This window comes from Lithobates pipiens, unplaced genomic scaffold (assembly GCF_037356315.1).
Source record: "Lithobates pipiens isolate NorthernLeopardFrog02 unplaced genomic scaffold, aLitPip1_a1.2 Scaffold_19, whole genome shotgun sequence".
Lineage (NCBI taxonomy): Eukaryota > Metazoa > Chordata > Amphibia > Anura > Ranidae > Lithobates > Lithobates pipiens.
The window spans coordinates 405,984,776-406,128,954 of NW_027507764.1; the positions used below are offsets into that span (position 1 = coordinate 405,984,776).

The 144,179-nt window shown below is 41.9% G+C and overlaps 1 protein-coding gene across 1 annotated transcript; it reads left to right on the forward strand.

Annotated features, from left to right (window-relative positions):
• Window positions 1-21,509: 21,509 nt before the first annotated feature.
• APCDD1 (APC down-regulated 1) lies at window positions 21,510-96,014 on the forward strand. Its single transcript, XM_077492446.1, is given in 6 exon segments — window positions 21,510-21,761; window positions 71,679-71,859; window positions 75,017-75,548; window positions 93,056-93,377; window positions 94,958-95,296; window positions 95,299-96,014. Coding segments are annotated over 6 exon segments (1,722 nt in total). The 5' UTR covers window positions 21,510-21,703; the 3' UTR covers window positions 95,589-96,014.
• The last annotated feature ends 48,165 nt before the right edge of the window (window positions 96,015-144,179 follow it).

Here is a 144,179-nt window from a genome sequence, read left to right on the forward strand (position 1 = left end):
TGCGCCTAGAATGCATCTAGATGATTGGAACTGAAAGTTCAGTTGGTCTTTTGGACCTATTCACACAGGTTTAACAAAAAAAGGTTGCATTTAGATGCGTACAGCGTATAGTTTTGTACACATCTAAATGTAGCCTTATAGGCAGGGGCGGACTGACCAGTCGGGCACTCGGGCACCACCAGAGGGCCCGAGGCCATTAGGGGCCCAGACTCGGCCACATGACAGGCCAATTGAAGCAGCTGTAATAATGCCGATAATAATACTGCTAATGGTGCGCTGCCCCCCACCAGCCCCTTCTTCCCTCCCGTCCGTCCCAAGTGCTTGTACTGTATGCGTCGTGCCATCACCTGGGATGGATGAGAAGAGTGGAGGGGCCAGCGGAGAGCAGCACACCATTAGCAGTATTATCGGCATCGGGTGACTCGGGGAGTGAAGCTGAAACACCAGGGCTGTCATCGTGGGAGGGGGGCCCCAACATGACCGCAGGAAGGCCCGTGATACTATCCTGGTCCCCCCACCCCCACAGTGTCCCCCTGTGTGCACTCTCCCTCCAGTGCCCCCCTCTGTGTGCGCTCTCCCTCCAGTGTCCCCCTGTGTGCGCTCTCCCTCCAGTGTCCCCCTGTGTGCGCTCTCCCTCCAGTGCCCCCCTGTGTGTGTGCACTCTCCCTCCAGTGTACCCCCGTGTGTGTGCGCTCTCCCTCCAGTGTACTCCTGTGTGTGTGCGCTCTCCCTCCAGTGTACCCCCGTGTGTGTGCGCTCTCCCTCCAGTGTCCCCCCGTGTGTGTGCGTTCTCCCTCCAGTGTCCCCCTGTGTGTGTGCGCTATCCCTCCAGTGTCCCCCTGTGTGTGTGTGTGCTCTCCCTCCAGTGTCCCCCCTGTGTGTGTGCAACAGGGATCCCATGATCTTCTATTTCCTGGGGGGCCCCATGAGTTGTCAGTCCGCCCCTGCCTATAGAAATCATACACAGAGCTGTGTCTTCAAATGAAAATGTGCCTGCATTTAGTGGTGTGCGGAAAAAATAGGACACAACTGCGCTGGGTGGTACATACCTGCAGATTTACATTTGTTTGTGCATAAACACATCTTAAAATGTATATGCCTATATACATAGGGTTAGTAGAAGATGTGTACGTGTCTAAATGCATATGAACTTATCTAAATATGAATACATTAGGTGTGTATTTTAGGCAGAATTTTAGGTTAGCTCTGCTAACAAGGACCAACACTCTGTAAAGTAAAAATACGTATGTGGCCATGTGAATGCTCTTCAAGTATTAAAGTCTCATTTAAAAACATGTTATACTTACCTGCTCTGTGTAGTGGTTTTGCACAGAGCAGCCCTGATCCTCCTCTTCTCGGGTCCCTCGTCGGCGCTCCTTCGCCCTCCCTCCTGCTGAGCAAGGAGCTTGCAATGAAGGCACCTGAGCAGGCTCGCTCCCAAACTGTGGCCCTTGCGTGCCCATTCACACACAGAGCCATGGCTAGGCCCTGCCCCTCTGTCTCCTGATTGGCACAGTGGTAGTAATTGACAGCAGTGAGAGCCATTCTCAGCCAATGAGGAGGCAGAGCCCAGGGAGAGCCAGGGCACTCGTGCACATCGCTGAATTGAGATGGGGCTCAGATGAGTATTGGGGGGGGGGATGCTGCACATAGAAAGGTTTTTGAACTTCATGCACAGAATGCATGAAGGTAAAAAAAAACTTGAGCTTGAACTTTTACAACCACTTTAAGTTTGAACCTAAGGAAGACTTCATGCTGCTACCAATAGCACATCTGTTTTTACAAATACATTCACATGACACGTGGGGTGTCATCATTTAGGTGTGATCAAAAGTACTCAAAGCAGGTTCCAATGCGCCTACAGGCTCTGCCCAGCCTTCAGGTCTTGGCAAAGCCCATTTGTTTTTTGGCACATCTGTGAAAGCACAGGGGATTTTCCTCAAATGCACAATACAAGGAAGGTTTCATGCGCAGGGGGCGGGGAGAAGCACAAACAAAATACTTTGTAAAGAATAAATAAAAATAATGTCCAATTGTAGGAGAGGAAGCAGGGAGAAGGTAGGACAGCACAGGATTACACAAGATTAGGGTGAAGGTCTACTTTAAACACCATACTAGCTCTCTTATTGACCTTGTTATGTATTTCCATTTACACCTATACATTTACATGGTAGAAAACAGACCGAACCTTTGGTATTTCTCACTATTATGTTTTTTTCCCTAATAGAAATAGCATTTAGCCTACTTTCATAAATCTTAAGAAGCCCTGTGCAGGTGTAATTGTTATGGCTTTTTATCTATTTTTTTGGAAGAGAGACTAAAATTACAACTACAGCTCATAAAAAGTTCATTGTCTGCAATTTGATATTTTAATGCTTTTTATTCTGTTTTCCCTCCACCTTGTAAACCTAAGAAGTGTAATGACAAATGAGCTGACAGCCCAGAGCAGAGATGTGCACACATAACATGCGGTATAGCTCCTTGAAGATTAATCATTTGAGCTGTGAAATACATTTATTGGTAAAGGGCTTAGGAGATGCACTTCAGTTGGCACTTAAAGTGGAGTTCCACCCCAAAAAGAAAAGAATATGCTTAAATAAAATAAAAAATAAAACATTTGGAGAATTTTTTTTTTTTTACTCACCTCTAAATGCCTGTTGCTAGGGGGTCCCTCGTAGTCTGCCTCCTTCAGCGTCTGGGCTCCTGACATCACTTCCCTTGGGACAGGAAGGGAGATCACCTTTCCCCCTCCCTCTAGGCAATCATCTGGTACACGTGACAGGTCCCAGATGATTGTGCAGCCAGTCACGGCACATGGCGAAGCTCATGTATGCACATTGGGTGCCCTGCTGCGAAGCCAAAGCTGGGCACCCACAGGTAAAATGTCAGTGCCGCCAAGCGGAGGGGGAGAGGAGCGGGGCTTCCATCCCCTGCATCGCTGGACAGTGGGACAGGTAAGTGTCCAATTATTAGAAGTCAGCAGCTGCAGTATTTGTAGCTGCTACCTTTTATTTATTTTTTTTATAATGGGAACTCCGCTTTAAATCAAAAAAAAATTACAATACTTTTTTTTCCCCAGTGGATACATTTGTCTCACTGGTAAATGATAGATTTTCTCGTTGTAATCATGTGTTGGTCTACAGAGCTTGCAAAGTGAGGTTTGTCTGGTTGACATTTCAAGGTCTGATAAAATATACTAGCTATATCCTTTATACTAAGATTTTGAACACTGTAGAGTTGAAAACACATAGTAAAGACATTGCAATAAGTAGCAAGCAAGAGTTTTTTGTTTGTGGGCAAAATGTGGCCAATTTCACAAAGACTGGAGGAAGGAAAAATTGTTCTAGTTTCCCAAAGCATCTGGCCACAGTTTTGCAACTTTGGCACGTTAGTAAAACTGTACATATCTTTGCAGCTTAGTGTATACCGATGATTTATACTTTGTTTTGTTTTTTTTCAGGATAAATTGCAGCTTCATTTGCTGGTAAATGTTAATGAATATAACCTGATTTTTTTAGTATGGAAGGAAAACTGGCCAAAAAAAGTAAAACATGTAATTTTTTGAATGTAGCCATTATCATGACTCACTGCCAAAGAACAACTGAAATAAATATTCCTACTCCAAGATGAGCAATACCATTTATATGTACGTTATGTGTTATTTGTACCTGTATTATGGCCCAAAACTATAGCACACATTTATTTATTTTTTATCCTACCTAAAACCCACTAATGCGAACCCCATCACTGACCCTGTTACTGTCCCTGATGTTAATCTCGATCAGGCCTTTTATCTTTTTTTCATTTATTTTATTTTTTGCACACTTTTTTGTTTGCCGCCTTCTCCTGATTAGAGAAGAATGTAATGTACTTTTGAGAAGAGTACTGAGAAGGGTTCTACAGTTGGTTCTCACAGGCTATCACAGTGATCATGGGATCAGGAACCAGTCCTCCCAGCTGTTAGTCATTAGGACGAGATCTGGAAATGTTGGTAACAGCTCCATCTCTGTGCTGGGGTGCGCTATGGAGTGCGCATCCAGCAGAAAAGATAGGTATGCACATAGGCAGCCCCACAAAAAAAGGGCCACTTCTGTGTACGCTTGGCAGGAATGGGTTAAACAGTATAAACAAAATGTACACATTACAACATCGCAAACAATACCCATAACAAGTAATCTACCTGGCTTTACAATGAAAAAGTCAGAATGGTGGGAGGGATTTACTAAGACTGAAGCACTCAGAATCTGGTGCAGCTGTGCATTGTAGCCAATCAGCTTCATTTATTATTCATTAATTTAGGTAACATGTCTTTCAGTTTATTAGTCATCCAGCTGCTCATGGCTTCTCATGCAAGCTGATTTGGCTAGCAGCTTTTTATATACTAGTCTTCCCGGTCCTAACCCATTTCTCCAATCCATGTGCTGAATGGGCTAACTCGGGACAGCTGGTGGATGGGTATTTAATCCCAGAGGAAAGGGCATTAGTCAGACTGAGGAGAAGGAGACGGGTCTTAGCCTCCAAAACGTGTGTTTCCTGACAGCCCTAGTGGTTTGACAGGTGTCTTGGTAGTCTCTGCAAGGTTTCTCGGCGGGGGCTCCTGTGATCTCCAGGACGCCTTCCTACAGCGGCTCCAGAAGAGGAGTAGATGAGGCTGCTGTGATCTGGCCATCCCACCTCTACCAATCCTTGAAGCTGACACTGACTTCAGGAGACATGCTTACACTTACTCATGTTTGTGATTGCAACATATACTTTTTTAAATCATCCTAAACCTAGTTACTACACTATCTCTTCACACATATCAACCTCAAGACAATGCATCATTTTTTTTTAAATTAAACTCTTCCATTTTGTTTTTCTGTCTGGCCCTACCCAGAAGAAGAAAAGAAAAGACACTTCAGGGAAGTAAAAAAGGCTTTATTTCCTACTAACCCGATCAGAGGCAGTTTGGAGAGGGGAGAGACATGGGAGAGGGGCGACTTAAACCTGGAAAGGGGCTTTATGATTTGTTATATAATAGGGAACAATACATCTATATGCGTTAATTGTGCAATACTAAAAATTCACCTCCGGAAAAAAACATTTGTGGACTTCTTGACATGTGACTGTGCCTTGGCACTTCTGTAGCCTCATAGCTGTATATTTGCAGAAAGAGATCATCTAAAGGCCCGTACACACGGTCGGACTTTTTGACAACAAACATGCAAATTAGCTGTTTTGGAGCAACATCCGACTGTGTGTACGCTCCATCGGACAAACTTTTTCTGTTTTCATCGGACTTTTGTTGGCTCTGCGAACGGACAAACTTTTTGACAACAGAAGTCCGATGGAGCAAAGTCCGACCGTGTGTATGCAAAAGCATCGGACTTTTGTACAAGGTACAAACACGCATGCTCAGAACCATTGCAAATGATCAGACTACAATACAGAAGTTGACCAAAGGTGGCGCTGGAGTCATTGAACGTCCTCTTTTGAAGCGGCGTCAGTACGTTGTGACGTCATTACGTTCGTGTTTGTTGTCAAAAAGTCCGACCGTGTGTATGCAATACAAACTTGTGGACAACACACTTTGTACAAAAGTCCACGGAAAAGTTTGTACAAGTCCGACCGTGTGTATGGGGCTTTAGCCTGCCTTTGACCCGATTTGGAGTGAGATTTTGTGATGCTACTACTGTGCTACATGAAGGCTTGCTGGAGAGAAAGCTGTACCTGAGGACATGCAGTAAACAAATCTTGGTTCTACCTCATTCATTACACAAATCAGTTTTTTCGTCTTCGCTGCTGCTTCTTGATCATTACCACACTAGCCAAATGAAGGGGAAAAGTCCTGGTCCTCTACAAGATGGCCACCTCCACACAGGGAAGCAGTGTAGAACAAGGCATGCTAAGTCAGTAATAAACATAGAAAAAACACCTGGTACCAAAGGTACGGTGAAGAACCCCTTAGGGTCGTTAATAGACAGATCTAGTCAATAGTATAAAATTTATATTATTGGCTTGATCTGTCTATTAATGACCCTAAGGGGTTTCTCCCCATACCTTTCGTATCAGATGCTTTTTCTGTTTGCTAATAATCGGGTAAGACAGACCAAGCATTTTCACATACAGTCACATGCCTACCCCAATTTTAGGTCAATAATAATGGTGAAAGATCAGCTGCAGGAAGTCTGCAGGCAGACTAGTCTATTGCCATTTTCCTCTTGGCTATTTTAGGCACAGCTTCCACAGTACAGGTCCACTTTAACCAGTGTACAGTATGAAGATCCTTACGAAGTTTTCATCTTCAGCTGTCAGGAACTAACCTTGAGAAGGCATATATAGTGCAAGGTAGAATGTATATTCTCATTGATCTCTTATAAGAAAAAGTAGCTGACATGCTTACTTATGTTGATGTGGGCTTTTGCATAGGTCGAGATGTCACTTGGCAGAATTATACCAGACAACCAAGTTCATGTTTTATTTCATTAATCATTGATGAAATGTTTCCCTTCTCCATCACAGCTAAAAAAAAAAAATTATGCACACTCATGTGACAAGCACGATGAAGAGCCAAGTTCATGACAAATAAATAAACACTGTTGAAGTTTAATCAGAATGAAATTCACTATTTATTTTTAAAAGCTGAAGTATGAAGACATGCCCAAAAACTGATTACTTTCACACAAAAGTTGGAATTGTTATAGCTTTGACTGAGGCTGTCAAAAAGGTTATTCATATACAGTATTGTAACTCTTTCAATGCCCACCAATCCAAATGCTTCTGTGTCGCACACCAATCGAAGTACTTCTCTACCAATATCATTATTGCAAAAGACAATGAAGTTAAAGTGCATCAGTCACCTACATGGCCACACTCAATAGAAAAAGAAGCACTGGCCCAAAAAGCTAAATGGCCCACATCTGTGTGTCTGACCAGATCTTTGAAAATAAGAAAACAATTTCAGCTGTATTCCAGTTAGCTCTTCTTGCAGTATTTTTAATAATCAGTGAATTGGTTGCATACAGTGATGTCTCAAACCCCAAAACCAACCTTCCTTGGTGCGTTTTGACACTCTTTCTCTATCCTTGTGAGCAAGCTAAGAGTGGTGAAACCCATCAAGCAAGGTTGGTTTTGGGTTAGAGACATTACTGTATGCAGCCTATTGGAGTGCGGTTGATATTTTTTCCTCTTTTCAATGAAGAGTGGAGATGGACTGTGATGGTGGAAACTCAGGTTGTCCATGTGCAGGAGAGGCCGCTTTTGAGCAGAGCTATAAAGTGTGTGTTTCTGTTCTGACCAAACCCCATTAAGCCCAGTGGGGTATTATTGGGGTATTAATACTCTTAAACTTTTTTAACAGGTTTTATACATACAACATATTTAATTTTATCCATTTCGGGTTTGAGGTGGAATAGACAGAAACAGGTAGCGCCAGTCATAAAACATTTAAAGCCCAAATCCAGCCTGGGAATGAATGAAAGAAGTATAGGAGCTAGCATTACTAAAAGTAAGCAGCTCTGGCTGTTTTGCTTACTTACTGATCTTGCACTCCTCCTCTTTATAGTTGAATGACACCAGGGACGGACTGACCATTCGGCCACTCAGACACAGCCACTAGGGGGCCCCATCGGGGCTGCCAGCCTCAGTAAAACCAGGGACAGTATGTAAAAATCTGTGTGTTTTTTACATCTGTCACTGAAATGTCCCTTACCGATATCCTTTTGGTCTAAAAATCCTGAGATTATAGCTGCCCCACCTCTCCAGTACCTTCTCAGCCAATAGAAACATGAATCTGTATACTGTGTGTATATACTGTGTAGCCCCATAATCTTTGATTGCCTGGGGGCCCCATAATCTCCTATTGCCCGAGGGCCCCATGAGTTGTCAGTCCGCCCCTGAATGACACCCAGCATCATTCAACCAATTTTCCATGAGCCTAGGGTGTCATGGCTCTGCTCCTCATCCTGGGATTAGGGGAATGCTACAGAAACTGGTACCTGGTCATAACATGGCACCACTCTCTGTAGCATTTAGAATCCACTCATTGCTGGAGGACGATGAGGGTAAAAAGACTGATTTGATCAAACCAATGACAGCTGGAACAAAAAAGGTATTTATAAAGATTTATTTTTATTGGTGTAGGTTAAAAAGGGTTGTTAACCAACTCCATACTTGCATAGCTTGTGCTTTACCAGCTTGCAGACAAAGAATTTCTGCAACTAATTTCTACAAATTCAATGTCTTCACATATCTCATAAGTATACCACAGTGAATTGATTGGTTGCATTTTCATCAATACTGACCCAGCTATCTAAAAGGTTGCTCCAATTTGTTTAGGCAACGGGCACATTCTATAGGAATGAAGTATTATTGCTCACCAGATCCAAATCCTGCAATATGTCTGTATCTCAGTTCCAATAAAACCCTTTAAATAATCAAGCTTTGGCTATGGTTTCTATTTTTCATATAATGGCATGCCTAAATGACCTTGGCTACGAATTCCATTAAAGGTATGGTCAGTATTTATATTTTATAGATGTGCATATCTTCTGATTAAATAAATCCAATGTCACAAAAAAACAACAGCACACGGTTATACAAAAGTGCATTAATTCTTAAAAATACTAATAAACAGATTGAAAGATGAAATAATTAAGCTTATGATTGGCAGGGAACAGAAAACGTTAGAACTCATGACTATGACATATTGCATGCCAGTTTGTGGAAGCATTATTAAAACTCTGACTCAAATTAAAATGTATTTCAACATTGGGAAGTATAATTCAGTAAAGTATTAGCAACAATGGGAAGCTCTTGATTTTGCAGTATATGCTATAAATTATTGTTACCTGGAAAATCATGGAAGATATTTAGATAAACTGATAGAGAGTGTGACAATATTTGAAAGTAATTATCTAAAATAAATCATGTGCTGGTCAAGCATGTAAAAGACAGTTGTGTGCATTTGTAACACACATTCAGTTGGTATTGATGAGATTTTTTGTATCTCTTTATTTCACATTGGGTAGTAAGATAATCAAAACATTTCCAACACTTGTCATTTTTGTCCATTGTTTTCTTTAATAACTTGCTATGATCAGTATTGCCTATTTCCCTTTACAATTGTCATATGCTGAACTGGTTCATCAATAAGAAGACCTCTGGTAAACATTAACCTAACAAAAGGTCAATAATTCATAGATGCCGAGACCAAAATTGACAGCGTTAGTATAATTCGAAGCAGGGCCACGACAAGGGGTGGGCTGAAGGGGAGTCTGCCTGGGCGCAGCGTGTACTGTAGGGATGGGGCCACGGCAGGTTCCTTCTACTATAAGGCTGACAGGAGTAGTGACAGTGACATCACTACTTCTGTCAGCCCAGAGCTGGAAGTGCCAAAGAGAGGATGAGAGAGTCAGGAGGAGGTGCAGGCTGTGCACTCTCCCCCCCCCCCCCCCTATGAGCTTGCATATAATGAAGGGAGGGGGCGCAATTTGGCATCTTTGACCTGGACACTGGATGATCTTGTCCCACAACTAATTCTAAGGGCTTTCAGGTTGCAGTGGTAGATATTTGTTAATGAAGCCTTCAGCCTGAGAGCAATCATTATATTATAGCTGACATACCCAGATTCGTTTTTCGATTGTCAGCAGGGACAGAAGTTGTCCGTGACAGCCTGGCTTAAGAGCCATTTGCCATGCAAACTGTCAGCTGGTGGCTGTCAAAGGAAGGACATTTATTAATGTACGGAAAATAAAATCAATTGCCGCAATTTACTGTGAGAATTATAATTACTAAAGTAGCTGCTGTCACAAAAGTGATTTCACTTCCACCTACAAACAATATTATGTGCCAACAAACCGTGCTGCGCTACTAAAATATTTTATAATATGACTAATCCGTAAACAATATACTAAGTGAAAAACAACTATATCATATAAATTTATATTGAATTAATTTTATATTGAATTGAATATATTAAATGTTTATTTATACTAATAAATGTGTACAAAACTAGTAGTGTGAAAAATCTTATAACAAAAGTTCATGTGAATAATGCTTGATTGAAGACACTCCTGCCATAAATCAATTCACCAAATGGTGCATACAAGGACGAGTGCTCTCCACCACCAGTTTCACAGGCTGCTCACCTCATAGCAGAGAAAAATCAGCAGTTATCCCCTCTGGGGAAATGATGACACCTGGCAAACTTATGAATCACAGACCTCCTTAGATGAATGGCTCCTCTATAGGGTACCAAGAACCCAGATCTTCTTGCCCAAGGAATGTTATATGTAAAAGAAAGGTATCATCTAGTACTCTCCGTTTCCAAAGGATTTAATAGTAAAAAGGTAAATGAATACACTTACAAGTGTAGCAATATCAGCTTGTGCAAACTGCAAGGCATGGCAAACATCCAATTTTCGAGATGGCCGTGGTGTGCTGTCAGTGCGTAAACTCCGCCCCTAGATGCGTTTTGTCAGGGAGTGGACTTCCTCAGTAAGGGGTTGTGGCTTGGCCCCACCCCCACTCTTTCTTTGGCTCACTGTCTGTGTGAGCCAATAAGGAGAGAGAGATCCCTGAAAACTGCTGCTCTCGGTAGATTGAGATGGGTTTCAGGTAAGTATGGGGGGAGCTGCACCCAGAAGGTTTTTTACTCTAATGCATAGAATGCAAACCTTGAGCCTGTAGAACCACTTTATATGGATGCAAACTTGTATTGATATGTCACTGATTATTACTCTTTTTACATTTTATCATTAAAGCTTGATTTCTTATAGCTTTAGTTGCCCAGTTTTAAAATGGAGAGTACTTAACATGGATCAGGAGATACAACTTATATTCCATCTCCCTCAATAGCATACTAAGCCATCACCAATGCCTCCTCAGTCTTTGAGACTCTGCATTTCGATGTAGATCATGTATCTCTCCTTTGTTTCTCCACCAGAGAAGACGAGAGATTCTCACTTCAATCCATCCCTAGTGAGGGATGCCTATGGCAAGGTTCTTATCTTCATTATACTTTTAGATCATAACTGTATGCATTTCTATTAACTGTTCAAACTTACCATACATGAAATCCAAGCCAGGTCTGTTTGCATTAAGTCAAATATTTGATAAATGTATATAAAAATCATTTTTTAAACATGGAATAGTTTTGTTATAAATTTAATTATATCTCGCAGCAATAAAAGTGTTAATGCACACTTTGGTATTCACAAATATTAAGCCAGTTTGACTGAGTTCAGTTGTTGAGATTATGCTAATAAATATTTCCTTGGGCTCTTTATGTGAGTGGGAGAATGATGAGGGTCAGAGGTTAATGTTCCTTTGGGGCCCAGTGCTATACACATCCTTGATCTTGCTTTTCTATATTCACTATGAAGTCTGCTGAAGCCATTTGCATGCAGCGCGGCCGACGTGCTGATAGACAATTTTTGCACAGCTGATTTTGTAATCATTTTACTCTTCCTTAAATCAGGTTTTATTGAAGACTTCTGTCTAGAATACAATGCAGAAAAATAACATTTGTTACACCAAAAACAACAGACCATAAATTTTTATTTTTATGTATATTTTTATAGTAACTGAGTTCAAAAGGAACATCTGTTAAACTGACAGTTAATGTTTCTATTATTATAATTAACTGCCTGATATGTGGATACTGACATGCACTAAACTATCTCATCTGTAGAAAATGCCCACATCACCTTCAGAGCCAATTCCAAACTTGGTGTTAATCTGGAATGTTAGTGAAAGATGATTGCTACTCTATGATACTATAATTTGCATGCCATAGTAAAAAGTGGGGTTACATGAGGATAAAAAATGGAGAGATGATAACCTAATGAGTCTAACAACAACTTTCACTGGTTTTAAAATGGACAACTTTTTATACCTGGCAAGGAGAAGGCAGTGGGTTCTTTCCATGGTGGTAGATACTGCCTGACCCCTTCTGGTGTGGACACAACACTCTTTAGTTCAGATCTGGGGTTTCCAAACGATGGCCTACGGGCCACATCTGGCACACTAAAATTTTATCCAGCCCCCTGCTAGGGTCAGTGGCATGTCCTGGATGCAGATTGAGAATTAAGGTCAGCAGAGGCTGCCTGTGGTCTCCATTTGAACCCTCCTCTATGTAATGGGGGACTCTGATGCGGATCCTGATGCTCTGGCGAATTCTAATGTAAGAGTGGCTTTGATGGGAATCCCAATGTAAGGGGGGTCTCTGATGTAGGGGGGCCCTTATGGAGATCCTGATATAAGGGGAACTCTGATAGGGACCCCGATGTAAGGATGACACCTATGGGGACACTGGTGATGATCCTGATGTAAGAGGGGACTCCGATTTTTATTTTATTTTTCTGCTCATGCATATTTGTAAAATATACAATATGGCCCTGATACTGAAACGTTTGGAGACCCTTGGTTTAGATGAATAGGTGCCCACTGTTACAAATCTCAGCAGTTCAAACTGAGCATTTAACTTTACCAATTCACAACTCCCCATCCTGCTGGGACTGAGGACAAAAAGGGGTTGATTTACTAAATAGGCTGTTCACTTTGCAAGGGAATTTTCACTTTGTGCATGAGGTGAATCTTGACTGATGTCCATCATCCAATGATGTGAAATCAAAAATATATTTTTTTATGCAAAATGTATTTTTTTTTTTAATTATTAATCTTTATTAAATTTTCACATTTATACAGACCACATTTTAAAATAACATTACCAGGGTTCAAATACCTCTTTCTTCCCTTCCGAGATCTGAGTTTTAGAGTTCTAGGAAGGGAAGGGGGACATGAAGATACATCCATACATCACATATAATTAGCAAAAAAAAAAGCACATTATCTAAACAGTACCATATCCCCCCTTCTCCTACCATCACTATTTTTGCAATTCCTACGTTTTTCCTATTGTTATAACCCCACCCCTCCCTCCCATCCTTTCTATCAACCCCGCCCCCCCTCCCCTCCCCTCTTATATATATATTGGTGCTTTTATCCTACAGTATAGCATAATTGTGTTATAATGATTCCCGAACCTTTAATGTACCCTACCCTACTCCTTCCCATTACCCATCCCCCCTCCCCCTCCCCTCTTCCCTTTCCTATCATGGTTTAAACTGGGGTATGCATCACTTCTATCCACTCTCGCCAGTTCCTATTAAACTCCTTTAGGTTATTTCGTTTTGCATATACTGCCCTCTCCTTACATAGATAGTCATTTACCGCCCTTGTCCAATCCTCTACTGTAGGGGGTAGCTTTGATTGCCATCTCCTAGCTATCATCCTTCTAGCTTGAAATAAACATCTTAGGATTGCCATTGTTGTTCCCTTCCTTTCTACTTCCTCCTCTCTGTAACCTAAAATGCACACTATGGGATTTAACTCTATTACCGTCCCAAAGACCCTACTTATTATCTTTACCACTCCTTCCCAGTATCTAAATAATTTGGGACATTTCCAAAGCATGTGCATTAAATTCCCTGACCCCCCACACCTGGGGCAAAAGTCATCTGTTCTCTTACCAAATTTAAATAATTTCTGGGGAGTATAGTATGCTCTATTAATTACCATTAAATGGGAAATCCTCTGAGGAGGAGAGACCGAGACCTTTGGGCATGCCGCTAGGATATTTTTCCACTGTACTCGTGTTATATTACCTAGGTCTTGCTCCCATTTCCCTTTCTCAACCCTCCCTTTCCTCTCACTATTAATCTGTTCACCCAGCTGGGCATAGAATTTAGATATTAATCCTTTAGTGGGTCCTGCTTGTGCTACTGGGTATAGCAAGGGCATTTCCTCCCATGTTAATAACAGGTTTCCAAACTGGGTCCTTAAAGCATGCCTCACTTGTATATAGGCATAGAATGAATTTTGTGATATCTTAAATTCTCTTTGCAGCTGGTCGAAGGATTTAATACCCCTGCCGCCATATAAATGGCTTAGCCTTACAATGCCACATTTTTCCCAATCTGCAATTTTTCCAACCCGCCATATTTCCTGTAGCTTCTTATTGTTCCATAGAGGCGTATACTTTGTTATTTCACTATATCCCATTTTTTTTTTAACTGTACCCCATAGCTTTAACATCATTTTTACTGTAGGGCATCTACACTGGAATGAGTCCGCTTCCAGGGTCTCAATCAGGGTACTATGTGGGGAGCCTGTTAATACTAATCTCCCATTTGGGGTTCCTCCGTTCTTCTCATCGATCCCCCCTAGCTGTTGTAATTGGGACGCCCAAAAATAGCACTCCGGATAAGGGACCGCGAATCCTCCTTCCTCTCCCGGTAGCTGAAGCATCCGCAATCTCAATCTAGCCTGTCCTCCCCTCCATATTAGCTCCCTAAAAAGCATCTCGATTTTATCAAACCAGCTTTTGTTAATCCATATTGGGGCATTGTGTAATATGTATAAAAGTTGGGGCATCCATATCATTTTTATCAGATTGCATCTGCCAGCGACCGAGAGAGGCATTCATTTCCATATAGCAATTTTTTGTTTAAACTTAGCCAATAATGGGACTAAGTTATGACTTATATATTGCTTAGGATCCCTTGACAAGGTTACTCCCAGATATTTCAACCTATCCACTATTGGCATTTGGGGGGTTCCCAGGGCCGTTTGCTGACCAATTGGGTCCAAAGGGAGACATTCCGATTTTTCCCAATTTATCTCCAGCCCAGTGAAGCCTCCAAACCCTTGCACCATTCCCATTGCCCTTGGTAGTGAGTATCTCATATCCCCTAAGAACAATAGGATATCGTCTGCATAAAGTGAGATTTTTTCCTCTCCAGTTTTTCTTACAAAACCGACAATATCCCGGTTTGCTCTAATTGCACATGCCAGGGGCTCTATGGCCAATGCAAAGAGCAGGGGTGATAATGGGCACCCCTGCCTCGTCCCTCTCCCCAACTCTATTTTCCCGGATAACTCATTATTAATTTTTAGTCTCGCACTAGGTTTGTCATATAGCATCCTAATCCATCCTATAAAGGAAGGACCCAGGCCAAATTTCTCCAAAACTTTCCATATATATCCCCATTCTACGCTATCAAATGCTTTCCTTACATCCAATGCCACCACTGCACCCGGAGTATCGTTATCCATTGGGACCTGCAAATTCAAAAAGGCTCTTCTAATATTTATACTCGTTGACCTGTTGGCTATAAACCCTGTTTGGTCCATATGGACCAATCTTGCTATGACTCGATTAAGCCTAGTCGCTAATACCTTGGCCAGTATCTTTGTATCGGTACACAGGAGAGAGATTGGCCTATACGCTGCAACATCTAAGGCGTCCTTCCCTTCTTTGTACAACAGGGTTATAACCGCCTCCATCATTGATGGAGGCAATTTACCCTCCCCGTATGCTCCTCTTAACATCTCCAGGAGTTCAGGAATCAGTATCTCGCCAAAGTTTTTATAGACTTCAATCGGTAGTCCATCCGGCCCAGGCGATTTCTGATTTGGCATACTCGCAACTGCTTCCTGAAGTTCTTTCAAAGTTATTGGGGCTTCCAGTTCCTCTCTTTCTTCTTGTTTCAAACATGGTACCTCTAATTGACCTAAAAATGCTTCCATTTGCTCATCCATCCCCAGTTTTTGTGCAGTATATAGGTTTTTATAATATCCTTCAAATGCTTGGCAAATACTCCCCGTTTCTGTTATAACCTTTCCCTCAGATATCCTAATCGCCGAGATTGAGGAAGGACCCGAGTTATTCTTCACCAGTTGTGCCAACATTTTTCCCACGCTTTCCCCTTCCGCGAAGGAGGCTTGGCGTTGGAACATATGCTGAATCTCTGCTTTCTTTAGGGTTAATAACCTAAGTTCTTCTTGTTTATCTAACCAGATTTTTTCTTTGCCCTGCGTGGGGTCACTAATAAAATCTCTTTCAGCCTCTAACACTTCTCTCCCTATTTGTACCTCCTGTTCCCTAGATGCAAAATGTATTTTACTTGCATGTGATTGGGTATTCTTTGCAAAAAGAATTTATCACATTCACTAAGCTAAGAGAAAATTTCCCTGCAAAGTGAAAAATTCCCTTGCAAAGAGAAACAGCCTATTTGTATTTAGAAAATCAACCCCACAAAAGTATTATATCAGTAGATGTGTGACCACCTCAACACACAAATGAAGGTCAATACATAAAATGTGTCACACTTTATCATATGCAGGATATGCAGAATAGTGCAGACCATTGACTAGACCCCTTTCCCTAGCTTTAAACAAAAGAAAGTTAGTTTGTGGAATATTGGCACTACAGGGTTGACTTGATTCACTAAAAATGGAGTGTGCAAAATCTAGTGCAGCTCTGCATAGAAACCAATCAGCTTCCAGTTTTTTTTGCCAAGGCTAATTGAACAAGCTGAAGTTAGAAACTAAATGGCTACCATGCACAACTGCACCAGATTCTGCACTCTCTAGTTTTATCAAATCAAGCCCTATGTGGACCTATGTACAGTATATGTATATTTATATATAGTAATATACTTTTATTAAACAAAAAACCCAAGGGTTTTCATTTCAAAATGTAAAAACAGGTTAACAAAAATACAAAGTAACCTGGTTCTCTCTTCAGCAGCACAACTGTTCTTGTCACTGGTCCCTCAGACAACTCACCAGCTCTCCTGGCTCCCTAAACTCTCTCCTGGCTCTCTCAACCTAAGTCACAGCATCCAGCTGCACTGGTTTCTCATTAGGGGTTCTCGTGAGAGACCTCCAGATTCCCTCAGTCCCCTGGACTCTACTAGTTGCATTTGCTCTCCCAGTATTCCAGACTCTCTCAGCCATCCCAACCCTCTTAGCTCAATGGACATAGAATCTCTCCAACATGGAGTGCTGTCTCTTGAATATGCGCGTTTGTCATGCATTGTCAAGTACACCCCCTAAGTGGACATTTTCACTTAAGGGTGTACTCGCTTTTGTTGCCAGCGGTTTAGACTTTAATGGCTGGGTGTTGAGTTATTTTGAGAAGACAGCTAATTTTTTGTGTGACAAGCTCTGTATGATTTTTTCTGTCGCAGTAAAATCACACTGCGTTTGGGGTGCCATTAAAGTGGTGTTCCGGGAAAAAAATAAAAAATTAAAAGCCAGCAGCTACACATACTGCAGCTGCTGGCTTTTAATAGATGGACACTTACCTGTCCTGCAGTCCCTCGATGACGATGTTTTCATCGGCTGTCGGGTGCTGCCACCGCCATTGCGGGTAAGGGAACCTGGCAGTGTAGCCTTTCAGCTTCACGCCGGGAACCCTACTGCGCATGCGCAAGGCCCCGCTCCTCTCTCCTATTAGCCCGGTGGGGAGGAGGGAGCCCCGCGGTGACGTCATGGCTGCGGCCGGACTCCCAGAAGTGGGAAAGGATACTTGTCAAAGACAGGTATCCTGTCCACACCCCCCCCCCCCCAAAAGGTGGCAAGTGTGACACCGAAGGGGGGGGGGGGGAATCCGATGAGCGGAAGTTCCACTTTAGGGTGGAGCTCCGCTTTAAGATTGTATGGCACCCAAACATGCATTGCACATTTTGCCACAATTTTAGCGTGATTTGGAATTGTGGGCAGGATTGGTACAGCTCTGCGTGCGATTCCAAATTACTAAGTGTGAATGGGGCCTGATTGTTGTAGTAAGGAATGCAGAGTGACACTTAGCAAAAAACATCTGTGTAAAATAGCAGAAGGCGAATCCATATTTCTTGTTAGTACTTAGGATACAAGGAAATGTGAATACATCACTATACCCTTTAAATGATGGTTACTGTCTTACCTCCTAATTTCCTTTACACAACGCATATGTACTGTTCACATCAAGAGTTTGGCCAGTCACTGTCCTATATTTTGTTATATCCTACATCAAAGGTAAAGTGCCTGACCCATAAAATGATTCCACCCCCCAGCCCCCCCCCCCCCCCCACCCCGCTGCAGAGAGAAAGAAAACGTACCGCTCACATTTATGCATTTTTAGAACACAGGAACAGAAGAAACTGATTACTGTAGTATGGAGTGCAGAATGACACTTAGCAAAGAACATGTGTATTAAAATACAAGGGTGGTCTTAAAGGTCAGTAGGTAGAATTAATGCTGAACAGATTTCTTCAGTGGAGAATCACCTAAAGCTACGGCATAAGGTTTGCATATGGTATGACATTAAAGGCTCACACACAAAGCAAGATGAAAATGCACTCAACTGCTTTAGTACATTTTTGTGCAACTTGCAAGTCATGCTATTTTTACATAAATAAGCTGAATACAAATCAGTGTTACTTTTTGTGCATACAGGCATATTTAATAGGCATTGCAAAAAAGAAGGATGAAGTGGCGAACCATAGGACCCAAAGAAATTTCAGTTGTCTATAGAGGGAAAAAATGATATGCAACTGCTTATTAAAATTACATCGGGGGAACTGCTCTTTGCACATTGTTTCATGTCTTATTTAAACACAATTATAATACACTTTAAATAAATCACCATTTTCACTTTATATTTTAACATTTACCAGAAAGTATATTTAGATGAGGCTGTTGTACTTTTTTTTTTTTTTCTTGCTGCTTCAAATTCGAAATCCAGTCAAAATAACAAGATAATACAAGATATAATCTCCTGACCTTTTCACCCTGCATGTGATACTCCTGGCCCTTGCACCAGTGTTGCCAACCTACCAGATTAAAATTTACAGACATGACATCCACAAATTACTGACACAGCCATGTTTTTACTGGTATTTCCAAAAGTTAAAATTTTTTCGTTTTACGTACTAATTTCAGTATTTAAGCTACAAACAAGTACAATATGCACTTAGCAATGTAATTTAAAGGGGTTGTAAAGCTTCGTTTTTTATTTTCTAAATAGGTTCCTTTAAACTAGTGCATTGTTGGTTCACTTACCTTTTCTTTTGATTCCCCTTCTAAATTTTTTTTTTCTTTGTCTGAATTTCTCACTTCCTGTTTCTCCTCAGTAAACTTCACACCATCATCCGAGCGGTGTTTAGTCAGCCAGAACAGCTTAATGAGGAGGAACAGGAAGTGAGAAATTCAGACAAAAAAAAACAAAGAAAAAAAAACATTTAGAAGGGAAATCGAAGGAAAAGGTAAGTGAACCAACAATGCACTAGCTTAAAGGAACCTATTTAGAAAATAAACAATGAACCTTTACAACCCCTTTAACCTCCTCCCACCCACCTTATAGGGAAATGACGGTGGACGGGATTCCCTCTCGTTCTGAGGCAACGTCATGTGACATTGGCGTCGCCCCAGTGTCACCTTTTTTGTGCACCTGACGATGACACTTCTCTTTAACCATGTGATCGGCTGTGTCTTATCACAGCGGCCTATCAGTGCCTGCTCATCAGTGTCGCCAATTAGTGCTGCCCATCAGTACCACGTATCAGTGCATGCTATCAGTGCCCATAATTGCCCCCTATCAGTGCCCATCAATATTGCCTATCAGTGCTCATCGGTTCCGCGTTTCAGTGCCACCTATCAGTGCCCATTAGTTATTTTTTAATCAAAACTTTTTTATTGACAAGGATAATGGATAGTGAAGTAAAAGGGTATGTAAAGTTAACAGGACAAAGATCACATTCATATTGTATATACAGGTGAGTAAATACATAACATGTAGTTACCTATTACATAGCTCATATAAGCATTTTTCTAAGCATTTTCTAAGCATTTTTCTAAGGGAACACAAAACAAAAACAAAGGGAGAATACAAAACAAAAATAAAGGGAGAACACAAAAGGAAAATAAATAGTGTGGCATATTAGTGTTTCCTCCTCAATGCCACCTAATGAATGAATGAACGAATTCAATACTTGTATAGCGCACAATGCGAACTGAATCGCCTCTAGGCGCTGTTCGCACTAATCAGTGCCCTTCAGTGCCGCTTCATCAGTGCCTATTAGTGCTGCCTCATCAGCACACATCAGTGGAGGGGAAAAATCACGATGTAATGGTAACACAGGTAAAAGGAGCGCCTTGGACAATCTAGTCATAATTTGGCCCCAATAAGCAAAAACTTAGGGGTATCTCCATTGGGCCTCCGTATTGTCCCATTGCTCCTCTGAAATATTAAGTATATCATTCTTTCATTTCTGGAATAAGAAAAGGGTCTGCATTCCATGATAAGTAATCAGATAAGCATAAACCAAGGAGAGGGGTTTAGTGCTCTCAACAGGGACCCTAAAGGATACTGCTGAAGTGTAGGTCCTGATGGAGGGGGGACCCTAATAGCATGCCTAAGTTGGAGAATACCAGTTAGGGAGATAACATGCCTCTTCAAATAAATCAAAGATGCGGAGCTCACCTACAAAGGGAACAAAGAGGACTATCGCAGCCTTGGTCCCCTCCATACAGCACAGTGTCTCCTGTATGGTATAGCTGACATTGAGGACTCTCCCAGCCTTGGCCCCCTTCATATAGCACAGTGTCTCCTGGATGGTATAGAGAACAGTAAGGTCTTTGCCAGCTTTGGTCCCCTCCATACAGCAGAGTGTCTCCTGGATGACATAGGTGACATTGAGGACTACTATTCCAGCCTTGGTTAACCTCCATGCAGCACAGTGTCTCCTGGATGACATAGGTAACACTGAGGACTATCCCAGCCTTGGTCCCCTCTATACAGCACAGTGTCTCCTGGATGGTATAGGTGACATTGAGAAATATTCCAGCTTTTGTCCCCTCCATAGAGGATGGTATGGTGACATTGAGGACTATCCATACCTTGGTCCCCTCCATTGAGGATGGTATAGGTGACAATGAGGACCAGCCTTTCCCCCCTCCCCCCATAGAGGATGGTATAGGTGACATTGAGGACTATCCTAACCTTGGTCCCCTCCATAGGGGATAGTATAGGTGACATTGAGGACTATCCCTGCCTTGGTCCCTCCATAGAGGATGGTATAGGTGACATTGAGGACAATTCCTGCCTTGGTCCCTCCATAGCGAATGGTATAGGTGACATTGAGGACAATTCCTGCCTTGGTCCCTCCATAGCGAATGGTATAGGTAACATTGAGGACTATCCCTGCTTTGGTACCTCCATAGAGGATGGTATAGGTGACATTGAGGACTATCCCTGCCTTGGTCCCCTCCATAGGGGATGGTATAGGTGACATTGAGGACTATCCCTGCCTTGGTCCCTCCATAGATGATTGTATAGGTGACATTGAGGACTATCCCTGCCTTGGTCCCCTCCATAGGGGATGGTATAGGTGACATTGAGGACTATCCCTGCCTTGGTCCCTCCATAGATGATTGTATAGGTGACATTGAGGACTATCCCTGCCTTGGTCCCTCCATAGAGGATGGTATAAGTGACATTGAGGACTATCCCTGCCTTGGTCTCTCCATAAAGCATGGTATAGGTGACAATGAGGACCAGCCTTGGTCCCCCCCATAGAGGATGGTGGTAGAGCAGAGTGAGAAGATCCATAGCAGGCAGTAGCTGGGTCGTGATTGCAGAGCAGGATGGAGTTGAGCCCTCCTCCCCCACACGCCCCTCTGTTTATAATGCAGAGAATAGAGCCGGGCTCTGGCACTATTCTGTAGACAAGGACGGTGAGCCGGGGCTTGCAGTCTGCTGATCGCTGTACCGGAGGATCGGATCTTCTCCATACACACATGGATACATCGGCCTGATCTGGATTATAGTGTACATCGTACAGCGGGCTGTGTGTGGATTGTATCGGGGGAGGATTACTTGATCTCAGGAGATATTATGGAGATGTCCTGCCCGGGGCTCCGATCTGTCCTCCTGACAGTGATCATCGTCTCCGGTATGTGCCCTGTCCTCATAGAACCTCATGGAGGAATAGGGGGGGTCATCGGGCTGCTATGGTGGGCTGGATCCCCCCTTAGGATCTTCTGTATAACCAGTACTGTCACAGCACCTTCTCCTAGAAAGCAGAGCTGCTCTGATCTGCCTTGCAGTCTCACTCCTCTTGCTGCAGCACATAAAATAAATATTTGGAAAGGAGCATGAAGTTTGTGATGGCCAGGGCAGATTAGTGGACCTGTGATCTTGTGTGATCTTGTCTCTTCAGCTCCTGGCCAGTGGGGAGTCAGAGAGACATGTGGGGTGACCCTTTAAATTGTTGTGTATTTGCTCACTTTATGATGCATTGTATCATGTTGTTTGTAAACATCCAGTGATAGAAAAAAAACTCCCCTAAGGTTGTTTATACTACTTAACTACCTTTTAATAAATAATAAACACTTAGGGCCCATTCTTATGGGCATGCATTGATGTGTGTATAATATAACACATGGACACTGGTGTGCATTTTAAGGCTGGCCATACATTATTAACATTTTTGTACAATTTTCCTTTAGAGTTACCAAAACCATAAATATGCGGTCAAACCTAAACACTTTCAATATTTTTGCAATCAGGCAGGCCCTTGTACTACATAGTTGAAGTTAAATCTAAAGAAAATTGAATGAGAAAATTGTATCGTGTATGTCCAGTTTAACAGTCGCTGTGCGTTATGTTATGTTGCTTTACTTTAAAAAAAAAAAAAATGAATTTCTTAATGCTATTGTTGCCATGCTTAACAATGCGCTGAAATGCCCTTTGCAAAATAGCAACATGTCCTACTTCTTTCAGTGCACACCAACCAACCAATAGGACGTACAGACAATTGCCCCTCTTCTTACATTGAATGGTCAATGCTTTATTGCAGGGGTCTCAAACTGGCGGCCCTCCAGCTATTGCAGAACTACAAGTCCTATGAGCCATTGCAAGGGCTAACAGCTACAAGCATGACTCCCACAGGCAGAGGCCTGATGGGACTTGTAGTTCTGCAACAGCTGGAAGGCCGCCAGTTTGAGGCCCCCGCTATTGGTTGTGAATGGGTCCTTAGTAAAGAAGGGTCATTGCTTTGAAATGTATGTGCAGGAGATTAGGAGCTACTTCTTTGCAGTGCATTAACACATGTGCATTAACGCATATTTTGTTGCGTGTTAATGTGCGTTTTGTTAAGGAAGCCCATCTAAAATGAATGGGCAGCTAACACGCCCCTAACATGTATACAATCACACAGGACCATACCTGCGCACAACAACACAGGTGCATCCCCTTGAAGTATGATTCCAGCCGTGGGGCCCATTCACAGCTAACACAGTTGGGTGCATTTTTGACTGCACTCCAACTTCATAGACAGTCCAAAATCAGGGTAATCCTATGGGCATAGTTCACATTATTGCAGTGTAGGTAGTGCACTCAAAAAAAATAGCGCATACTGCATTTTTTCGCACCGCAAATGCATGCAAACGCACTGCAACACATCACAGTGCACATAGAAGCCCAGGGAAAGAAAAAAGGAAGTGATCTCACAAGACAATCGCAGAAAGAAAAACATACGTCAACCAAATGTAAAATGTGCATAAAAATGCACATCAAATGCATACATGGTCAGCACAGCGAAGTGGATAGCACTTTCACCTAGCAGCAAAAAGGGTCGCTGGTGTTGTGGTTTCGTGACCACAACACCAACTGCCTGGAGTTTGCATGTTCTCCCTGTGCCCGTGTGGGTTTCCACCCACACTCTAGTCTAAAGACATGCTGGTAGGTTCATCGGATCCTGTCTAAAATTGGCCCTAGTATGTGTGTTAGGGACCTTAGATTGTAAGCTCCTTCAGCGCAGGAACTGATGTGAATGTATAACGTATATGTAAAGTGCTGTGTAAATTGACGGCACTACAAAATAAATAAAATACATATGTGCAATGAGAAAACATGCAGTAGATGTGCACAAAACAAAAACAAAAAACAAAATAAAATAGAAGCAGATGTGCAGTTTCTAGTGTGAATGGGCCCTTGGAGTTGCCCATTAGGTATCACAATTAGAGTTTTTTGTGTTGCTGAACAGGTGCCTCTCTGAAGCCGCTCTCACACCGCCACGCCACAGTCTGGACGCAGCTCGGGTGCAGTGCAGCGTACCTGTGGTTTCCGTGCTGGTTACCCCGTAGTTTCCCATAGGCTTCTATTATATCCTGCGTTTTTGTCACATTTTCTGAAAGCGCACCAAAAGTCCAGGATGCTGCATTTTTGTTTGCGCTTTCAGATAACGCACCAAATAACGAAGAACATAATGTATGTTTAAAGGAAACTGTGGGTAACCCACACATAAAACTGCAGGTAGACTGTGCTTCACCCCATCTGCAGCCAAACCGCAGTGCGCCAGTGTGAACTGTACCTAAGGCTAGGCACACACCAGCTTGTATGGTAAAACGCAGCAAGCTCTGTGATGTCCATTTAAGCCTTTTAAGTTTTGCTTTCACTGGTAACAGGTTGGTGGCTGCAGTGCTTTGTCTCCCATCTCCATAAACATACAAGTTTGCCCAGTGTTGGTGCAGTGATCCTTCGTATTACCTGGACCGTCTCGTGTCTGTAGGCACCTTAATAGCCAAGGGTTGTAAATCCTGTGTGATAAGTGCGTTCTTTATAGAGTTGGTATATTAAACTTTTTCATTTGCCTTCATGCACTGCATTTAGATGGCCCCATGTGTAGGGGGGGGGGGGGGGGGAGTCTGTTTGTTATGGGGGTATATGTTACAGTTGAGGTTTATTAACGATAAAATGTTGCCATATTTGATGTCAAATAAAATATCTCTAACCGTGACAAATCCATAGATCAGATGACCTGTCACAATGCGTGTCCTCTGGAATCTGACCTTCTACTCTTCTGCTTAATAATTACATAACCGATAATTAAATAGCTTTGGATTTTAAAGCTTGTTTATTATAGAATACATTGGTGTGGATTATTCTTGAGTGGAAAGTAAATGCACTCCATGAAGGTTCTTGATTTATTATTCATATTTCCTGTATTTGATTATAGATGGTGCTTGGAAAGTAGAAACCACAGGGCCGGAGTTCACTTGTGAGCCCCTCTAGCTGCATGTTTCCCAATACTGTATAAAGAGAGATTTACTATAGAAGTAGACTGCCGTCATCGGGACGTAAATGTGTTTACTTAAAACATCCATACGCTAGAGAAGTTTCTATTTATTTTAATTCTCTAGTAGAGCAATTGGTGTTTAATAAAGGGAGGGACAATTTCAGTTTTAGGCTTGTCATGCGACTTTGGATACATAAAGTTGCATGACAAGTCACAGCTTTATTGATTTTAACGGCATACGTTCCATTATATGCGCTATTTTGATGCGACTTGAGTGCCAGAGAGTGTAAAGTCACATGAAAGTTGCATTTAAAGCATGGTTTACAATAGCCTTGGCTGAATGGGGACTCTCCCTTCTCATTGGCTGAAACAGCAGAGGGAGCCCATTGCCATTTTGGAGTGGCACTAGTGTGAACTAAGCCTCTATAATTCACCCCCTAATTGTGTTGTTTTTTCATAAGCAAAATGTTAAATCATTTCACACTTGTGCAAAATTAAAGTAATATTAAAGCCTAGTTTTTTGGGTTTTAAAAAAAACAAAAAAAAAACAATTATGTTATACTTACCTGCTTTGTGCAATGGTTTTGCATACAGCAACCCCTATCCTCTTTTCGGGTCCCCGCTCCTCCCCCGGAGCAGTGCCCCCAGAGAAAGCTGCTTCCCCTGGGGGTACCACTGCGTGCTTACTCCTGAGCCGTTACTCTATGCGTCCATGATACACCCCTCACTCTCTCCTCATTGACCTACTGGCTGTGATTCACAGCAGTGGGAGCCAATGGGCTCCCGTTGCTGTCTCAGCCAATGAGGTGGGAGAGTCCCCATCCAGCCAAGGCTATTGTAAACCATGCTGGATCATTGGGGGCTCAGGTAGGGATTGGGGGGGGGGGTTCACACAGTTTTTTTACCTTCATGCATAGAATACATAAAGGTAAAAAAAACGTCATCCTTTAGAACCACTTTAATATAATATAACATAAGCAAAATGGCCACGAATGACCCTTAGGGAAGAATTGAGCGACTTGTGGTATTATCTGGTGGGGAAAAACGATAATTGCCAAGCTACATCAGCAGGTCCCAGTGTGTTCAAGGACTGACAGATGATTGATCACCATCTCTGGCTAGCTGCAGTGTTCATTTTGGCAGCAAATTTCGATTTAGTTTTAGTATTAGTCTTAGGACTAAAATGGCATTTTAGTTTTAGTCCCAATTTAGTCTTCTGCAGTTGTTTTCGTTTTAGTCGTGTTTATTCGACTAAATCTCCAGTACATTTTAATCGACTAAAATGTCCTACGTTTTAGTCGACTAAAATCTCCAGTACATTTTGGTCGACTAAAACTAATTTTAGTCGTCTAAAATCGAATAGGTGTAATTAAATTGTAATGCATTAGTTAACATTTCTCTACATTTTCCAAACTTATTATATACTGCTGGAGTGAAAAATCAAATATGTTATTTATTATGGTATTGAGGTATGAACATGCACTACAGACTAATGTTAATTTTGAAGTCAAATTTCAATTTAGATTTAGTCTTAGTTTTTGACTAAAATGCCATTTTAGTTTTAGTTGTATTTTAGTCATCTCAGTTGTTTTAGTCGTAGACTAAAATATATAATTTAGTCAACTAAAATGTTTTAGTCTACAAAATTAACAATGGCTAGCTGAATTTACTTTAATGTACCCTTACTGATAGCAATAAGGGCTCATTCACAACATATATAGCTCCCAACTGTCCCTGATTTCAAGGGACTGTCCCTGATTTGGAGCAATGTCCCTCTTTCCCCCTCATTTGTCCCCGATTTTGGTCTGATCCATATAGTAGTATATAAAATGCACTTTTTATCTTTCAAAAAGCGTTTCCCAGTGCTAAACCTTTCATTTAAATTCTAAATTGCTGCATTTATAAATGTTAAAAACCAATATAAAGGAACAGGAGTGGCAAAAAAAGTCCTTGTGGATTTAATTAACCTTTTTTTGGGATAATTCTCCTTTAAGGGGGTGTGTCAGGAGGGCGTGTTTTATTCCTACATACGTTTGCAAGTAGGTGTCACTCATTCCCATCTCAAAATGTTGGGAGGTATGCAACATACTGTATATGCTGAGCTGTGCTGGGAAATCTTGGCCATCACCGTCGCAATGCATAGATAAAGCAGTTTACAGTTTTGCATCCCCAATGCATAGACAAGGCACTCCCGCATTTTCAGTTCACTAAAAATAAATTAGGCCATACATTGCTAAAAAGAAGTCGCAATGCACCATTCATGGTGCACCAGAATTGCTACTTTCACAGCACACACCAGTAGAATGTCGCCACTGGTGTGAATGAGCCCTCAAATGTGCTAAGCTAATAAAACAAGGAAACCACAATCCCTGCCGGAAAATCAAAACTAGACCAGGACTTGCATGGCTTCATTACAATTCTGAGAGTTTGATCCGTGTAAGCCAGGGGTAGGCAACCTGGGGCCCTCCAGCTGTTGTGGAACTACATTTCCCATGAGGCATTGCAAGGCTGAAAGTTACAATTACTCCCAGAGGCATGATGGCATTTTTAGTTCTGCAACAGCTAGAGGGCTCCTGGTTGCCTACCACTGGTGTAAGCATTTGATGTTGAATGATACTTTTACCATCATTAACCACTCTCCGACAGCTGATCGTCCATGGGCGTCCTGGGCTTTGTGGTGCTATATCTGAATAATGAAGTTACAGGTATCATTCAGATATCATCGTTTTCCGCCGACGATTTCTTACACTGTAAGAATGATCATAGCTGCTGTTCACCCGCTAGATCGTTCTTACGGGCGGCGAGAGGGGATGATGCCCTCCGGTATTTCTACCGACTTACCATTGCGATCGGTGGGTCGGAGAATGGATCCGTCGGCCTCTATGTCCACCATAGAGATTTATGGCGGACCAGATGGTCGATGGAGTCATTATGATCGTCGGGGGCCGGGCGCAATGTTATGACGTCACGCCCGGCCTCTGCATTAAAAAGAACGGCGCTGCCTCGGCTGGGAAGTCGTGATTTTTTTATTTTTTTATTTGAGGTTTCCCAGCCTAGAGGTGAGATGTGGGGTCTTATTGACCCCATATCTCACTGTATATAGGTCCTGTCATACCATATTCCTATTACAAGGGATGTTTACGCTCCTTGTAATAGCAATAAAAGTGATCAAAACAACTTTTTTTTTTTTAAGTGTCAAATTTGATTTTTTTTTTAAAGTGCCCCTGTCCCCGTGTGCTCACACGCAGAAGCGAACGCATACGTAATACTGTTCACATATGAAAACGGTGTTGAAACCACATGTGAGGTGTCACCACAAACGTTAGAGTGAGAGCAATAATTCTAGCCCTAGACCTCCTCTGTAACTCAAAACATGTAACCAGTAAAAAAAATGTAAAGCGTCGCCTATGGGGATTTTTAAGTACCGAAGTTTGGCGCCATTCCACGAGCGTGTGCAATTTTGAAGCATGACATGTTAGGTATCTATTTACTTGGCACAACTTCATCTTTCACATAATTGGGCTAACTTTACTGTTTTTTTTTTTTTTTAAAGCATGAAAGAGTTTTTGTTCCAAAAAAAACGTGTTTGAACAATTGCTGCGCAAATACCGCGTGAGATAAAAAGTTGCAATGACTGCCATTGTATTCTCTAGGGTCTTTGCTAAAAAAAAAACATATATAATGTTTGGGGGTTCTATGTAATTTTCTAGCAAAAAAATGATGATTTTTACATGTAGGAGAGAAATGTCAGAATTGGCCTGGTGGGCAAGTGGTTAAATTGTATGTTTGGGCAAATAAAAAATAAAAAATGTAAGCCCTGGGTTCTGCTGGAGACTTCCACAACCTAATGTTCCGCAACTCATCCCACGGAGATTGCCGTTACTTAAGACGGGTGCCTCCCAGGTGGTGCCGGGGCTTCCGGGATGGGCGGTTGTCCTCTCTTTTCCCCTTTTCTTTTTTTTCTATTCTATTCCCTACCCCGCTTCTTTTCTCTAAACTAGACTTTTCTCAACCTTCTCACTATATCTATCTTTCTCTTCCTCCATTGGTTAATGTGCCTTTATACAGGCTAGACCCTATCGCATTTGCTGAATTATACGATAACTCTGTATACAGGCAAAGGTTGTAAGCCGCACAAGCTGGTATCGAGCTTGGCCTTTGGCTGCATAATTTTTTGTTTAAATGCCTGAAGTATTATCATGACAATAACATGTATTTTCCTGTACTGTATCTTGTAAATTCCTTTTTTTTTTCCCCCTTTCTTGAAAAATCAATAAAAATTGTCAGTTAAAAAAAAAAATATTCAATACGTCTCTCCAATACATGCACATTTCTCCTTGATTTGTCTCTGCAGGTACAGATAGATACCTGTTGATCCTGACAAAAATCTAGGCAGTCCATAACGGCCTGTGCACTCTGCCTCCACTTCAATAAAGGTCTCAAGCAGTGTCATTAGCTTTGCCTGGGTAGCCCTTGCAGGACTACAGAATCCCTTCCCCCATGATATAAAGATGGAGGTGGGGGGTTAGCAGGGAGGTGTTCTGTAGTCCAAATCAGGAGCTAGAAGAAGTGACAATGCAGTACAGTACAGTGAGTGAGCGCTGTCACCTTAGAACTGGTAGTGTGTTGCTGGCAGGCTTATCTCAGGTGAAAATAAAAAGAATAAAAGCGAGACTGAATGCAATCATCACAGCTAAGGACTGGTGGCTGCAATGTATCACATTTTCCGTCTTTGGTTTACTTTAAGCTGTTGTGGGATTAATTATAAAGACAGATCATGCATTGAGCATTCTACGCAACTGGTGAAGAAAAGTTTACAAAAGTGGCAATTTGAAGTCCGCCATATGTTTGTACAAGTATCATTTGATCAAAGATTCCGATGTAAAGAATAAAGAAGTACGGTTGATAGTATATGCAGCATATTCAAGTGTAAAAGTTACATTCATAGGAAAAGGAGAACAATCTGGCGGGTGAATCTTATCTCATACATGTTATACATAAAGAATAACCTGAAATATCATTTTCATCTTTGATAACTATCACGTTTGCTTTAAATGCCCCTTTTATGTATAGGAATTTTACACACTGCGGGCGAATTTTAAAAAGAAATGATCTTTAAAGTGTACTGTATTATGTCACGCTCGGCTGAATGTTTGACGAAACACGTTTGCTGGTCTAGTTCAACAATCACGTTTTCAGGGCTTTAATAAACTACCCTCTCAGTGTAAAACTCTTTGTAGAATATGCCGTTATTTCATAATCGAAAGAATTTTCAGAATTCCACTGTTTATTTATTCCACACTCTCTCCTTCATATTAACAGCTTGGTCCCTGCAGGGATAACATGCAGAATTCCATTGTATAACGCCATCAAAGAGATAACTTACAGCGTATTTTAACTTTTGCAGCCCGATTGCGATAACACCTACTTTATATTTGTTACATGTTCCCATTCGCATAACAAAACATAAAAAAAAAATAATAATAATTAAAAACACTGCTTACATTTTTTACTTGTGGAAAAATCCTGCTTAGATCTCTCCTTTTATATAATGTTAAGTAGAGTGTTGGGGAGTTATGTTTAACATAAATTAGGAACATCTGTAACGTGCTGGCAGACCTCATTATCAGTTGTAACTAGATGTGGAAACTGTCTGTTCTAACATATTGTTAAAGCGGAGTTCCACCCAAAAGTGGAACTTCCACTCATTTGTCTCCTCTTCCTTTGTATTTTGGTTTTGTGCGGCCCTAGGCCTGACTAAACTCGTGCATCCTCCAATTTAAATATGGCCCACCCCTTTCTGTCAAGGCCACACCCCTTGCTGTTTAAGACCCGTCCCAAAATTTTCATGTGGGGACACTAGTTCTGGGGGCCTGGGGGGGGGGGGAGGCAATGGATTCCCTTAATTTGCATAGATTTCCTATCACTTCCTTTTTGGCATTGGAGCAGAAAGTGAAGGGTAATCTCTGCAATGGGACAGGGATGGTAAAAAATTAACTGACAGGGACTATAACTCTCTCTTATTCTATCCAAAACGAAAAAAAAAAAAGTGTTGCCTATAGTTCTACTTTAAGCACAAATTTCTGATAATTTTATGGAGAGGATTAAGAAGATATAACCATGCAAATGGTGCAGCAGAAAACTTATAGCACAGTGAGGAAGGTATGTGGTCCAGGATGAGAGGACAGTCAAAATTAGAAGCAGCGCTACCCCCCCGCCCCCCACCAGTTGCGGAATGCCAGCCACCCGCATACCGCAAGCAGTGCGGCCGCTTTATGGGGGCGCTAGACTAATTTGCCTCTGAGCCCAGGCCGCCCCATAAGACTAACAGTGTAGGACTCTTTCTGTGCTGCCCCCCTGCAAAGTGCTACCTTAGGCCTTGGCCTTGTCGGCCTAGGCCAGAATACAGCTTTGCCTATAGGTACAACTGGAACATGAAGTTTTACAACCTCTTTAAGGGCTAGGGTTAGGGTTAAATGTTAACCCATACTCTAACCTTAACCCTAGCCCTTAACCCTAACATTTAACCCTAACCCAAGCCCTTAACCCTAACATTTAACCCTAACCCAAGCCCTTAACCCTAACATTTAACCCTAACCCAAGCCATTAACAACAGCCCTTAACCCTAACATGCGACTTTGGACCCATAAAGGTTTTTGCACTAATTTGATGCTGTTTGAGTGCCAGAGAGTGACATTAAAGTCGCACTACATGAACAGAACTGTTATACTTTCCTATTAGCATAAAAAACGCGAAATGCATCAAAATGCCAAGTCTATTACACACAAACCGCAATCTGCTGCGGGAAAAATAAGTCCCTGACCCTTTCCAAAAATGCAGCTGCTGAAAAAATGCATAGATTTGTCCCTTAGGAAACAATGTTAAACGGACTGCACTAAAAAAAATGCATAGATGTGAACCTAGCCTTATACTTTAGGGTGAAGACCTGCTTTAGGGACACAAGGCTAGTAATGGCAGCCTATATATTTCTGTCATGACAAATGTACGTACTTTAGCATGCCCTGAAAATATACAGGGTGGGCTCTTACTGGCTGTTCTGGGCACCCCCGACACTTTCTGATAAATGAGGCCCACTTTCCCATAGTTTGTTTATGAGAAGGCTGAGTGACAAGGGGGTGGTGGAGACATACAACAGTTTCATGTTTGCGATTATTAGTATTGGTTGTGCAAGCACAGGCTTAGGGGCACTTAGCAGTGTTTTCTTAGGAAGCTCTGTATTCGTAATGCTGCGTTGCCTCCATTGTCATTCTTCAGTCAGTTGATTTCCCTTAGTGCTTAGTGGACTGAAAGAAATTCTGTCTAAAAATCTTGCAGAGCAATCCAGGCATTTATCACATTGGTCTGAAGGTAAAGTTCTCCTTGTCAGTTTTGTTTGCAAGCTTTTCTTTGTGCTCGCTCGGCTCAGTCAGCACGTATTTAGCGGCGTTTGAATGAAGAATATGATTTCCTTGTGAGCCATGAGAAGAGTTGCTTGCCAGGAGCATGCTGTTTGACTTTAGTGCATTAATCCCAGCTGTTTATCCTCCGCCTTGTGATATCCAATCAATCTAGAGCATTGTCGGAACCTGCTTGCCAGAGATTTGTTCCAATTCTTCTTTTTTTTTTTTCTGCTGTTCTTTCAGAAGTTTTTGCCCGTGCTTTTAGCTCGTTCTGTTCACACACTTTTTTTTTTTTTTATGTTATTTTCAGAAACTGTCCAGAAAGATGTCTGAAAAAGATCAGATGTGCTAAAGACATTCCTGTGCTTGAGAAACAGGCAGAAGGGACGGTATTAATTAAAGTATGAACTAAAGGCAAAAAATATATATTTTAGTTTTAGATAGAGAGGGAGTAGACTCCCTGGCAGGCTTTTACTGCTGTCTGTGACCCCTTTAGGTAGGTTCACCTTCTGTATGTCCTATTTAATTTTATATGCAATGTGAGCGTGAAAGAAAATCCCACATTTTGGACTTGGATCTGTCCCCACATAGTAATAGAGGGGAAAACTTCTAGTCGGGACACTGGTTCTGGTGACAACCAGGGACTTCCTCTCACTTCCTCTTTGGCTATGGGGCAGGAAGTGAAGGGACAATATTCACAGTGGGACACAAATCCCAAATTTTGGGTTGTCCCAAGAAAAGTAAAAAAGGGGGGGGGGGCTAAGGAATTCCCTTAATTTGCAGGCATTTTCTCTGACTTCCTGTTTTGACTATATGTTAGGAAGTGAAGGTAAATCTCCCTAATGGGACTTATATGACAAAACTAAAACTGTCTCACTATCCAAAATGATAAAAAAAAAAGAAGTTTTGCCTATAGTTCTTCTGTAAAAATACACTACCCTTGAAGGACACCTGTAAAGACAGAAATACGGAGACTATTGTTGAGTTGAGTTGCACCTTGGCAAGTCCTTTACCCAGCAGGGTCCCGACGCACTTACAAACGCATACCAGGGCCAATTTATAGACAGGATCTAATTAACCTACCAGCATGTCTTTGGAGTGTAGGAGGAAAACCCACACAGGCACAGGGAGAACATGCAAACTCCATGCAGATGGTATCATGGTTGTGATTTGAACTAGCGACCCTATTGCTGCTACCCTGTTTCCCCGAAAATAAGACCTAGTCTGATTGTCGATGATGGCTGCAATATAAGTCCTACCCCTCAAATAAGCCCTAGTTAAAGTCCTTGTAGGGCTTATTTTTGGGGAAACAGGGTAGGGCTTATATTGTAGCCATCACCGACAATCACGCTAGGTCTTATTTTCGGGGAAACAGGGTAGGTGAGAGTGCTAACCACTACACCACTGTGCACGTCCAACTGTTCACTTTCTTAACCACTTCCCGCCTGGCCTATAGCAGAATGATGACTGAGCGGTGGTTCTGTTATCCTGACTGGACGTCATATGACAGCGCGGTGATCAGTAATGTGGCGTGCCAGACTGACACACTGCAACTCCAATCGTGGTAAGGAGCCTCTGGCCCATCAGTAACACCTGTCAGTACCTCATCATCAGTGCCCTCTATTAGTGTCCATCAGTGCCACCTGTCAGTGCCCAGTGCCACCTGTCAGTGCCCATCAATTCTACATATTAGTATCAGTGCCCCCTCATCAGTGCCTATCAGTGCCCATCAGTAAAGGAGAAAACAACATTTTATAACAGAAATTAAGGAAAACTTTTTTTTCTCAAATATTTTGGTAATTTTCTATTTTTTTTACCAAAAAATAAAGACTGCAGAGGTGATCAAATGCCGCCGAAAGAAATCTCTATTTTTGGGAAGAAAATGATAAAAATGTAGTTTGGGTGCAGTGTTGCATGCCTGCACAATTCTCACTCAAAGTGTGACAGCGCTGAAACCAGAAAATTGTTCTGGGCAGAAAGGGACGAAAGTGCTTGAAAAATACAGGTATGAGCACCAGACCAAAATGAATGAAAGAGTCCAAGATAACTATTGTTGGTAAGTAAATTATATAAAGATAGGGAGTTTGTTCTGTTTAAAGCTGTATAGCCAAAGCTATTTTGGCAATACTTCTGGAGATCCCATTTTCAGCTAAAAGCAGGCTAAAGTCCGCTGTTGTCTGACATCACTCAGCCAAGTCAAGTTAGCGAAAGATCCCAACTTTACAGTTGGGATCCACCCAGTGAGCTGCTTAGAGCCTGAGCCAGCCACTCCCGCCTCTCCACAGCCCAGTGCTCTAGTGAGCACTGAAGGAGCAGAGTAGAGAGCCAGTGACTGACAGTCACTGGCTCTCTGCAAGCTGAGAACTGATCAATCAGCTGTCTTTGATCGCTCAGTTCTCAGTCTTAGAGTCGTGAGGGACAGAAGCTGCATCCATCTAAATGTTTTTTTTATTATTTATTTTTTTTACAAGCCCATATTTCTCTTTTAAACCCCAGCTCCTTCAGCAAGCAGAAATGTATGTTTTTTGTTTTGTTTTTTAATTATTGCTCCTAAGCCAGAAAGACATGCCCCGGGTCTTACAGCCCCCTGGAATACTTACAGCGCATCTCCTAGAAGGCTGCACAATTAGGCACACTGAGCAGACAGAGGGTGCAATCAGCTCATCATCGGTAGCTGGTTGCCTGCATCAGGAAGAGGAAGCAGCAGAAGAAGAGGACCAAGATGGAGGTGCAGGACCCTGTCTATGTCAGCAAAACAGAAGATTGCAGCAGGACAATGTTGGAATCGCTGGGTGGGTCAGTATGGGTTTTGAAAATAGCGCAGTCAATACAGTTAAGAGAGGAGAACAACAAAATGGAGTGTGGGGACTAAATAAGATTAAATAAGACTTTAAAACCTGTTCTAATATAGATCTGTAAGGCCCATCTAAGTTTTGTCTGGTGTTGAGCCCCTAATGAAGAGAGCAGGGTGTTGAGCCCCTAATGAAGAGAGCAGGGTGTTGAGCCCCTAATGAAGAGAGCGGGGTGTTGAGCCCCTAATGAAGAGAGCGGGGTGTTGAGCCCCTAATGAAGGCAGCGTGGTGTTGAGCCCCTAATGAAGGCAGCGTGGTGTTGAGCCCCTAATGAAGGCAGCGTGGTGTTGTGCCCCAATGAAGGCAGCGTGGTGTTGTGCCCCAATGAAGGCAGCGTGGTGTTGAACCCCAATGAAGGCAGCGTGGTGTTGAGCCCAAATGAAGGCAGCGTGGTGTTGAGCCCTAATGAAGGCAGCATGGTGTTGCCACCGAAATGTGTTGGATCATTTTGTTTAATTTAGCAATAATTAAAATGATTTGGGGTCTGCTGCTCTTTTCTGTATTTCCAAGGTTTGAGCTACTGTTGGGTTCCCATTTAGGGAAGCCTTTCTGTATGGGAAACACCCTGCCAGAACTATTGAGCTTGTGTGAATTTTTGACTGGACAAGTTTGAACCCTCCAAGTGCCTTTTTAAATAGGTTGTTCTGGAGTTATTGCTAACTTTATGTTCGGTGCTTGGCGGTGATGCTATCCCAATAAATTCAATATTTTCAAAGTCACTTTCCCACAACAAGTATGCAGATCAGGAGTTCCAACCTCACTCCGGCTTCGTATGTTGCCCTATTATTCTGGCTCAATGACCAAAACTGTTAAACCAGAATAGCAACATAACAGCCAGACAACTTGTGTTCATGGAAAGCTTGGTTCTTGAATAAGGTTATATGTGCAAATTTTAGGTGATAATGGTACAATGTAGCTAATGTATATGGACCAAGGGTTCACCTTGGATTGGCCTGTCTTTTGAAGAATGGATAACTGTAATTAGTGGCTGCTCCACCAGACCTTACACGTCTATTTTCTTTGTTTTGTAACCATACTTGCTACTACTGCTTATTTTCACTGACTGAAGGAAATGCCCTATCAGCTGTGCAAGAAAAACCATGACCCTCATTCTAATAGGCAAGACCGAATTCTCAATGACACTGATGCTGTGGCTGAAAGCTAACCATGCTCCCCAACTCTAATTATGGACTGTTTTATTCCCAAGGAATGAAGCTCAGAGCAAGGCAAAGCGGACCCCCCTGTGCTTATCACATTTTTGTTAATCAGTGAACAGATGGAGTGGAATGTTGTATTATTTCTATTAGGTTCATTCACATCTACAGAGGTGAGCAAGCGTGAGTACATTTCAGCGTGTTTTTCAGGTGTTCCCACATGTTGTGTGTAGGGTTGATTTCATTGCATAGGTGTTAACCTAGCCTTCAAGCTCTTGCACGTGGGCAAGATCTGAATGCAGCCAATTGCTTCTAATGGGCCTGTACGCACAAATATCAGTAAAATAGTTCCATGTTTAGCATAGAAAGAAAAAAAAAACTCCATTACTGGTTAGTATTTTAAGGACGTATGCACATATGTAAACTCCTCCCCCCTTAAAGAATAGACTATATTATTTGAATATTGCCCTTCTGCAAGCTAGAAGTATTTTCATATGTTTACATGTGCATATACACATTTAAGCGAATACACTATATGGACCATACTTTTTTTGTACGGGAAGATTAAGCATTCATACATCAGTAACATGTGCAAGGACTCTCAAAGTGATTTAGTTATCGCAGTATTTTTTTTTTTTTATTGGAGATGTGTTCTGTTGGGACAGTTTTTACAACATTTGTTCATGTTTAGTCATCAATCATCTTTTTTATTCCCATGTAAAAATAACCAACACATGGCATACCAAATTCTTGTCTTCATGCGTATTTGGGATCTACATTTCAATTGCATTAGGTAGATTAGGTCACTAGGGAAGTGGTCTTGTGTGATTTGACCATTACAGAGTAATGTAGAGCAGTTTTTTCCATAGGACTCAATTTCTATGTAGTGTGATCCAGTTGGTCTTATATTGCCACCATCATTTTTTTTTTTTTGGCAAGTGCAGTACGCACCTTTATAATGCATGTGATTTTGTATAATTTGTACAAACTTTATTTAGGAGTAACAACTGGTTACTCTTATGCCCCATACACATGATCGGACTTTCCACCAACAAAACCGTGGATTTTTGTTTGAAGGTTGTTGGCTCTAACTTGACTTGCATACACACGGTCACACAAATGTTGGCCAACAATTATGAACCTGGTGACGTACAACAAGCTGAGAAAAAGGAAGTTCAATAGCCAGTGCGGCTCCTTCTGCTTGATTCCGAGCATGCGTCAACTTTTGTGCAACAGACTTGTGTACACACAATCGTAAAGTCCGGCAACAAAGTTTTGTTGGTGGAAAATTTGAGAACCTGCTAGCCAACATTTGTTGGTGGAAAGTCTGACAGCAAATGTTCGATGGCGCATACACGCAGTCGGACTTTCCGACAACAAGCTCACATCCAACATTTCCCATCGGAAAATCCAACCGTGTGTACGCAGCATTAAGCTCTGTGTGTATATTGTAAACGTGCTAGGTACAACATAAACGCATGTTGAATATGTTTTATTTTTCTAGAGAAAGCACACATTCTAAAAAGGCACATTTCACTTGCTTCTAATCTTAACATCTTTGTGAACAGGAGAGCTGGGATTCAGTCAGGATGATCCTGCAAATAACTCCTTTGTCTCAATGGGTCTGATTTACTAAAGAATATGCATTTTTGCAATCACATTATTGCATCAATAAACCAGGCTAAGAAAGAAGACAAGACTTTGGGTGTCGATGCATCAACAAAGCCTTCTTCCTCAGTATTTACTATATACACGCAGTTCTAGCTGAGATTTTTAGAACTGTGATAGTGTACATACAGACAGTGCCGGGACCAGGTCATCTAGAGCCTAGGGCGAACATGCCAAATTGCACCCCCAAATTGAGCATTATGTGTCAGGGAAAATCCCCTCCCTTTCCAAAGATAAATAAAGAATTAATATGCATATTCAAATTCGAAAGCATTTCCCCTTCTCAGTACAATTCCACCCCTCCCCCCCACACTGAAATTGCCCCTCCCAGCACAAATCTTTGCCCCCTATTACCCCAGCTCAAATTCTCCCTACCCATTTGACCCTATCACAAATACCCCCCACAGAAAAAAAAATCCTCCTCCTAGTACATATTCCCTCCCTCCGCTAACATCTTGGGTCGGGGGCAGGGCTCTTGGCAGGGTGGTCTGCTGACCCGGTGCACACTGTGTGGTGACACAAAGGTGCCTTTTTTTTTACTAATTTCAAATATACTGCAAGGAGGGGGAGCGGGAAGAGAAGAGGATCAATTCCTACCCTCAATGTCTTGGACTGCAGCAGAAAGTTAAAGTCAGTGCATCTCAGCGCCACACCACAGACTGCCCTGCCATCTGCTGGAAAGAATCTGCAGGGGGTCGCTGATGTAGGAGGGGAGTAGGGACCCTAAGATAAGGCTAATCCATCCGCAGTCCCTGATTATCTCCTGAAGACTGTCCGCAGTCACTGATTATCTCCTTTAATCTATCCGCAGTCTGATTATCTTTTGTAATCCATCCACAGTCTCTGATTATCACCTGTAATGTGTCCACAGTCTCTGGCTATCTCCTGTAATCCATCCGCAGTCTCTGGCTATCTCCTGTAATCCATCCGCAGTCTCTGATTATCTCCTGTAATCCATCCGCAGTCTCTGATTATCTCCTGTAATCCATCCGCAGTCTCTGATTATCTCCTGTAAGCCATCCGCAGTCTCTGATTATCTCCTGTAATCCGTCCGCAGTCTCTGATTATCTCCTGTAATCCGTCCGCAGTCACTGATTATCTCCTGTAATCCTTCCGCAGTCTCTGATTATCTCCTGTAATGTGTCCGCAGTCTCTGATTATCTCCTGCAATTCGTCCGCAGTCTCTCCTCAGCGGCCTGTAAGCCCCACCCACATTATTGGCCACACCCACTTTGTCGTGGTGCTCTATGTGCGCCACAGGTTATTTTCTCCTTACCATGCCCCTCGTTCTCAAATGCAAAAGTTTAGAGGTATGTTTTGTATGTATGGACTTAAAATCAGTGAGTGTGCTGCCTTCCACAAGATGGTGCCCCTTTGCACCTGCCAAGTAAGATTGGCTATTACAGTGCACCATCCTGTGATAGCTACTCCATTGGCTGAGAGCACTGACAGCTGTGTTCTGGTGGGAGTGGGGGGCATCCCCCTGTAAGAACACAATAGCACAGTGGGGAAGATTTTTTTAGGGTGAGCCTCCACTTTAAGGATGTGATTGCTTACTATAAGCAACACGTCGTTTTTTTCTTTTTCCGGTCTTCATGAATTTAGTGCAATTTATTTTTATTTAAAATGACTTTTACTTTGCACCTGCTGCTGAACCCCCTCACAGAACAAAAAATGATCTATGGCCCTGTGCTTATAAATGTGTATAAGCGTTTATAAGGATGAACTCAAACTGTAATAATAGAATAGATTCCTATTCTGTAATGCAAAAACAAGTTGAACTTGTACTTGTGACAAATGACTGTCCAGCCAGCCTTTACTTGTTGGCCCATCAAAGTGAACAAAGTATCAGTATCAACTTTGCCTGTGACAGTTCTATATACAGCAGGCCACAAAAAGTCATGTTGATGTCTGGAGCTTTGTTATCAGACCTCACAGGATGGACAGAGACAAGACATGTTTCTGACCTGCGGCAAAACAAACGTTTCTTTTCTTTCTCGCAGCCGTCCAAGTCAGTCAAGCTAAAAACCATAGACGATGGAATAGTAGACCATCTAACTGCTGCTCTTCTTTGGTGAGATAAGTGTCCTTCAGACACTATGCAATAGACATTATAAATGTTTTAAATATTCCATATTATGGAGAATGCAGCTACAACTGCAATTAAAACAAAACTGTATTAACAGGTCCAGGAATTCTGACAGGTAGATTTTTCCAATCTCGCTGCCAAAGTCTCCAAAAGATCCAGAGATATAAAAGGCCAGAAGGTGACTTAGCCCACCACATTCCACCTGTAATTAAAATTCACTGCTGGGTGGACTGACCCTTGATAGTTTATTGACTGGCTTGACTTTAAGCCACCCTTGTCCCTTCTCTCTGTTTTTCCATGAAGTGCTTTTATGTAGTTTATAAAAATTGGAAAATAACATGTTTTAGAACATAATGAAAGAAGATAAAAATGTTAGCAAATGTGTAGTTCCAAATATAGGGATAAGCGGAATCTATATCTGAGTCAAGCAGAAAAATACTGCTTTCGGAATGATTCTATGATAATCTGATCGTTAGTACAGAACTTTCGAGAGTCGATCACGGCAGCTCATCCAATATTATCCGATCGGACAAGCACGAAAATGTTTCTTGTACGATACCAGAACATACGATGTTTGTTTAACCACTTCAGCCCCTGAAGAATTTACCCCCTTCCTGAGCTTTCTTTCTTTCGGTTTTATTTGATCGCCTCTGTGGTTTTTATTTTTTGCTCTACAAACACCAAAAGAGCGACAATTTTTGAAAAAAAAAACACAATATTTTTTTACTCTTTGCTATAATATATCCCCATTTTTTTTAAAAGCAATGTTTTTCTAAGTTTAGGCCGATATGTATTCTTCTGCATATTTTTGTTAAATTATTTTTTTTTTAAATAGCAATAAGCATATATTGCTTGGTTAGCGCAAAAGTTATAGCATCTACAAAATAAGGGATAGATTTATAGCATTTTTTTTTTACTAGTAATGGCAGCGATCTGCGATTTTTATCGGGACTGTGACATTATGGCGGACACATCGGACAATTTTAACACATTTTTGGGACCATTGGCATTAATACAGTGATCAATGCTATAACAATGCATTGATTACTGTAAAAATTTCACTGACAAGGAAAGGGTTAACACTAGGGGGGATCTAGGGGTTAACTGTGATCCCTCGGAGGTGATTCTAACTTAAGGGGGAAGGGACTGATTAGAGGAAGTGACGGATTGTGATTCCTAGCTAATAGGAACACACAATCTGTCACTCCTGTCAGAACAGAACAGGGAAGCGTGTTTACACACACTCAGAGTCATCCCTGTTCTGTGTCTCCTGCTCACGATCACTCATGGCTGGTGGTAATCACGACCGTCGGCCACGAGCATTGGCAACCGCGCTGTGCAGCGCGCACCTGCTATCCCGACCCCCCAAGTCAACGTATAGCTACAGCGGCTGGTCAGGAAGCCGTTAATCAGTACAGTTGAAAATACAGTACAGTTACACTACAACATAATAAATCACTTCCGAATTTTTATTCTGTCGTACGAGAATTTTCAAAACTTTAGTAAACCCTTCATTTTCGATATAAGCTTAGCATGCAAAAACAAAAAAAAACAGACAATCATTCGTCCGATAATATCATTGTGTGTATCAGGCATTAGTCTGAGTCCATGTTTGAGTAAATTCTTAATGATGCAGAGCATCTTATTTATTAGAACAATGTTGATTTTTTTAAGCATGAAAAAAAAAAAAAGTAGAAGGAAGACATAATAGAACAAAACAGGCATATCCAGCACTTGTCTGGGGCTGTTCATCTTATGAAAGATCTCAGAATGCCCTCTGGGAAGTAATCTGAAGTTTTTTGTTTTTTTCGAGCCTTGCATGTTAATGATAGCTTGTAAGCAAGCTCGAAAGATCAGCCTCCTGGAAGGCTGTGGGGTCTAACCAAGTTATCCTTTATCTATGAAAGATAGAGCTGCTCCTTTGTTTGGCCCATGCACCTTCCATACCTTAGTAAACAATCTTTGTGCTGGTAACAGATTTTTTTATACCTTTTTTTTTTTTTTTGGACACAAAACTACAAATAAGGCAAAAATAGCCTTATTTAGATGTTTAGGACACTGCAATTGGGGACTGCAACATTTGCATTGATTTGCAACATTACACTTTAATTGATTAGTTGTCTTTGATCTGTCCATGAAATTTCACAATATTTAGTGCACCACACGGCATAGAAAGCACATATACAGATATTAAATGCAAACTGCAATTGGTAACCGCAACATATGCGCTAAAAGTGCGTACACATCTCAGCAGACAAGTCTCTGGATCACATTCGGTGGGTGCACAGGCATCTAGAATCTCACTCAAACCCATGGCACAAGGGCACCTAAAATGTTCAGAGTGGTTTCGCCTTGCTCTTCCATGTTTCCAATTAGTAAAGCAAAGCTAAAGCTTTTACATGTACTTCCGTCATCCGACCTAGACCCGCATTTTTTTTCCAATACAAACGTTTTTTATTGGGTGAGGAAAAAAAAAACAGAACATGAAAAATAGTAGACCCGCATTTTTAAGAAGACTGTGATAGATGAATGTATTGTACGCTGTAACATACCCTTAGTACCACTGTGCAGTGCAGCTCTACTGCAGCTAATGGGCTTTTAATGCCAGTATATTCATTCACATGTTCTGCCACTGTGCTCAATCACCTGTCCTCACTAAGCACATATTTCTAGAACTATTAAAGCGGGGTTCCACCCTGAAGTGGAACTTCTGCTCATTGGAACCCTCCCCCCCCCCCCCTCTGGTGTCACAGTTGGCTCCTTTTGTCTAAGACAGGTATTTTCACCCACTTCCGGCATAGACCCCCACGGGAGTCTATACTGTTTCCTGTCTCAGTGCGCTGTCTGCTGGGACACACACGGGTCCCAGAGACAGCGCGGACAATTCCCATTGCACTGCGCGACTCGCGCATGCGCAGTAGGGAACCAGGAAGTGAGGCTGCAACGCTTCACTTCCTGATTCCCTCACCGAGAATGGCGGTGGCAGCAGCCGAGAGCCGATCGATCGTGCGGTCTTGGCTGCCGAAATCGCTGGACCCTGAGACAGGTGAGTGTCCATTTATTAAAAGTCAGCAGCTGTAGTATTTATAGCTGCTGGCTTTTAATATTTTTTTGTGGGTGGAATCCCTCTTTAACTCCATTTTCTCTACCACAGCTGTGTTACCTCTCACCGACATACAAATGTAAAAGTGTGAGGATCAAACTATAATTACAGACTCCTATTCTGTAATGTAGAAACAAGTTGAACTTGTACTTCTGACATATGACTGCCCAGACAGCCCCTTAACAACAAGTATCAGTTTCCATGTTGCCTAACAATTCTATATGCAGCGTTAATGTCAATGAAACTCGCTCATCTATGTCTTTATGGACCTTGCTTTGTGCACTGGTCCAAATCATTTTGTGGAGGGGGGAATAATGGTGTGGGGTTGTTTTTCAGGGGTTGGACTTGGCCCCTTAGATCCAGTGAAGTGGTGTACACACCGCTCCTAAACTGCCTCTGCTATTGAAATCAATAGGCAGCGCTGTCAAAGCGCCTGTAAATCACTTTGGCAGCAGTGCTTTGCGAGCGATTTTAACAATTTTTTGGCCGCTAGCAGGGGTTAAAAGCACCCTGCTAGCAGCCAAAAAACAATGGTAGATCGCCGCTTAAACGAATGGCGATTTACCATCAACATGGCCAGCGCCTCAGTGTGAAAGTGGCCTAAAAAAACTTGAAGAAAAACAATTCAGCGCAATGGAATCTTTTGTTTCCCATTTGACATACTAGTTCTGACCCAATGAAGTTGAACATCCACACTGTCCCTCAGATATTATCCAAAAGAAAGGACGCTCTCCGTCAGAGCCCATTTTAAAGTTCTATATGCATGTAGTAATAGTAAGCTCTGTTAGCTCAGGCCGGCTAAAATGTATATACTTGCAGCGTATAGCTACAGAAGAATCTACTGTTGTAAAATGAGTGACAGCCTGTGATCTGATGTCTATCTTATCTTGTACATTACATAATAAGCCTTGTTTTTGTAGACCTGCCAAAATGCCCAGGTGCCTCTAAACCCCTGTGAGCCACCAGCCTAGCACTTAAACAGAGGAGTTTGTGGTTAGAGGGTATGGCAAATAATTATAAGGCTTTTCTCCCAGACCCATCTGCTTGGAATTACAGAGAAGTTTTAATCCCCAGCATAACCTTGAGACAACTCGGAGCCCACAGGCAGATCAAAACAACAGCTGCCAAATAGATGAAATGGGGAAACAATTCAGTGTTCTGCTAAAATAAGTGTTCCAAAGGCCTACACATATCAAAGACAATGATCTGTTTTCTGGAATCATTTCTCATGTGTTAGAATTCATTCTTCACTAAGCACAAAGTATCATAGAAAATCCTTGTTTTCATGAAAATAGCTGTGCCTAGATCACATCCAACCCTTTTCCACAACAGCCTGTTAAAGCATGATGTAAAGGGGATAGGATTCATTATGGCAGGCCATGAAATGTCATCAGTTTATCAGAATCGCATGTGCATTACTTCATTGTTACTCCTAAATCACAAACCGTGAAACATCCGCAGCCAGTTCACCGCCCTCTAATAGGGTACTAGCGCAAAAGTATATTTGCTCAGAGAATTGTTGAATGTTTTTGTTCCCCATCCTCGCTCAACAAAAGATTATTAGTGCCACCTGTGGGAATTTGGGCATTCAGAAGTAATAGAACTCTACTGTTCATTGTGGCCTAGCATGCGTTTACGCAAGTAACAGCTGTGTTTCTGCACAGTGGAGCTTCTTCTAGTCTGCACTAACACCAGGACAGAATGGTGGAACTACACTCTCCCAATCAATATTGATTATTTTTAAATCTCATGCTGCTAGCATTATTAAATAGATAGCAAATGATATCATATTTACTTGTGTTAAACTTTTTTTTTTTTTACATTTCTTCACTTCTTCATTTTTTGCCTAGGCAAATGATGTCACGCATCCCAGGAATCTTCAAGAGGGTTTTTCTCAGCTAAGCACACTCTCCTGTCTGCATGCTTGAGCTAGGGGCAGATGGATTCCAGGAAGTAAATGCTACATGAATCATTTGCCCTTACTCAAGATGGCCATGGCTAGAAATGCAAGGGTTTTTTTTTTTTTCAAAGTGATTTCTCAACAAAATTAAGCATAGAGACATGGATGAATGAGGGAGTTTGCTTTGAATATTAAAAATGCATTAAATAGCGTTTTTGGTTTGTGGTGCTCAGGTGCGGTGAAGGCCCATAGATATTACTAGATGTGCTATCAGCTGCACCTTTCAGATTTATCAGGATTTTTATTCTTTCTTTAGGTATAGGTATCAATATTAACTGCTGATAGTTTTTCCATATACGCCTTGCTAAATTATTTGGCAATCTTGGACATTCTAGGTAGCAAAGCATGACCATCTCTCAATGACCATTTCTATGGGCATCTGCAAAGCTTAAGAGACCACCACCCTCAAGTATTCTTGCTGACTTATAATGTGGAAGTCCATTGCCTATGCTGGGTCTTCTGCCAGCTTTGGTTAACTTAAGTTAGTACTCTCATCAGTTATATGTGTCTGGAATAGGGTTGCCACCTCATGCCTTTAAAACTGAAAACATATTAGATACACAGGTTCTGTAGTTGATTAATGCCGTGTACACACGACCAAACTTTCCAGCAGAAAAGGTCAGATGGAATCATTCCGTTGGATATTACGATCCTGTGTGGGCTTCATCTGACTTTTTTCTTCAACAATTCCAACTGACCTAGAAATAGAACATGTTTCAAATGTGTCCGAAGGAGTCAATTTCTATCGGGAAAACCATTCGTCTGTATGCTGGTCCGACGGACCAAATACGACGCAAGGGCAGCTATTGGCTACTGGCTATTGAACTTCTTTTCTAGTCCCGTCGTACGTCATCACGTTCAAAATGAACAGACTTTGGTTCGTTCAAGTGTGGGCAAGTCCATTTGTTCGGAAGTCAGTCGTAACTCCATCAAAAGTCCGTCGTAACTCCATCGGGAAGACCGTTGGACCTTTTCTGCCGGAAAGTTTGTCTGGAACATAAATTCTTCAAGAATAGGTTATGAAGGCATTGTCAACCTCTGTGGTCATCTTTTTGAGCAAGATACAGCCTTATTACCAGATCTTCCAGTCATGTCTTTCAAACATGGAGTAGACAGAAGTGGTTGGCATCAGTTGGTTTGCAGAGAATGGAACATGGATCATCGTCATGGTAGCAAAGCAGAAGCCTCTTTTTAGGGCTTATATTTTCTAAAACCAATCCCTTTCTCCTTTCATTTACCCATTTAAAAATGAACATAACATCACCTGTTTTGTTTAATTCAGGTGTGGGTGGTGAGCTGCACTTAGTTCCGTTTTATTAGCATACACTTTCCAAATCATATGTTATAGAATTATACCTTCATTATATCTGCTACAGAGAAGAGGTGATTGGAAGCAGTTCTGTCAAATCCATGAACCTGTCTTTAAAAAAAGTAAACCTTCATGGGTTAATGCAGACCTTTCTTTACTTGTGAACAATAATCTCCATTTGGGAAATGATAGTAAAAATACTACATGGCTGTCAGTAGACCCTGTATCATGTCAGGCGATTTCAGCTGGAACATATCCATTATCACCTGTTCCCTCTGCTTACATGAAAGACTGTCCCAAAGGTCAACTGTGAAAATAATTTACATTAACAGTGCTATTCTACTACATAAGTGTGTAATCATTTCATGTACGATTTATATAGTTTTATTTTTTTTTTACATTACTTCATGTGTCGCTTCCATCACGTGTGTTAAGTGAAGATACATAACTATGGAGAATTATTAAACAAAGCTAGAATTCGGTTAACATTTACTTTTTTTTTTTCTTTCGTTCCGAACATGTGAGAACTCAATCTACAGCAATCGGCCAAAAGTTTCCAACCCTTCACTTCAACCTTTTTCCTAAAAATCGTGTTTTTGTGGTATCCTGAGTTTAATGTCTTAATTGGTTATAGTTATCAGCATTCTGGTTATGTAAGAAGCTTCTAGTACCTGGATCTTGGCGCTGTTGTATTTATTACAATACCTGTTGTATTTTGGTATCTAGCAGGAGTATACAAACTTTCTAAGCAAAGGGCCAAGTCACTGTCCTTCAGACTTTATAAAATGCCCCAACATCAGTACCCCTTCATAGGTTTTAATTTTTGGAATAGTGCTTCATTGTTGATATCAATCGGAAGAATAGTGCTCCACCATTGGTGTCAATTGGTGGAATAGTAACCCAAGGGTCAGATAAAGGCAAGTGAAGGGCTCCTGGGCCGCAGTTTGCACGCCACTGGTATAAAGGTGCAGTGCAAGATGAGTACAATGCTAATCAAGTTAGTGATATAGCTTATCATGAACATTAACTAAGTTTAGTGTTAAGCCCAAGTGTTACTGGTTAAGGTTATGTGTTCAGGAACCCAGAATTGGTGCTCAATTTAGGGGTTTGTTTGCATTTAGATAAGGGTTAGGTTAAGTATTAAGGATTAAGAATTTCAGGAAGGAAGGTTAAGAGTTAAGGGCATATTTGAGGAAATTTTAAGAGTTACAAGTTAAGGTAGGAATAAGTAGAGGATAGTTAGAAACTATGGGACGGTGCCAATACTTTTACTTCTTCTTGACACTGAAACCAAAGCAATGGACAGCCAGTACGAAGACACAAGGAACTGGTGTCTGTTGAAAATTACCGTAGATACCAATCCATGCCAGGCAGGCTTCCTACAGGGAGCTTCCAATTCTCTGCACAGTACAGAACAAAAGGAAAACCAAATGACAATTTTATCAATCATAGCTGGAACTTGTAAATGTGTGCCACTCATAAAACGCAATATTTTTGGGAATTTGCCCAGAAAATACCCAGGTACTCTTGCCTGTAAACTCTAACCCTTGAGACAACGTTTGCTGTTGCTGGCAGAGTGGCCAGAATATTGTAAGCATCAATGGAGCAACTTGAAAGCTGAACAGAACAATGAGGCAGCGAATGAAAGATGAGTATGCACAGCTGGGCAAGGGGGCAATAAGGTGAAACCCTTGTTTTTCCCTACATTGCCTTGTTCACTGTAAAGCAGTATTTAACTCCTTTTTTTTTTTTTCTTTAAATGGGCCCCAGGTTATTAGCCTATTAAGATACACTTACCTGTCCTGTCACCACTCTCGGTGATTCCATCTTTGCCTGGTCTTCCTTGTGCTCTCCAGGTGTGATGATTTCACTGCACACGCAATGTTCTGTGAATACAGTGTACTGCACATGCACCAGTGACATTATCAGCTGGAGCTGATGTGATTATCAACTAAACGACAGAATTTAGGCTAACAGTTATCTACAGGTAAAGCCTGGTACACACTGCTAGTTTTATTTTTTTTCAACCCAGTTAAAAAAAACAATTGACAGCTCAGATCGGAGCCGCTGTACTAAGAATGCAGTGTTAGTACAGTGATTTCCCCTGCTGTTCTATTGTATTCTAACAGGGGAAACACCCTCCCCCCCAACCACCACCAGAACACTCCAGTCAGTGCTTTCAGCCATTGGCTGAAAGTGCTGATCGGGAGTCAGTCGGCAGACCTTTTTCGGAAGTGCCTCTTCTGCCTTACCGGTTGCAGTAGGCACAGGCCCAATGTCAGCTGGTTTCTATTGACCCGACTGATGCCACCCAACATTCAGCTCATACGTGCGGGGCTTAAGGCTTATTATGAGCTCACCTGTAGGGAAAAGCATAAAATTAAAGTTTAAAGGGGTTATAAAGGTTTGTGTTTTTTCACTTTAATGCATCCTATGCATTAAGGTGAAAAAACACCTGTCAGTGATGGGCCCCCCAGCCCCCCCCCCCCCCCGTTTTACTTACCTGAACCCACAAACTAGGCCCACGGGGACGCGCATTCTCGGCTCTTGATTGGATAGATTGATAGCAGCATAGCCATTGGCTCCTGCTGCTGTCAATCAAATCCAATGACGCGGGTGCCGTCTATGGATGTCGAATGCAGGACTTGGGAGCGAGCCCGCAAGGTAACCCCCCCCAGGAGAGCGCTTCTCCCAGGGGGTTATCTGATGTGGGGAGGAGCCGAGAGAGACGCCAAGGGACCCCATGCAATAGGAGCTGCACAGTGGAGATAAGTATGATATGTTTGTTATTTATTTATTTTTTTAAACCGAACCTTTAGTGTCACTTTAATATGGCTTTAAGACATGGCATAACATGTTTTGTAGTGATATTTGTCAATTAAATACCTTGTAATTTGCTGTGATTGCCATATTATAACTTTTAATAATGTTAAGGTATTTACGTATAAAACCAAAAAAAAAAAAAGAGCAAACTGAACCTTTAGTGTCACTTTAATACCACTTAAATACCACTTACTTTAACACATGGCATAAAATGTTTTGTAGTGATATTTGTCAATTAAATACCTTGTAATTTGCTGTGATATTATAACTTTTAATAATGTTAAAGTATCTACGTATAAAACCAAAAAAAAGCCAACCGAGTGTCACTTTAATACCACTTTAATATCACTTTAATATCACTTTAAGATATGGCATAAAATGTTTTGTAGTGATATTTGTAAAATGAAATACCTCGTAGTTTGCTGTGATTGCCATATTATAACTTTTAATAATGTTAAGGTATTTATATATGAAACCAAAAAAAAGAGCAAAAAGTAAACTGAATAAAAAAAAAAGGAAACACGAAAAAAATCATGCTAGCCATAGCAGCAGAGGTTTTTTTTGCAGTTTTGACTTGAAAAGCCAGTCTGGTGACACTGGCTCTTTCATATCGCCATATCAGCTGTTCACTAAGAAAAGGAAATTGCAGGTGTCTGCAAATAGACCCACATACTATATATTACCAAATAAGTGCTTTCTGCTTGAAAGCATTTTTGTGTGGCAATTGCCCTTGAAGTTCCCCTGCTACATCACATGCAGGTCATAGCGAGACAAAACAATCAAACAGCTCTTCAGTGGGTCAGTAAACATGTGTTTGTAGTTAGGTGAAGGCAAAAATTCTCTGGAGGCAAAAAAAAAAAAAAAAAAAAAAAAAAGTGCTAACTGAGAACACCGCTGAAATCCTTTAAATAGAGAAGGCAGGTGCCAGCATCACCACCCAGCCGAGCGGTGTACAAAACACCCGCATCTCATGACAAGAGCTTTCCACGCTCAATCACACAAATCCTTATTTTAGAATGTTAAAGGCATGTTGGGTAGCAGGTTAATTTCCTTGTTACACTCCACCTATAATCTTTATATGTATTTTCTAGTGAAATTTATGTTTTCTCTAAATTAAAGGCACATATGCAAAGATAGTTTTGTGCTTAGAGTTAAAGTGATTGTAAAGGATCGTTTTTTTTTTTTTTTGTTGTTTTTTAAATAACAAACATGTCATACTTACCTTCACTGTGCAGCTTGTTTTGCACAGAGTAGCCCCGATCTTCGTCTTCTGGAGTCCCCCGGCGGATCCAATGTACTCTTTTATTATACGTTAAACAAGAAATTAAAAAAAATCAGCCCTATTATAAATCAGTAAAACTTCACTATTACAAAGGTCAGTTCTTTGAGATCCTCTGCATTTAATTACAGATAAATATAAAGGGTATTTCCACGCTAGGAACTAAAATAAAGTGCATTCGTGCTAATAAAAAAAAAAAAAAAAAAAAACAGACAGACAATCAATTATATGTAAACAATCATAATAAACTTTTTGTTAGCACAATTGCACTTTATTCACATGTGATGTCATTTTGCATATGTGTCTTCAAACGTTATTCACAGTTATTATTGTTTACATATAATTGATTGTCTGCATATTTGTTTCTATTCGCACAAATGCACTTTTATTTTTTTTTAGCACTGCACTTTTTTTACATATATTTAATTACAAATACCAAATACTTGCAATCCTCAGCGTCACTTTAAATATTTTTGCGTGTCACCATGTAAGGGAAAAGTCTGGATACTTCAGATACATTTCTAATCAGGTGGTTTAATTTAGAGAGGTGCAGTAAATGGATAATAAAGCAGAATTCCTTTTTTTTAGCTCTTAAAAAATATTAAGCTCCAAATGTAATTGTGTATAATATGTAATATATTGCAGTTTACCGATTCTTAGCCCTTGTACACACGGTCGGAGAATCCGTCGGAATGTGTCCTATCGGACCGTGTTGTCGGATAATCTGACTGTGTGTGGTATGCATCGGACTGATTCCGTCGGAATATCCGTCGGACCCAATTTTCCAACTTGTTGGAAATATTTCCCGACCAACTGGTTCGATCAGACATACTCCGATCATGTGTAGAGAATTTTGATCGGACCAAGTGCCACGCATGCTCAGATCAAATTCCAACATCAAAGTTATTGGCTACTAGCCTGAACGTAGTCCCATTGTAACGAAATTACGTCATCACGTTCTGAATGATCGGATTTTTCGACAACTTAGTCCGACAATGTGTATGCAACAGTTTCGGACAAGATCCAACGGACAAAATCCGAGGGATTTGGTTGTCGAAATCTCCGACCGTGTGTACAGGGGCTTAGATGTGATGACTGCATTTGTGTTCTTTTTAGGCTTTTATCTGTATTTTGACCTGCTGATCCAGCCAGTAAATCTGTTCTTTTTCATCTTCCTTTAACCTCTTAGCACCAACGCCTCCCGGGCCTTTAAGAGGTTTATGACGCTGGGAGGCGGGGCGCGGCTTAAGATCACATGACCGCCGTGATTGGTGGTAACGTTGGCAGAAAACGCCCGAGCTTTCAGGTAGGGACGGTAACTCAGCACAGGTGTACACACAGCAATTCACGCTAATATGTGGCCCCTTTGGCGATAAGGACCCAGCGCTGAGAGGCCACATATTTGCGTACGGCCAGCGCCAAGGGGTTAACAGACGAACCTGTCTGGCAAAAGTGGCATTTAGAACTTTGAGACATTTACCACTGATAGGAATGCTTACAGTGATAAGCTTTTATCGCAAAAGAAAAAAAACAGTTGGCGTAACTGTTTAAGGCCGCGTACACACGGGCGGATTGTCTGCCCAACTAAGTTCGTCAGACAATCCGACAGACAGTCCGTCCAAATTTTGAATGAACGGACTTGACCACACACGATGAACAGACAGTCCGCTGAAAACTTGTGCGATGACGTGTACAGCACGTACGACGGGACTAGAAAAACGACGTCCAATACACTGCAATGCAACCTTCGGCCGTGTAAATCCTTTCTGAGCATGCGCCATACTTAGTCCGTCCAACTTGCCTACACACGAGCGGACTGTCCGCTGAAACCAAGTTTGGACGGACAAAACCAAGTTTGGACAGACAAAATTACGGAAATTCCGAAAGACTAAGTCCGTCAGACTGTCCGCTGAAAAAGTCCGCTGAAGCCCATACATGAGCGGATTGTCCGCTGAAACACGGTTCAGCGGACTAAGTTGGGCAGACAATCCGCCCGTGTGTACGCGGCCTAAGGCTCCATGCACACTAGCCTAAAAAACGCTCCTATAGCAGCAGCTTTTGAGCTTTTTTTTTTCTGCTTCTTGAAGAAAATTGTGTTATCCTATGTGTATATGCAAACTAGTTTAGTCTAGAAGCATTTTTAAAGCTTCATTATCTAGGAGCAAAAAAAAAAAGTTTTTTTTGTGTTTTCGGGAACCAATTTGCTGGCAGGAAAAAACCCTAAATGCTCCTGCTGCTAAAACTGGCACAAAAATGCTATTATGAGCTAGTGCCTCTAGCACTTTCCCCAGACTGACAATTCTGCCCAGTTACTGACCACATGCTTAGGGGAAAAAAAGCATAAAAAGAGAAACTAATGCAGCCACCTAAAACGTTTGTAAAGGAAATTATTATTCATTAAAATAAACTGCTGGCGCTATATAAATCCTTTATAATATTACAAATGTTATACTCACCTACTCTGTGCAATACTATTGCACAGAGCAGCCCCGAACTTCCTCTTCTGGGGCCCCTGGTGATCTTAGCGTCTTATCTTCTGTCTCTGGTCCCATAGCAAGCACTTGGGGGGGCAGACGTGGGGGCTTGACCCCGAGCTGGTCTGTATGTGTCCATTGCATGGACACACAGCATGGCTCCGCCTCCACTCTCTGCTCACAGGATTTGACTGACAGCAGCAAGAGCCAATGACACAATTTTGTATTTCTTTTGACATTACCAATGCATATTTACACGGAAATAATGCAATTATTACATCTTTATTATATTTGCTAGTCGCTTAGTTTTTAAAGGGGACTAGCTAATCCAGAAAAAATGTAATTGTGATACTTGAGTTCTGCCTCATGTAAACAATCTCAAATACAAACCCATTACTTTAAACATGAAATTAGCCAGAAACTGTGTTTCAGGTACAGTGAGGGCAACATCTGTATTCAGGAAATACTACGGCTTGGGTGCGCAGGTAGATTAAAGTGATACTAAAGTCTCTGTTTTTAAAAACATAAATAAAAATAACAAACAAAAATTATATACTTACCTGCTCTGTGCAGTTGGTTTTGCACAGGGCAGCCCAGATCCTCCTCTTCTTGGGTCCTTCTTCGGCGCTCATTGGCCCCTCCCACCCATTAAGGGCCCTCCGCAGCAAACAGCTTGCTATGGGGGCACCCACGCTGAGTCACAGCTTCGTGTGTCCATTCAGTCATGGAGCCGCGCCCACCCCCCTCTCTCCTCATTGGCTCACTGAGTATGATTGACAGCAGCAGGAGCAAATGGCGTTTCTCTGCTGTCTCAGCCAATGAGAGTTTGCGCAACACTAGAGCTGGGCAATTTTCTCCAAAAAAAAATCTGCGCTTTTTTTTTTTTGATGGACACCACGCCAGTCCTGAGGAGCTGCAGGCAGGAGGCATCCGACCTCCCAGACTAGGCCTAAGCTGCGGCCTCGCCTAGAAACTCCTGTCCGCAGCACCTCCTGGTGAAAAAAAACAAAATCTAAAAAAATCTATGTACTGAAATTTTGAATCGATTTGACCTCTCAACTCGATTCAAGATTTAAATCGATTTTTTCCCCAGCCCTACGCAGCACTTTACAATGTAAAGGGAGACAACACAACAACAATAAAATTCAATACAAGAGGGTTAGGAGAGCCCTGCGCCTTAAAGCTTACAATCTAATAGGGAGGGGCTGGGGGGAGCCTAAGGCTTGGTTCACATCTATACGTTCTTTAAAGTGGTTGTAAACCCTTACAACCAACTTTGACCTACAGGTAAGCCTAGATTAAGGTTTACCTGTAGGTCCAAGAAATATCTCCTAAACCTACACGGTTTAGGAGATATTTGCCGAAAGACAGGCACCGCTGTCTACGGCACATGCGCCGTAGACAGCAGCGCACAGGCGCACTGAGCGCGCCGCGGTCAACGGCGATATGCCGCGAGTGGCGGCTCCCGTGTGCATGCGCGGGAGTGACGTCATCGTGGCTTCGCCGAATGACAGCGGCGGAGAAGGGAGACCCACCGAGAAGATGGATGCGCCGGACTACAGGGAACAGCGGTGACTTCCCTGGCTCCTGTGTCAGATAAGTGACACATAATGGACTACTATACGATGCATAGTAGTCCATTATGCTTTACCTTTGCAGGGCATCAAAGAGGAAGTAAACTCATCAGGGTTTACTTCCTCTTTAATGCTTTTTGCAGAAATGCTCTACAGTCCATTTAACATGGTTTCCTTTGGGGCACGTTCACATCTTTGCTTTTTACAGCTGCTGCTTTTTGAAAAGGGCCAGGGACTTTTTTTAAAGCAAAACAGTAGAGATGCGCCGAAAGGTGCCGATAATGTCGCTAAAAAACGCACACAATTTTGCTGCGATTTTACTGTGCTTATGGTATGTTTTTTATAGGTCATGTGACTCAAAAACTGCATCAAAAACCTAACACGGGTGGTTACTAATGCGTTCTTGCTGCGTTTTCAATGCATTTCAATGGGGAGGTGTGTTTTTTTTTAACTGACCAAAAATGCAGCAAGCAAGATTTTTAACATCACAGCGGGAGCGCAAGGGACCAGTGTAAAGACATACATACAATTTAAAGGGATGCATTTTTCTTGTCATAAAGGTGCTGATAATGGCCAACAATAAATTCATATTATTTAAACTCATGATATTAATTTATTAAAAAGTTGAATATAATACAATTGTATATAAAAATATATATTTTGCTAGTGTTACAGATTTTTAATTTTTATACATTACAAATAACCAGTGGTATACTATTATAGGGGCAGTCCTGGCAATCTCCCAGGATTCAGAGCTGCGCGGGCAGCCTGGCATCTTCCATTGAGAATCGGTGATCAAGTTACCGCATTTACAAGATGGAAAAGTCTGAGCTTATAGGGGTTTATATATTTTCCATTGTTGAACACAGTTTAAATATCCCACCCCCAGCCCGCAGGCTGAAGTTGAAGAAAAATATTTGTCACTAACTGAAAAAAAAAAAAAAAAAAATCAAGATCATATCTAATTATAACTGATCTCTGAGAAAAAAAAGAGTGACTCAAAAGACACGCAAGCCATTTTTGAATCAATATTTCTTTTAAGTAGAAGAAAAGCATGTGATGGTTGGGAAAACTGAGACATGAAGACTGTCCTTAAGGGAAGTATGACTAAGGAATACACTTGATGTGCTTTGAAGCTGTTAATCCGCACCCTCTACTGGAAAATTCCCATTGATAACTTGAGCAAGTTCTGCCTGGAGTCATCAGACTGACATATCAAGGCATTGAGAATACGTCTTTAAGTATTACAGTATCTTCACTTACAGGCTAGCAAGCAAATGTCAGTTCATAAAAGCTCCTCTTAAGATGTCTCTTCTATCAGAAGTGCTGAGCTACATGTGGCTTGTTTCCCAGACAAAGCAGGCCTTTGTTCTTTATATCAGCGGAGATCTCCTTTAGAGGGAACTTGAGACTGAAATGTGCCTTTTATCTTCCATGTCTTGTCATCTTCAAGAAGAGCCACTAACTATAATAAACAAGTAAGCAGCCTTTCTCCCTGCAACCAAGTACAAAAAACATCAACATAAAAAAAAAAAAAAAAAAATACGTTGTGCTCATCTGCTAAAGCGTGCTGACATTTTGATTATAATGACATCAAGGTGGATGATGGAAGAAAAAGCCTAGATTTTATTACATCAGATAACTGTGATTTTTGTAAAAAATCAGCCAATGTGAAACAACTTCAAAAAGACTAGCTGATATGGGTTACTGCGCTTTGCACTTTAGCTTCTTGAACTGCACTAAAGCTTAACTTCCTAACAGACAATAAAAAAAAACAAGAAATGAAAAAAAAAAAAAAAATAGTCCATCAAATATAACTAATGTAAAAACTGCCGTCTCAATTTTTGAATGATTGCTGTTAAATTAGCCGCAATTCAAGGCATGGGAGCCTCTGTCGGTACCATCCAGCTAAACAAAAATGGAAAATGGTACCCTGGCGCCAATCCATGGCAGCATACATGTGATAGTATGCTGCCATGTTGGTGCCAGGAAAACAGAAAATTTTATCAAATACTTACTGTAATTTTTGGCTTCACTCCGTGGCAGCATATTACCACAAGTATGCTGCCATGTTTGCACCAGAAAAGGAAATTTGGCTTGGGTAGGCGTCTTAAATTATTGTACTCTTCTCACCCAGCATGTTTACAGGTTAATAGTTCTTTATTGGCTTTTTTTTCTCCTTGTCCAGAGGTACTAGGCAGGGGTGTCCATTATCCCCATTGTTATTCGCATTGGCTATAGAACCATTGGCGATAGCCATCAGACAGACAAGTACTGTCTGTCTGATGGATATAGGTGAGGAGTAAAGGAGGATAAACTCTCCCTGTATGACGATGATGCTCTACTGTTTTTGGGAGACACAGATCAATCTTTGACCTCTGTTATGACATTGATAAAAAAACATTTGGTAGCTTCTCGGGGTTTGCTATAAACTGGGAAAAATCTGTGTTATTTTCAGTAGATGAACCACTGTCAGTTTTACCACAGATAGCCCATCAAATAAAAATGATGACATCTTTTAAATATCTCGGTATATGGGTTTTCCCTTATATAAGGGAATATTTGAACTATAATTTGGTCCCCATATTAGATAAATTTAAGATGAAGAGCAGAGTTTAGACTAAATTACCCTTATCTGTGGTAGGGCGAGCAAATTTAATAAAATTGTTTTGGGTCCCGCAGTTACTTTATGTCCTACATAACTTGCTAATGTGGATACCTCCTAAATGGTTTAAAAAAATAGATTCCTTATTTCGACTTATTTTCGAGGGCAGAATTCTAGAATAAAGCTCTTCACACTACAACTTCCTAAAGATAAGGGAGGCTTGGCTGTTCCAAATGCTAAAATGTACTTCTTAGCAGCCCAACTCCCAACAGGTTGCAGGATAGGGATTGGTAGACAGGACAGACCCTGTTCAGTCGATACTTTTGAGTACATTCTCTCTATATCATTTGATAGCTCAGTTAGAATCGGGGTCTTTTTCATGCGCCCCACAAGGTCCTACCCTAGAATTTATGCATAAAGTAGGGCAGGAACTTAGACGTATCATGCCATATGGATATATTTCAGTTTACTCTCCTTAATGGGGAAATAAAAGCTATGAGGAATAAGGTAAATTGAAGGGGTTTGGGGTATGGAGAGAATTGGGGATACAATATATTGCACAGCTGTATACTGATATAGTGTTAAAAACGTTTCATTGCCCTCTCATACTTTTTTTTCCAATATTTCCAGTTACCCCATGCCTTACAGACTCAGTTTAAAGATAATAAATTTAAGATACAAAATATGCCACTTATAGACTTTCCTGTAAAGATACAGGTTAGGAGGGGTCTTATTTCCACTCTTTATAGCCGTTTGATTGAACAATACCAAAAGGCAACTAGCTCTTCAGGGGATGGGAAAAATTTGAGAACTATGACAGATGAAACATGGCGGAGTATTTTGGAATATGTACAGTCCGTATCTGTATCACCCCAGCAATGCTTAACCCAATTATATAAAATTCATAGAGCACATAGGACCTCAGTTAAATTATACCAATGGGGAGGCGGGATACAACAGAATGGCCGAGATGTTTAAGATCATCTGTAGATTTAATGCATATGCTTTAGAAATGCCCCAAACTGTTTAGGTATTGGCAAACAATTAATTATGCATATCAAACTCAGATACAATTACATCCTAAAGTATGTCTATTAGGTCATTTAGATAAAGAAATATATATACCTGCAGTTAGAATACCCATTAATAGGATGTTATTTTTATAGCACGAAAAATGATTGCACTAAAATAGATATTCCCTAGAACCCATACACATAAGGAATGGCGGGTACAGGTTAATGGTGCATTATTAATAAAACGGCAAGTGTAACGGAGTAGGGGATTACTAAATAAATTTCATAAAATGCGTGAACCATGGCTAATGTCATCTGGCCTGACCCATTTATTGTAGCATCAGATGGATCCTTTATTCGTTATAGAGACAGATCCTTTTTTAGAATAGTTAAGGAATTATAAACAGGGAAGGGATCTAAGATGAATAAGCATAAGTATGTATACAATCTGCATTAATAGATGGGAGTCTGCAATTTTAAAGTAGAGTAATAATAAAAGGAGAGGAGGAGAAAGGAAAAGAGAACAGGTTTACAGGGGATTAAGTTGCAACAATGAACGTTGATAAATGACATACAGGTATTTGTGTGTGAAATAGGATTAATATGTAGGGTTCAATAAATGTTTTTTTTGTTTTTTGTGGAATATTTGTAAATTGTTTTTGAATGTATTTTTTGTGTATGTGTGTTATGATTTGTAATTATAATGGGGAAAAATGTTTTTAGTAAACAAAGGAAATAAAAAAAATTAAAATAGGAAAGGAAAATTGTAAGTCATTTTTTTTAAAGGAGCTGGTTGAAAAATTTTCATTCAGCCCATGGGTTGAAAAATTTTCATTCAGCCCATGGGCTGAATGAAATACCTATGCATATGCATAAATTAGGCATGAATCAGAGTCTTGTAATCCCCTTTACATTTGCACTTAGACTGGGAAAAGGAAGCACAGTACTTGAAGCCAGTTAAGCCCTCCATAGATGATACGATTTTCTTTCCTGCGATGATGGGTTGCAGAAAAGAAAATAGCTTGATTCCCATCCTATAATCGCATCCTAAAAATCCGTACATACTGGTTGTACCCAGGTTGATCAGTGAATTGACTTGGGTACAATTGGCCTGTCCATACATGGTTCGAATCTCAGTTGGTCCATGCTGGCCGAGATTCAAACAATGGCCGGCTTTAGGATTGCTGCATTTACATAAGATGACAAGAAACATGCTACCAGGAGAGAACAGAGTTGTAATTTACTTACTACTAGCAGCGGGAAGTTGGGTACTTAAGGGAATCTGTAACTTTGCCCTGATTAGGCAAAAGAAAGGTTCACTTTAAGGTGTAAAGCTGGCATTTACTGTTAGTTATTTTTTTTTTCGTTAAGTCATACAGGTTGGATGGAGGTTTCTGCTCGAGGAAATTTTTCAAACATATCCCTTCAATAGAAGTCGATCAGATGTGTCCAGTCTCTGCTGAACTGGCCAAATATCCATCATTGTTTAGCCAGCTTTACAGACAATGTCTCCTGACTAAGCCTGCTCGGGGCAGAGTTGATCACTTTGGGAGGATTTTGCTGTCTGACCATTATTATTTCCATGAAGACAGGCCAGCACCTGCAACCCTTCTTCTTCCATGGGCAAAAAAATGCAAGTTTAAACAAACTGGTCACTATTAGAAAATGTTCCACTTTTGTAAAGAACATTCTCTTCAGCTTTTATAAATACACCCTTTGGTTTTACAACATGTTTCGGGTCATATTTGTATGTAATGTGGTGGACTCCTGGCAAAGACAGACTCTAGTAGCATTCAGTGGCAATAATTTGTACACATTTTTTCTGAAGTGTGTATGGGGTGGGGGCAAGATGGAAATGATCTCTTTACATAGCAAACATGCACAGTCCAAGAGGGACTTATGGTGCCAGGTTCTGTTAATTTTTTCCCTGCAAAGCTTATACTCCACCAGCAAGGCCATTTCTACCAACATTTATATGTTTCTTGGAATTTAGTAGTGCACTTTGTAATGTATCTGGGTTGTGTCTATATGTAAATAAGTGAAATACCCTTTAGGGATGTAAAGCGAAGAGGATATATTGAGGATTCCAGTAGCTGACATAACAACAATTATTATAATTGCAATAAGGAGATTTGATCCAAGTGAGATCATCTAAGTGTATGTCTTTCTATGATATTATTGATAAGTATGAATAATGTAAAACAGTCAGTGTCATAACATTTCTACAGATTAACTTATCTCTGCAAAGCTAGACTTCTACATAAAAGCAGACCCAAATTCAATGGTCTATCCATAGTGCATTGCACCTTATATCCAAGAGCTTATGTAGCTTGTTATCCATGGCATTTAATCGCTTAAGCCCCGGAAGATTTTACCCCCTTCCTTACCAGACCACTTTTTACAATTTGGCACTGCGTCGCTTTAACTGACAACTTTACGGTCGTTCGACGCTGTACCCAAACGAAATTTGCGTCCTTTTTTTTCCCCACAAATAGAAATTTCTTTTGGTGGTATTTGATCACCCCTGCGGTTTTTATTTTTTGTGTTATAAACAAAAAAAGAGCGATAATTTTGAAAAAAAAAACATTTTTTTTTTACTTTTTGCTATAATAAATATCCCCCAATTAAAAAAAAAAAACAAGTTTCTTCATTAGTTTTAGCCAAATATATATTCTTCTACATATTTTTGGTAAAAAAAATCGCAATAAGCGTATATTGATTGGTTTGCGCAAAAGTTATAGCGTCTGCAAACTATGGGAAAGATTTATGTCATTTTTTAATGGCATTTTTATTATTTATTTATTAATTTACTAGTAATGGCAATGATTTTTAGCGATATTGCGACAGACAGATCAGAGACTTTTGACACTTTTTTAGGCCCATTGACAATTATACACCGATCAGTGCTATAAAAATGCACTGATTACTGTGTAAATGTCACTGGCAGGGAAGGGGTTAACACTAGGGGCAATCAAGGGGTTAATTGTGTGTTCCCCCACTGTGTTCTAACTGTATGGGGATGTGAGTGACTAGGAGAGGAGACATATCATTTTTCTTACTTAGTAGGAACAAACCATATGGCTCCTCTCCTCTGACAGCACAGGGATTTGTGTGTTTACGATCGTGCCCACCGGCCACGCATATTGGGCCCCCGTCGTGCAGCGGGCACGTGAGCGCCCTCTGGTGGCTGAAAAGGGGTAGTACGTACCATTCAAGATTTCACCCAGGAGAGCCATTGTGCTGCAGTATATCTGCGTGACATGGTCAGGAACTGGTTAAGCATGATTTGGATTTTATTCTTAAACCTCTGGAGATCATTGTTTGGACTCAGACTTTGGAGTCAGCTGAAGCAGCAGTCACCAACCAGTGGCCACTTTTGGTCCAAGAGAAAATGTTGGTGGTCCCCAGGGGTTCTGCCACAAATCAACATTGTATACCACCCAATGATGTTTTCAGTGTTGTTCTTAATGCAAAGTGCCGGGAGTAGTGCAGTGAGTGGGAGATGAAGGAGGGGACTTCCTATGGGAGCCCTAATCACAGAATGTGGGAGGGAGCACAGAGCTTGAGCACATGGCTTGGTAAGGAGGAGAGATCCAATGATGTGTCTATGTGACGCAGAGTGCAGGGGAGCACAGAGATGGAGCATTGTGTGTATAAGACAGCAGTGTGATCCAGGGGGAGGGTGCAGAGAGCCGAAGCATTGTGTGCATAAAACATGTCAAAATCATGTTAGTCGTCTGCGGGATTCAAAATTGCGAGTGAGTTAAGTGGTCCGTGAAGTCTCAAAGGTTGGCGACCACTAAGCTAGAGCATGGAATTCAAAAATGTATGAAGTCTTCTTAGAGGAAGGGTTCACACAAATTAAAGCTATTCCATGTCTGTATTCTAAATATACCAATAGGACATGGATGTATCTGCTCTGTGTTGATTTGATTATTGGCCACAGATGGATAACTAAGAGCAAAAATGTGCAGAGCACTTAATTAGCAACTAAGGATCTATGAGATTTGTCTCCAGCCAAATCAAAGTTCCAAAATAGATGTGATCCCTAAAATAGAAGTATGGCCAAATCTTTTCTGGTCATACTTCTCTTTTGTGTCACAGGCGTCTACTTACTTTTTCACTTCTATGACCCAGATTCAGCCAGCTAAAGCCTGCTGACTTCACAGAGCTTACCCAGGCTAGAAGGATCCTGAGTATATTGTCTGGATTCACCTTAAGGCTGCATTCACACCTGAGCATTTTCAGCTCATAAAAACGCTCGTAAAAGGCCAGAAAAAACGCCTGAAAAACGCCCAACAAGCAAAATCCCATTTCAATGGCACCTGCTCACATCTGAGCATTTTGTCACCTGAAGCATAACGCCTGAAAAACGCCCTAGGCTCAAAAAAGAACATGAGCTTCTTTGGGGCAAATTACAGGCGGTTTTCTGTGTTTTACATTGGTGACCTGAACAAAATTGTGGTAAAAACACGCCGTAAATCGCAGTAAAACCGCGGAAAAACGCGCAACTTTGAAACGCTCAGTTGTGAATGCTGCCTAAATCTGCTAGTCTAACATTACCCTTTCCCCAGACTGAGAGTGCTAATGTCCAAAGGTGTCTGCTTTAAGCCAGGTACACATGTATCGAAATCCAGCCAATTCAGCAGGAACTGGCTGAATTTTGTAGCCTTGCGTAGCCATCTCTGTTCAACCATTTGTTAGAATTCAGACACCCTAAGAAAGGAAATGTATTACTGGCTGGATCACTAGGTGCAAAAATCCTTAAAAAACAAATGCAGTCACCATATTTAAGGATTGGTAAGCTGCAATATATTACAATCTTATGTTTGGGTTTAATACCGCTGTAAGCTAGCACATTTTTATTCTTTGTACAAGACCAATCATTATTCTTCTGTAAGGTGATTAAAGGTGTTGCACTCATTCATTGTGTTGTGTGTTGTTGTTAGTTACTGTACATAGACGATTTAAGATTAACAGTAATAACTCTTTCTCAGAAGCCTGGGATTCAAGCAGTCCCTCTAGACCATCTTGGCCAATCTGATTGCACTTACCCAACATAAAAGCAAACTCTTTGCAGGAGTTCAATAGCTAAGCTCAGGTGAGTGTGTGAGAAAGGCATGGATGATAAGATGCAGAGTGTCTCCTATATGCGTGAAGGGCCGTTGCCTAACAATCACAGCTGCACTAGATCTTCCACATTCTGTCCCTGTAATCAGTGTTGTTGTATTAAAGAGCTGTGTTGCCTGAAGGCACAACTGCTTTACTGGCAGGCAATTAAACCTACACAACATAAGCATGTGTGCTGTATACTGTGAAAGTCAAGTATTATCTTCTTGTCTTTCAATTACAGGGCAACCCTTTTATTTTGGGTAGCTAGAAAATGTGCATTTTATGACTGTATTTTGCCTTTAATTATTTAATGTTGCTGTGCTTTCAAACACAACACAGCAAGTAGCTGTTTCCTAGATCTCCGATGGAGATGACTGATGAAAATGTACAAATTAATATCTGTCTGTCGGGGTGGAATTTTAAGAACCTTTTTATCAGACTTTTTGCATGTCTATTGATCCAGCTTGGGAGAGTTAAAGCTGAACTCCAAGAAAGAAATGCTCCCTGCAGTAGGGCTGCGCTCACACTGCAAGGGTTCAATGCATGTTTAGGTCTAGGAGACCGTAAAAAAGCATTTTTACTTACCCAATCCTCCCACAGGGTCCCTCAATGATTTAAGATCAACCCCTGCAGACCATCACAACCAGTGCAGAGCACACAGTCCTGCACTCGATGTGAGATGGCAAGGGACAGTCCACTATCAGAGCATAAGGGAGTAGAGGAGGGTGCCAGCTGCTAGGGGAGATAGAGAAACAGGCATGTAAAAGTGCTTTTCATAGTCCTCTAGATCTAAATGTGCCTTTTTTCTTTCCCCAGAGTTGGGTTTTAAATATATGTGAGATGCATCTACAATTCCTGTAGCTGAAAGCATCAGTTCTGTGTTTTCTGGCCCCATTTAATTGTATTGTTTATGTGTATTTAGAAGAGAAAAATTACTGTTTTAGAACATTTTTTTTGTACCAAAGATCATTACTGTTCACTAGTTGCCTGAGCTCTTTCTTTTGTCTAGGATTAGGGCTACTGGGACCAATAGATCTGCTGGAATTCACTCCAACACTCTGTGCTACTTGGAAAGTATTAAATTTCATAGAGAAAAAGGATGGGAGCAGCACATAGATAAGGAGACAATTGACGCAGTTCAAAGAAAAGGGGAGGATGGGCACAGCTCATAGAAAAGGGAAAGATGGACACAGCTCATAGAAAAGGGAAAGATGGACACAGCTCATAGAAAAAGGGAAAGATGGACACAGCTCATAGAAAAGGGGAAGATGGACACAGCTCATAGAAAAGGGGAAGATGGACACAGCTCATAGAAAAGGGGAAGATGGACACAGCTCATAGAAAAGGGGAAGATGGACACAGTTCATATAAAAGGGAAGAATGGGCACAGCTCAAAGAAAAAGGGGAAGATGGACACAGCTCATAGAAAAGGGAAGTATGGGCACAGCTCAAAGAAAAAGGGGAACATGGACACAGCTCATAGAAAAGGGAAAGATGGACACAGCTCATAGAAAAGGGAAAGATGGACACAGCTCATAGAAAAGGGGAAGATGGACACAGTTCATAGAAAAGGGAAGAATGGGCACAGCTCAAAGAAAATGGGAAGATGGTCACAGCTCATAAAAAAGGGGGAGGATGGACACAGCTGATAGAAAAAAAGAGGACAACTTTTTCTGTAAAATAATACTTCCTAAGATTAGTTTTGAACTTTCCTTCTGCTAGTTAGAGGTCATGTTCCCATGTTCTTGATCTTGGCTTTATATTGAAAATACTGCCCTCCTGAACTTTATTCACCCCCTTGATGTATTTAAAAGTTTCAACCATGTCTCCCCTTTCCCTTCTTTCCTCCAGACTGTACATAAGTTCCTGAAGTCTTTATATGTTTTAACCTATATCCTTTTATGAGTGAGAGCCCCCGAACTAGATCTAGATCCCCTATTCTAAATAAGGTCTAACTAAAGATCTACAGGTATAGGGGAATCAGAACCAAATTCATTCTGCTGGTGACCCCTTGAGTGATGTATGCTAGAATTTTATTCACCTTTCCCACTGTATGGCCACACTGTTTGCTCATTTTGCAATCATCTGAAATAAGTCCCCCTGTTCTTTTGCCTTTATAGTGAAGACCAACACTGTATCCCCTGTATTGTACTGTATCAAGAGTTTCTTTTTCCCTAGGTGCATTATTTTACATTTATAAACATTGATCTGCAGTTTCCACAGTTTTGACCAATCTTCCTGAAATACCAAATCATGTTCCATGTTCCAAAAACCACCTGGGATGTCCACCCTATTACACACCTTTGTGTCATCAGTAAAAAGATATACCTTGCCCACCAAACCTTTAGTTATATCACTTTCATTAACAAACACGTTCAACTATTATAAGCCCTACACAGTTGGATTCTCATGTGATCATCACATTCAGTGCTTGAATTTGACCAGAACCCAGTGTTGATCATACAAATTACACTTTTGGCAGCATTTCCTCAGCTTTTGACTACAAAACAAATTCCTTAATATTAAGTATTACACAGAATATGCCATTCATTGTTTCAGCTGTCTTCCAGTTTGGAGCAGCTATTTAAAACGGATTAAAGTTACCTGAAAATTCAGTTGTTTTGAACACTTTCCACCACAGTTACAATGATTTGGTTGCTAAAAACTGGTCTACGAATGGAAACCATGAGTGCTGACAGATTGCTGGTTAGCATTCAGTTCCATGTGAATTCTATGGTGTTAGTTGACAGTGGGAATCCAATAGTAAAAAAAAATCTGACTCCCATATGATTCCCCGGCTCGTCCAGTGTCCTTCTTTTCTTTTAATCTCGACTTTTAGTTTTTGAAGACTTACCCTAACATTCTATTCTGCTAACAATGCCAACCAGGACAGAGAAGGCAAATCTCCCTAGCAGGGACACAGACATCAATAAAAGTCTTACAGGGGTTTTAATCCTTTGTCACTCTGTACAAAACTACAAAAAAAAGTTTTTATTATACAAGCTTTGATTACCTCTGAAGCAGAATCCACAATTCATTTTAGAAGTCAATAATAATGGACAGATTTATTGTACGCAGAGCAATTGCTGATGGGTCAAGCAATTTTGTACATGTGACAATATGCACCTGCTTTTTGATAACTGGGTCAGCTGTTCTAAAATTCAGTATTTAAGCTTTGAACCGCATGATCCTTATTTCCTTGCTGTCACTTTCATGTTTGTTGTCTCTTTGATGGTTTCCCCTCTAACAATGAACCTTTTCATCTTTCTTCATTACCAGATTTTTTTCATTTGCACGAAAACAGATTAGGAGAGTTTTGAGAAGCCAATTCTGTATACTGTTGGATCTCCTGCATTTTGGGCACATTAACCTTTTCAGACATTGATGTTGTTGACAGAATTATATTTATTTGGGCAAGGTGTACAGGAAGCATTGTGCAATACAGCTAGCATGTTCATCCAAAGTAAACTTGGTCACAGTTTATGTCTGATAACTTAGTTCTTATTGATTCATTAATAATGGAACCTGTTGTTTTATTTGCCAATTTTATGTAATGTTGGATTTTCGATTTTTTAACAGTGAACAGACAGTTACTTTGTAATCCCAGTATTAAAAGTGTCAGTACGCCCCAAAACTGGTATTTATTTATTTTAGTTGTTGAAGAGTTAAATCACTTGATAGTTGCTATAACTCTATTGGTGAGATCTCTCTGTTTGACTTTCTGGATCTACACAACAGTTGTGGCCATTATGTGGCGTTACACACTTTAATGTATTTTATATTATGGATAATGCAGTAGGAGGATCTAGAGAACAGGTGGTGGGAACATCCACAATTCTAAGTTGGACATGAGCTGGGACATATGACTGGGAGATCTCACTAAAGTATCCAGAACATATGAGAAACCAAGGGCTGACTCAGCTCACCAGGTTTCATATGTAACTAAAATATATCTTTTGGGGGACCCTATAAAATAGTCTAGTCAATAGATTGTAGTATGTTGCTGTTACTAATATCCACACGTTTATATGTACAACCATCTTTTTTTTCTGTGTATTAACAAGTTTAGAGCAGTACCCAATAGAAATATTTAGGCTCCCCCTTAGAACTTGACAAGGGCCTTCTGAGATCAGTGTTGGCACAACCATTGGAATGGTTTCTAAAGTAAGAGCTAATTTGTTATTCATATCAGTCAAAACAACCAAAGAACTCTAGGTGCTTTGATGGTCCAAGAGCTTATTTCTGTTGCTGAGGCTTGAAAAGGTTTATCATTTTTCTACAGAAACTAAAATTTCCGGAGAAAAACACTTCATTTAAGCAACTACCCCGCAAAATCTTTGACTTTTAAATCTGACATTTAGCCAAACAGCTTAAAGAGGAACTGCAGTCTGCTCACATAGTTTGTAATAAAAACATCTTTGCCATTCTGAAGCTTCCCTCCAACCACTTTGCATATTATTTTATATATACTGTGATTCTGTACTTGCCAAATATGCTGCAGAAATCTCCCTCTACTTAGTCTGGCTGCAACCATTTTAACTGTGGGCAGTTGATGCTGCTGTCTGTTCACTCCCTGGATTTACACAGACACACACAGGCACACCTCCAACTCTGCAGCCCTGCAGCTCTTTTTGGCCCTCTTATGGCTCACCCCCTCCCTTCCTAGCAAACTTCCACAAGAGTGAGAGAGAGAGCTGTGCATGATGTCATAAGCCTAGGCTAATGACCAGACAAGAAACAGGAAGTGGGCTGTATAAGGTATTTACTGGCAGAAAAAAGTGTTTTTCTATCCAAAGTTAAAACAACAAGGGTAGAAGATTTAATATGGAATATAGATGGAAAGTTAAAAAGTTTATATATTTAATATCGATGGAAAGTTGAAAAAATGACTGAAGGTCAGTTTTAAAGTGGAACTGTGGACAAAATAAAAAATGACATATATGATATAGTCTGCCTGTCTTTTGTTTACTCAGTCCTCCATAACATAGTTTTATTACCCATTGAGCCAGCCAGTAAGTCTGATATATTTTAACTTCCTTTAATAGACCAAGCTGTCCAGCAACCAGCAAACTCAGCAGTTAGAGGGTTGCAGCAATTTCTTTAACACCGACAGGGGCGCTTATGGCCATCTTGTATCCATTTAGTTACAAACTTTATATAACTTTGTATAAGCTTTACATAATTATAGGTTTAGATATGCTTTAATGCAGAGCTTGACAAATTTGCTTTGAATCTAAAAGCCAGCTAAAAAAGTTAGGAGACATTTTTTTTAACTAACAAATCTTACGGGTGGAACATGTTCCCAGAGGTGAACTTATCCTTTAACCCTTTTACAGCCAGAGCTGTTTTTTGCACAAGTTTCAAATATAATTGTAGGCCTGAAGATTACATAAAACATTATATATTTCCTGAAAACAGACACGCTTGAGAATAAAATAGTGGCAGTGCCAATTTTTTGTCACACAATATTGTTGCAAAGGTCTAGAAAACACAACAGTTTAGTAAAAAATACATAAAAATGAAATTTTAGGGGGTACAAAACCGCAATAAATTACCCAATTTTTAAAATATAAAAGCAGAAGTTGCACCAAGTAAATAGATAACCAACGTGTCAAACCTTAAACATGTCAGTACCCTATATTTTCCATAGGCGATGCTTAAAATTTGTAAAAAAAACAACAACCCGCAAGACAAAGGCATAATGAGATACTAGCTCATGAAATACTTACCTCAGATTAAAACTGTCGCAGCGGTCCCCGTACACTGCTGTGACCAACGACATGTCTCCTGGAGTTATTCACAAGTTCGCGGGCTCTGGCGCTGTGATGGGCCAGAGCCGCAATGACATCACTCCCACGCATGCGTGCAGGAGCTGCCAGTCACGGCACAGCTCTTGAAGAAATGGCACGAGCAAGCTGTTTCTTCAGTACACATGTGCCGATGATGTCGGCACATACAGATACAGTGAATATCTCCTAAATGGTGCAAGTTTAGGAGATATTCATGGTATCTACATGTAAGCCTTATTATAGGCTTATAGGCTTACCTGTAGGTTAAAGTGGTGTAACAGGGTTTACAACCACTTTAAAAGCCCCTATAAGTCATCAGTTTAGTGTTACGAAGGAGGTCTGGGGTTAGAATGTTTGCTTTCATTCCTGTGTACACGGCAATATGTAACATATGTGTTGTCAGCATGTCACACGTCACTTCCAGGTCAACTAGAAGGCGAAGAGAGCGGACGTGTGTCCGCTTTCCTCCCTCCTCCCTGCCCCCTCTACCCAAAGGCGCTCACTATGCCGGTCCCAGCCTGCAAATAGGCAAGCAGAGCCTGGGATATATAGCGAGGGAGTTAGTGCGGAGTGTTGGAAGCATTTAGATGGCAGCCCAGGTGCCAGGTTGAAACTTCTTGTCTCCAGGCGCCTGGCGTTTGTTGAGCCCTGCTTTAATGCACAGTTGTTTACATATAGAAAAGAATCAATTTTACCTACCAAAACCTTCTTCTGACCCTGCCAGAATGGCTAGCCAGGTCCTGCACCTCCCTGCAAACTACACTTCAGTACAGACCATGTCACCAATCTATGTCTATTAAGGTAAACATATCTAGTTAAAGTATCAACATAAGCATATGATAGGCTGTATTATATTGAACATTATTTTTCTCCATTCTGCTGAAAATCTTTAAAATCACCCCGATACTTCCAACGTATTTCATATGCATGCAGCTTCTTCCTGTCCCCCAGTCCTGCCATCAGCCAGTCTGGCATAGACCAGAGAAAAACTGCATTGGCAGTGTTTGCAAACAGTGTAGGCTTCCCTGGCCCCTGTCTTGCGTCAGGGCTGGGGACAGGGAACAACTGCATGTCTCTGGATTGTAGGGGTATCAGAGATAAGAAAAAAGAAGAGGTCTATTTTCAGCACAGCATATACTTATGAGAATGCTGCAGCTTGGGATGCTTATCCTATTTGGCATGGGATGCTGACAGAGTCTCTTTAAAGTGCAACCAAACTCTCCAAAATAGCTGCATTCTAACCAATCAGGGAAACATTCCCCAGTAATTTTTTTTACAGTGTCCCCAAGAACTCAAAATTGGCACTTAGCAATCCTGAGCTCCTCTTGCCCAAACTTTCGGAGTGGAGAGTGCTCACTGTAGGGTCAGATTATCTCACCTCCCTTTGTCTCTGCTAATGCGTGCCTGAATCCCGAATCAAAATGAAATGTCTCAAGATTACTCATACCCAGCCCATACTGAAAAAAACCTTTGTAGACCCTGCTATAAGCACATTCCTCAGGGTGGTTCCAGGGAGGCAGTGTATGGCAGCAGAGCCAGGTGGCTATACCATGGTCATAGACTTTATTTGAAGATTGTGCCAAAATCACATCACAGGCTGCCAAGACAAAGGGAACAGCAACAATAGCAGGACATGAGGAGTGGTGCTACCTGTTCAATTAAAGAGGGTTTTAATATCACTTTAGTTGAAGTTTACAAAAAAAATTCCTACAGCTTTAGTGACCTAACTTACCTGCAATGAAGGATGTTGCAGACGCTGGATCCTCTGCAAGTCTTCAATATAATGTTGCCAGTCCACTTTCTGTCTTTGAACTTCCAGCACTGTGATAGCTAAAGTATAACAAAAGGCAAATCTTTTTTTTTATTATTTTGGACAGGGTGGAGTTAGATTAGAACATCCTTTTTTATTGCTGTCTGTGCCCTCATTGTTTTCCTCTTTACCATTATCACTGAGAGTGAAAGTAACAGAAAATCCCAAATTTTGGGTTCTCCCAAGAAAAAAGAGGGGAAATCTTTAAATGGGCACACTAGTTCTGGTGACCTGGGGGGCCCAAGGAATTCCCCTAACCAGCAGGGATTTTCTCTTGCTTACTGTTTTGACTATATGTTTGGAAGTGAAGGTAAATCTCCCCAATGGGACTCAGATGAACAAAAATAAAACTGAGAGGGATTATAACCTTCCCTTACTCTATCCAGTAAGGGAAGGAAAAAAAAAAGCTTTGCCTTTAGTTCTACGTTAACAGGTTTGGGGACTCTGGGCTGAATTCAATAGAGGGCACTCCTGATGAGGACCCACCCCCTCCTCCACTCTCATCCTTTAAAAGAAACCCATGCATTGATTACATTTCATGTATCACGATCTGTGCATGGGGGAAAGAATCTTGTCTTCATCAAGCTGTCCCCCATGTACATATCATGCTACATTCAACATAACCAATGCATGGGCTTCTCTCAATGGAAGAGAGGGATGAAGATGGGCGGCATCTGCTATTAAAACACTCGACAGTCGGGACTTTCCACTGTGTTATTAAAAATGAGCTGCAGATTCTAAATCTTTACATTGACATAATTTATTGTTCTTTTTCAGGTTTGGGAAGTGGGTCCAATGTGCTATTAACAGACAGGTCACAGCACAGGTCCTTGGAGAAAACTGCATGGAGATCCTACAAAGAATCACAATGTCACCACATGCTAAAACATCTTCACAATGGAGCTCGAGTCACTGTGCAGATGCCTCCGATGATTGAGGGACAGTGGGTCTCAACAGGGTAAACACATTTCATCCTCATATCAAAGAGATTTTGTTTTCTTGTGGTTGAAATGATCAACACACATTAGGCTCCTATCACCTGTTGCACTGGAATGTCTACAAGTTTGGGATGTTAGCCAGGCTCTTCATTGGGCGTGGTAGATAAGAACAGATATTATATAATCAGACCACCATTGCTGAGTGAAGGAAGACAACGAGAGAGGGGGAATTTCTAATGTTTTTATACAATATTCTCTAACCAGTCATAGAAATAAGCATATGTTTGCGGCACCCCTATATGAATGTTGTTAATAAATGTCTTCAGTTCTGCCAGGTTTATGCCAGAATCAGCTAAATAGATCTGGCAGGGGAGAGGTGAGCTGTGCATACATTCCTCTATCCCAGTAGAATTCAGCTAAACGCTACTTTTATTTCAGTTCCCCTAAACATATGATTAAAAGGCTCTTCAGCTTATGGCATTCACTGCATTTTGGGGCATAGGCCTATCATGATAAGTGTGTATTACAAACAATGAGCCACAGTGACCACTGCTGTCAAAATTTTAAGCTGCCGTGTCTACGGAGCAACCACTGCGTTATTCTGACACTGTTTTTGCGCTTACTCTGGTTTGACAGTTCCTGTGTCCACTCATGAGCTAGTAGAGCTTCCAGCCACAACAGGCAGTCTCCTGTTTCCTTGAGGTCTGGCATGGGACATGCCAGGGGAACCTGTCTATGGAGAGTTTCCTTGCTGTCTGGCTTTAGAAGTGCTTGGCAAATTGTGGCTGTTTCTTTTTACATTTATATTTAGAATCTAGTACATTCATTCCTTACGAGGCTGTAACTCACAGGTTTTAATTCTCATGTCAGAGTGGGCTCTTTCAGAGTTTCAGTAAACAGAACCAACTCTATTATGCTTTGTGGTCATTAATGTATCTGAGATTTTTTTTTAAAAAGCCGCACTCCCCACAACTGGCATAGCACTTGCAGATTATATAAACACATAGATGTTGTGCTCAAGAAAAAAAAATTACTATTGTGCTCTACAAATGCGCTAGAGGGGGAAAAAAAAAATCAGACTTGAATTAAGTGTTACAAGACAAAGTAGTAAACTTGGGACCTCCAGCTCTAATGAAGGAACTTGGTTTGGTGTTTTGGTTAATTATCACACGATACAAATAATACCAGATAAGTGTCCTGACACTACACTGCTTCATTGTTCTGTGGGGTGGATTTACTAAAGGCAAATAGACTATACACTTTTCAAGTATAGTTGCTTCGGTGCTTAGTAAATGAGGTAAAGCTTCACTTCATAAAGAATACCCAATCACATGCAAGAAAAATGTAAAAACCAAACAGCATATTTGCTTGCAAACAATTGGATGATGGAAGTCAGCATAGCTTCTCCTCATTCACTAAGCTCCGGAGCAACTGCACCTCCAAAGTGAACAGTCTATTTGCCATTAGTAAATCCATCCCAGTGACTACAACTATGTAGTGAAACACAGAAAATGGTGCACAACTTGCAACATTAAAATAAGTCAGGATTGGCAACTTAAATATTTCTGTCCTGACAAGTTCCCTTCAACCTGCGAAAGAAGCAATAAATAGATAATATACAAAATACCATGTTTTAGGCTACAAAATTTTTTGGTGTTTGCAGTTCGTAAACTGAAATGTCCCAGTTTACTTTAAAATGAAATAAAAGCTTGTGTTACTGGCCCATCATATATGAAAGCGTCTTAGGCTCCATTCATACCAGGAGGTGTGACCATGCGCACACTTTTTTGCGTGTTTCTGTGTATTGCATTTAGAGCAGTCTATTAAATTCTATATGCAAGAAACATAGCGCCACACCAAAATGTGTATTAGCAAGATGCAGGAGGGTGGCATTAAGAATAATGTACTGCTGCATGTCTGCAAATGGGCAGCCCGTTTTTGTGCGTTGCGGGATTGTGAGTACATTTTTGCAACGCATTGGTGTGAACAAAGCTTTAAAGGTAAGCTCCAGAAATTATATCTGAAAAGGCAACAGAATATAAATAGAAATTATTAATTACACTTGCCTCCTGCTGTCTCTTCTGAGATTTAGCTCAGCCTAAAAACAGGAATGAAGTGCAGTGGTACTGTTACTCGAAAGTTTTCTTATTAAAGTGGTTTTAAACTCCCACATATACTCAGTGAAGTGAACAGACTCAGATAATACATGAGATGAAACAAATCCTCTTACATAGGTTTTACTTGTTTATCTGCAGTCTTTCCTCTCTACACCCTTTCAAAAGTGCAGATTGTGTTAAAAATCTCACTTTACCTGTCAGCGGCACAGAAGAGAGGGTAGAGAAACTGCAGTTACAGTGTGTGAGAGTTGATCAGTGGTTGCTGGTGCTCAATATTTTGAGGGGGGGTGACAAACCAATGCCAACCCCCCTACACGGGAGATGAATGGGTATGCGGCAATCACCCCCCATGGGAGATGGACGGGAATTTGGCGATATCACCCCACCCCTGCGGGAGAAGTAAAGGAATGCAGCAGCAATCAGAGGCCTCCTTACCTTAGGCTACAGCTCCTTGCTCTGGGGCCATTACTTATCTTCCAGGCCGAACAAGAAGTGAGTCCTAGCTGAGACCCAATTGGCCAGGGTTCAGTTGGGTCTAAGGAACTGCTTCCTGATTGACCGGGAGGAGCATCAGGAGGACAAGAGCGAATATTAATTATACTAATATAGCCGGCCTAAGAGACACAGCAGAAAACAATAGAATATCTCTCCAAAGCCAAAGGATATCCCCTCATAAAAAGCCTTGTTGTTCTGAAGATTTCCCTCAACCTCTTGGTCCTGTGACAACTCAGAAATGTTGGGTTTCCCATCACCTTCTTTAACAGGGACAGTGGTCACCAGGACCATTAGAGAAGGTAAATCTATCCAGCGGGAAACCAGACAGCAATAAAAACAGCCAAAATGTATTATTGTTTTGGGTAGACTAGGGATAAGTAAATATGTCAGTCAAGTTGTTATTGTTGTCTGTAACCCCAATGGGGAGATCATTTGCAGTCCTGTGAAAACAGGATACAAAGTAAGGGGAGCAATTGTTACTTGGACAGGAAGACACAGACATATAACATTGCTATAGCTTTTGCCTTGATCAATATCTTATGAATATCTTGTCATATTTTTACAGATGTGAACTTCGATCAGGACCAGAATTCATCACAAGATCCTACAGGTTTTATAATAATAATACATTTAAAGCTTATCAGTTCTATTATGGAGGAAACCATTGTACAAATCCCACATATACCTTGGTCATTCGTGGAAAGATCCGTCTCCGGCAAGCATCTTGGATCATCCGTGGTGGGACAGAGGCTGATTATCAGTTGCACAGCGTACAAGTGATACCCCACAGTGAAAGCATGGCTGAAAAACTCACCTGGATGGTAAACACCACTTGTCCTGGTATTATACCCCCTGGCATGCCCTGGAAAATAGATGGCACTTATGATTTGTGGAAGGAAGACAACAGTTGTAGATGTTTAGAGGCTCTTAACTTTGCAATGCATGAACTTCAGCTCATCCGTGTGGAAAAGCAGTATTTACATCACAACTTGGATCATTTAGTAGAAGAATTGTTCTTAGGGGATGTTCATACTGACACCTCCCAGAGGATGTATTACAGACCATCCAGTTATCAACCTGCTCTACAGAATGCCAAGGTAAGCACTATTCTTGCCTCCATCTAACAACTGCACTATTTTCTCCATTAGCTCATCCCCCACAGATATTACCCTTTTGTATAATTTGACCCTCCCTCCTAGATTGTAAGCTCTAACGAACAGGGCTCTCTGATTCCCCCTGTATTGAATTGTATTGTTATTGTATTGTCTGCCCAAACGTTGTAAAGCACTGTGCAAACTGTCTGCACTATATAAATCCTGTATTATAATAATAATAATATTCTTTATAATCATATTTATTACATGGGTGGACATACAAAAAGAAAGGAGTTTCCATAACCCTCCATTTAAAGTCCATCACCCTTTTAAAAATGACCTTAATTTTGTCTTCCCCAACTTACCTTGACTTCAATTCATATCGCCAAAATGGCAACTTTTGCTTCATTTTAAGGACATTTTACTCATAACTAGTAACACTTAAAAGGGAACTTCTTCTGAGGGAAATATAGGCTGCCATCGCTCATCCCCTTCACAGATAGCAAGGATAACTTGCCACAAATTTGTGGCAGTGTTGTAATGTAAGTTTGTTAACTTCACTGGTAAGTTTTACACTTGCAGAGCACTCAAAGCACCCAGTTCTAGTTGACACTTTTGCAATTTGTAGCAAACGTATGGGGCTAGTCTCTAGCAAGAGCAAAGTTGTAGAGGTGAGTCTACTGCAAGAGCTCTGCAAGTCACAGGGACCCCTGTGGTGGGAGGACTATTGCACAACAAAACAGAACTTGCAGCAGACCTGTAGAATGTTTGCAAAGAAAGTTGATCTGGAGTCATGAAATGCGGATTTACTGCAATTGTGCAACAGTCTAGTGAAGCCTGACAAGTCTAGCAATAGCTTAGCAAGTCATTTGCTGCAGCTTGCTATCTGCGTTCTGAAAATGTTAGTTACCATGCTGATCCTGTGGCTTCAGTATTTTTTTAGCATCTGACTGGAGCAAGGATGCAGATGAAGCACGTTTTTCCTTGCTGATTCTGGGTTAGTGACTCGGATTACTGATCCCTTCCGTAAACATTATCATAAATGAAACCTTTACGTTTGCACAAGACAAACTTTGCTTGTTTTAATTTGTGTTTATTAGAATAAGGCAGGCAGCAGGTATGGAGCAGTTGCTTATTGAGCAACAACAAGGGCTCATTCGCATCGCTGAGTTGCGTAAAAGAATGTTATCAAAAAAACAACTGTTGTCTATAGGCTCCTTATATTAGGAGCTTTCTACCCGTCTAAGTGGAGAGGGCATCTAGATTATATAAAGATGACCATATACTGTACAATCTTCTTTAGATCTACTATTGACTATGTTGTACAAGAGCCTGCCTGATTAGCTATACAGTAAAATGAAAGAATTGTTTAGCTTTGCCCTCATATTATATGATGCTGGTATTATCTAAAGGATATTGTACATGTACATGCAGATTGTATAGTGTGTGGCCATTCAAAATTAGGGGGGTAAGAAGGGTAAGCTAGCAGTTTTTAAAGCAAACTTGTCCTTTAATGTTGTTAATTGATCAGTGCATGGCTGAGCCAGCCTGCTGCAAGTAATTATGTTCTGAGGTAACCCTTGCATCCATGGCAGTAAAAGGGTTAAAGCCAGCTGAAATGCCTAGGCAGTAATGAGTATAACATAATCGTAATATGTTTTTCTCAGGACCAGAAAAATAACATTAGTAAAACATGATATCCGCTTTGCGCAAAATAAAACCTAATTAAGGAGAACACAGGCAGTCAATTCAAGGTTGGCCTTTTCATCTGTGCTTGTCCGCTGCTTGCCATTTTATTTAGTCTAATTGGAGCTCCTCAGAGACCATGTTAAGTAACAAGACCCTGAGCCGAAGAGCCATTTTCACACACAAACCTGTTTGTTTAAGTTCTTATCTTCCCCTGGGGTAATCTGAGCATGATAAGGTTCAAAAATGAAGTGAAGAGAACAGCACTGTTTGTCAAAGTGTTGTCATCCTTCCATTAGTTTTGTTATTACAAATAATAATCAAGCTGCATCACTTAAATCCAGGCAAGCACACTCATAAAGTTTAAACATTTGCTGAACTGGCCAGGCGGGGGAATAACCAGCAATGTCAAATTCTCCACTTGTTAGCGGCTTCACTTGTGGCTGCAAATGAGAGATAATGAAAGGCCCGGGCCTGCCATGGAGTTGAATTCCGCCATAACCACAGAATCCGCGTGCAAGAAAATTGGCCACGTTCCAAATTCCTGCAGCTCTCTTACAACTTCAAGGTGCTAAATCAAACTTTCGGAATACATTCTATGAAGAACTGCAGCTCAAGGGCTTCTTTTAGGATTGTATATATTCATTTTAGCTTGAAATTTACAAAATAAGAGCTTCATAAATTATCTTGTATAAGCCATGTCTGAGCAGAAAGATTTTGAGTAAATCAGAGCAGGATTTTGAATATGCCCTTGTGCTCTCTGTGAACTTTTAAACAGTAGCAAACCTGGGACTGCCAATATATAGCCATGTCAGTGACAGCTGCCACCGGATTTATTTCTAGGTACACCAAGAAAGAAAGACTTGGCTCCAAAAATAAATTATAGAAATAATAAATGTTTAAAAATGAATTAACAATTGTAAACCGCCAAAAAGCCCCTTCATTTTGCCTTCGTAATTGACCAAAATGATGAATTTTGATGACATGTCCTGATTTTCATCAAAAAAGAAAAATAAATCTAGATTTTACATATTTAGTATCCCTGGCATAAAAACAGAGGGTTGAACCAAGGTTTTATTGCCACCTAGCTACCCACCTAAAGCCTACTATGCAGCAAGAGAGGGCTGTTCAAATTTAACACAGCATGAAAAAGATAAAATTGTAAAAAATAATAAAAAATGTAATTAAGATTTCATTCATAAGGGCCTGTGGTACATGAATGAGCACTTTGTTTATGCACCTGGAGCAGCCTGGGGCTGTGTGCACGCAGCCCGTGTTACTCCATGAGACGCAGCAGCTCTACAGCTGCAAATCCTAAATTGACAGCCATGCAGGTGAGGTTGAGCGACCTCAAATGCACACTGTCTGCATTTAGAACTGCACACCTGTCAAAATAGGATTTTTATACATGCTATTGCCTACGACTGTATGCAATCACCTATGACTCCCGAGTACAGAATTATGCTCATTCTTGATTGTGCAGCCCCTTGTGGCCATGTAATTGAGACCTAACACCCCTCTCACACACACACACACGCATAATATGTGCACTAAAGACATAGCGGTAATACACCTTATATGTGTTGGTACGCTTCAGTGCACCAACACACCGTGGGCCCATTCACATCATTGAGCATCAGTTAAGGTGCCCATATTCAGTGTGCTGGAATGAGTTGCAGTCCATTGTGTGCATTGCAGTGTTGGTATTGTTTCCTATTTTTTCAATTTTCTTTTAAATTCCATTCATTCAACGTGCGTGGCAGTGCATTACATAGTATTGCAGTGCATTGTAATGAAATGTATGCCTGATTAATTTTATCACAACGTACATCAATGCATTGACAAATGCATAGGTGAAAGCCAACCTCCAGATTGCTTATTTACAGTTTTGTGTACCTTAGATTTTTTCAGTTTTGCAAAAAGACATTTAAAATTTGAATTTTTTTTTTATTAACTCCACACAGTTTTAACTTCTAGATTTAGTTTAAACTTACCGTTTATACTCGAGTATAGGACGACCCGAATATAAGCCGAGGCCCCCAATTTACCCCAAAAAAACTGGGAAACTTATTGACTCGTGTATAAGCCGAGGGTGAGACATGCCTGTCCATCCCTGTGTGTCCGTCCATCCCTGTGTGTACGTCCATCCCTGTGTGTCCGTCCATCCCTGTGTGTGTGTCCATCCATCCCTGTGTGTGTGTCCATCCATCCCTGTGTGTGTGTCCATCCATCCATCCCTGTGTGTGTGTCCATCCATCCATCCCTGTGTGTGTGTCCATCCATCCCTGTGTGTGTGTCCATCCATTCCTGTGTGTGTGTCCATCCATCCATCCCTGTGTGTGTGTCCATCCATCCATCCCTGTGTGTGTGTACATCCATCCATCCCTGTGTGTGTGTCCATCCATCCCTGTGTGTGTGTCCATCCATCCCTGTGTGTGTGTCCGTGCAGCCTTGTGTGTCCAGCCTACCTGTGTCCCGAGCCTCCGTCCCGTGCCTCCGTCCCGTGCCTCCGTCGTCCCGTGCCTCCGTCCCGTGCCTCCGTCGTCCCGTGCCTCCGTCCCGTCCCGAGCCTCCGTCCTTCAGCCATGTCAGGATCGCCGCTCTTCGTCGGCGCCTCGGCGGCCATTCCTCTGTTCAAAAGCCGCGCCTCCGTCTGTGATAGGCGGAACACTCAATTTCCCAGCAGTCTGTGTTCCGCCTATCACGGACATCCTCTCATCCTCGTCCGTAGTATGAGGATGAGCGGATGTCCGTGATAGGCGGACCACTGACTGCTGGGAAATTGAGTGTTCCGCCTATCACAGACGGAGGCGCGGCTTTTGAATAGTAGAATGTCTGCCGTCTGTCTGCTCGACACGCTGATCGGGCAGGCAGACGGCGATGACTCGAGTATAAGCCGAGGGGGGCACTTTCAGCCTCAAAAAAGAGGCTGAAAATCTCGGCTTATACTCGAGTATATACGGTAGTAGGAATTTTTTTGTAAGTTACCGTATTTATTGGTGTATAACACACACTTTTTGTCCTTCAAAATCAGGAGGAAATTATGTGTGAGTGTTATACGCTGATTCTTGCTGCCTCGGAGTGGAAGGAAGAGACGAGCGCCGCCGGATTACATAGAGCCACAATCTCCTGTGTACCTGCCGCTCAGTCGCACACAGTCCTGCCTCCCTGGCCCAGCATTGGACCACTATTCTGTCTATCATATGAGCCAGGTGGGACTCTGAGTGACTGAGTGCCGGGTATACAGGAGATCGCAGATCTTTGTAATCCAGCACTGGTGTGGCTGCAATGATCGGCAAAGGTGAGGCTGTTGATGGACACTAAGCAGGCTGTAATGATGGGCATGTTAGAGGTTGCAGATGGACACTAAACAAGCTGCAATGATGGGTATGTTAGAAGCTGCAGAAGGGCATTAAGCAGGCTGCAATGATGGGCATGTTAGAGGCTGCAGATGGGCACTAAACAGGCTGCAATGATGGGCATGTTAGAGGCTGCAGATGTGGACTAAACAGGCTGCTATGATGGGCATAGAAACTGCAGATGGTACTAGATGGTATATGACTCCTGCCAAAATCCACTTTTTCTACCCCTCAGCTTCTCCCACTTGCTTCAGAGGATGTTCAGATGAGGGCAACTACCTTCACATCTTTTGGAGCTGTAAACTCCTTGAGCCTATATGGCAGGCTGTCATAACCAAAATGGAATCTACTTCCAAAATGAAAATCACTCTCTCACCACAAATATGCATACTATATGCTTTTCCGGATATCCCCCCACCATGCAAAAGACTACTTCATTCGCTGATCAGCTCCATTCAATGGATGATCGCCTTTAACTGGAAAACACACAACCTACCTTGGTCCCAGGTATTGTCCAGAATGGATACTTTTAAATTATCTGAGAGAATCCACCACACACTTTCAAACACTATGGAATCCTTCCATAAAAAATGGAACTACTGGTCTCTTCCATAGAAATAATGCACTCATATTATGTAACCTATCTTACAGCCTCCCATATACAGTCTGTTATTATTATTTCGGCTGCTATTATTTGATTATATTAAGCTTAAAATTTTGTATGAATTGGCATAGATATTATGCCTTTTACTCATTTTGTATCTTTTATCTACAGTATACCATACTGCTTAACTAGTGATAATGGTATATGCCTTGCCTAACCAATATAAGACACCTCATCAATGTATATTTGCCTCGCATTGTACTATGTACCTGTCATGTTCCCATCTTTTAAATAAAACTTTTGTAAACAAAAAAAAAAGAAACTGCAGATAGGCATGGATCAGACTGCATTGATAGACACTGGTGAGGCTGCAGATGGGCACCGATAAGGCTGCATTGATGGGCACTGACCCTTATTTTTCTTAGAAGTCCTTTATTTAAAAATGTAAGTTTTTTCCTGAAACTTCCCTCTTAAAGTTAAGGTGCATGTTATATGCCGATAAATACGTTATTATGTGTTTGTGTCCACTTATAATGATTTACGTGAATTTTTAGCGAAAATATAGTTTGATAAACATTTGCACAACTATTGCAGGACCTAAAAAATCATTAACACCTTCTTTTTATTCTACCAGTCCTTTGCTTTCAGAAAATGTATGAGTTGAGGGGTCTTTTACAAACTCTAAAAGCTGTAAGTGAAAAATTATACCCTCTAGATTTTTAGTGTAAAGCTGGCTATACAATGGTAGAATTTCTTTTGAAATGTTTAATTTGTTAAATTTTCTAATCGTTATTAGGGTCAAATCTACATTTTTTTTAGACCATGGTTAAGAGAAAATTCAAATGTGCTGGATTGAATTTTTTCTAACAAACCAATTTTTAACAGTGAATGTGGTTTTCATTTGTGAAATGACATTCATTCCAACATCAAATGTTAAAAGTAAACCAGTTTTTGAAGTATTTTCCAACAACATTCGTCCAGTCATTTACCGTTCTGCCTGCCTACTGTTTCACAAAAAGCACAGTTTAAATTTTACAGATATTTTTTATTAACACAATAAAATTTTGGATTTAGCAGGACACTTGTAAGTTATGTTTTGTATTTCCAATAATAATGATTTTACGGTAAGGTTTAAGAGTTTAAAAGTGGAGCACAGGACCTGGTAGGGAAAGGGTTAAAGAGGGATACCACCTACAAAAAAATATTAAAAGCCAGCAGCTATAAATACGACAGCTACTGACTTTTAATAAATAGACACTCACCTGTCCCAGGATCCAGCGATGTCGGCAGCTGAGACCGATCGTTTGCTCGGATCTCGGCTGCTACTGCCGCCATTCTAGGTGTGGGAATCAGGAAGTGAAGCGTAGCGGCTTCACTTCCCGGTTCCCCACTAGGAATGGTCCGTGCTGTCTCTGGGACCCGTGTGTGTGTCCCAGCAGACAGCGCGGCGGGACAGGAAACGGCATAGACCCCATGCCAGAAGTGGGTGCAAATACCTGTCTTAGACAGGTATCTGCACCCCCCTCCCCCCTGTAAGGTGCCAACTGTAACACCGGAGGGGGGGAGGGTTCGGATGAGCGGAAGTTCCACTTTAGGGTGGAACCCCGCTTTAAAGATGAGTAAGGGTAAGGATATGGATAGGGTCAAAGGAACTAAACTTCTTACGAGTATACAGTTAAAGGGACTCTGTTGCTACCTAAAAGAAGTTTTGAAAAAACTTGCCAGCAAAGAAAAGAGATTATATTGATCCCTCCTGCTGCCCACATCTTTGTAGTCTTCAAGCATGACACTGGCTAAAAACATTCAGCATCTGACACTTCCATGAGTATCAAATGCCTGAACCCCCATGTTGTTCTGTGGTTCCTTCTGTTGGACCATATGTCTCTACAGGACACAGTAATGATGTAGTGGTCAGCAGTTTTTCAGATGTTTTCTAAATTAGCAACACTGTCACTTTAAAGGAAACCTCTGGCTTAATTTTGAAGGTTAGATAAAGTATATCTGAGTGGCGTCTGTCGGCACAGGAAGTATGGCTCCAAAATAAAGTTTTTGAAATAAAAAATGTAGTTCACCTGGGGGGGGGGGATTTTTTTTTTTTTTAACAAAACTAGAAATGTATTGAATCAATATATGAAGGCACATTATTAATTTCCTGTTTGGTTTCTTTCAGCCATGCCTCAGGCTGTCCAAGAACAGCCAAATGGACATATGATTATCTACAATGTTTCTTTAACTTCATATGTCATTTAACTATATATAACTATAATAGATGATACATTATAAATAGACTGAGATTTCAGTAATTGCAGAAGCCTGTCTTTTATGTACTGTATATACATTTTGTTTGATCACAGCCAGGCTGATGAAGGAATCAGGTTCACTGCTCTTTACATCCCAATGATCACATGCGCCTTGCAAGTTGTAACAAGACATACACCTTTGTGTTAGAACTTTTACATTTCCTTTTTCAAAAGTAAAAAAATCGATCAAATTGCACATGATTAAAACTGAAAAGACATACTGCACATTTCTTTTGCTTCTTTTGCTAATTGTCAGGATAGAAATATGGGAGCTGCCATTACTGCATCAAGGTCTGGAATCGCTATTTTCATTCACTACTTAGTGAGCCACCACCCTGAAACAATTATATGGGTCTAGAGCTCCAGCTCGACTAGCTAAATGCTCCTTTCAGCTCAATGACTTGCTAGGTAGTTAAATTGCAGTACCTGTATTTCTGTCCTGAAATATTTTCCTTTATGAAAACCTGTGCTTTGCCCATACAGGCTGCTTTTACAGCAGCACATAATCATCCTTCCTTTGCTCCTTTGTTGCCCATTCAATTGCTGGGAGCAAAGAAAATACACAGTACTCCTGACTATAGGGAAACATGTCACATATGCATACTTAGTGGTTGTCACAGCACTGTCACACAGGGGTCAGTAAACAGTTCTAAAACTTGTCTAAACTCTACTAGAGTGACTCAAACTTTTCACAGGACTTCAATCTCTTGCTCCTTAGAAAGGAACCAAAGGAACAGGGAGTATGTGCTGTAGGGGAAGCAGGCATTAATATCAACATGTTGCTTTGCGCTGCATGGAAATAGAACAAGTTCACTTTAAAGCAAGGCTGTGCCTCCATCGAATTTAGTGAACCAATGGCAGCATGGAGGGGATAAGCCAACTTCCTATTTATTAACCACCTTTTGAGACACTGGCATAGCTCCCAACTGTCCCTGATTTTGAGGGACTGTCCCTGATTTGTAGCAATGTCATTCTGTCTCTCATTCCTCCTCATTTGTCCCTCATTTTGGTCTGATCTATATAGATGTATATAAAATGCATCTTTTATCTATCAAAAAGGGTTTTCCAGCATTAAACCTTTCATCTGATTTCTAAGTTACTGCATTTGTAAATTCCAAAAGCCAATATAAAGAAATAGTAGTGGTAAAAAAAGCAGTTGTGGGTTTAACCAATCTTGTTTTTGGTACAGTTCCCCTTTAAGGGCGTGTGGCAAGGGATGTGTCATATACTTTTGCTGATAGGTGTGCCTCATTCCCATCTCAAAAAGTTGGAGGTATACACTGGTGCTTCAAAAGAGCACCAATCAGTATGGACCTGGTGTTTTAGAAAGGCCCTGTTTTTGTCCCCCCCGCATGAAGCATGTCACCTATACCTATGACCAAATTAGATGGTATTACAATAGCAGGAGTATACATGCTTGGTTACAAAACGCTCTCTGACTGGATGAGGAGGAGATTGTGATATCACCACCTTGCCTCTCTACCTCCTCCAATCAGAGGTCACTTTATATTAATTAAAAATACATTCAGGGCCTTCTGTGAATGGTGGCAATGCTGAGTAAGTGCCTATGGTTATTATGCAGAAGGCAAGCTGCACAGGACCAAGAGATCACTGCTATCACTGTAGTAGCACTGGCAACTACAGTGATTTGCAGCTTCAAAGGCAATTACTGAGGTATGAAATATGCATACTTACATTACATTGGTCCAAGCTGGAAGAATTTAACTATGCAATAAAATTCAAACCTAGATTTCAAATGAAATAGAAGATAGCAGACCATAAGACTGAGTTGGCATGCCCCTGTTAAAACAAGGGTTTTAAAATAATATTACAGTTAAGAAAAATATAAATTAAAAAAATGGTGCCCAAGTGCACATTGGACTCACCTTTGTGGTGGATATGAGCTGGTTATGTACTCGTCCAATCTGGGTTGAATCTGACTTTAGATCATTTTGTGCATGTCTGAATTAGATGGTTATACAATATTTCTACATCTTTTACAATTATACAGTAATGAAAAATAAAGTTTATATGTGGGATTCAAATCTATTATTACTTGTGTAAGTACTTAGAATATAGTCAGCTTAAAGAAAAACTTCAGGCAACGAGTGATATTGGTAAACTGACCAAAGTGCTAAATTAATATCCCAACTAGTGCTTTAGATAGCCCTGTGTATCTGCTGCCTATTGGCAGAATTTGACTATAACATGGAGGCATCGCCACTCCTGAGTAAAAGCTATGGTCCTTCCCGAAAGATTGATTATATGAGCGAAGGAAGGTGGTCAACAGCATTTGCATAATTCAAAAGTATTATTTTCTGGAGTAAACTTTTAAGAGTGTAAATGGATTGGTCTGAGTTAAAAAAAATGTGTTATGATTTGCTTCATAGGGCCTCCAAAACTCCTTTCAATAAATCATTATAATCATCTTCCACCATTGTAGTTGGGCAGATGTAAGCACACCCTGTCCTGTGTTTGCCTCATTGAAAGTATACTTAATGGAAGAAAGCTTTGACTTTGTTCTCTCTTCCTCCAACTAGATGGGTATTGTCTGTCACGGATACAGGATATCCTCAACAATATTATTCTCATTACATAAGATCAAAGGCCCCAATACTAGCACTTCTTTATTTAAATCACATTTATATTATCCGTTGCTGCCAACAAAATTGTAATTTTATGCTAGTCACACAAAGACATTTTTGAATTGCTCTGAGTAAACCAGCCAACAGATACAGATTTAACCTGTTTTACTGGTTTAGCATGTAATATTTCATATTAAATTGGGTACAGAGCTGACCTCTTTAGTCCAACAGTTTATCTCTGCAAACACAAAAACATATCACAGATATTCCAGAAACCGCTATGCACAGAGCAGCAAAGAAAAGTTCTTGTTAAGAAGCATGTATATTCAGGGCACCTTGGCCCTCCTTAAGTAAAGTATTAAAGGGTCTGCTAAAATTAATTTAATTAGCCTCATTATCTGAGCATTTCCCAAAGACTAATCTACTAGGTTTTGTCATTTCAATTTGGCATGGGCCATATTAGTAGAGGAGTGGCGCTTTGCTTTCTCATATCAGATGTGCCCCACTTGATGGCTGATGATAAAATTAACTACTGTAAGGTGAACTGATGACTGGTGGATGTTTATTAGGAAGAAGGATCCAAAGACAGCAGCAGCACAGAAGGGCGAGGCATCAGCAGACAACAGGAAAATTGAAAAAGAAACAAATTGTGGAATGAATGAATTAGAAGCAAGGATATTCTTGTACTGCAAGTCCTTAGGTACAGCTTTTTCTCCAGCAAGCCCTCAGAAAAACAATGAGTAGCAAGTAATGCCCTCATCAGCTGTCACTACAGAACAAAGAAAGATTTATTAAAACTAGACCGCTTAGAATCTGGTGCAGCTGTGGATAGGAGCCAATCAGCTTCTAACTTTAGCTTGTTCAATTAAGCTTTGACAATAAAACCTGGAAGCTGATTGGTTTCTATGCAGAGCTGCATCAGATTTTGCACTCTCCTGTTTTAGTAAATCCCCCCTTACAAGTCTTCCAAGAGTAGCAGACCTCAAAAGCATGAGTGGGTAAGACTCAAGTGCATAGGCACTATCACATGTCAAGAAATGTACTGTAAATTTTTACAAGAAATCAAAGTCAAATTGTAACTTTTTTTTTTTAAGTGAGCTGCCACAATTAACCTTACAACAGTGACCTGTCCTCAGGGCCCACTAACAGGTCAGGTTTGCAAGATAACTGAAATACATCATAGGTGATATATGCTGCTCAGTGATTGCACTATTCTAGTCTGCATCTCCCCAAGGTAATACATAAAATCTGTCCTGTTAGTGGGCCCTGAGGACAGGGTTGATGACCACTGCTTTACAATATACACTCTATATGACATCAGTTCTTCACTTTTTGAGTATGTTGCAGTTTTTAAACCATGTTAACAGATGGTGCACAGTTTCTCTACACTGCCATTACACACTGTAAGACACTATTAACACAAATGTATAAACCACCAATCACAATTTTTTAAATAAAAAAATATTGTTAAAAGTACCTTGAAGTCTAACGTTAGGCTTGCCAGATAGCAGTGGAAACCTAGAAGAGTTTATAACTCTTCCATTCTCTACCAAAAAGTATTTTCATTACCACCTGTGTCCCTGCTGGAGACATTTTCCATTGGTTGAACTGGAAATCAGCTGGCTAGCAAGGAAAGGAATGTTCACTTAGGCTGGGTTCACATATGTGTGGCCACAGGTCACAGCATGGGGTCTGGTGTGTTTCTGTACAGGTGCAATTCAGGTTTGAATTTTGCCTGAATTTTTACCTGAACCAGCCCCAAAGATGCAATCTGGACCGAGGCCACCTGGAGCTGTGTGAACCAGCTCCATTGAGAGCTTATCACACTCGCCTGTCATGGGGGAAACCCGCATCCAATCCACAAATACTGTATGTGACCCCAGCCTCAAAAGAAATTCCAACTGCTCTCCATTCTATCAAATAAGTGTATTTTTTTCTACTGCTTCTGCCCCCTTGGAGAAATTTTGCATCAATGACAGAGATTCCTCTTCTAGGGCCAGTGGGGACAGACAGCAATAGAAACCTGTCAGAAGTTCAAACCCTTCCCCACTCTGTCCAAAACTTGAAAAAATATATATTTTTTCAAGTTGGGCTTCAATATAAATTGAATCAATCAATTTCACTCCAGATGCTTTAATACATGTCTGTCAGTTTGATGTGTAATATAGTATTTTTGGTGTATTTAGCACCCAGTTTTGTTTACTTGAATGAGAACTTGTGGATCAATAGATGAAAAATTAGTAAATGAGTAAATTTTTCAAATGGCTTTCAGAACAACTCTTAAGCCCCATACACACTATCAGATTTCTATTACTATTACTATTGTGAAGCAAAATAGGACAAAATCACAGACAAAGTCAATGTACATAACTATTCACCCCCCTAAAGTCAATACTTTTGTAGAATTACCTTTTGCGGCTATCACAGCTCCAAGTTGCTTTGGATAAGTCTCTATGAGCTTGCCACATCTTACCAGTGGGATTTTTGCCCATTCCTCCTTGCAAAACTGCACCAGCTCCTTCAAGTTGGATGGTTTGCACTTGTGAACACCAATCTTTAAGTCTGACCACAGATTCTCTATTGGATTGAGGTCTGGGCTTTGACTAGGCCATTCCAACAAATGTATATGTTTCCCCTTAGAACACTCAAGTGTTGCTTTAGCATTGTGTTTGGGGTCATTATCCTGCTGGAAGGTGAACCTCCGTCCTAGCCTCAAATCACACACAGAGTGGTACAGATTTTGCTCAAGAATATCCCTGTATTTAGCACCATCCACCTTTCCCTCAACTCTGACCAGTTTCCCAGTCCTGACTGCTGAAAACCTCCCCACAGCATGATGCTGCCGCCACCATGTTTCACTGTGGGGATGGTGTTCTTTGGATGATGTGATGTGTTGAGTTTGCGCTAGACATAGCATTTTCTTTGATGGCCAAAAAGTTAAATTTTAGTCTTATCAGACCAGAGCACCTTCCTCCATACATTTTGGGAGTCTCCCACATGCCTTTTCGCAAACTCAAAATGTGTCATTTTGTCTTTTTCTGAAAGTAATGGCTTTCTTCTGGCCACTCTGCCATAAAGCTCAACTCTATGGCGCGTACGGCTTATTGTCGTCCTATGTACAGATAATCCAGTCTCTGCTGTGGAACTCTGCAGCTCCTCCAGGGTTACCTTAGGTCTCTGTGCCTCCTCTCTGATTAATGCCTTTTTTGCCCTGTCCGTGAGTTTTGGTGTGCAGCCATCTCTTGGCAGGTTTGCTGTTGTGCCATGTTCTTTCCATTTGATTATGATAGATTTTATAGTGCTCCTAGGGATCATCAAAGATTTGGATTTTTTTTATAACCTAACCCTGACTTGTACTTCTCAACAACATTGTCCCTTACTTGTTTGGAGTGTTCCTTGGTCTTCATGGAAGTTTTTGGTTAGTAGTACCTTTTGCTTAGGTGTTGCAGCCTCTGGAGCCTTTCAAAAAGGTGTGTATATGTAATGACAGATCATGTGACACTTAGATTGCACACAGATGGACATCATTTCACTAATTATGTGACTTCTGAAGGTAATTGGTTGCACCAGAGCTTTTTATGGGCTTTATAACAAAGGGGGTAAATATATACGCACATGCCAATTATCAGTTTTTTATTTCTGAAAAATAGTTTTATGTATATATTTTTATAATTTTACTTCACCAACTTAGACTATTGTGTTCTGATCCATCACATATAATTCAGATTAAAAAAACATTGAACTAAAGGCTGTAATGTAACAAAATATGTAAAAAGCCAAGGGGGTGAATATTTTTGCAAGGGCTGTATATGTATAGTAAAGTATGTATTAAAAAATACTAGGCTATGTTGAACAGGGGACGTTATACAATCATTTAGTAAAAGTCAGTGTCTCAAATTTATAAAATATGTAGTGTAAAACGTGATACATGTGACAGCAGTGTAGAGATACAGATCTCTGCAGACAAACATTTCCTTTATGGAAAAGCAGCACAATATTCTAATCTTGATCAAAGGGGGCTTTGATATAACATCAAACACAGCCTTTTCCTTAATCTTAACCTTTCCGGTGCTGGAGTGCCCTAGAAAAGATCTGCCAGGCTAAGGTTACTGGACACAGACAGCAAAACCATTCAGCAACTGCATCGAAATGTGATTTTGTAGGGTCAAACTGAACTCCAAGCACATATGGAAAACCCTAAGTAATATAGTTATGTATTCATTATATGAAAATATGTATTTTTGTAAATGTATCTAGTGTTAGTACATGAATCTGTCTTGACAACAGCCTTAGGGGTGCACTTTTTCTTCAAGCCAAACCCGGACAGTAGTACATTTTTTTTTAGTATAGGTTATATATACGCTATTGCAGGGGTAGACATCCTTTTGATCACAGTGTGCCGAGAAATGTTTTCAAATAAAATTGAGTGTGCCGATTTTATAACAAAAAAATGTCAACTTCACACTCTCAATTGCAAAAAGGATTTTTTTGTAACTGCTGTAAACTACTTTATTAGTGACAAATTACTGTAATCCTGCATTCTCAAGCCTCAGACCAGCCCCAATTCCTGCAACTCCACACTTCAGATCAGCCCCAATTCCTATACCTCCAGTCCTCAGATCAGCCTATTTCCTATACCTTCAGTCCTCAGATCAGCCCCAATTCCTACACCTCCAGTCCTCAGATCAGCCCAAGTTCCTATACCTCTAGTCCTCAGATCAGCCCCAATTCCCATACCTCCAGTCCTCAGATCAGCTCCAATTCCTACACCTTCATACATTAGATCACTGTACCCCAACCCCCAAATCTGTCCCATCTCTGTCCCCCCCTGCTCTTCTGCCCCACCACTGTAACCCCTTGCTAATCTGTCCCACCAATACACCTAATTTCGCATCTGCTCCACTGCTGTACCCCCTGCTCTTCTGTCCCATCTCTGAACCCCCTGCTCTTCTGCCCCACCGCTGAACCCCCTTCTCATCTGCCCCAACACTGAACCCCCCCGCTCATCTGTGTCCCAGCAATGTAACCCCCTTCTCATTTGGCCCAACACTGAACCCCCCGCTCATCTGTCCCACCATTGTAACCCCCTTCTCATCTGTCCCACCACTGTAACCCCCTTCTCATCTGCCCCACCACTGCACTGCCCTGCTCTTCTGTCCCATCGCTGAACCCCCTTTTCATCTTCTTGGGCCAACACAGCTGAGAAAATGTATGGCGCAGATCGTCGCAGCAAAAGTTGGATAGGATTTTCATTACGCTGAATACTGTCTGTAGCTTAAAGGGACAGAGAATGCCGGGGTTCAGTAGTAAGTGATGCAAAGGTTCAGGAATAAGTGACGCAAAGTTTAGAGGTCAGGTGTAAGTGATGCAATGTCTTGGCAGGTATGTGAGGCCCCATATGTGTATTTAGTAGCTTTGCTGGTGTTCCACTATAAGCTTTTGCATGGTGTTTTTAAAGAAAGGTTGGCCTTTAATTTGGTGGTAAATGGTAATGGATATCTCCTATTTTTTTTATCATCAGAAAACTGCCCCAAAATAGTAAACAAAAATATTTTTTTTTAAATTGGGCTGTATATTTCTTGTTACTACCATAACCTACCACCAAAGAACATCCCAAAATAAATTCTCCTGCTCCTGACAATCACAGGTATACTACATACACTATATTGTCAAAAGTATTGGGATGCCTGCCTTTACACGCACATCAACTATAATGGCATCACAGTCTTACTCCGTAAGCTTCAATATCGAGTTGGCCCACCCTTTGCAGCTATAACAGCTTCAACTCTTCTAGAAAGGTTGTCCACAAGGTTTAGGAGTGTGTCTATGGGAATGTTTGACCATTCTTCCTGAAGCAGTGAGGTCAGGCATTCCACTCTAATTGATCCGAAAGGTATTCTATCGGGTTGAGGTCAGGACTCTGTGCAGGTCAATCAAGTTCCTCCACCCCAAACTCACTCATCCATGTCTTTATGAACCTTGCTTTGTGCCCTGGTGCACAGTCATGTTGGAACAGGAAGGGGCCACCCCCAAACTGTTGGGAGCATGAAATTGTCCAAAATTTCTTTTTTATGCTGACACCTTAAGAGTTCCCTTCACTCAAACTAAGGGTCCAAGCCCAACCCCTGAAAGCAACCCCACACCATAATCCCCCTCCACCAAATGATTTCCACTTGCACAAAGCAAGGTCCATAAAGACATGAATGAGCGAGTTTGGGGTGGAGGGACTTCACTGGCCTGCAGAGAGACCTGACCTCAACCTGATAGAACACCTGTGGAGACTGCGAGCCGGGCTATTTTGTCCATTATCAGTCTGACCTCACAAATACGCTTCTGGAGGAATGGTCAAACATTCCCATAGACACACTCCTAAAGCCTTCCCAGAAGAGTTGAAGCTGTTATAGCTGCAAAGGGCCAATATTCATCCTCTTTATTTGTCCTGTTTACCATTATCATTCAAAGTTAAAGTAAAAGAAAATCCCAAATTTTGGGTTGTTCCCAGAAAAGTAAAAGAGGATAAATCTTCCGATGGAGACACTAGCTCTGGTGACCTGGGGGTCCCCAAGGAATTTTCTTTACTTGCAGGTATTTCCTCTCACTTGCTGTTTGGCTATGGTACAGGAAGTGAAGGTAAATCTCCCCAATGGCACAAAGATGGCAACATTATGCCTTACAGGGGTTATAAACCTTCCTTGCTCTATCCAATATAAAAAAAAAGTTTTGCTTAAAGTTCTACTTAAATTTAAAGTGTCAGATCCCTGGTCACCACTCCGACCAGACCTAGATCTGAGCATTCAGAAGTCATATGTTAGCTAAAACAGCATATAAATTTCATCTATGTATATGGATATTTTCCTGTAATTCAACTTTGATTTTTGTATTTCAAAATGATAACTGTAGCCCCAAATTCAGTTACTGTAATTAGTATTTGACAAACTGTATTTTATACTCTGATTTCTTTATACTTCTTTTTCAGAACCATGATCAATCATGCATGACCTGCAGAGTCATCCTCCGATCTGATGAACACCACCCTCCAATCTTACCTCCCAAAGCTGACCTAACTATTGGCTTGAATGGAGAATGGGTGAGCCAGCGCTGTGAGGTCCGACCAGAAGTACTCTTCCTCACCAGACACTTTATCTTCCATGATAAAAACAATACCTGGGAAGGATATTACTACCACTACTCAGATCCTATCTGCAAGCATCCTTCCTTTACTATCTATGCCAAGGGGCGCTACAGCAGAGGAGTGACATCAACTAAGGTCATGGGAGGGACAGAATTTGTCTTCAAAGGTAAGACATGGTAGTTTAATTGTATCTCTGCATAAATGATGGAACATAGCAACAGGTCCCTTTGCTTGAAATGTGAGAAAGGAAAATAAAAGATTAAATAAATATACAGGTATTAAAACTAATAATTAAACATGATAATTTATATAGAAGGCCAAGAATAAAAAGAGCTAACCTTGGGGACATTTGTAAACCTGACATTAAATTTTGGCTAAACAAAAACATTTACATACCCTGGCAGAATTTATGGTTTCTTGGCCATTTTTCAGAGAGTATGAATGAAAACACAAAAACATTTCTTTCACTCATGGTAAGTGTTTGACTGAAGCCATTTATTATCAATCAACTGTGTTTACTCTTTTTAGATCTTAATCACAACAGAAACTACCCAAATGACCCTGATCAAAGGTTTACATACCCCAGTTCTTAATACCGTGTATTGCCCCCTTTAACATCAATGTCAGCTTGAAGTCTTTTGTGGTATTTGTGGATGAGGCTCATTATCTTCTCAAATGGTAAAGCTGTCCATTCCTCTTAGCAAAAAGCCTCCAGTTCCTGTAAATTCTTGGCCTGTCTTGCATGAACTGCATGTTTAAGATCTCCGCAGAGTGATATTGAGGTCAGGAGACTGAGATGCCCACTCCAGAACCTTCACTTTATTCTGCTGTAGCCAATGGCAGGTCAACTTGGCCTTGTGTTTTGAATCCTTGTCATATTGGAATGTCTAAGTACATCCCATGTGCAGCTTCATGGCTGATAAATGCAAATGTTCCTCCAGTATTTTTTGATAACATACTGCATTTATGACAACTGTAAATGTCATAAAAGAACCAAAATATCAAAATCTTATCAAAACTGGAAAAAGTGGTATTGAGGCTATTCAGGTGCATCATACTGAACGACAATATTTCATAAAAAAAATTATAATTTATTAAAAAATAGGTTACATTTCAATGTCCACATAAAAACAGTTACACTCATAACCCATTTCATATGATCCTTGTTTTCAAGGCAGTATAGTGGTGACAAAATCCTGACATCTTTGTCTGAGCTTTTTCAGGGGATATATTTTCTGCTACTGGTCATAGCATCCTGTGTTTATCTGATAGAATACCATAACCAGTAGTGGACAATATATCCCCTGAAGGTGAAAGAGGGTGAAACATGTTGGGATTTTGTCACCACTATACTGCCTTGAAAACAAGGATCATATGAAATGGGTTATGAGTGTAAATGTTTTTATGTGGACTTTGAATTTTAACTTATTTTTATTAAAATATTGTCATTCAGTATGATGCACCTGAAAAGTGTCTAATTACAAGGGATGTGGTGCTATAACCCAATGGTGATTCACCCATATTAATTTCCATTAAACAATTTTATCAGCTTTCATAGCTATCTGTTGTGAACTACAAAAGTATATGATAGGGATGAGGAGATAAGGAGGTTTGTGTAGTTATAAACAGTAAAGCAGCCTAAAGTGACACTGCTGGTCCCCCATAAGTACAGTATAGTGAGTGTGTATTGACCCCTAGGACACAAACTGAGTTTCTTGTTCAATGTTTCTTCTTTTTTTTTTACAGTAAATCATATGAAGGTGACTCCAATGGACTATGCCACAGCTTCTCTACTCAACGTTTTCAATGGTAACGAGTGTGGAGCAGAGGGTTCCTGGAAAGTAGGTGTGGAGCAAGATGTTACTCACACAAATGGTTGTGTGGCTTTGGGAATTAGGCTTCCCCACACTGAATACGAGCTATTTAGGATGGAGCAAGATTCCAGAGGAAGGTATTTACTTTTCAATGGCCAAAGACCAAGTGATGGCTCTAGTCCAGATAGATCTGAAAAAAGAGCAACATCCTACCAAGTGCCACTAGTGCAGTGTGCCTCTTCACCACTTAGACTGGAAGAGGCAGTTGATGGAGTCCACAGACTCGGATCAGGAACGCACCTACTTGCATCATCCACATTCATTGGTTTTCCTTTACCATATTTGTGTTTATTTGTACTACTTTATTTTTGGACCAGCTGAAACAACTGAAGAAGAAGTACCCTTTGTATTTTAATTTAATGGGACCAAGGACCTATTATTTCATTGAAGAAATTCTACTTGATGCACTTGGTTGTTTGCCCAAGAAATGGCACCCTGGCTATCATACCTTACCCTATCTACTTCTGAATCTCCAACTGACATTTGCCCTTAACCTAACCTGACCTTGCCTTATTTGGTTGCACAACAGTAATTGCACTTTATGTCAGCTGACAATTTTCTGTTAATATATTGATGAGAAAATAAGTAGTTTGCAGCCACTGATGTACACATCTAGTCTGTGCCATATTGCTGTTGTGACATAACTATGCTCCATAATGCTTATGAAATTCTTAACAGTGTTGACAAATCAGGATGGATTTTGTACAGTATGGTGCCTCTAAGCTAATGACTGATCTTTTTTATGAACTGGCTCCATTGTTGTCTAAGGGGGTATCTGCCATATAGTCCCTTCATCATCAAATGGGTCGGAATATTTGCTGTATATATCTTTATAATGTACATATATGTATATGAAAGATGCATTGATTTATATTGACGTATTACACATTTTACACCAAAGAATAAAGAGTTGACAATTTCTGGGTAAATGTTGTGTCAATTGTTCATATATAGTGGTGAAAGAAACTCAGGGGACAGCAATAAATACCCGATTAGCGCTCTGGCCTTCTTCCCCTTTACTATTAATTTTTTTTTTACATTTCTGTCTGTGTTGCTGCTGGACAAATGCCTTGACACACTGACACACTGTCTGCCTTAAACCATGATTACCAAGACAGGGAAGGGAAATCTCTATAATGGAGACTCAAATAGCAGTAGAAATCCCACTCTATCCAAAACCAAAAAAAATGGCTAAACTTTAAACAGTACAGCTAATCAGAATTCAACTTGTTCTGTAAGCTGACATTTGGTTGGTTACAGCATACTGCCTAAACCAATAAACCTATTTCTGCTTTTACATTGTAGTTATTCCACACTCATATATCACCAACCTCACAGAATTCACCTGTACACCTGTGCAAGGAAGGACGATGATGGGTATGGTTTGGGACCTAAAGTAAACCTGCACTGAGAGAAAATTGAAGGCTGCCACTTCTGACTGTCTTAGTTGCTGGTTTTCCATCGACTTTAGCACTGATCTAGAAAAAGCACTGGGGTTAAGGTCATAAATCAGAGCTAGGTTAAAAAATCCTACTCTTCATTCCTGTGAATGAAGAATGACTAAGGCTACGTTCACACCTATGCGATTTATGTGGGTAATGTTTGCAAGATAAACCTTTTTAAAATTGCACCTGCAGGGAAAGCCCACACCAGAACACAAGCTGCATTTTCAGATGCATGATGGTGCCATTAGGAATTAATGGCAGCCCTGTGCATCTGCTAAATAGCAGAGCGGTTTACCTGCAGGTGCAGCATTGCATGTGATTTAGACGTATTCCTGCAGCTGCATATATGTGAAAGCAAGCAAAACCAGCTAAATCTCACTTTGTGTGTACCCATTTGTTCAAAAGAAGCTGGTCCTTAGACCTGCTTCTGTTGAACAGTCTTGCTGGAAAACCAGCATTCAATCAGCGCTTGCAACCAATGGCTGCAGCATTGGTCTGTGTATTCTGACAGGGAGGAGCCCCTGCTGTGAGAATACAATAGTGTCTCACGGGAGATCCATGCATCCATATCGCTTGTGTGGATGCGCTGGTTGAATGAAAAAAAAAAACTGTCTGTGTATACCCAGCTTTGGAAAGTACATTAGATGTAATGAAGTCATTGCATCCAAATAAGCCATCAGAGGCTTTTTTGTTTAGGTGCAAGGAATAATTATTCCTATCCAGAACGACGGGCTACAATCTGATTGTTCAACTTTTATTAAATTTTTTATTTTATTTTTTTATGAAAGATCAATGCAACTTTGACCCAAGGTTCACACTTTTTTTACTGACTTTTAGGTGAAAATGTTTGAATCTCAGGTGAAAGTTATCAGAAACTTGAGTAGATTGATAAATAGATTTTTTTTTAATTAATAAAGGATTTAAAAAAGATTAACATAGGGTATATGAACAATTGTACCATTTCTACAGTATATCCAAACTCCACTTCATTCGCTCCAATTTATATGGTATAGATACACTCAACGTGAGCCTACACACACCCAAAAGATAAAAATATATTTTTCATCTAAACATAATCGACTGCACAATTAAGCTGTGAGCTTCACTGAGAGTTATCTAAATCTATTACGCATTAAAGTGTATGTAAATTTTAACAATGAACTTCTCTTATTTTCTCCCATTCAAAAACTTTGCTACCCAAAAAGTTGCTACCCAAGTTAAAAAAAAATTCTGTTGATTCTGCCAGAAATTCTGAGCTGTCCTGTTCACTCTGCCTGTGTTATCTCAAGGAGTGTAATCAGTTTTGCTTAACTTTTTGTTCGAATTTCCCTTTCCAAAACTTCAAAACTTCCTCTATGTGTTGGAGATAAGAAGTTTTCTCTAGTTCAGAAAAGACAAACCGGAGAATGCTAATACCATTCCTTATAATTTCATTCAGTAAAGGCCCCATGCCGTCAGCCCACAACAGGAAATTAGGAACGAAGTGCATTTTTCCCAGCATCTTTAGATGGATATAACATGTGGAACTGTGTATGCACTGCAAAGTTGTACATTTTGAATTGCCCTGAAATACACTTTAAGAGATATAAACATTATCCAGATTTTTGTTTGTGAATAATCTGTGTTCCCAACCTCCCCCCAGGATTTACTACCACCCTGCAGACTTCCTTCCCATTGCCAAATTTGTCAGACTAGTCAGCAAATCCAGAGTTAATCTATAAACAGTACTAATAATGAGATGGATATGCAGTGGGTAGTTAGCCATAGCAAACAAACAAGTTATGCCATACATGGGTCAAATTCCAAATTTTCTTTAGACATTGAATGCATTTTATCATCCAATGGTGCCACCATTGATTTTGAAATTCGACCAACCAAGCCTTCAATTTCACCTAATGTTGCTACAGAAAAGAATTTTCATGGCCGGGAATCTTCTTTTCTTTAGGTGAATTTTCTTTTCTTTCCATGATTTTTCTTTTCTTGTGCTCATGCACTTTCAATTTATATTTCTCACACAATTCTTCCATCATTAATTAACAAATCATTTTGGTTTTAAAAAACTTTTCCAACATACCTGGTCACTCAAATTCGATGACCGCATGAAAATCAAGCTGCCCACTAATGGTATGAAATTCGAACAAAAATTCTTAGACCTATGTATGGCCGGCCTTAGTCAAACTGATTTCTGATTTATATGGGTTGCAGCTCTATGCTTTTGAATGGCTTCCCTTCTCCTCATCATCTTTTAATGGTAAGTAAAAGGCTATTGAGGACTATTCCAAAAAATGTATTCAAGGAACAGACACATTTGAAAATATATATAAAACCACAGCACAGGAAATCAGAACAACCAATTTGGTATTAAAAAAGGACCATAGCTGTTTGTCTAGGAAAGCTCTTCTTTGTACCATAATATGGGCCTAAGCAGAAGGACTTTGGGCTTGTGCTGATGGTATCAGTTTTGGCTCTGCCCATTAACTTCTGCAATCACGCTGAAGGAGTAAGGACTGGTCACAGAAGTAATAGTAAGCTGGATGGTAAAGCATTATTCCTAAATTAATGTATTTCATCTTTTCTATGTGGGTAGTTCTCATGGGTTTTAATAAAGGCTACCTTTTAATAGATACCGCTTAGATTTGACTTTTTCTTTTCTGCTTTTTCTACTGTTTATGAAATCTATTTGCCTTAAATAATCAGGAAGACGAAGATTAGAAGCTTTTAATTTCAAAGAATGCAGAGTGCCTGGATGATTAGGGCGCTGTTTGTCCTCTTTATCTGAGTTAGGTCTTACATTCATTACTCTTCATAATTCTGGATGATGGTACATCTTAATAATAAGTCTATTTAACTAAATCAACGAGGCTTTTATTCTATTTGTCTTTTTTCGCAGGTCTTACATTCTGGTGAGCTGTTTTTTTTGCATGAAGCATGGAGGGGAAGGTGCTTGTGGTATTATGTGAATACAGTAAGACTTTGGGATGGGATCACATAGTATAAAAATAGTTTTTGGACCTCACTGTATTTTACTGTGTACTGACGTACACACTGTTAGTTATGGACTTTCACTTTTAGACCTATGGACTTTTATATATTTAATATACACAGTGTAGAAGTATTTGTATTTCAATCTATGTAAGGCGTTGCACGTTCTTTGAAACATTTGTCGACAGATGACCAGCTTTAAATTGGTCATGCATGCGTATGTAGTAAAGCAAAACTGAGGCAAAGCTAAGGCCTGTCTGAGGCAAACAATTACTGTCAACACAGGCCCTAAATGAGCTGCAGACCCTTCTTTATGCTCAAACTATAGACTGATATCCCTCCTAAATATAGATTTAGAAAAGCTTACGATTGCCAACTGCACCAGGCAGGGCTGCCCCCTCTCCCCACTCCTGTTCGCCCTAGTAATTGAACATCTAGCCCAGGCCATCAGAGCAAACCCAAACATACATGTATACAAACCCCCTCCTCTCAATGTAAACTCTCCCTATACGCAGATGATCTCCTTTATGTGAACCCCATATCAGCATTCCATCCATACTCACAGAGATCCACCGGTTCGGCTGTTTCAGCAACTATAAGCTGAACATCTCCAAAACAGAAACACTGAATCTTTCCTTAACACAACCTACCCTCTCCTCCCTTAAGGCCAATTTCTCCTTTCAATGGCAAAAAAAATCCATATCATACCTAGGAACAGCCATTCCAGCACACACTTCAGATATATATGCCCTAAATTTTAGCCAACTACTCACAAAACTTAGACGTCTCACTGAAGGCAGAATGGACCTACCAGTGTCATGGCTTGGTCACATGAACACACTAAAAATGGACATACTCCCCAAACTACTGTATCTATTTCAAGCCTTACCTATTGCTCTTCCATTCGCCTTCTTCTGTACCCTTCGCTCCACGGCCATTCAATTTGTATGGAGGGGTAACCACCCAAGACTAAAACACAAGCTCCAAGCTCTTATGCTCTCCCACCTCTAAAGGCAGGGCAGACCTACCAGATTTTGAGCTCTATCATGCATCAACAGTGGTCTCCTAGGTCCTGGAGTGGTTCCCCTGTCCTCTGATCAAAGCCTCCACCCTGGTGAAACAAAATGTATCATCAGTCGACCTCCAAGCACTTCTCTGGGGTTATGATCGGACTTACAAATCTCTTTCAATGCTGTTCCCCCTCACCAGAGATACCTTAGTAATCTGGCACTGAAGAAAGGAGAGCTAATCGCTATCCACTGAACTGAGCCCACTCACCCCCTATTTGATAACCCAGCCCTCCCAGAAGGCAGGTCAACCCAAACCATAGATAACTACAACAGAGCCTCCTGGCCCACAGCGCAACAATTTGTCAACAAGTTACCTTTGTGACAGACCACACCATTACAGCCTCCAATATAATGTGGTGTCATGGTTATGCAATAGAGTTTGTCTGCTTACCTGTCTCCATGTGTTCATCTCTAGAGACCAGCCAACTCTCACCTGACTGCTTTTGTAATCCCTCCTCTGGCATGGCTCTACCCTAGCTCCTATCAGAGAACTCTATATTAACCTGGGTACTGCAGGCCTACCCTGCTGATCAACCTTTGTGTGTTTGGCTTCCTGTTACCTGCCGTGTGCTCTTCTGTTGTTCTGTTACTGACTTTGGAGTGTCCCTGACTATCCCTGTTTGCCTGTGATCCTGACCTTTTGGCGTGTCCCTGACTATCCCTGTTTGCCTGTGATCCTGACCTTTTGGCGTATCCCTGACTATCCCTGTTTGCCTGTGATCTTGAACCTTTGGCGTGAACTCTGCTGTCCTTGTATGCTTGTGGCCCCCGACCTTGGCTTAATCCCTCACTATCCCTATCCTCCTGTTGCCTACTGTGGGTGTGAGCTGGGGGACCCTGGGGGTCGCGACCTGGAGCCAGTTGCAGCCCAGTCCATCCTCACCACTAAAGGCTCTGGTGAATACCTGCTGGCTCTTAGACTCTGCGCCCCAGGGAGTCTTACTCTCTAACCCCAGTGGGATCCGTCATGGTGTTCCGGCGGCCATGCCTTCCTTAGCACCTTGACTCCCGTCCGCAGCAGTCAGCTGTAGGGTCCACAACCTTGCGGTGCACTCCTGAACCCTACGGTGTGCATCTGTCACCTGGCCTCTAGGTGACCTGACACGTGGCTTACCCGTCTACATTTGACCTCCTACTGTAAAAAACGTCATGATTCCAAACAGACCCATAGACCCCTGACTGGCTTTGAACAGCTATGCACACTCACAGAAACCCCCCTGGCACACCCTATCACTGATCTACAAACTGATACTAGATCACATTCATGGCACCCTACCTAAGTACACGAAAGCCTGGTCAGAGGAGCTTGGGAGAGACATATCAGAGGCAGAATGGGGTAAAGCCTTCCTCTTTACCAATAAGTCATCTATCTCAAGCTACACTCAGGAAAAAAATTACAAGCTGGTATCTAGGTGGTATCATGTGCCAACCAACCTCAAGATCATGTTCCCATCAGTCGCCGACACCTGCTGGAGATGTAATTTGGCAAAAGGTACGTACAACCACATCTGGTGGGAATGCGATGAGATCTGCCCATTTTGGTCGCAAACCTTTCAAATTTAGAGTGAAATATATGACAAACCACTCACACCCTTCCCTTCCATTGCCCTCCTTTCCATACTACCTGGTACTGTTAAGTCTCAAAAGCACAACCTCCTAAAAAAATTCTAAGTGCAGGTAGGCAACTAATTCCTAGACACTGGAAAAGTACCTCCCCCCCATCCCTTATAGAATGGGTGGGCGAGATAAATGACATTATGCTTATGGATGAGATGCAAGCCAAATCTATAGATAAATATGCAAAATTTTCCTTTATCTGGAGTATCTGGAGGCATTATTCTACTTCATATAAACTGAAGCACAGACTCTCAAAGGCGAGTACTCCTTGAGAGACTAACTAACCCCAAAATTATGCCTGGACTGGCAATCACTCATTAGGCTTAGGCTCGCTGTCACTCCAACCCCCCCCTCCCCATTCCCCCTTCTACCCCTACAACCCTCTTTTTCTCCAATTAGTTTTCCCCCTTTGTCGTTTCTATCTCTCCCAAACATAGCCAAACCTCGAAATCACCTGTATTCTGGTTCCCCTATATGAGCACTTAAATCATTCTTGGGACTTGAAAGCACACCAACACTTTTGTACAAATAACTCCAAATGTTCAGTTCAGACACATTGATTTCCTCGGTTTCTGGGCACAGTAGGTTCCCACAGGGGTGTCCAGGCCGATAGAGATTGCACTTGTACAAATGTCAGTACAATATTTGAAACCTTACCTCAATGACTCAACCTCAGGTTACCTATATAAATGACATAGAATGCACTATATTTTTTTGTACAATTCGAATTTGTCAGACCAGAACGCCTTTTGTGGTGCACCTGGTCCTGTTTCTTTCTGTTTAAACTTGTGTTGAAAAACAATAAAAACTTGTTGAACCTAAATGAGCTGCAGAGTGCAGGGTGAATTTTGGATGACATCTAACAAAGTCAGTAGATATGCCTTGAGCTTAAAGACGTATTAAACCCTCAAAAATTAGAATGCAGCTTACCATAAAAAAATAAATAAAAAAAAAGTGTTGCTATACCTGGTTAAAAAAGTTAGTTTGGCTTTAATTTGTTAGTCAAGTCTATCTAAATCTTCTAGTGCATTTTAAGCTTTCCATACACTAGTAGATTTTTGAGTGAACATTCCTATGAAAATTCATAAGTAAACTCTCAGTAGATTCAAAGTATTTCAAAATTTAGTTTGCTTTAACATTCAAAAAGTAGAAACTTTTATTCTCTACCCAATGTTTATCTTTCTCATTTTCTCCATCTAGCTGCCTAAAAACCCCCCTGGGGGAATCTTCCCATTTTCTCTGTCTATATTGGGGTGAGCAGCACCAGCATCTCTCCTTAATGTGTCTTCCCTTTGCTTAACATTCAACACCTAGATACATTTAAGCCCCATACACACATATTAGATTTTCTGCAGATTTTTGTCTTCAAATTTACTAAAACTATGTAGTGCAAGGGCCTGCCTGATTGCATACAAACTGAAGCTCCTAAGGTTTGACCTCATATTGTATGGTTTTGGTAAATCTCAAGGAAAAAATCTACAGAAAATCGGATAGTGTGTCTCCAGCTTTAGACTCACACTGATTCAAGATGATTGGTGGCTGAGGATACTGCATTTTAATTACATTTACATTTCAGTGCTTTGCAGAAAATTATTATGCAAGGTCCACATTGTTTTACATTTGTCATACGGTATGTCTCAGCTTTCTACTGACTTATTCAGAATTAACTATTTAGGACCAAAAGGATTTGCCCCCTTAATGACCATGCCATTTTTTGCGGTACGGCACTGCATCGCTTTAACCGACTATTGCGCAGTCGTGCAATGCTGTATGAAACAAAATTGACGTCCTTTTTTCCCACAAATAGAGCTTTCTTTTGGTGGTATTTGATCACCTCTGGGGTTTTTATTTTTTGCGCTATAAACAAAGAGTGACAATTTTGAGAAAAATTTTTTTTTTTACTTTTTACTATAATACATATCCCAAAAAATATAAAAAAAAAACACATTTATTCATCAGTTTAGGCCGATACATATTCCTCTACATGTTTTTGGTAAAAAATTTTAAAAAATCACAATAGGCATATATTGGTTGGTTATCACGTCTACAAACTATGGGATAGAGTTAGGGACATTTTTTTATTGTTTTTAATAGTAATGTTGGCCATCTGTGATTTTTAGCAGGACTGCCACATTGCCGCAGACAAATCTGACCCCAAATGACACTTTGGGAACCAGTGACATTATTCCATTGATTAGTGCTATAAAAATGCACTGATCAATGTAGAAATGACACTGGCAGGGAATGGGTTAACGCTAGGTGGCGATCAAGGGGTTAAGTGTGTTTCCTAGGTGTGTTCCAAAGGGGGGGGGGGATTGGCTGCCAGGGACATGACAGGGATCACGGTTCCCGATCACTGGGAACAGAAGATCTCTCACATGTCCCGTCAGAATGGGGATCTGCCTTGTTTACACTGGCAGATCCCCATTCTGTCTCTGTACTAGGCGATCGCCGCTGTCGCCGCCTGCAACTGCGCATGTGCAAGCTGCCATACAGCTATGGCAATTCACGCAGGAGCCGCCATCGTTATACAATACTGGTCAGCAAGTGGTTAAATTAATACAAAAAATATATATAGAATATTAATATATTACTAACTCTCCACCCTCTGTAAATATTGACCCCCTTTAGCTGAAATACAATGTAGAAGCAATGTAGAGAAGAAAGAAATGATCAGTCTATAATTATAACGGTAGGTTTATTTTAACAGTGAGAGACAAAATAACAACAAAAATATCCAGGAAGATGCATTTCAAAAGATTTCTAAATTGATTTTAATGAGTGAAATAAGTAATTGACCTCCTATCAGCAAGATTTCTGGCTCCCATGTGTCTTCTATACAGATAACAAACTGAGATTAGGAGCACTACCTTTAAAGCGGAGGTCCACCCTAAAATGGACCTCCGCTCATCGGAATCCCCCCCCCTCCGGCGCCACAATCGGCACCTTTCAGGGGGGAGGGGGGTGCAGTTACCTGGATAATCCAGGTAACTGCACCCACTTCCGGGCTAGCTCTCTGCGGAACGGGGCGTACGTTACGCCCCGTTACGCAAGCGCCCGCCCCCTTCAGCAAGTGCCCCGCTGCCTGCTGGGAAACACACAGCTCCCAGAGGCAGCGGGGACCGTCCGGATTGCGCCGCGCGGCTCGCGCATGCGCAGTAGGGAACCGGGAAATGAAGCCGAAAGGCTCCATTTCCTGATTCCCATACCCAAGATGGCGGCGGGACCCGGCAGCCGAGCGAGCGATCGGCTTCGGGTGCCGACATCGCGGGCGCGCTGGACAGGTAAGTGTCACTATTTAAAAGTCAGCAGCTGCAGTATTTGTAGCTGCTGGCTTTTAAAAAAAAAATAAAAAATGCGGAGTCCCGGTGGACTCCCGCTTTAAGAGAGTGCTCCTAATCTCAGCTTGTTACCTGCATTAAAGACACCTGACCACCGAATGAATCAGATTCCAAAACTCTCCACCAGGGCCAAGACCAAAGAGCTGTCCAAGGATGTCAAGGACAAGATTGTAGACCTACACAAGGCTGGAATGGGCTACAGGACCATCACCAAGCAGCTTGACAGTTGGTACAATTATTTGCAAATGGAAGAAACACAAAATAACTGTCAATCCCCCTCGATCTCGGGCTCCATGCAAGATCTCGCCTCGTTGAGTTTCAATGATCATGAGAACGGTGAAGAATCAGCCCAGAACTACACTGGAGAATCTTGTCAATGATCTCAAGGCAGCTGAGACCAAAGTCACCAAAAAAAAATTGGTAACCCTACGCCACGAAGGACTGAAATCCTGCAGCACCCACATGGGTCCTCTGCTCAAGAAAGCACATGTATATGCCTGTCTAAAGTTTGCTAATGAACATCTAAATGATTCAGAGGAGAACTGGGTGAAAGTGTTGTGGTCAGATGAGACCAAAATCGAGCTCTTTGGCATCAACTCAACTCGCCATGTTTGTCCCAAGAACACCATCCCCATCATCAAACATGAAGGTGGAAACATTATGCTTTGGGGGTGTTTTTCTGCTAAGGGGACAGGACAACTTCACCAAAAGGGAGGATGGACAGGGCCATGTATCGCCAAATCTTGGGTGAGAACCTCCTTTCCTCAGCCAGGCCATTGAAAATGGGTCCTGGATGGGTATTCCATCATAATATGGACCCAAAACACATGGCCAAGGCAACAAAGGAGTGGCTCAAGAAGAAGCACATTAAGGTCCTGGAGTGGCCTAGCCAGTCTCCAGACCTTAATCCCATAGAAAATATGTGGAGGAAGCTGAAGGTTAGCGTTACCAAACATCATCAAAACCTTAATGACTTGGAGAGGATCTGCAAAGAGGAGTAGGACAAAATCTCTCCTGAGATGTGTGCAAACCTGGTGGCCAAATACAAGAAACTTCTGACCTCTGTGATTGCCAACAAGGGTTTTGCCACCAAGTACTAAGTCATGTTTTCCGAAGGGGCACTTCACTCATTAAAAAGCAAATCAATTTATAACTTTTTTGAAATGCGTTTTCTGAATTTTTTTTGCTGTTATTCTGTCTCTCACTGTTAAAATAAACCTACAATTAAAATGATAGACTGACCATTTCTTTGTCACTTGGCAAACGTAAAAAATCAACAGGGGATCAAATATTTTTTTCCCCTCACTGTATGTACTGCAATTTTGCAATCCATAATTCATCATAATTGAATTTCGGAGACTATTTGTAAAAGGAAACTAAGATTCGGGGGGTAAAACGTATAGATCCGATCAGTGGTTTCAGTATCAGTTGTAGTGATGATCACACGTAAGGGCATCAAGGTCAAAGCCTTTGATACTGAGAGGTGATTCGATGACAAGATCCTATCCTAGGGCCAGACACATTCCATGGAGATAGACCATGAATGTTCTACACCTGCAGTATCACGCCAAAGGCCTAATTCTCTCAAGCAGCAGTTTTTGTACTGTATTTACATTCCCTTGTTAGAAATCATTCAATGAAAGTAGTGATAATGAGATTATATATTGTTCTGTGACTTCTCACCATAAAGGAAGGCCAATAGGGTAAAATGCATTCCTTATTTATTAATAACAAACAGGATATTGAGGTTTGTCTCAGATGTAACTATGAAACATGGGGCCCTATAGCCAAATCTGGATGGGGCCCCTGGCTAACTTTCTCTGTAGCAGCTGGTGGTGTCAACTGTGGCAATACATGTAATTGGTCTTAACACAAAGTATGCCCAATTTAAGAACAGGTAGCATGAGAAGGTTCAGCATAGTCAGTACACTATGAAGGTCAAGAGTTTTGGATAAATGTCATAGCAGTATTTACAACAATTATAACCACAATGATATATTATGACAAAATAATAAATCCTCTTGCATACTATTACTCTTTAACCCTAAAACAAACATCTTTACATCTTTAGCTTATTTACATTTTTTCGTAGAACTTAGTCCTGTAAGGTGTTAGTTGTGTAGCAACGCTGGGGTGTTTGACTGCATTAGGCATACAGGTTTAATTAAAAGATAAAAAAACAAGCGCCAATAGATATAATAAGAGTAAAGTGATAGGCACAATACCAATCCAGCTGCAGCAGAAAATTGTCAAAAGGCAATAGAAATTTAAAAAAACAGTCCACCACGCAAGGTTTGGTACAGATTATATACACAAATATAAAATGGTCCCAGTGTATAGAGATATAAAGTGCTCGTGCTGAAAGTTGATATATCCGTGCTCCAATGTGCTCAGACTTGCGTGCCCCACATAGATGTAAACTCACCCCCTAGAGTTGACTAATTATCGCTCGTATGGTCATCAGTGCATGTAGGGATACCCCTGTAGAGATCCGTTGCTGGCGTCTCATGCAGTACAGTGTCTCATACAGATAAACAAACCAAAGAAATCCTAATTTTGCAAAATATCGTTCCAAAAATATATTAAAAACTGTTAAAAGTAAAAATCACTCACATGTTAGGATGCCTAAACATCCTGGCACCTGGCGTGTTTAACAGTTTTTTTTTCTAGGGGAAAATCGGCCCACAATGCTGCTGTTTACCGCTGGTCGATTCCCTGTATTCATTCGGGCGGAAGTAAGTTGCGGTGATGCGATAATGCCTCAAAAAATAGAATGGGCAAATTATGATGATTTTGTCAGTTCAGAAAAGATTATCAACTCTCCAAAAATCATTGCCGAGCTCTATGCAGTAGAAAAAGATTCCACTAGAAAGTGGTCTTTTCTGGTAGTAGACCCTGTCATTTCAGTCTTAAACAAACATCTCACTGTACCAATTGAAGATGTTCCTTCATTCAAAGATTCTGCATATAGGAAATTTGAGAAGTTCCTAAAGGTTTTTTTTTTTTACAATTGCAGGACCAGCTCTGCAACCAGCTATTGCTGCAATTTCATTCTGTGAAACTGCAGCTAACTGGACTAGGGTAATAAATAACCAAAATGATCCTGTATTTCAGGACCCAATTTTGGGGCAATCAATTACAACAATTGCCTTCTGCCCTGCTCTTTTTTGTGGATGCAACAGAACAAGTAATGATACAATTTTTCAAGAATGGTCCCAATTTCTATTTATATGGAATCCTGTGGCTTAAAGTCTGGTTAGCTGAAGCTGCCTGTAAAAGTCATCTCACACATATGCCTTTTGAAAGTAGATGTCTCTTTGGGGAAGTACTTGAAAAATTCATCAAAGACGTCACAGGAGGAAAGGTTCTTCTTCCACAATGGAAATTTCAAAAATCCCCTGCCACAATCTCTTAAAAATGCAGAGCACAACAATGTTCTACCCAGGTTTAAATGACTAAACCTAAGTTCAACCCTTCCCTGCGGCAAAACAATTTTTCCCAATGAAGGGACATGCTCACGCCTAAGAAAAAGGGGAAGTCTGGAACTCCAAAAACAACCAAAGATATTCAGAATGCCTTAAACCATCATTAGGGATTAGTTGGGCCAGTACCCTTACAGGACAGGTTCAAAGAATTCTATTCAATCATATTCACATTACCAAAACCAAATGGGGGTATTCATCCTATTCTGGACCTAAAATTCCTAACCAAATACCTTCAGATTTCAAAACTCTGTACAGAAATTCGCAAACTCAGTTATGGGATCTCTGAGATGAGGAATACATGGCATGCAACTCGTCAGCACTTTCTGAGCCTTGCAGTAAAAGACAATCACTTCCAGTTTGTCGCACTGAAATTTGGGCTATCCTGTGCCCTCAGAGTATTCACAAAGGTCCTTACACTTCTTCTTGCCCTTCTAAGAACTCAAGGTATCCAGGTCACAAGTTATCTAGATGGCCTTCTTCTGAAGGACTCATCTTCCTTTCCATCTGGAAATTAAGACTTTCAGTTGGATAATCAACTTCCAAACATCTGCTCTCTAAACTTCTCTTTGCCTGAAATACTTGTGCTTCATTTTGGATACATTCCAAGCAAAATAACCATTCCATAGAAGAAACTGCTCTTTCACATAACTCATGCTAGAGAATTAAGACTAAAGAGACACCCTCTCTATGAGACTTCAAGGCTGATCCATTTTCCCGATTTAATTTGAGAAATTTCCAACACCACATCTTGGTGGCATGAAACAAGTAGGCTCTTTCTCTCTACCAACCCATGCTATTGTCCAGCCAAGCAAGGAAATCCCTAGCATGGTGGATCTCCTGCTCAGGTTTACCAATGGGGAAGTAATTTCTTCTGTATCACTGGCAAGTTAAAAAGGCAATCAACCTTTCAGGTTGGGAAGGAGTGTTTCAATCCCTCAGAGTTCTTGGAACATGGTCATCAGTGGAAGTTTCCCAACAACATCTTGAAGCTCAGAGTGATAAGGATAGCTCTAACACTGGACACCCCCCCCCCCCCTTTGAAAGGCACCCAATCAGGGTGCAATCAGGCAAAGTCATGAGTGTAGCCTACATAATCCACCAACGGTGCACAAGGAGTCATGCAACCTTGAAGGATCATCTCATGTACAGAGACTCACTGTCCAGCAATCCTTGTTGCCCAGATCCCAGGAGTGGACAATTGGCAGCCATCACAGAATGAACCATGGGGAATACTTTCATAACTTTTCCCTGTGTCATTCCCTTTTATTACACATAACTTAATTTCTGAACTTATTTGTTTTGGTTTCTTTGTATGTACAAATTGCATGTGTTGTTACTGACATGTGTTAAAAATTTGATGTCAACAGCGCCATTAGAAATACATTTACCCAGAAAAATGGTGACGTGTCCCATGCTTATTTTACTCACTGTATATATGAGTCTGAAAGTGCAATTGCCTCAAACAAGATGTGTATCTGATTATACACCTGGATACTGCTGCATACGCTCTATGTGTTCCCACTTGTGATAAGCAAACAATAAATTATTATTATTATTAAAATACAGGATTTATATAGCACTAACAGTTTACGCAGCACTTTTAGCATGAGGGCAGACAGTACAATTACAATATAATTTAATATAGGAGGAATCAGAGGGCCCTGTTTGTTAGAGCTTATAATCTAAGTGGGTGGGTCAATAGATACAAAAGATTATAACTGTGGGGGATCAGCTGATGGAGAAAATAAAATGGAGATGGGTTTTCATGGATCATCTAAAAGTGGACAGAGTAGGGGATAGTCGAACAGATTGGAGTTAAGGAGTTCCAGAGGATAGGAGAGTGTCACCTGCCTTGTGACAGAGCCTGACGTGTAGAGTGAGACCTCTCATACAGCCCCGGCTCAAGGGCCACTGGTGTTGCGACAATGGCCACAAGAGCGTGGTGAGGTAAGAATACCTGTAAGATCTTCCGTTGGTTGCAAAGGTGTGTGGCAGGTGTGTCACCAGAGTTGAACTGGATAGTTGAAGCAGCAGATGACAGCAGGAACAGCAGACCCCAGGCTGGGTAGTCAGAATGTGGTAGCAGATGCAGGAATGCAGCAGATAGAGAACCAGTGTAACCAGACACTATGCAGAGTAGTATAGATGGATGATTGGATGCATGGTCAGACACACCAGGTCAGCAATGGATGATCAGGTATGAGCATAAACAACAGGCAGAGAATGGTCAAGGTGCAGGCAGAGATTGGCAACAGGATATCAGGCAGATGTGTAGAGATAAACAAAGTCTTAAGGCAAGCCGAAGTCCGGACAGGTGGAGTGCAAGTATAGTCTAGATAAGCCAGGTCAAACAGAGGGTACAGAAACAGAAACACAGATAAAGCTGCAGATCAGACAATAATGTACTAGTGCGGCTGCTGCACTTATATAGGCCATTTGGTGACAGCAACAATGGCGAACATGTGCACTCATAGGCGTTCGCATCTGTGTGCAAATATTTGTACACATGCGCATATTCATGCACCCGTGCCCGGCAAGACGGATGCGCATTTGGCTTTGCCTTGGAGCTTCGGCTCGGTTATGGCCAGCACATCCCTGACACAGAAATTTTAGTTGGTGTCTTGACTTTCCATGCCTCTTTGCACCTCCCTTTCTTTGTGTGTTCAATACTGTTTCCCTGTGTCATTGCATTTTATTGCAAATAACTGAAATTCTGAACCTATTTGTTTTGGTTTCTTTGTATGTATGGATTGTAACGGTTGTTACTGACATGTGGTGAAAATTTCATGTCAATGGCAACTTTAGAAATATGTTTATATAGAAAAATGGTGATGCGTTCAATACTTATGTGCATGGAAGTAATGTTACATTGTAATTAACACCATTTTGTATGCACAACACTGTTGCAAATTATGTGCTGTGTTCAAAATTAATTTAAAAAGCAGAACAAAGTTCTGTTGCATTATACTTCACAGCACCCAAATGTAAGTGAGTCACTGTAAACTGTCTTTCAAGTAGGTAAAAAAAAAAAATAGGGAACATACAGCAAGCTTTACACTGGTCAGTGTATAGAAAAGTAATACATGATATTTAATAAAAATGTTTTAGTTGTCTGTTATGAGTTAGCTCCAGTTACCTTTTCCAGGATTTTCTGAATTTAATCAGCATTCACCAGCTTCCAAGAAAGAAGATGAATGTAAATTTAGGACAATACTGCCATCTTGTGGTTTACTACCATATTTGTTATAGTAAAATCTATTTAGACTAGGTCTACTCTGATAGTAGACACCCACATATATCTAACACACATAAATCAATGTGTTGCTAAAAGGATCGTTAACAAGGAGTTAAATATCTCGTGGCCCATTCACATTATAACACAATGCACTGCAACATATTCATTTTCAGGCATTAAGACACGTTGAGTTAGGAAGCACATTCTGAATATGATACAATACATTTTAGGGCTCGCTTCATATTGGTGCGATGCAGGAACCCGTGCAAATCCAGTACGGGTTCCCTCATCACACCGACTCACAGGCAGTTCACACTGCCATATGCAAACCGCTGGGAGTGGCAATACAAAGTTAATGACACTCCCAGATCAGTTTGCATATCGCAGTGCGAACTGTCAGTTCAGACATGAATCGGATCGCATGGGTGTGAACACCCATGCGATCCAATTCTGGAGCGGACCAAAAAAAGGGTCCTGCACGAAATTGGTCCGAATGCGATGTAAATTCAGCCATACAATCTGTATGGCTGAATTCGAATCACTCAGACATCGCATGACTGCAGTGAAAATCACATGTGAATCCAGCCTAATGGACAAATAGATCTTGTGCAAACATATGCATTTTTTTAAACAAATATGCAGGGTTTTTAATACTGCTGCTCTACATTTGCTGTAGGCAGTCATGAGACAAGGTCCTCCTCTCTTAATACTTTCCATAGAATGGGTGTACCCTATTCTTGGCCCTTTACTTCTCTGTGCCCGGGGCAGCTGTCCCTTCTGCCCACCCCTTCCCCTGGTTCTAGGTATTAGGGATGAGCTGAACACCCCCCGGTTCGGTTTGCACCAGAACTTTCGAACGGATCCCAAATTTGTACGAACGTTAGAACCCCATTGAAGTCTATGGGACTCGAACGTTCGAAATTAAAAGTGCTAATTTTAACGGCTAATATGCAAGATACTGTCCTAAAAAGGGTTTGGGGACCTGGCTCCTGCCCCAGGGGACATGGGTCAATGCAAAAAAAAGTTTTAAAAATGCCCGTTTTGGCGGGAGCACTGATTTTAATGACGATTAAAGTGAAAAAAAAAGTGAAATATTCCTTTAGATATCGTGCCTGGGGGTGTCTATAGTATGCCTGTGAAATGCCACGTGTTTCCCGTGTTTAGAACAGTCCCTGCACAAAATGACATTTAACGTAAATAACGTCATTTCAAACTGCTTGCGGTTTTAATGTTATATCTGGTTCCTGCAATGTGGTTGAAAATCATTGAGAAAAATGGCATGGGTAGCCCTCCCTGCCCATTACAAGCCCCTTTGGGTCTTGTATGGATATTAAGGGGAACCCCGTACCCATATTAAAAAAATGAAATACGTGTGGCCCCCAGGCCCTATATACTCAGAACAGCAGTATACAGGCGGTGCAAACAAGACAGGGACTGTGTAGATTTGTTGTGTTAAGTTGAATCTGTTTGTAATTTTCAACTGGTACATTTTTAAAGTGTAGCTCCAGTCAAAAAAACTATTTTTAAGCTTTTTGGAAAACATAGGGAAGGGTTATCACCCCTGTATAATTTGTTTTGCCGTCCGTCTTTTTTCATCTCACTTGCTGTTGTCTCCTTCCGTTTGCAAGTAGGAGATGTTTGTAAGTTGGATGTTTGAAAGTAGGGGCCTGCCCTATATGCTCTGCAGAAATGGCGGAACAAGGTGTTGGTTTTGCCACAACATTGTAAGCCCTCAAAGTGACTCTTGGTGGGCGCTGGAGCTCCCTGCTGTGAACGATTATATCAAGAATTGTAATTACATGCCATTGTTGAACAGTGGTAGACAAATTGACCTTTGGTGGTTGTGGTGCTGGTGCCACAACACTATAAGTCCTCACAGTTACTCTGGGTGGGCACAGGAACGGGCCCTCCTGTGAAATATTATATCAAGAATTGTAATTACATGTCCCTGTTAAACAGGGGCAGAAAAATTGGGCCTTAGGCACTGGTGCTGGTGCCACGACACTGCAACCTCTCCCATATACTCTAGTTTTAGTGCAGGAATTAGCCCTGCTGCAAAGCATTGCATCAAAAATTGTAATGAAATGCCCCTGTCAAACAGGGGCAGAAAAGTTGGGCCTTAGGCAGTGGTGCTGGTGCCATGACACTGCAACCTCTCCCATATACTCTAGTTTTAGTGCAGGAATTAGCCCTGCTGCAAAGCATTGCATCAAAAATTGTAATTAAACTACCCTGTTAAACAGGGGCAGAAAAATTGGGCCTTAGGCACTGGTGCTGGTGCCACGACACTGCAACCTCTCCCATATACTCTAGTTTTAGTGCAGAAATTAGCCCTGCTGCAAAGCATTGCATCAAAAATTTTTATTAAACGCCCCTGTTAAACAGGGGCAGAAAAATTGGGCTGGTGGCATCACCCAGAACCAAAAATGTTCTTCCAACATATCAGCGGAGGAGGAAGAGGATAGACAATCAACATAACAGGACAGTCACTCAGCATAGGCAGTCTTGAAGGGATATGATATTTCAAAAAAAATTATTCGGTTACATCAGCTTCAGGTGCTTGGTAGCTGTGGGTTATCCAAGACTGATTCATCTTGATGAAGGTCAGTCGATCAACTGATTCGGTGGACAGGCGCACCCTGTGATCGGTAACAAAGCCACCAGCAGCACTGAAGGTGCGTTCCGAAAGAACGCTGGATGCAGGACAGGCCAGTAGCTCAATTGCATACTGTGCAAGCTCTGGCCAGTGATCCATCCTCAAGACCCAGTAAGCCAGAGGATTTTGGGTGGGAAAGGTGTCCAAGTCTGACCTTGCCCCTAGGTATTCCTGCACCATGTAAATCAGATGCTGGCGATGGTTGCTGGAACCGATCATACCTTGGGGCTGCGGACTAAAAAATTGTCTGATAGCATCAGTCAGACGGCCACCTTCCCCACCGCTCCTTCTGACCGATGCCTCAGCAACACGTTATCCAGGACCAGGAGTTTGTAACCTCCCAGTCTCTGGGAACGCATTGCACAGACCTTTCTGCAAGGCCTCCCGGAGATGTCTCATCCTATGCTCCCTCTGCGACGGCAAGATAAGGTAGGCAACCTTACCCTTGCCGTGGACCAAGGAGAGTGGCCAGCCAGTAATGGTCCCTCTCCTTGATCCGAAGAATACGAGGATCCTTCCGCAGGCTTTGCAGGATCAGGGAGGCCATGCAGCGTAGGTTAGCTGAGGCATTCGGTCCGGAGTCCTCTGGGTCACTAAGGACAACATGATCCGCAGCTACCTCCTCCCAGCCACGTACAAGTCCACGGGTTTCTTGGGACTGTAAATCATCCCTACAAGACTGCTGCTGCTGCTGATGCTGAGTGCCAGCCTCCACCTCCATGCTGACACAATCATCCTCCTCCTCCTCATCCTCTTCCTGTGTGATGGGTGGCACAGCAGGAACACTGTCTGGATAAAGGGGGCCTTGAGAGGCAAGGAAGTCCTCCTCTTCCTGCCTCTGTTCTACCTCAAGTGCCCTGTCCATTATTCCACGCAGCGTATGCTCCAAGAGGTGGACAAAAGTTACAGTGTCACTGATGCATGCACTGTCACTGCTCACCATCCTTGTGGCCTCCTCAAACGGTGACAGGACAGTGCATGCATCCCTGATCATGCCCCACTGGCGTGGTGAGAAAAAAACCGAGCTCCCCTGACCCTGTCCTGGTGCCATAGTCGCACAGGTACTCATTGATGGCCCTCTGCTGCGTGTGCAGCCGCTGCAGCATGGCCAACGTTGAGTTCCACCTGGTGGGCATGTCACATATAAGGCGGTTCTTGGGCAGGTTCAACTCCTTTTGGAGCTCAACCAGCCGAGCACAGGCATTAAATGATCGGCGGAAATGCACACAGACTTTCCTGGCCTGCTTCAGGACATCCTGTAAGCCCGGATACCTGCCCAAGAACCGCTGCACCACCAGGTTAAGGACGTGAGCCACACAGGGCACATGGGTCAGTTGTCCCTGTCGGAGGGCGGAGAGGAGGTTGGTGCCATTGTCGCAAACCACCATTCCTGGCTTAAGCTGGCGTGGCGTCAACCACCTCTCGGCCTGCCCCTGCAGAGCTGAAAAAACATCCGCCCCAGTGTGGCTCCTGTCCCCCAAACAAACCAGCGCAAGCACGGCATGGCATCGTTTTGCCTGCGTACTTGCGTAGCCCCTGGAACGCCTACGGAGCACCGCTGGTTCTGAGGACCGAGCACTGGAAGAGGCCATGGAGGAAGAAGAAGAGGAGGGGGTGGAGGAGAGAGGTGTGTCACAACCAATAGTAGCATTTTGGAGGCGTGGTGGTGGAACAACCTCCAACACTACTGCACCTTGTCCTGCATCCTTCCCAGCTGCCAGAAGAGTGACCCAATGGGCCATGAAAGACAGGTAACGTCCCTGTCCATGCCTGCTGGACCATGAGTCAGCGGTAATATGCATCTTACCGCTGACCACCCTGTCAAGCGAGGCAAGGACATTGCCTTCCACATGCCGGTAGAGAGCCGGAATCGCTTTCCGTGAGAAAAAGTGGCGTTTGGGGACCTGCCACTGAGGAACCGCACATTGTACAAATTAACGGAAGGGGGCCAAGTCTACCAACTGAAAATTCAGCAGTTGAAGTGCTAGCAATTTAGCCAAGCTAGCATTCAACCGCTGGGCATGTGGATGGCTGGGAGTGAACTTCTTTCGCCGGTCCAGCAGCTGGGGCAGGGACATTTGCCTGCTATAATCGGACATGGGTGTACTGCTAGCAGAGTGCCCGGAAGCACTTGGCTGTGACACACCTAATTGTACACCTTCATTCCTCTCAGAGCAGGTTTCAGAGTGGACTGAAGGTCTAGTGGGGTTGGAGATCCCAGCTGATGAGGAGCAAGGAGAGGTCCGCTTTGTTCTTTGGTGTGGGTCTTTGAGGTACGCCTGCCAACGAGCTGCATGGCAGGTCAACATATGTCTGGTCAAGCATGTGGTGCCCAAGCGGCTGATGTTTTGGCCACGCGAGATACGCTTCAGACATATGTTGCAAATAGCAGCGGTGTGATCTAATGCACTCCTCTCAAAAAAGGCCCACACCAAATAACTTTTAGAATAATGCGCAGAGGCAGCGTCCTGCACAGGCGGAGCTCTGCGGTGTGATTCAGTCGGTGTGCTGCCCCTAAGCTGGCCCCCGGAGGGCATCCTGCCTCGTTGGACATGTGCCTCCTCCTCCTCCTCTCTCCTACCAGGCACCCACGTGGAGTCAGTGCCCTCATAATCCCCTCGCTCTTCATCGCTGGAGCAAACCTGGCAGTATGCTGCAGCTTGTGGAACATGACTGCCAGATTGCTGTCCTTCTTGAGCATCTCCTCTCTCTGCATTCACGCTACTGCCTCCCTCTAGCTGAGTATCATCATCAGAGCCTACAAAACACTGGGCATCCTCCTGGAGCATGTACCCAACACTGTGCTCAAAGAGTTCAGGAGACTCCTCAGGAGGACGTGGTGGGTCTAGGGAAGGAGTCACTAATGATGACATTGAGAGGAGGGAAGACGATGCGTTGGCAGCTGCTTTGCTAGTACCCTGAGCCTGGGTGAGAGACGATGACAAGGATGAAGAGGGCTTGGTCATCCACTCTACCAAGTCATTGGCATGTTGCGGCTCAACATGTCCAGCTGTCGAAAAGAAGAACAAGCGTGTCCCATGGCCACGTGCTGATGATGACGATACACCGCGTCCACGACCAGCACTGTTGTCTCTAGACACAGAGCCTGCGTGCCCTCTTTTATCGGCTCACGCCTGTCTGCTTCTCCTTGCTGGCCTTCCAGACATGGTAATGGCCTGAAGGGAGTTGGGAAAACCAGCAATTGGGTAGTGTATATTGTGCTGGAGGCACACACAACTTCCACTAACTCCTGCAGATGGCAGATGGCTCAAATAGAGAAGAGCTATGTAGGTGGATATAGCGGTGTATACTGGGTTCAGAGCACGCAGACAGCACGCACAATCTCCTACCACTGACTGCAAGCTCTTTTTAAAACGAGCAAGATAGTTAGTTATATAGGTGGATATAGCGGTGTATACTGGGTTCAGAGCACGCAGACAGCACGCACAATCTCCTACCACTGACTGCAAGCTCTATCTAAAACGAGCAAGATAGTTGGCTATATAGATGGATAGAGCGGTGTATACTGGGTTCAGAGCACACAGACAGCACGCACAATCTCCTACCACTGACTGCAAGCTCTATTTAAAACGAGCAAGATAGCTAGCTATATAGATGGATATAGCGGTGTATACTGGGTTCAGAGCACGCAGACAGCACGCACAATCTCCTACCACTGACTGCAAGCTCTATCTAAAACGAGCAAGATAGTTGGCTATATAGATGGATAGAGCGGTGTATACTGGGTTCAGAGCACACAGACAGCACGCACAATCTCCTACCACTGACTGCAAGCTCTATTTAAAACGAGCAAGATAGCTAGCTATATAGATGGATATAGCGGTGTATACTGGGTTCAGAGCACACAGACAGCACGCACAATCTCCTACCACTGACTGCAAGCTCTATTTAAAACGAGCAAGATAGCTAGCTATATAGATGGATATAGCGGTGTATACTGGGTTCAGAGCACGCAGACAGCACGCACAATCTCCTACCACTGACTGCAAGCTCTATTTAAAACAAGCAAGATAGCTAGCTATATAGATGGATATAGCGGTGTATACTGGGTTCAGAGCACGCAGACAGCACGCACAATCTCCTACCACTGACTGCAAGCTCTATTTAAAACAAGCAAGATAGCTAGCTATATAGATGGATATAGCGGTGTATACTGGGTTCAGAGCACGCAGACAGCACGCACAATCTCCTACCACTGACTGCAAGCTCCATTAAAAAAGAGAAATATAGCTAGCTATATAGGTGAATATAGCGGTGTATACTGCGGTCAGGGCACGCAGACAACAACCACTACAGAAGAGCAAGAACGAAAAATCGTCCGATATCGATCGGTGTATACTGTGTTGAAGGTACACAGAACACGCACTAACTCCTACAGATGCCAACACACTACACAAGGCCACCGCGCTGGTGGCCTTATATAGTGTGGGGCGTGTACTACACAGCCTGAGCTATGATTGGCCACAGGCACCCTGCCTGTGGCCAATCAGGACTCTCCTAGCTGCCGGCGCTGTGATTGGCCAAGCATGCGGGGTCACAGTGCATGCTTGGCCAATCATAAGCCAGCAATGCACTGCGAAGGCGCAGTGCATTGTGGGCCGTGAGCGCCACACGAATTTGGTGCGAACGGCCCATAACGTTCGGAATTCACCAAACGGGCGAACAGCTGATGTTCAAGTCGAACACAAAGCTCATCCCTACTAGGTATGTGTTTTAGAAATATTGAAGCCACACACTGCCAAGCAATCCGAGTTTTTAGGAGGCCATCAACATGTGCCTTGATATTTCATCCACCAAAAAATTATGTTTAAATTATTCAGAATTTTGGTAGATCAGCTTCTAATACCCCCATGTAGGTAGATAATGAAGTATGAGTGTTATGAACATTTAAATGTATTTTTAGGGCAGTCATACAAATACACTCTCCTCTACTCCACACCACAGCAGAATCTGTACATGGCCACTGAATTGTAGCTATACAGTAACGAGTGATGTGGTGAGCTCCCAGTAGGTGTAATTGTCAGCTGCCGAGGTTGCCAGAAAACAGAATTAGTAGACAGGATGACACATTTAAATACTGCTTAGCACAGTGAGATTTAAAGTGATTGTAACCCCTCACACATACCCTGTGAAGTGATTGACCTCAGGTGATACACAGAGATGAGTTGTACCTGTTCATCTGCAGTCTTATTTTCTCTTTATAAGTCCAGAATTTAGGGGACAGAGAGCTGAAGTTACGAACTGCATAGATCAGCAAGGAGAGCTCTGAGAACTGATAGGATGGAAGGGACACCCCCTTCACACAGCACACAGGAATAGAGCTGAGACTTTCAATCACAGGCTGTGTGTTGAGCTCCATCCCAGTCACTTTTTTTTTTCTCTTGGTGTCAGGAAAACTTGTTAGAAGCGACTCATGCAGATAGCAGAGGAATGGGGCACCAGACAGAAATGACATGTAGTGATCTGGATTAAGACACGTAAACACTATAGAATGATATGATTTGTTCATATTTCATGTCTGAGGTTTACAACCACTTAAATGTCAATTATTGTAGTCTACCTGACAGGAAAAGTTGCAAATACAAGTTAGAAATAACATTATTTATGCAGCTTCCATGTTAAAAACAGTAAAAGAATGGGGGCACAATTATGGTTACTTTTTATTTTGACTATAGCAGGCATCTCAATAGTCTGACTCATGGGCTACAAGAGTGTATCTGGCCTGCAGGTAGTGTCGGGATGTATCTTTAATTTGCTCAGGTTGAGGATGTAGGTCGGCAGAGACTAGCTGTGGCGTCTGCTTCTAATGGCCCAGTCTCCAGTGCAGGTTTCCCTATCTGCGTTGTTATCCTCGGTTGTTGGTTGCGTGGACCACCATTGTCCTAGCAAACAATGGTGTGCTTGCCTCAGTATTCACAGGACAGAACTTCCTCTGTCCAGACCTGCTCCAGCTTCCCCCAGAGCCTTGTGGGATAACACAAGTTCTTCTACTCTGCAAATCCTTAATGATTACAGCAGCTTAACTTTCAAACTGCTGTTTCCATTCCTTTCCACTTTGAGGATTTAACCATTTTAGCATGTCCCCATTTCCCCTGGTGCCTACACCAAAATTATTTCAGGAAACCTGTACTAATGAAGTATGGAGTCTGCCATGGTTGACCTCCCTGTCTAAAAATACTAGTTCCTTGGCTCAGTCTGCTCTACTGCAGTACTTTCAAACTGAATCATCCAGCAGTAAGCATATTTGAAACAATGCTTTGTTTACAAACTGAATCAAACACCCCTTTAATTTGTTGCAGCTTAGGACATTTTTGGGAACCACAGAGCGATGTTGTTTTACTTTTACTTTCACCAAGCGACCAAAATCTGATTTTATAAATAGGTAGATGTGTGTACGTGTCTAACTTATTATTTTGGGTGGGAAAAAAATAGACCCCTTACCACCACCGCCTCCTAGCCATTTAAGTGGATCTAAGCGAGCGAGCGCCCCCCCCCTCCGAGCCGTACCAGGCCGCGTGCCCTCAACATGGGGGGTGCCTTGGGGAAGGGGGGCCGCGCAGCCCTCCCACCCCAAAGCACCTTGTCCCCATGTTGATGAGGATAAGGGCCTCTTCCTGACAACCCTGGCCATTAGTTGTCGGGGTCTGCAGGCGGGGGGCTTATCGGAATCCGGGAGCCCCTTTTAATAAGGGGGCCCCGGATACCAGCCCCCCACCCTATGTGAATGAGTATGGGGTACAATGTACCCCTACCCATTCACCTGTAAAATAAAGTACAAAAAAAACAACACACAAGATAAAATAGTTTATTGCACAGCTCCGGGGGTCTTCCGTCTTCGGGGGTCTTCTCGCCGGACTCCTCCGCTATCTTCTTCTAGCTCTTTTGCTAGTGGAGGAGCCCGGCTTTCTTCCTCGCCGCGGCCTCTTCTTCCGACTTCGGGGGTCTTGTCCCCCTCTTCGGTTCTTCTGCCGGGCCACCGCGCCTTCTTATAGCTCTTTTACAGGTGGTGGCCTGGTCTTCTGTCGCTGCCTTCTGTTCTTCTCTTCAGATGTTGCCTCGTCGCTCGCTCCGCTCACAATGACGGGGACCGGGCGTGCGGCGACTTATATAGGGACATCAACGGATGATGTCCCCGCCCATTATGGTGTCACAGTCCCAGATTAAATATTAAAGGGGGCTCCCGGATTCTGATAAGCCCCCCGCCCGCAGACCCCGACAACCAACGGCCAGGGTTGTCAGAAAGAGGCCCTTGTCCTCATCAACATGGGGACAAGGTGCTTTGGGGTGGGGGGCCGCGCAGCCCCCCCTTTCCCAAGGCACCCCCATGTTGAGGGCACGCGGCCTGGTACGGCTCAGGAGGGGGGGCGCTCGCTCGCCCCCCCTTTCCTGACCGGCCGGGTAGTGTGCTCGGACAAGGGTCTGATGTGGACCTGGGGGAACCCCCACGCCGATTTTTTTCAGCGTTGGGGTTCCCCTTTAAGTCCATACCAGGTGGCAGGGCCAGTGACGTCTCCTTCGCGGGCCCCGCCTACCTGGAGACCCGCTCGAAATGAGCGGACTTTTCTCCGGGCGGGAAAAGTCAGTTCATTTCAAAAGTACGGCGGACTGGCATACACACGGCCGGATTGTCGGCCGAAATGCAAGTCCGGCGGGAAGATTGGAGTGCAAAACGACTTTCTAAGTCCGCCATACTTTCGGGTTAAAAAAGTATGCCGGAGGCTACACACGGGGGGATTGTCTGGCGGACTTGAGTTTGCCGGACTTTTCCACCCGATTGTTTGATCGTGTGTACGCGGCATTAGATATACTTCAAGCGAGTGAGATCTCTATAATTTTTAGATCATACATGTCTGGTAAGAGGTGTGCCGTTAATGTTTTGAAGGCTTCCATCTGAGCACCGTCTTTCATGTCCTGTTTATGATACTGTTGTGCACTGGATATTCACCATAGGAATGAATTCTTCATTTGGATTTTCACATATGAAGTGTCACCTATGAACCTTTTTAACTGAAAGTGGATGTAAACCCTCACATATACCAAGATCTGGGGAGCGAGGAGGGAGGCTCACATTCCTATGGAATTCCCTAGTGTACAGAGATGGATTGAGGTAAACTGTTGCTGATCCTGCAGCTTAGAAGTTTGCTTTGCACTAATTTCAGTTTAATACTACAACCTGGCTGTGCTCTGTATAGTTTCCCATGTGTGGACTTTGCAAGCAATGAGAGCTCATATGTTACTGTTGTTGGGTGCTGATATGTACAGCATGCCTCCCTGAACACACTCTGCACTTTGTGTGCAATGCACTGCCGAGCCCTGTGTTCTGTTAGTAACACACTGCCGAGGCCTGTGTGCTGTAGGTAATGCACTGCCTAGCCCTGCGTTCTGTAGGTAACACACTGCCGAACCCTGTGTTCTATAGGTAACACACTCCTGCACTCTGCATTTTTTATGTAGCGCTCTCCTTAGCCCTGCATTCTTTATGTAATGTGCTCCTGAACCCTGCATTCTTTATGTAGCGCACTCATTATGTAGTGAACTCATTAGCCCTGCCTTCTTCATGTAGCATGCTCCTTAGCCCTGCATTCTTTATGTAACCCACTCCTGAACACTGCACTCTATTTTTTTCTCTGTCTTATCTTCTTAACATTTAGCAGTCATATCCCAAAAAAAGAGTATCTTTTTCTCTCATGGACGAAATGCGAGAAATAACGTATATATCATACAATCATTCCATAAACACATACCACATACACTGCATATACAATTTGAGGAAAATCTGCTTTTAAAATAGTTCACCATTTGCCAATAAAAAAATAAATATGTCCCCGGATGTTACTTAAAAAATCTGGTCACCTTACTGTATGCCACTGTAACCCAGGGTCAGAAAGAGTACTGTGCCCTCTCGATTGAGAATTGGGGGTGGTGTTGCCGTCTTTCATTTTGCCAGCATTCAATCACCTTCATATAACCCAGCTGTAATGATTTAAAGAAGCCCTCAGGCAATCCTTTTTAAAAACTGAACTGGTTGTTGCTACTTAGGCAAAACCCCCTTTAAACTATCATAAATGGTATTGCCAGACCTTGGCTTACCAATTAACCCCTTCCCACCGCCGCCTCCTAGCCATTTAAGTGGATCTAAATGCCAGGAGAAGGAGGATTTGTATTCTGATCATGTGACAGCTATGATTGGCTGTCACATGATCAAAAAACTCCCGATCACATGTATGTAATCCCTGTCAGGTTGAGAACACACCCAGCTTGCTAATACAGGGAGCTGTGCACTAGTATGCTCTATGCATGTATCTGATGTCGCATGTTTCCAAAGTTACATTTGTTGTCATTCTTTATGTAGCACCCTCCCAGTTAGGGTGCTAGGTACATTTAGTGTTTAAAACAACAGCCTCCTTTCCCAATTGACACCTGTTACGGGTAAACATGTCAGGTGGAGCAAAACAGTTAGGACACACCTAGGGAACACAGTTAACCCCTTGATTGCCCCCTAGTGTTAACACCTTCCCTGCCAGTGTCATTTATACAGCAATCAATGACTATTTTTAGCTCTGATCGCTGTATAAATGTCAGTGGTCCCAAAATAGTGTCAAAAGTGTCCGATCTGTTTGCCGCAATATTGCAGTCCTGATAAAAATCACAGAGCGCCGCCATTACTATTATGTCCTAAATGTTTTTTCCACTTCCTGCTCTTCTCACATCACTCACGCTGGCCAGCGTCATTCGTTTCTATGACATCGGCAGCCCTGACAATCCAGCGACCTCCGTTGCCTGGTCACCGCCCGCGCATCACACACGCTCGTCACTATAGCATCCCTGTTGCCTGGTTACCGCCACATTGCACATGCACGATCAGTGATTGCCGTTATAATAAAATGAATGCTTCCCTGCACTAGCGCCGATTGACATCTAGATCGTGCGATCAATATTTATGTTACCTAGCAATTGGCGCGTCTCTAAAATGACTCAGGATCATCTGCAAATGGTGGCAAGTGACAATCTGCAAATGGTGGCAGGTAACGTGACAAGTGACAGTCTGCAAATGGTGGCAGGTGACGTGGCAAGTGACAGTGTGCAAATGGTGGCAAGTGACCTGGAAAGTGACAACCTGCAGATGGTGGCAAGTAACAATCTGCAAATGGTGGCAAGTGACAATCTGCAAATGGTGGCAGGTGACGTGGCAATCTGAAAATTGTGGCAGGTGATGTGGCAAGTGACAACCTGCAAATGGTAGCAAGTGACAATCTGCAAATGGTGGCAGGTGACATGGCAATCTGCAAATGGTGGCAGGTGAAGTGGCAAGTAACAATCTGCAAATGGTGGCAAGTCACTTGGAAAGTGACAACCCGCAAATGGTGGCAAGTGACAATCTGCAAATGGTAGCAGGTGACGTGGCAATCTGTAAATGGTGGCAGGTGACATGGCAAGTAACAATCTGAAAATGGTGACAAGTGACAATCTGCAAATGGTGGCAAGTGACAATCTGCAAATGGTGGCAGGTGACGTGGCAATCTGAAAATTGTGGCAGGTGATGTGGCAAGTGACAACCTGCAAATGGTAGCAAGTGACAATCTACAAATGGTGGCAGGTGACATGGCAATCTGCAAATGGTGGCAGGTGAAGTGGCAAGTAACAATCTGCAAATGGTGGCAAGTCACTTGGAAAGTGACAACCCGCAAATGGAGGCAAGTGACAATCTGCAAATGGTAGCAGGTGACGTGGCAATCTGTAAATGGTGGCAGGTGACATGGCAAGTAACAATCTGAAAATGGTGACAAGTGACAATCTGCAATGGTGGCAGGTGACGTAGAAATCTGCAAATGGTGGCAGGGGACGTGGAAAGTGACAAACTGCAAATGGTGGCAGGTGGCGTGGCAATCTGAAAATGGTGGCAGCTGATGTGGCAAGTGACAATCCCCATCTAGTGGATTATATATTAGAATGTAACAATAGAAAAAATGCGCTTCGGTCACCCTGACACCATATCAACCATGGTGCCATGATATTTGAAATGCCAACACCAGCCTTTGCCCACAAACAATTGCTTACCACAAGCGCCACCCGGTCTGCAAAAAGGTTGGTGACTGCTGCTATGGGCTCTAGCCCCAGATCTTTTGCAGACACAGCAACGCCCCTGGTCTCAGCTACTATTACCCTTAGGAAACCAGAGTCACTATTTGCGCTCCCTGAAGATCATTTCATTAAGGCCTGTAGTCTGAGTTCTCCTTTGCCTGTTAAGGAACACTACTAGATTAGCGCTTCATAGACTTTTCAGCATTAGGGATCTGTTTCTCAGATTTGCAAGACTGCCACCTGGGCTTCTGTTCACACATTTTTTAAGATCAGCTTAATGTTAATTTCTCATCTGATGCCAGTTTTGGGCATAAGGAGCTACAAGCTACTCTCGGAGTCTGCTGAGCCCTTCTGGGCCATTTCTTTCTAATGCCGCGTACACACGACCGGACTTTCCGGCAGACTCGGTCCGACGGAATCAGTCAGGCAGACAATTGGATCATGTGAGGGCTAATCCGATTTTTTTGTTTTTTACGAAAAACAGACAGACCTGGAAGTAGAACATGTTTCAAATCTGTCCGACGGACTCAATTCCTATAGGGAAAACCGTTCACCTGTATGCTGGTCCTCCGGACCAAATACAACACAAGGGAAGCTACTGGCTATTGAACTTCCTTTTTTAGTCCTGTCTTACGTAAGCACGTTCAAAACGAAGGGACTTTTGAACTGACTTAGAACGTTCGTGTGTGGGCAAGTCCGTTCATTCAGAAGATCCATCGGAGCGGAGGACCATCGGACCTAGTCTTCCGGAAAGTTTGGTCGTGTGTACGCAGCATTAGTGGGTAAGTTAGTTTAGCTTGAAAATTTGGAATGCTTTTGGACATCCAGCGCCATAATGATTTAAAGAAGCCTGTGCTTTGGCCTGTGTTTTCTCCTGAACAATCAGGAACATAGGGCTTTTAATGCCTCCATCGGAGCGGAGGACCATCGGACCTAGTCTTCCGGAAAGTTTGGTCGTGTGTACGCAGCATTAGTGGGTAAGTTAGTTTAGCTTGAAAATTTGGAATGCTTTTGGACATCCAGCGCCATAATGATTTAAAGAAGCCTGTGCTTTGGCCTGTGTTTTCTCCTGAACAATCAGGAACATAGGGCTTTTAATGCCTCAGTAAAATCTGTTTCCTAGAGTACAGTACATTGGGGGTCCCAAACCCCTGGACCTATACCAGTTTGCATCACGGCATGCATTATAGCGAGTTGAACCATTTCATTTTAGCTTATAATGGAAATGCATTACGCATCCCCCCCCCCAAAAAAAAGTTTCCTCCGCGCAGTCGATCTCCGGTGCCAAAAAGGTTGGGGACCGCTGCAGTACAGGCCCCCTATTGTCTTACGATGTGCTTTCTATTAAAAAAAAAAAATTGATGCTAGCTGAAGCTTTTTGCCATTGCCTAATCACCTGAAGGTATTATTACCCAGTCATAATGATTTATTGAAGCCTGTAACCTGTACTGTACTCCAAGAAACAGATTATACTTCCAATTCTAAGAGGTAGTTTTAGCAGAAACATGCTTTTTCATCAAGCGTTACAAAGTCTGTGTGGACTGATGGAAGAGGCAGAAGCAATAGAATGCTTAAAGCCATAGAATAGTGATTTCTTAAAAATAAATGACAGCAGGTACAACTTGCTAAGAACTGACCATGATGGCATAACCCAAACACTTTAGCAGCAACATTTTTTGGGTGGAGTATACACTATAGGATTGCAAAAAGACCTAAGCCACCTTTGAGTGCCTCAAGGAGAGTATCAGGGAGTGTGAATTTTGACACAGATCGCCAGTGAAGTGCTAAGATCGCAGCTTCATAAACTGGCCGTTACTGTGTCAATGAGGATTTCTTCATGTACGGAGATAATCAGTGGGAGAACATGTTCAAACACTTCTCCCCCGATTATCTCTGTTTCATAAACTGTTTATGGGCTGTGATCAGCGGCAATCCTTGGGATCATTGCTTCATAAACAAAAAATTCCCTTTACTCAAAAAGAGTGTATATCTTCTAATGGGAATTTAAATAGGGCTATTACAAATAAATAATAGTGTAGATGTAGAAAAAAAAAGAGTTTATATTAAAATTGATATTTATTTAGAAAAATATAAAATCAATGACTATGACATAAACCAACATAGAGTATTTACAATGGATACATGGACAAAAATGAAGAACAAAGCCTATACTATTGAAACATAGTGGTATACAATAGATAGAACCCAACGTTTCGAGGTGTTGATATGTGAACCTCTTCTTCAAGGGTAGTCGGCTTGGTCGTAACAACAATTATGTCTATAGTTCAAAAGGGGAAAAAGAAAGACATAAAAAAAAAAAATACATGCAGCAAGTAGTTTCACTATAATATCAAATTACTGTTCAGTGTGCAAAACCTTATCATTTGGCCCTCCCCAGTTGCTGGAAAGAAAGCACAAAATGTCCCATATATTGGTTACTATATTAAATATAAATGTACTTGCAGGTCTATAGATAAAAGTACTATCAGTACTAAATACACCTACCCAGATAACTGACTTGTGATACTAAAGCCACAGACGTAATCAAAAGCAGACTCTGCTTGTTTAATCTAAGAATCATATATCAAAAAACAAAATATTAATGTCTCCAAATAGGGATAATATCCCACACAGGATGATCCTAAGAAAAATGACTGCTGTTCAGTACTAGGCTTACCAAGCTAACTCCAACTAGCATGTCAGTCTGTGGTATACTGCAGTCCAAAGGCAATCAGGGGGGACATCTGCTTAAAAAGGCTGTGTAATTATCTAAGCTTGCCCTCTGATAGGCCTGCGACCAGCAATGGGAGGAGTAGGACGTGGCTGGGGGAGTGCCCCCCAAATACAGTGGCGTGGGGCGCAACCCCCCAGCACATCCCCTCAAAGAGGAAGAGCGATGTCTCATAAGACATCTATGTGCGTGTGAGTGCCACGCTGCCCCAACCCAAAGGGGAGCCGGACACAGCGCCCTGGTGGTGCTGTCCCCCGGCGCAAGTGAGGAATGTCGTTCACATGGAAACCATGTAAAGATACTGCCCAATAGTGAGGGAGGCAGGGCACGCCACTAGGGCTGTAGCCAAGCCGCCACCACCCCCCCCCCCCGCGCGCGCGCGCGCCGAGTGAACATTAGAGAGGCGAACAGAAAGTAACCCTGCCCACCTCTTAAGAACCTCCCTTCCTTAAGCAGCCGAAGGTAACCGATCAACCATTTGTCATTATAAACATCACAGCAAATATTGCATCACCACATTACAATGTAATGTTTAAGTACAAAGTCCGAATGCATATACAGTAATAAAAAATAAATCAAATATAACAATTTACAATAACAAAAAAAACAATCAAAATAATATTGAAAATTATTACAAATCATTAAATACATATACTGGACATCACTAAATAGAGATTTCACTTTTAATTATAAGGTGGTTTATAGGATAAATTTGATCACTCTAGAGATTCCCACTCAGACCCTCCAGAGGAGAATCCCTCCAAGAACGGCCTAAACGAGATTGCTCCGTTAAGGCCAGGTGGCTTAGTCGCATTTAGGTGGAATATCCACCTCCGCTCTAACTGTAGAAGAAGTTTGTTGGTATCCCCACCCCGTATCCCTGAATGTATCCTAGCCAAGATAAGGAAGGACATTTTTGGGGTGATCCCACTGTGTAAGTCTCTAACATGCCTTCCAAGTAGAAGACTGGGATTCAGAGGGCAAGCTTAAATAATTACACAGCCTTTTTAAACAGATGTCCCTTGATTACCTTTGGACTGCAGTATACCACAGACTGACATGCTAGCTGGATGTAGCTTTTCCCCGAGGGCAGCTTCCATATGCCGTTAAATTGAGAGACGTTGGTTGTTGAACCTGGAGGGTTGGTTGTGTGTTATCCAGGGTTGTTATACCCTGAGGAATTTATCATGGGTATCAGAAGTGAATGATGTCAGTTTCTCATTGATCATTATGTCGTTCATGCGGTTTTTAACTGCGTTGAAACTAAGTACAGGGGTTTTCCATGCTCTCCCAATGGTTAACTTAGTGGCATTAAAGAGATGTTCAGCTAGTTGGCATTCTGGGCAGAGAAGTTCAGGCATAGGTTTACATAAGAGGGCTTCGTAAGGGTCCCTTTTAAGGCTGGAGTGGAGCATGTTACGTAGAAGGGTATGAACCCTGACCCATAATCTGCAAACCTTAGGACATGTAGTACTGATAGTACTTTTATCTTTAGACCTGCAAGTACATTTAATATAGTAACCAATATATGGGATATTTTGTGCTTTCTTTCCAGCAACTGGGGAGGGCTGGTTTTGGGCTATTGCTTTTGCGCTGGCTCTCTCCTGCCTGTTTGTGGAAATCAGGATGTATGTGGGGTGTAGGTGCCCCTTGTGAAGCTCCTGGGCTGACGTGGATTGTGGTTTTTCTGAGGGATTAGTGTCCATCTGTGGGATTGGCTTTGCCTCCCTGTTTCTCCTCCCCCCTCGCTTTTTCATCTTCCCTTGCTAGGACTCCCTGATCTCTGTGGAGCTGCAGCTAATCGATCAATCGTTGGATACGGTGTATGTTTTGGAGAAGCCCTGCTTTCATACATACAGGGTTAATAATTGAACACGTTTGTATAATATGATTGTTATCAAAATGATTAATAAGGCTTTGCACACTGAACAGTAATTTGATATTATAGTGAAAGTACTTTCTGCATGTACCTTTTTATTTTTTTTCCTTATTTTTATTTGTCTTTTTCCCCTTTTGAACTATACACATAATTGTTGTTGCGACCAAGCCGACTACCCTTGAAGAAGAGGTTCACATATTAACACCTCGAAACTTCGGGTTCTATCTATTGTATACCACTATGTTTCAATAGTATTGTCCTTCATTTTTGTCCATGTATCCATTGTAAATACTCTATGTTGGTTTATGTCATATTTATTTAGAAAAATATAAAATCAATGACTATCAATTTTAATATAAACTTTTTTTTTCTACTTCTACACTATTATTTATTTGCAGTAGCCCTATTTAAATGCCCATTAGAGGATATACACTCTTTTTGAGTAAAAAGGATTTTCTTCTATGATATTAGGGATGTGGGCTCACTGAAAATTTTAGTTTCAGACAGGGGTGACATCACTCCTCCGTATTGATTCATAAACGGACACCCATGTCTCTTGCTGTTTAAGCTTAAATGTTTGACTATGTCAGGAATATACAGTGCCTTGCGAAAGTATTCGGCCCCCTTGAACTTTTCAACCTTTTGCCACATTTCAGGCTTCAAACAAAGATATAAAATTTTAATTTTTTGTGAAGAATCACCAACAAATGGGGCACAATTGTGAAGTGGAACGAAATCTATTGGATATTTTAAACTTTTTTAGCAAATAAAAAACTGAAAATTGGTGCGTGCAAAATTATTCGGCCCCCTTTACTTTCAGTGCAGCAAACTCACTCCAGAAGTTCAGCGAGGATCTCTGAATGATCCAATGTTGTCCTAAATGACTGATGGTGATAAATAGAATCCACCTGTGTGTAATCAAGTCTCTGTATAAATGCACCTGCTCTGTGATAGTCTCAGGGTTCTGTTGAAAGCGCAGAGAGCATCATGAAGACCAAGGAACACACCAGGCAGGTCTGTAATACTGTTGTGGAGAAGTTTAAAGCCGGATTTGGATACAAAAAGATTTCCCAAGCTTTAAACATTCCAAGGAGCACTGTGCAAGCGATCATTTTGAAATGGAAGGAGTATCAGACCACTGCAAATCTACCAAGACCTGGCCGTCCCTCTAAACTTTCAGCTCAGACAAGGAGAAGACTGATCAGAGATGCAGCCAAGAGGCCCATGATCACTCTGGATGAACTGCAGAGAACTACAGCTGAGGTGGGAGAGTCTGTCCATAGGACAACAATCAGTCATACACTGCACAAATCTGGCCTTTATGGAAGAGTGGCAAGAAGAAAGCCATTTCTCAAAAGATATCCATAAAAAGCCTCGGAGGCCTCTCCCCTTGCCGTTACCAATGCACCTTCGAGCTGCCTCCAAGACTGTCCCCTCGCCTGTTCCTTTCCCTTTTTTTTTAATTTTATTTTTTTTTTTTAATCGAAACTGTCCTAGGTACAATCTAGAAGATTGCACTGCTAGTGGTTGATCTCTGGTCTAGATTTACCATGCTATATAGATATGTTGTTCAACATTGCAATCCGGTTATGTTCCCTGTTCGAAGTGCCAGTGTCTTGGGGTGTTAGTCCAGGTACGGCTTCTTTCCATATGTTCCTGTATGCAGTTTTCAAGTCTGCCCCTATTTTACGGAGCAAACATTTGTAAGTGTTTGTCCCATATAGTATCATAGAAATGACACGATTGTAAGCCCGACAGCCTACACACTTATCGGTATCCAATGTTCTAGTAACACTTATCTCAACTTGCGAGATTATTATCTACAAATAAGGGAGCTTGGGGGCTGGTAGCCGTCCGCATATGACACCTCAAGACACTGAATCTGAACCCATTGCTTTCCCCTGCTTAAGGTAATAGGGTCACATTCCCCCACAACATTCTCTCTCTGCCTCATGAGATCACACCCCGTCATATCGGTCTTTGTATGTAGAGCGTTCGCCGATCATTGACATGTTATTTTATAATTTGTTTGGGTTGCAAATGCATCATTTACCAATTCCCCCCCCCCCCCCGTTCGTTAATTTTCTTTTTCTTTTTTTTGTTTTGTGTGGTTTCTACCGCATTTTGTCTAGTAAACACTGTATAGAGGGGTCTTTCTTCCTTTTGGTTTATTCGTACCCTACCATATTGTCCTTATGGCAAGCTTTACAGATCTGACCATACGAACTGGGGACTTGCCCTAGTATTTAAGGTCGCAAGTAGACATAACCCCTCCCGGCTTCCCCTGGATTTCTAACCGATCTCCATTTCACTATTCGCTCTTTTCAAACGCATTCACAGTCTACAAGGAACACCTCTTCTGAATGCAGCCCTATATTTCACTTGGCCTTCCCACTGTCCTCTCAGCAGACCCGACCTGGCTTCAACGCCTCAGCTATATCTTAATCGCTTCTTACAGGCCCGACCTTCTGTCCTAGCCTACATCTAAACGCTCCATTCCCTGGTCAGACATCCTCCCTTTATCCTCTCTCCAGTCGGCAAGCGCGCTCCTACAATTGACTTGCACCACTATCCACTGTATTCAGCCAACCCCCGCTCAGTGGACCGAAAATTAAAGTTTCTGCAGTTGTTTTGATAGTGTCCCCCCACTGTCTCGCTTTGGTTTTTCTTTTGGAATCAGTTCTCTGCTTCCATTGATTAGCAAGCAGGTTCTTGCTAATATCCAACTCCCCACCCTTGGCTTAACTTGGGAGTCATCACAAGTTTCACTTACCAATACCCCCTTTTGGTCTAAATCAGCCACTACCCTCCCTAGCCCACCCGCCCCTGCTTCTCCCCTCCCCTACCTACAGGTGATAACCTATCGCCCTCTCAGCTTCCGCTTTTTTCCACACCTCTGCCTTTGGTTTTTGGGCCTGCTACTCTCATAATTCCTGTTCTTTACATTTACACTATTGTAAAGTCAACTTCGAGCCAAGAAGAAGCCCAAACTAGCCCTCAAGATCCCCTGCACAATGTCGAGATCCCACCGCTGATCCAACAACATGCTCACGACCGTTGTATCTATGAATGTTAGAGGGCTGAACCTCCCGGAAAAAACGTTCTCAAGTTTTACTCGGACTCCGTAGGTACAAAACTGACATTGCCTTTCTCCAGGAGATGCATTTCAAAACGGGTTCTACACCAAAATTATCCAACTTTTATTTCCCTACCTCCTTTCATGCCACTAATCATTCTGCAAAAACTAAGGAAGTTTCCATTCTGATCGCAAAACATTGCCCACTTCAAATCAAAGATACTTGTATAGATAAGGAGGCGCGTTTTTTTTTTGTCAAAGGCACGCTTTTTGGCAAACCTATCACCCTAGCCAATATTTACGCATCTAATACTGGTCAGGTCCCGTTTTTCAATGCGACTACGAGAACTTGCCACATTCCAGGAAGGTATGCTTATTCTGGGAGGGGACTTTAATGTCCCCCTCAACACCTCAAATGGCACTTCATCTATACCCTATAGAGCACTCAAGACGATTAAGAACCGACTGCGTGAACTTGCATTGCATGATTCTTGGAGAACCTTGAACCCCAATGTCAAGGACTACATGTTCTACTCATCCCCCCGTAATAAGTACTCCAGATTGGATTATCTTTTCATTTCACAAGATGACCTACCATCTCTACACACTACTTCGATACACCCCATGTACCTTTCAGATCATAACCCGGTGTCAATGTCTGTAGATATCGCACACAAATCCACCAGATCCTCTATCTGGAGGCTTGATCCATCCTTACTCACGGACGAAATTATCACTGTCAACATAACCCAACGATTGGCGCTAAATTTCCAAGAAAATTCTTCCCCGGAGATCTCCCCTATGGTGTTATGGGAAGCGCACAAAAGTACTATAAGAGGAGAACTTATAGCAATTTCGGCCAGAAGGAAAAAAGATAGGATCGCACACATCTCCAAATTGTCCCTCAGGATACAAGTTTTAGAAAACGCCCACAAAAACTCACTGGCCTTGGCAGCCCTCCCAGAATTACTCCAAGCCCGAAAAGAGCTTTTAGAAGCTCTAAACAGATCAGACGTAACCATACCCTTGCACATAAAACCTTTTACGAGTATGGCAATAAAGCTGGTAAATTCCTAGCAAGAGCTCTCAGAATGAAGAAAGCAGTTATGAACATACACTCTATAACTGACTCTCAAGGACAGAAATCAACGTCTAATGAACACATTGTGCGCTATTACTCCCAATTATATAATTTACGCCCCACTGAATCCCTAACGAATGACGTTTCCCGTCTTCAAATGATTAGAGACTTTCTTACTAGTTATAGCCCAGACCCTCTGTCAGAGGCTGACGCTACTGACCTGGAAAGACCCTTATCACCTATGGAACTGGACATAGTGCTCAAACAATTAAAACCCGGCAAAAGCCCAGGCCCAGATGGATTAACGACAGGATATTATAAGACTTTCATAGACACCCTCAAACCGTGACCGCACCCCCACATCCTTCCCTACACTCCAGTAGCAATTAGGTTAAGTTCCCACACCTTCACTCTTTACATTAATATGGTTTTTGTTTCTAGCGGTTCCATTTTGAGTATCGCAGGCAGACCCATTACTTTGTTCACTACAAGGGTCTAAGCCCGTACTGACTTTGTTCTGCTGGTTAAAGTAGTTTGTATTTAAGTCTGGTTTATAAACAATTCAACTGAGCCCTACTGAATATGGGCTTCATCTCCCGCGATGTTGTTAGCTTTACAGTGTATGTATGTTAGTTATTTACCTACATTGTTCCTTGGTTCTTGATCCATTGTATCATTAACGCACTGTACTGCTATCTTGTACCGTGAGTTGTATGTAACATTTACAATAAAGCTTCTTTTGGAAAAAAAAAAAAAATAATAAGTCTCGTCTAAAGTTTGCCACAAGCCACCTTGGAGACACACCAAACATGTGGAAGAAGGTGCTCTGGTCAGATGAAACCAAAATCAAATTTTTTGCCCACAATGCAAAACGATATGTTTGGCGTAAAAGCAACACAGCTCATCACCCTCAACACACCATCCCCACTGTCAAATATGGTGGCGGCAGCATCATGGTTTGGGCCTGCTTTTCTTCAGCAGGGACAGGGAAGATGGTTAAAATTGAGGGGGAGGATGGATGCAGCCAAATACAGGACCATTCTGGATGAAAACCTGTTAGAGTCTGCAAAAGACCTGAAACTGGGACGGAGATTTATCTTTCAACAAGACAATGATCCCAAACATACAGCAAAATCTACAAAGGAATGGTTCACAAATAAACGTATCCAGGTGTTAGAATGGCCAAGTCAAAGTCCAGACCTGAATCCAATCGAGAATCTGTGGAAAGAGCTGAAAACTGCTGTTCACAAACGCTCTCCAACCAACCTCACTGAGCTCGAGCTGTTTTGCGAGGAAGAATGGGCAAGAATTTAAGTCTCTCGATGTGCAAAACATACTCCAAGCGACTTGCAGCTGTAATCGCAGCAAAAGGTGGCTCTACAAAGTATTAAACGCAAGGGGGCCGAATAATTTTGCACGCCTCACTTTTCTATTTTTTATTAGTTAAAAAAGTTTCAAAAATCCAATAGATTTCGTTCCACTTCACAATTGTGTCCCACTTGTTGGTGATTCTTCACAAAAAATAAAAATTTTATATCTTTATGTTTGAAGCCTGAAATGTGGCAAAAGGTTGAAAAGTTCAAGGGGGCCGAATACTTTCGCAAGGCACTGTACTGAGACCTTTCAGGTTCTACATAGACGTATTCCACATTATCAAAAATAATGATTTTTAATAAGATAGTGCGTGTGTGTGTGTGTGTGTGTGTGTGTGGAGTACATCCATGTGGAACCTGAAAAGTCCCAGTATATTCCTGGCACAGTCAAGATTTTTACATTCTCTTTCAGTAAATCTGCACTGCAAGGTGCAGAACAGGTGAACAGCATAAAATTATAGTTAGCATTCATCCTCTGTTATTTTCAGTCTGCCCTGGGGTGCCTTGTTGTCTGCGGGGAAGGAAGCAGTTATCGGTGCTGCAGTGTAGGGTTGTCTCACTTGCTCCACACACCTGTAGAGGAGTTCTGTTACAATCAGCCACCCAGCCTGAGAGAAAGTGTGTTTCTCTTATATGGAAAGGGTGTGTACTGCTGCCATAGAAAAGAAGCTGGCTGGCAATAAATATGGGTGCATCCTCACTGATTTTGGGCAGACTATTATTAGAGACTGAGGCATAGCGTGATTTTGCAGTCTGTCTTTTGTACACAGAGTCTTCAGCGGCTCCCTTCTACATGCAATCAGTGGCAGGCATTGTGAGCTCACTGTACTTAGCAACCGGGCTAGGCTGGGTGCCCGGCTTAAGTCTGGATCCCCTTGCACACAGCATTAGTGCGGGGTGGGCTCACATTGCACAGCTAGGAATGGGACAGCAGGGGAGGGGAGACATCATCCACCAAGCAGACTTGTCACTCTCGGCGCAGTCCGATCTGAATGATGTGTGCAGGTCTGGGGCAGATGAAAACCTGAACCCATCATTCAAAAACCGGACTGTCCAGGTAAAACCCCTACAGGTGGCAACCCTACGCATTCCACTGCTCGCCTGGGCTCTCCCATCCCATCAGGAGGCCTGAGCAACCAGCCAGCTGGAGACCTGAACAATGCCAGAATTGGCTTTGATCGGGTCTTGGATCTAGTAACCCGGAAACGATGTCATGACATCACATCCGGTTTACTGACGACTTAAAGGCGCCAGCTTTATAAAAAAAAAAAAAAAAAAAAAAAAAAAAGACGGGAGTTAAAACAGCCAAACTTGATGCTTTGAATGCGCTCAAGTGCAAAGGAGGGATTTGGGGTCTTATAGACCCCAGATCTCTCCATAATGAGTACCTGTCATTGCCCATTACTGTCACAAGGGATGCTTACATTCCTTGGGACAGCAATAAAAAAATGTAAAGTTTTAAAAGCAAATCGCTCCATGCTTGCATGCAGAAGCAAGCGCATACATAAGTCGCTCCTGCAACTGGAGTTGAGAAACACTGGTCTATGGTATGCTTCTACTTTTCATATCCACCAAAAACTGACTGATTGCTCTCATGGAGTCTATAGGTATGGTATGTGAAGAATGTGGTAAGGGGATGAAATGAATATATGTTGCCACTAGTGATAGATTACTAAATACCTTGTAACATCTACTTTTTTTTTTTTTTTTTTTTAAAGGGGGGTCTTTGCGGTATTTGGGGGTATTTGTACGATCCAGGCCTATTGGGGCCTCAAGAAACGAGAGAGACCGTCAGTACATCAGGTTTGATCAATTTTCAATGATGGGTACCATAGCTTGTATACTCTATAACTTTCACACAAACCAAATAATATGAATTGAGTTGGGGTTTTTTTTACCAAAGAAATGTAGTAGTATAAGTTTTGGTCAGAATTTATGAAAAAAAAATGTATACAATTTAGCAAATAAGTAACATGAACTAAGAGGGGGTGGTTATTTGTCAATCGGGAGTTAGAAGACACCTGGATCGCAAAGCAAACTTTTCACCTCAAAATGAGATTTGCAAGAAGGCAGAGTTGTAAAAATGAAATCAAATGCGCTTTGGGCAAGAGCTGCTTGCTATATCAACCAAACATTAGACCATGCGGGATATATGCACCTCCTCTCCACCAGTAGTGACAGCTGGAATATTTATGCTTACATGGACCCAGCGGATCCCAGACAAGGCTGTTAGCCCTGATAAAAATCTCCCTTGGAACCAGCAGGATTATAGGTCATTTAGCCGAAACATCAGGGACTGCATCCAGAATAATCCACACACATGAATAGACAGCCAGTCCTTTAGGGGAGCACACTTGGGTCCTTTGCATAAGAGAGAAAAAAAGAAAAAAGAAGAAAAAAACTTTACCCTTTTCTTCTTTTTTCCCTCTTATGCGAAGGACCCAAGCATTAAGCATAAATATTCTGGCTGTCACTACTGGTGGAGAGGAGGTACATATATCCCGCATGGTCTAATGTTGTTTGGTTGAGATAGCAAGCAACTCTTGCACAAAGCACATTTGACCTTTTTCTAACCATTAAGGTCAACATCTGCTGGTAAGGAGACATCCATATTCTGAGCACGTTCGGGTGTCCGATAAAGTTGGTGGAGGTGTTTTTTCTGCACATGTCCATTTGCACTTTGGATTGGAATTTGCAGAGGAGATTATATATATATATATACAGTGGTGTGAAAAAGTGTTTGCCCCCTTACTCATTTCCTGTTCCTTTGCATGTTTGTCACATTTAAGTGTTTCGGAAAATCAAACCAATTTAAACAATAGTCAAGGACAACACAAGTAAACACAAAATGCAATTTGTAAATGAAGGTGTTTATTATTAAAGGTGAAAAAAAATCCAAACCATCATGGCCCTGTGTGAAAAAGTGATTGCCCCCTAAACCTAATAACTGGTTGGGCCACCCTTAGCAGCAACAACTGCAACCAAGCGTTTGCGATAACGTGCAATGAGGCTTTTACAGCGTCCTGGAGGAATTTTGGCCCACTCATCTTTGCAGAATTGTCCTAATTCAGTTACATTAGAGGGTTTTCGAGCATGAACGGCCTTTTTAAGGTCATACCACAACATCTCAATAGGATTCAGGTCAGGACTTTGGCTAGGCCACTCCAAAGTCTTCATTTTGTTTTTCTTCAGCCATTCGGTGGTGGACTTGCTGGTGTGTTTAGGATCATTGTTCTGCTGCAGAACCCAAGTTCGTTTCAGCTTAAGTACACGAACAGATGGTCGGACATTCTCCTTCAGGATCTCTTGGTAGACAGCAGAATTCATAGTTCCTTTTATCACGGCAAGTCTTCCAGGTCCTGAAGCAGCAAAACAGCCCCAGACCATCACACTACCACCACCATATTTTACTGTTGGTATAATGTTCTTTTTATGAAATGCAGTGTTCCTTCTACGCCAGATATACTTGGACACACACCTTCCAAAGAGTTCCACTTTTGTCTCATCGGTCCACAGAATGTTGTCCCAAAAGTCTTGGGGATCATCAAGATGTGTTGTGGAGAAATTGAGACGAGCTTTGATGTTCTTTTTGCTCAGCAGTGGTTTTCTCCTTGGAACTCTGCCATGCAGGCCATTTTTGCCCAGTCTTTTCCTGATGGTGGAGGCATGAACGCTGCTGACCTTAACTGAGACAAGTGAGGCCTGCAGTTCCTTGGACTTTGTTGTGGGGTCTTTTGTGACCTCTTGGACGAGTCGTCGCTGCGCTCTTGGGGTAATTTTGGGCGGCCGGCCACTCCTGGGAAGGTTCACCACTGTTCCATGTCTTCGCCATTTGTGGATAATGGCTCTCACTGTGGTTCGCTGGATTCCCAAAGCTTTGGAAATGGCTTTATAACCCTTTCCAGACTGATAGATCTCAATTACTTTCTTTCTCAATTGTTCCTGAATTTCTTTGGGTCTTGGCATGATGTGTAGCTTTTAAGGATCTTCTGGTGGACCTTACTGTGTCAAGCAGCTCCTATTTAAGTGATGCCTTGATTGTGAACAGGTGTGGCAATAATCAGGCCTGGGTGTGGCTAGAGAAATTGAACTCAGGTGTGGACAACCACAGTTATAGTATGTTTTAACACGGGGGGCAATCACTTTTTCACACAGGGCCATGATGGTTTGGATTTTTTTTTCACCTTTAATAATAAACACCTTCATTTACAAATTGCATTTTGTGTTTACTTGTGTTGTCCTTGACTATTGTTTAAATTGGTTTGATGTTCCGAAACACTTAAGTGTGACAAACATGCAAAGGAACAGGAAATGAGGAAGGGGGGCAAACACTTTTTCACACCACTGTATATAATTTATTATTTATTTCCAGGATCAGACAAATCATATGTATAGGACTGGTTTTATGATTGGACTTAATGTCAATAGCATCACTATATGCTTGGATTGAGAAGGTTTGGTGATTATAGTTCAATACAATTTTTTTTAATTCTGAAAATCACTTTTCCTGGTGCCTCCATGGCAGCACACCAGTGATAACTCCGCCCCGGAGTCCTCCCCTCAGGATAGTTACTAGCTTATAAAAAAAAAAAGGAAACCCACAACCCCCCTTAGCATTCTCCTTTTTTTCCTCATACCTGATGGATAGTTTTGTATGCGTTCTTACCTCTGCCTGGCGTAGCTTCCATCTGGGTTCCGGCCTCTCCCAAACGCAGTCCCCTGTCTTGGGTTGCTAACAGCACTGAAAAGAGGGGAGCCCCTTCTGAGGGTCTTTTGGGGCAGCAACAGCTTCCTAAATTGGGGCTTCAGTTCTGCAGACAGGCTATGCTGGTCTTTGAAGGCAGGTAGGGGCTCTTTCTGAGAATTATTTTCCTTTGCTTCCCTTTCCCCCCTCTCCATTTAAGCTCAAACAAGCTAAAGGTGGCAGGCTCTGATAAAATTGTCCTGCCTGGGAGTGCTCCTGCAACTCTACCATTTCAACTTAGTAAGTGGTCTATTCCTTACCTTTCTCAGGGGGGGGGGGGGGGGGGGGGGTGTGTGTGTGTGTGTGTGTGTGTGTGTGTGTAATACACACACACATATATATGTGTTTAATTTATTTAAGTGATTAAACCTTTGTGTAGTTTGTATACTTTGGGATCTCTCTCTCTCGGGAATATGGGGTCTTTGGGGAATATTTCCTTTTTTCGCTTGCAGTTAGTTTAAAAAAAAAAAAAAAATATATATATATATACATACACACATACACACATACACACATACACACATACACACATACACACATACACACATACACACATACACACATACACACATACACACATACACACATACACACATACACACATACACACATACACACATACACACACACACACACACACACACACACACACACACACACACACACACACACACACATACATACACACACACACACACACACACACACACACACACACACAATCTGTAATAAAGAAAAATAAAGAAAAATAAAGAAAAAAAAAAAAAAAAAAAAAAAAATTTGTAGAATTAGATAATGACATTTTTTTTTTTTTTTTTTTTTAGCAGACTTTTTTTTTTTTATTTCTTTCCTGTCCATACTTTTAGCTTCTATTTCAGTCGCCTTTTCCGCCCTTACTTGCCTTCACAATTATGAGCCAGCCGCCGTTTGACCAAGACCCTCGCTTTCTTAGGCAAGGGCACATACATACCTTATAAAAAAAAATAAAAGAAGAAAGGAATTCTACTAAAAAAAAAAAAGAGTGCCTTGGGCTGTTGCTCTCGTTTCAGCCCTATACACCAGAACACGTCTAACCAGACTTCTGGCCACCAAAGTGGACGCTCCCGTCCAAGCTCAAGAAACAACCGTTCGTCTAGCTCTCATCATCAGTCTAAAAGGTCATCCTCCAAAAGGCAGCGGTCAAGCAGCCCATCCAGACAAGAGATCAAAGAGTGTAGGGCATGCGGAGCGACGCCTTTACCAGATAAACATATCTGCCAAAATTGCTTGCAGGGTTATGCGATTCAGGTGAGCGAAGTTGAGCAGGTCACAGACCTTATTAAAAGAGTAGTCAAAAGACTCCTTAACTGAACTAATGCAGGTGAACCCCTCTCCGCAGGGTTCCTCTGGAGGCCAGGTTCAGTCTCCTGAGTTATCCATTCCTGGCCCGTCTTTTGTAGCCCCTGCAGGCACTACATCAAGCCCATCTACCCGAGCTGGAGACAAAAGCGACTCGGAGGACTCCATAGATGAATCGGATCCGTGTGGATTCCATTTTTTCGCTAGCGCAACCATTTGTATTGGTGGTTAAATAAGCCATCGGTTGGGAAGAAGCAGTAAAGCCTCCAAAAAAAAAAAAAAAAAAAAGCAAAAGACTTTCTTTCCTTTCCTAAATAAACAAAATTGTTTCCCCTTCCTGGAGGAATTAAAAGATCTAGTGGAGGGTGAATGGAAAAAGCGGACAAACGTTTTTCCTTGAATAGGCTACAGAAGTTATAGCCTCTGGCGGATTCGGATTTCCTGGACACTCCTCCGGTAGTTGACGCGGCGGTAGTGTGGCTAGCAAACAAAATTACCCTTCCTATGGAAGATTCGGCTTCCTTTAGGGACCCATTGGATAGACAAATAGATGCGGACCTGAAAAAGGCCTACCAGTTGGCCGGCGGAGCCTGCAGAGCAGCGGTGGCCTTGGCTTCAGTCTCCAATGCGGTCAAAGTGTGGATGGAGAATATCGAGGAGGCTATTTGAGAAGATGTCCCCAAAGATGATATTATTAAAGCTTTGGATGAGCTTAAAATATCGGCAGATTTTATTGGAGAGGCTGCAATAGACACCATGAGCTATTCAGCCAGGCCAATGTTCCATGCGGACATGACCAAAAGAGCATGGTGGCTAAAGCTGTGGGCAGTGGATGCGGCATCCAAACAAAATTGGTACAAAATCCAGTTTGATGGGAAGGCCCTCTTCGGAGAGAGGCTGGGAAAGGCAATCTCGAGAGTGACTGGGGGAAAATCAGGGTTGCTCCCCCAGGATAGAAGGGTTAGGCGTTCGAGTGGTGTCGTCTAAATATCAGTGGTCTAGAAATAGAAATTCCAGCAACTTCTGGCAAAGTAGGGACTCCAAAAGGACTTGGAGAAGCACTCAGGCTACTTTCTTGAAAACAAATAAGCAAAGAAGTCTCCCCAGCACCCAGGAGGGTGCGAAGTCCTTTTGACAAGAGGTCATGCCCACCAGTAGGGGCCAGTTTGATGGAGTTCGCAGAAGCCTGGTTGCACAGATGCAGGGACCCGTGGGTGGTATCCACGGTCAGGTTCGGACATTTTTGGACGTTCTAAGAACAGCCCCCACAAGACTCTTTCAAAGATCCCAACTTTACCTCAAAAGGCAGAAGCTCTGCAAAATTACCTTCAACTCCTGCTGGTGCAACAAGCAGTGATACCTGTCCCTCCCACCGAAAGATTCACAGGGTTCTACTCTCCTCTCTTTCTTACCCCCAAAAGGGGTGGAGAGTGGAGGCCGGTAGTGGATCTGAAAAGGTTAAAATCTATTTTATTCAGTTGGAATCCTTCAAGATGGAATCATTACAATCATACAGGCAGTTCAACCAGGAGACTGGATGATCTCGGTGGATTTGCAAGATGCGTATTTCCATGTGCCCATGCTGCCTGCCTTCCAAAGGTTTTTAAGGGTGGCAGTAAGACCAACTCACGTTCAATTTCAGTGCCTTCCTTTTGGTCTGTGCACATCGCCAAGAATATTCTCGAAGGTGTTGATTGCAGTTCTAGCACCCCTCAGAGAGAAGGGACTTCGAGTTTTCCATTGTCTGGACGACATCCTATTGCTAGCATACAGTTCAGACCAATTGGTAGAGCACAGGCAAATTCTTCTGTCCACTCTGAAAGAGTTCGGGTGGCTAATAAACACAGGGAAGAGTGTTCTGATCCTGACGCAAGCAATGGTTTATCTAGGTGCTCTCTTCGACACCAAGGCAGGCACAGTGCGCCTCCCCCCCCCCCC